We start from the raw sequence: 124716 nt of genomic DNA, 5'->3' as shown, positions 1-124716 counted from the left end.
CGGATGCTTTTTTTCCTCCATGCTTTCTCGCGAGGGGCATTGGATTCGATTGGATTGGATTAAAGTGGATTGTGTTGCGTCATAGCCGCGGCAGATGCACTGGCGCCGGCGCGTGCCCAGGTGAGAGAAAACACTCTCTCTCAACATCTGCGGGTGTGCGGCCCAGCGCGCTCTCACTCCGCGGGCCGGTGGGCGGCGCTGCGCGCGGTGCTGCGCATGTGCAGCACTATCTCTCTCCGCGGTCTCCTGTCATTCGGGCGTGCTGCGCATATAACCGGTGTGCCACTCTCCGGCGGCCTTTCGGTCGACGGTTGCTCTCCGCTTGCGCTTGAACACCCCTCTGCGTGGCATCAGACCAGGGTTCCCGCGAGGGGAGGTGGGCGTAATTTTTTTATGTGTCTTCTTATGTCCGGGAAAGCTGTGTGCCCACGACTTTTGGTCCAAGACATCTTCTCATAAACCTCGGGAAAACAAGGAAGAGGAGTAGGAATAACTAAAGGTTGTCAACCATAACATGAGGGGCCCCCACTCCTCTCCACCTGTAACGAGTTAGTCAGCTTTGGTGTGAAGGTGAGGTTGAAGCTGCTACCTTCAACTTTCAATGCGGGCAGCGAGCACACTAAAGATGTAGGGGCTACGGGGGCTGCCGCCCCCGTAGCCCCTACCTTAATCCGGCCCTGGGCTTACTACCCCGGCAGATATTGCATGGGCACTTTCACTAACGGTGCGGATGATAGTTTATAGTACCGTTTTCGCTTCCATTATAAGCTCCTTCGCCACACAAGCAACTTCGTGTGCCTGGAGCTAGAGTGAACTAGAATTCTAGTTCACTCTACCTGGAGCAGCATTTTTTACGCCGTCGCTCGAGCTCCCGACACTTCGCGGCCGAAGCCGCCGCCGGCCGTGCGCCTGTGGCGTGCGTGGCGCGTTTTCGCGAGCAGAAAACACTCCAAGATTCCCTCCTCTTCAACGCTCGTGGCGTAAAGAGCACGCCACATCGAGGAAGCCCGGCAAAACGAAGCTTCGGCGCAAGATTGGCGCAGATTGCTTGAAATCACGAGTCCTTGTAGCAGGATGTAGCAGGATTTACCTCTCGGCGCAGTTACCACATCACTGAACGTGTGACAAGACTTCAAGACTACTGAACATTATTTTGTGGAGCAATATTTTCAGGCTGCACGAGGTGCACTTATCATTTATACGCTGTTAAAACAGTAAAAGGATAATTGGTATCAAGCAAATAGATATTACACTGCATCTCCTTCTCCTAAGAGTGTGGGCATTGGTAAGGATAGAATAGTCCGTCATGGGGAACACATCCTCCCATTAAACCGTGTCCCGGCCTTCTGGAACCCATTACAACCCATTCCCCAGAGCCACTTGGGCAGCCTCTTATAAAGCATAAAGATCCTTCTTTCTTTCTTTATATGCGAGTCCTCACTGCCCTTGAAGGGAGCATTGACGTAGATTTTACGTAGCCTCTACGCACGCAGCTGGTGCTTGAGACTACGGCGCCGCTGTGGGCGGGTTCATTGAGTTTCACATACTGACACGTACGTTAACATGCACGTCCAGGTCCCCCCAGAATGCGGCAGGCAATCAGTTTCCGGCTCCAAGTGAAGCCGCCGGTGCACATTTCGGCGGTTAGGGCGGCCGTTTATGCCAACGAAACTCCGGCACAGCGCAGCGCGTGCTGACGAACTGACGACAACTATGAGGAGTGTGTCTCGGGCAGTTGCGCGCGAGAGCACTTGCAGCGACCTGGGCGAGCTAGAACGCCAGTCTAGCGCGTGGTGTGCTGGAGCAAGGGACTACTTCGCTGAGTTGGTGAAGGCACAAGTTCGCCTTATTGAATTACCTTCACTCACCCAGGCTATTTCGTCCTCATTCTTGCTACGTGGCAATATTTATTACACTGAAAAAAAAAAAAAAATCAGGGAGGCCTGCACACATGCGCAAGACTTGAATGGCGAAGCTGTTCTAGATGAGCACTGCCGGTCACATATTCAAGTTTCAGTATCATTGTTTATTTGCACAGTTGCGGTGCTAGTAATCATCATATGCATCGAAGAGGTCGCTGTCTTCTGCGCGATGGCTGCGCGCATCTCGAACCAGCAACGGCCTCGCCGTTTGTCTAGGCGGTCGTATGCCTGGTCGGCGACGTCGGAGATTCCACAGTGCTTTGGAGGCACAAGGGGAGGGTGAGAGCTGCAGGCCTTATTGCTGGCCCTTTTTAATGAACGATAACTCAACTAATACTTAGCACTCTTAAACCATTGTTGTGGGAGAACGTTCCTTGGATAGTGCTCCAGCGATTGCGCACATAAAATCTCATCCTTTGGAATCTGTTTAGATCTCCTTTAAGTTGCATTGCTCCAGCCTTAAAATCTTTAGACTGCTTCCTCTACAAGGAGATAGGTGAAAACAAAAGGAACGTCTTTTCGCTTCGTTTTTGTGATATCGTATTCAGTAAGACTTACTCTACCCGCGTTTTTTCAGTACTTCCTGTCGCTACCACGTGTACTAAAATGTTCTCAATGCATTTGTATTTTGTACAATTTGTGCCTTACTACCAACCTTCTACAGATTGCTTTGCTTGACTTGTCTGCTATTATTGCTCAGTGTTCACTGTTTTGCTCATTGTATTTGTGCACTGCAATTTTTCACCAAGAGTACCGTGGCAATCATGGGCTTTGGGACCCTTGGCTGTACGTATACTCAATCAAATGCAACTGCTCCTGCAACAAATGAATAAAACTATGCTCTAAGTACGCAAGCCCAGCAAAGCCTTTCAAGGCTTGTACAGTCTTGGACAATTGAAATGATAACGCGAAAATATGAGCCAATACAAGCAACATCAAAGAATATGGATAGCAGAGATAAAATAATGGCTCGTGAGTGGTATATTTAGAAGGGCAAATGTTCCACCTTTGCTACTGTAACGAAAACGTGCACCTTGCAATTTCACTTGCACGGAAAGAAGACGCACTTTTTGTGTGTTCTGGCTGATATTTTCATGTTTGTTTCATTTGTCCACGACTACTTCCTGCAGACCACTGCAAACAAAGATCTCTGCAAAATAAAGAAGGAAAGAAACTATCTGAGGCCCCGTGCATTGAATGTATAGTGTGTATGTTTATTTTCCCATTTCATTTCGCATCCACCCCTCCCAAGCGCAACCCTCGTAACATCTGACGCACACGACATAACTTAAATACTTCACTCCGTAAATGGCACCACGCTCACCACACAACAGGCATCACGCACACTTTGAAGCACTCCTCTGATAGAGCGACTCACGCTGACAGCTATAATAAACTCCTAAGGGCGATGGCAGTTGGGATTACAGACTCCTGGTGAGAACATGCCCACACATGCGAAAATGGCGGGTCCGATTTTGCAGGCCACAAAGTACAAACCTTGGAGAACACTCATTCCCACACAGCTCACACAAGGACAAAATCACCATTTTTCAAGTAATAGTTAACACATGGGACAAGACAGTAGTCATATACAGCAAAACAGCAAAGCTAGAACAACTTGTGCGATGTGAAAAATTTATTCCTTTTTCTGTTAATCACCGATACACAATCCTTACTCTCTTCGACAAGCCTGACAAAGCTTGCTTCTGGCCTCTTAATAACAGAACCAATGCTGACAACACACGTACACAACGAAATTAAACCTTATTAAGAGGACAGATTACTTGCTGGCCTCTCTGAAGGTGATCTCTTGTGAAACAATCGCAATGAAGGTTTCACAACTTATGTAGCTGGGCTTCTATCGGCACGATTATAGGCTCGAATATACTCTGAACACATATGGAAATTGATTTGTAACCATCGCAGTGAAAAACAAAGTGACGAAACAACGAGCAAAGAAAAAGAAGTGCTCGTAAATGTAAGTTTGAAATGCCACACTGTTCTCATGCACTTCAATAGAAAGCATTTCATCCAAGCTTTCGCTGAAAAGATCAATCTGAAGAACTTTCTCTCAAGCAACGATCCCCCACAATCAGGCACACGCACTGTAATTCTCATTCAAGAGTAACACGCCGTTCATCGCCACAACAAGTTGCCGCACACGAGAGATTATTCAGCGACCCACGTGATATTGCCCACTACACACTCGTACGCTCTACAAGCAGGGCAACTTCTATGCGCTCAAGTGACGAAGACGTCAGCACACGGATTCTAGTGGCCTTAACAGACATTTAACGATGCCGAAAATGGCGAAAGGAAAAAATAAAATGGCTCTGCGTCGCACATGCTTTCTGCCCGTCTCACAACAAATTTCGGTTGGAGATTAACTCGCGCGTCACATGTCATCGCGTGCCGATGCGCGCACATCGCAAGAGGCGAACGTCTCAACATTTTCGTAAAGCAAGTGGCCCAATGTTCCTCCTATCATGACCACCTCCTCCTCCTGCGAGCGGCGGTCTTCTTCAGAGGGCGTTGTGCATCTGTGGAGGCGGCGGCGACTTGAGTGCGGCGACTTGAGTACGGCAGCCGAAGCCGCCATCGGCCGGATCAGCGGCGGCGGCTAATGAAAAAACGACCAGTTGCTCAACCTGCAATGGCAGTTAAAAATTTCCAGTGATGATGATGGTGGTAGCTGGCATGCCTTCAGTGAAAGCAGTGCCTATTGTGGCCCAGACCGCATTGGCATGTTCAGCTTTACTCTGTGGACCGTACCACGTTGAGCCTTGTTCATCTCGTACAACCTAAGATAACAGGCCTCCCTCATTCACAAAAAGAATGCATGGAATTGACCCAAACGAACAACTTAAAGCAAAAAAATTAAGTTGAAAGAAATAGGTAAACTGTGGAACTGCAGGGGTTCAAACGCAGACCATGGCATCAAAATCCGAGACTCTATGCCTAACACCACAGAAGCCGGTGAGTGAGGCTCTGTTGGCAGAAGCTCAAAGCCAAACAACCCTGTGATCTGGCCCACAGAGTAAAGCTGAACACTATTCTGCGATCTGGCCCACAGAATAGGCAGTGCACAGTGCAACGACAGCGCAAATTTTTTCAAAGCCGTACAAATTCAAAGTTTTCGTCCCCCAAAAAGGACGGGAACTTTGGAAATACCGCCCTGACTGCGCTTGCAAGAACGAAGTCTGAAGATGCACGCACACGAAAGATGGGACCCTGCGACAGCTTTCCTGGCATTTCATGGGCAACCGACACTTCCTACACTTTGCAACTTCCCTCTCACATTCGCTCCCCTGCCTTTTTCTTCTACACACACCCTCGAGAGGGACATCAGAGCTTGTGCGCCCCGCACCAGTGATCATCTGGATGTCCACAAGAACACGTGATTGTATGCAAGCTAACAATTAAGCTCCCCACTTTTAAAACCTAGAGGTGGCACAAACCACCGTGGAAAAACATGGCCAGGGGTGGCTCAATAACAAGCCATGTGTACACCCCCAAGGTAAGTAGGAACGTTCTTCGGTCAATGTAACACCAGCATGTGTCCCTGCATGCCTTAAGCCGCCAATACAAGACTAATTGCCGTTCCCGTTCTCTGTCTCAAGTCGTATCTTCAACCACCTGGGATTACGATTATCCCACGCCCTTTTTTCGCTCCACCAGAACCTTCTACTAGTCACCACTCCCCAGTTTACATATGCCCCAGAATCCTTCAAACCCGGGTGCTTCGGGAAGCTGAAGAACTGCGCCAATAATGCACGGCCGAGAGCCGATCAAGCACCCTACCAACACAAAAAATTTCAAATTTTGGGAGTTTAACACGCCGAAGCTACACCTGGACTATGCCCTAGCGCAGGGCGCTGGACTGATTTCGGCCGACAGCGGACGTTTAATAACATGCGTCGAAATCCCAACACGGGCGTTCCTGCTTTTCGCCTAGACCTCAAAAGCAACCACCGCAGCTGGGATTGAACGAGCGTCCTTGAGATCAGCAGCACAACGTCGTAGCCCCTGACCCACTGCCACGAATCGCCCTGCCAAGACAGAAAAACTTTTCATTTATTTCATTCCATTTATTCATACTGCAGGCAAAGATGCTGGTCCATGCATTTTTTCCTCGAAGAAAGCGACGCACAATCCGAGAGGAAACCCACAGTTCGAAACAGTTTCACAGATTTTCACCAGTGCTATGCCACAAGCACTCAAGCGCCACAGTTCGAGTTGGCAAGCATTCCTAACCAACTAGAGCAGCTAACAAAGAAGCCACACCCTGTTAGCCACATTCTTAGATCCACCAATAAACGAAGCCGTCAGTCATCTCAGCCACTACGGGTGTGGGTAGAGTACAACTTCCCACCACACGATGACACTGTCAAGACACATGCTGATACTGGGTCTATCTGTGCTGGCTTTGTCAGCCATCCAACGAGACGTACAGCTTATAGACAAGGCCAACGCACTACAAGTAACTGCAAAAGAAATGGTGGCCTGTTAGCACTGAGGCAGCCAGAGGTTTATAGGACGTGTAGTGACTAACTCGAATCTCCACACCGTCTGGAAGCTGGGCATCCACTGTCTCTGCCCACAGGGGAAATGCTTTTTGCCAAACGATTTTCAAAACACAATGGGAGCTTAATTGGCTCCCAAGTTTTGAAGCAGTTTCGATCTAACACTGTTTATGTGTCCTGGAAACTTCAGTTCATAAGAACACAACTGCAATGTTTGGGGAAATCGAGCAAAGGGTGAAGGTTAGTATTCGTGGCGTATCCATAGAAAAAGATAAAATGGTGTGACGATTATATCGTACCGTTCTGCTTCCGATGCTCTGTGCACTTGGCAGCCATAATATAGGAGCAGTGAATTGGTAACAAAACCCTCGAGTTTTTAAACTACGCCCACCTAGGTGGTCTTCACATGAAAATTGAAATTTGAGGGGTTTACCGCACCAAAGATACACCTTAGGCGGTGAGGTGCATCGTAGCGGAGGGCCCCACATTATGTCGTACCTCTTGGGCTTCTTAATTGTGCGCCAAAATCTCGACATACGGGCGTTTTCGCTTTTCGCCTCCATCAGAAAAGCAGCCATCGTGACTGGCATCGAAACAACATCCTTGGGCTCAGCAACACAACGCCTTAGCCACTGAGCCACCGCGGCAGGTATGGCCTTCCAATGACGGCTTGAGCTCCTCGAAATGGTAAAAAATCCTTGCCTCGCCGACGCAAACGCAGAAAGGGTTAGAATGTGCATGCCATCGTTTCGATTCTCGGGGAAAAACAGCGTTGACTTGCCGATAAAATCTGTGGGACTCAGATATAGGCGGCGTAGCGAGTTACTGCGGAATCCCTGTGGAGGGTCCTTTGACATCGTCTGGTCCTCAGGGCCACAAATTGTGGCTGAGATCTCTTGCCTGCCGAAGGACCGCCTGCCATCTACCGAAGAACCTGTACAGTGAGCACTCGGGCTTCTCAGTTACATGCGCGGCTTATGCACGGCCAGATGCCAAAGCAGGTCCTATGCCAGTGTTTGCAGCTACATCGGTGATGGGCTTTCCCTAACTCACCGGGGTAGGGAACAGAGTTCCATGATAATACAGTGTAGCCCATTTATAACGAACCCACTATAACGAAGTGATCTTGATTTCCCGTCCCAATTTCCGCATTTTCAATGCCTTTTAAGTCCACTTTTAACGAAGCAAAAAAATGCGACTCAGCGGATATAACGAAGTTTTTTGTCGAGAACAACAAAAAAAAATCCATCAAACCACCTTTTGAGCTTTCGCGTGAATCAACTAGGCCGAAAACCCGCCAATTCTTGGCTCCCGGCAGCCGCTTCGCCCCACTCGGCTCCCTGCGAAAGCTTGCTTCACCGCACCACACGGTCGCCCGGTAGCCGCCTCGCGAACGCTTCCCATTCTTTTTTCCAGTGCCAGGCGGGCCGACCGCCGCGATCTTATCTCGTTTCACGGCGTACTCCTCTCTTCAGAGAGGAGGTCGTGGGGGCAGCTTCAGAAACTTTGAGGCCGCTTTAGACCGGTTCCGCTTGTGACGCCTCATTTTGGTGAAAAAGCGAAGCAAGTTGGTGCGCTCCTAAATTGCTTTTCTTCCACGGCATGGCGCCACCAGCTAGGCCTGCCTAAGCCTGGCTGCGGCGCTCCGCCAGCGGCTCCGCGCAAACCTGTCGCACACAAAGCAGTTCTTTCTTTCGTGATGTTCAGTCAGTTCAGTCTTAGCAGCAGAAGCAGCCGTTCGCACATGTTGTGCTGTGTCTCTGTTCACAGGTGAAAAGCGGATTATTGCAGCGCGCTTGGACTTGCCGCGGTTGCAGCTAGGCCTGCCCATGTGCATCGGCGAACTTTACGACAATGTCGAGTCAAGCGATACCCGGAACGACCGCCTCATCGACGACCAAACGAGAAGTGCTTTCTCTAAAAGTGAAACGTGCCATTTTGGATGAAGTTCGGCAGAAAAGTAATAAGACTGACATTGCGTGGAAGTACGGCATAGCACAGTCGACTTTGGTGACAATCATAAAAATGCAAGCAAAATTGATGCCGCTTTGGTGGACGACGTTGGCAGCGGTGAACGGAAGCGGATCCACACTGCCACTTACGGAGATGTCGAAGTGGCGCTCTACAAATGGTTTGTAGATGCTCGTGCCAAGAACGTCCCACTCAATGGGCTGATCCTGCTAGCGCAGGCCAAACGTCTGGGGTTTGCTCTAGGCCACGAGAACTTCAACCCAGGCAACGGATGGTTGCAGCGATTTAAAGACTGCCATGGGATCACATGCAAGAGCATTGTCGGTGAAGCTGCATCCGTTGACGAGGATGGTCTCCAGCGTTGGATGGTGAAGCACAGGAGCCGCATTCTTGAGACATACACCGAAAGAGATATTTACAACGCTGATGAAATGGGTCTGTTCTTTCAGCTGTTGCCTGCAAAAACTCTCGCACCGAAGACTGATAAGTATGTGGGGGGGAAAAACATCAAAAATCGCATCACAGTGTTGGTGTGCGCGAACATGGACGGCTCCGACAAGTGGCCGCTATTGATCATCGGCAAGCCCAAGAAACCGCGGGGCTTCGCCAAGGTGCTGTCAATGCCTGTCGCGTACACACACAACACAAAGGCGTGGATGACGGGGGAGACATTCCGGGAGTGGCTGACAGACTTTGATAAGGAAATGTCCGCAAAGAAGCACAAAGTGCTGCTCTTGCTGGACAATTGCAGCGCACACCATGTTAACACACATCTCAGCGCTGTCGAGGTACTTTTTCTGCCTCCGAACACAACCGCCAAGATGCAGCCGATGGACCAGGGAGTGATAGCAAACTTCAAAGTGCATTATCGCCACCGTGTCATCGAGCGTCTGCTCATTGACATCTGTACAGCCGACAACGCTGCCGACCTGAAGGTGCCACTAGTAAAGGCGGCATTTTTCGCAAGCGGAGCCTGGCAGGACGTGAAGTCTGAGACCATTCTACACTGCTTCGAGAAAGCAGGTTTTTCGCGGGGAAGCAGCGCTGCCGAAGAAATAACAGCAGAAGCAGACATCGAAGCTGCTGCAGCGGATGGTGCCGCGGCAGTGACGAGCTTGGGGCAGCTGTGGGAGGCTGCGGGCAATGCAAGCCTTGTCCCAAGCGGGTTGGATTATCTGGACTTTGCCCTAGCAGATCAAGACCTCGTCGCAACGGAGGAGCTCACCACCGATGAACTCGCTGCTAGCGTCTCCGAAAAGGGAACGGCCGGAGATAGCAGTTCCTCGGACGGCGAAGGTGACGACATTGGTGGGCCTCAGCCTGGGACCGCCGGAGCAGCCCTCACAGCTTTCGACACGCTGCATATGTACTTGTGCTCCGAACCGGGCAGTTGCGATCTGTTGGACAATGTTGAGCACCGTGTTCTGAAACGCGCGCTCGCGAAACGCGTGCGAGGGACCCTTGATTGCTTTTTTTCAGAAAGTGTAAATAAATTTTTTTTTCTTGGTCTGCATAATGTTTGATTTTTTTTTAGAGTCCAGATATAGCAAAAAAGCGGTTATAGCGAAGTAATTTCAGATTCCCGCCAACTTCGTTATAACCGGGCTACACTGTATATACTCAAAGGAAATCTGGCGCCACTGCCTACGCGAGCCGCACTTCAGCAAGCGTTCCGTCATGTACCAAGCAGGCACGTTCCACTTGCCCGTAGCACGGCTCATGAACAGGCCGGAAAGTTGCCTCTGGCCGCAAAAAAGCCACAATATCACTGTTGAAGGTTAACCAAATTTGTTTTGCTGTTATAAAATTGAAGCTCCAGAAAGATCTATTCGTCAGGGATTATTTAGAAGCTTCGTGCAAGATGAAGAAGCACACGATGTTACCCTTTTTTGTTGATTTCGGATGCGAGACAAAAACAAGCCAAGTATCGTGGAACGTAGCTATAGCTGCAATGGCACCACCCACGGCAGCCAGCGATTGCAGCGCCAAGATTTCCCTCTAATATACCTATATTACTATGAAACACTATGGTGTAGGGGGCAGGAGGTACAGAAGAGCCATATTCAGCTTCAAGACAGGTACAGATTCGGCGCATTAGCTAAGCAAAAGGTTAATTTAACGCGTTTATACGCTGCGCCCCACCCTTCAAACAACCTGAAAGGCATCGCGCCACACTTACAAAAAAAAATTGCCCGGAATTGAGGTGAGAGCACATTTTACGACGAAAAAAAAAAACGATGGGTAATAAGAGACACTGAGGATAGCTTCATTGTCTGAGGAACCTCGAAGATCGAAGAGATTAACGCAGCTCACGGAAGGTTTGTGAGGTCCTGAACCACTTGGATTGGCAGAGATCATTTTCAAGTTAATGGGTAATAACCGACAAGAAAAAGAATTTAGCCCTGCCAGGGTTCGAACCCGTGGCGTTCCTTCCAGAACCCACGATTATACCACCAGGCTACTGGTGTCAAACAACTTGAACTGTTTCAGCAGTTGCTCAAAAGAATATGAGGAGCCGGGTTTGCGCAGGAAGTGGCTCCCGGGAAAGGGAAGGGAATCTTGTGCCAGAAGAATGGTCTCCACAAAATAGAACAGCCCAGAAAGCAAATCAAAAAGAATAGAACGCTATTACGTTCCCAGGCAGTTTTATCAGAAATTTTTCCACCCTCGAAGCCTGAAAGAACCGTCAGTGACCGTGTCTCCATCTTGACCGTCCAGGCAGGTAGCACGGGGCAAGTGCAGGTATTCGAGCATGGCCTGACCAATCGCACCGCACCGTAAGGGCATACACCTTCCACTTCTGCAAACTCGAAATGGCTGACTTGGTGTCACTGCTGCACTCCAAAACTGGCTCACATTGACACCTTCAACGAGTTTGCTCAACAGGGGGGAGGGAGCGACTGCGGTGGTTTACTGTTTCCCGCTTTTAACAAAGCCCTCCGAGAAAACTCGTGCAACTTCTGGAAGAAAGCGGGCTTTTCAAACTGCTTAAAGGGGCACAACAGAGGTGACTACACCAGGGTCAAAGGACTGCTGTGACGGGCTGACAGTAGTGCGCAAGTTTAACGCAAACTGCGTGTAATCAAACTAAGTGACTGGGAAGGAAACGAAAGTTTTGATTACGACTTAAATTAAGGGGGGGGGACACAGCAAGTAAAACTATTTTTGTCATTTGTGGACCAGATTTTATTAAATTTGGGGCATTTATGTAGTTAACCGTCCCAATAACAAAACCGAAATGAGTTTAAAAACATCTTGTCTGCTTTTTGAGGTACAAGACTAATTACCCTCACAAAGTCGCCCCACGATCAATTAACTAATTCGGCAAGAACTCAACAAGATTTCTGTGTCCGTGTGATCAGCAAGGGCCACTTTGAGCTGAGAAGCTATTAGATAATTGCTTTATTTCCCTTGGGTAATCCAGAAAAACAGAGAGAAGTTTCACTTTTGTTGTGACATAATACTTCTGGTTTTAAGTGATTGCCTAATTAGTCAATTATCCTTAATGCCAGTTTCATGTAATTAGCACTGTAACTCAAAAAGTATCAAAGATATCCTGAAACCGTCTTCAGATTTGTTATTAGGACAGTAGTTCGTTACATAAACACTCCAAATTTGATTAGACTTGGTTCATAAATAAAAAAAGTCATGGTACTTGCTGTGTTCACATTGCCTTAAACAACGCTCGGGAAATAACGCAAGCCTGTACAAATATGCCTATGCCATAAAGACGGAAACTCTGAGTCTTGAAGGAGTCGGAAACGTGCAACTCAAAATTGGAAATTGCCAGAGTGGGAGCTCAACCGTGTTCGAGTTCTCCAACTGCAGCCAACCGTACACCCGATCCCACAGATTGTTGTGTCAAGCCAGCACACAACTCTTAGCCATTCCGTTGCTGAGATCCCAACACCCTCGCGTGAATGCAGCGAAAACCACGAGTAACCGATAATAGAAAGAACAAAGTGAAAGTGCAGAAGCGGAGGTTCAAAGCAAGCAACAAACGACGGCCCACTTCCGTGAGAATGCCACGTGAAGAACATGTAAGAAAGGGAACCAACAACAAGGTCAAGGTTGCAGAAAGGAGTGCAATTCGGCCCAGTATAAGGAAAGTTACCGTTAGTAAAACGTATATTAGATATCATCGTCGTCATCGCATCCGTGTCCACTTTTAAAAAGAAAGGCCTTCCCTAAGCTTTCCAGACCACCCCTATCCCAGCAGGCTTTCGGAATGAATCTAAATTGCATCAAATGCATCTAAATCTACACTTTAATTTAGTTCTATTTCATCCCTCCATTGAGCCCAATTTAATTTGCTGCTGGTATTTCGTAAGGTGTGTGTATAGGTAATTACTATGGACTTCAGTGGGTTTGCACAGGAGATCGCTGTAAATAACTGAGTGCTCCCATATTTAACAGCTTTTGTGTCAGAAAGCGCCCGCTGGATTGATTTCAATTACTCCAGACTATGAGACAGTTGCTACAACCCAACGGGTGGAACACTGCAGTGAGGTTTTGACGCACCGACGCAACACAGGCGATGAGGCACGCTGTAGTGGAGGGCTCTGAATTAATTTTGACCACCTGCAGGGGATCTTTAACGTGCGCTGTGTGGGCTAACGTACGGGATAGCAGAGGACCCCGGCTAGCTTTGCTAGAGAACGCTACGCGCCGTACACTAGCCCTGCGGAATCCGAAGACTCACGCACGGGTTCGAGTACTCACATGCGGTAGACAGGCTCCGGCAATCCAAAGTGAGGCTTTATTGCCTGGCAGATACAGTGCATACACCAGACAACACGACTATCGCTCGCGGGGAGACAGTGGCTCCTGTCGCTCGCTCAAGCCGCTGGGCTCAGACCTCGATATCCGTCATCACGGCCGCGGGAGCAGGGGAGGCATCCCGAAGCGACCGATCAGGGCAGAATCTCTCGGCAGAGTCCGTGGAGCCAACTGGGTTCACCGCCATCGGGGCATTCGGCGTAGGCACAGCCGAGCCAACCGACTCCGACCAAATCGCCCAGTCGACTCCCCGCCGGAGCGCTCGTTCGTCCCGCAGGTCAGCTCGGAGGGGAGAGGAGATCTTCCCCAGGTCGGGGAGAGGGTGGCGCTAAGGAAGGTGACAAACTGGTCCTCCTTCCCTCGCGCCCTCGCGCACACGTTCGCGGCAAGCCGGTTCGGCGCGTCGCGCGGGGTCGTGAAGAGGACACGACCTACGTGACGCGCCGGCTACCCAAAATGGCGGCTCCCAGCTCGCGGAAACATGTGCAGGCAAGGCGTAGGGGAACACGGGCCCCCACAATCCCCCCCTCCTCAAGACCGAGCCTGCACCGCTTGGACAACCGCTGCCGAGCAAAAGTACAACACACCCCTAAATTAACAGCACTCGCCCCCGGTCAACAAAGGTCCGCAAAGTTCCTAACAGTTCTCCCATCTCGAAGCAGCACCACACCACACGCACAGTCCACGACACACCTTCAGTCCAGCGCGTCTTGTAGTCACTGGAGGTGGGGCAGCCCAGGAACAGTAGGTCAAGGCAGCAGATGTAAACAGCATGCGAGAGCGGCAGGTGTAAACCGCAGGCCGAGGCAGCAGGTGGGCCGACGTCTCATCAGACGGGAGGGGCCTCTTAAGCCAGTCGTTCGTCCGGCAAGGCCACCAGCTTCCGCCGCAGAGACGGCCGCCATGGTTGTGAGGGCACAAGAAGAGCCAGTCGACACGGGGTCGTGGCCTCGACAGTGTGCAGGCCGGGCCCGCCAGGGACCAGCCCAGAAGAGCAGCTTTTGGAGTGCTCGTGTGCTGCCAGTGAAGCGCCCGTGGCAGGTGCCTTGGAGAGGCGCCAGGTGTGCCTGCTCAGGAGGCCGCATCTCGATCGTCGCTGGACCGCGTCAAGCGGGCTGCGGCCTGGGGACGGGGCCTGGGCTGCCGGGGATGGTAGGCACCAGCAGCTTCCGGAACCGGCGGCGTGTGGTGTGGCTGCGGGCGACATGACCAGACCGGGGGCAAACGCCAGGGGGGACGTGCTGCAGAAACAAGTCGGGAGTAACAGCAAAACAACGCCCAACTTCCCTGCTGCTGCTTTCCGAGTGGGAAAGCGAAACAGTGTACTCGGGCCAGGCTAGGGCCAAAAAGGGAACCCTAACGCTGGTGCAGCGGTTGGATAACCCGGAATTTCGTGTGCTCAGGGCAGAAGGCTGCCCCGGTATCACACACTACATTCGAGGTTATCAAGCGAAGTCACGGTGTGGCAGAACTTAAAATGTAAGCCTTTGGGCCCACTCGTGACCGGCCGCCCGCGAGTCGCATAAAGAGCTCAAAAACCGCTCTTCGCCGACTGCGCAGGATAACCCCCTTGAAGGGGTCAGAGGCCTCCTTTGATGGGATGTATATCAGCAGAAGTTCCCCTTAGGTTGAGCAGAAACATATCCTACAAAAAGAAAACAGCAAAAAACGAACAAAGCAAAACTATCAAATAAACAAATAAACGCGCCTGCAGCAATACGAACTGCTTTGCGCTCGGCGCCGACAGCAATACCAGCTGTTAGCGGACGCCTCGGCGGCCGCGCCGCCCCCCTCCACAGACTTTCGGCTCTTCCTGGCCTGTCAATGATTCGGGTTCACAAATATTTACAACTTGGTGCCGACAGCAATACCAGCTGTTACCGGACACACGGTGGCCGCGCCACCTCGCTCCATCTCAGAGCACGGCTCTTCCCTGAGCCCAACAAAAACAACAACGAAAAACAATATATCCCTATAATATACAGGCTATTTACAAAACGGATAGTTCTGCTCACCCTTAAGGAACTCTTCGCTGCTGAACGCCGTACCGGAATTGTAGGCAGGGGCTACTGCCGGCATGGGCGGTAAGGGGGGGTTGCCCGGGATTCGGCGCGGGGTGGCAGCCGTCCCTTCGGGGCTCCCTTTGTTACGCTGCGCGATGGGAGGGTGCGTGCTCTCGGAAGCGCAAGGCGCGCTCGTCGAGCTACCATCGCGGCGGCGGCTGCGCGGGTGGGAGACATGGCTTCCCCGCCCACTCGCGCGGCCTCCGGAGTGCAAAGCGTCTCCGGCAGCGTTGTGTTTTTGCCGCGCGCGCGCGAGATATTCGGAGCGGAGCGCGCTTCCGATACCTCGGCCAGCTTTGCAAACGGGAGCAGGGCTGCATGAACGCCTTGCCTATACCCGCCGTTGACAATGTCAGTCACAATGCCTGTACGAGCCAGAAAATCACGGCCGAGAATTACAGGCACTGTGAGGCCCGGGAGATGTACGAATCTGTGGCGTCGCACTCGTTTCTCCCATCGGACCACCAACCTCGCCGAGCCGCCCGAGTTGGCTTTCCCGCTCGCTAGGTGGAAAGCGATGTCGCAAGCTCGCAATCGAATAGCTCTCCGATGCAAATGAGCGAGGACATCATCGCCGAACAGCGTCGCAGACGCTCCGCTGTCTAGCAACGCCGCAAACTTTCGACCAGCGATCGTAAGGGCGATGAAAGGCGCTCGTGCGTTGGGGCGTTTCACCCTGCACGCCATCGGGATTAGGGGCTCAGGCTCACCACCTAATGTAGCCATAGCCGTCGGCGACGAAGTGCTCACCGACGGCGGCTGGCGTTTCCCGAATCGCGCTGCCTTTCCGGCGCCGGGCAGGGAGCGGTGCACGCGCGGGCATAGTGGCCCGTTGCGCGGCACTTGTAGCAGACGATGCCGCGATGCGACTGCGCAGCCGGAGGCCGCTGTCCGCGCAACGCTGGCGGGTTCCCTTGGCTTGCCACTTGGGCGTAGCGGTTGGGTTCCGAGTGCGCTACTGCTCCCTGACTGTCGCGCTGCGCGTTCGGTCCCCTCGAGCTTTCCACACGGGCGTAGCTGTTGGGTTCCTCATGCGCGTTTTGTCCCCGGCCGTAGCCGTGCCGCGGCATGCCTTGCTGGTGGGCGTCAGAACGCGCCCGCATGGCGTACGAGTACGGGTCGAGCGCGCGCTCCGACACATCGCGCGGCTCTATTTCCGTGCTCTCCGCGTACGCTGCTGTTGCCGCGGCGGGCGGCATGGGCGGTGGGGACGCACCCTGCCATGCGCACCTTGGCTCCAGCGTGGCGTGGGCTGGGGGAGGCGGCCGATAGCTGCGAGCAGCTAGTATATCGGCTTGGATGCGTTTTGCTTCGTTGGCCAGTTCATTGAGGTTGGCAAACTGACTGCCTCGAAGGTACGCTGCAAAAGTTGGGTGGGCTTGTCTCGTCACCCTCTCAACCTTTTCCGCCTCAGACGCCATGGGCTTTGCAAGCAAAAACAGCTCCTGCATTGCCCTGACGTATTCGAGCAGAGACTCATCTCGGTGTTGAGTTCGCATCTCTAGCTCGTTCAACATGCGGCGCTCGTAATCTGGGGGCAGGAATTCGCTGCGAAAGAGCGCTTCAAATTCGCCCATCGTACGAGCGTCGCGTCCCACCAGCCGGTACCACCGTGCAGCCTGGGCGGTCAGCGATATAGGCAGAACACGTCCTATAATCTTGCTGTCGTCCATACCCGACGCCTCCTGATAGCGGTGCAGCGCCTCGAGGTACTCCGTAGCACTCATGCGGTCAGAGTAACCGCCGTACTCGGGCATTCTGAGGCTACCGAGCGAGCTGTTAGGCCTGACGCTCGGTTGTGCGCGCCCCGCGTTGATCAGGGCTTGTGCGAGATCGACTGCTGCCGAAGGCAGGGGTGGTTCCTCGCGAGACAACGCTGGCGTAAGGCAGGCGACGTGCGCCCTAGCCGTAACCGCTTGCGAGGTCTGCGTGGTGGGGTACGTTCGTGGCGCAAACACGCCGGCAAACGAGGCGACCGCTGCACCGCTAGAGCCGTGAGGCTCGTACACGGCGGGGTCGGGTGCGCTAGAGCTGCGGCGCAGCTCCTCCTTTGCAAACATATCCGCTGGGTTGCTACGACCAAGGCCCGGAGGGCATGATCTCGTTGCAGCCCGTGGTGACGGCAGGTGGTCGCAAGAAGCGTTCCGCCCGCCGACACCGTGCGGCACGCCGGCAGGAGTGGGATGATAGCTCCCGTGACTCTCCCGCGCGGCGCTTTGGTTGCCTGCTAGGATAGCGCTGCCTGGGCCCCAGAGGGGCCTGGGCGTAGTGGTGGCGGCCGACAGGCGCGGGACTGGGTAATCATCCCTCGCGCTGTCGTAGTGCCTCACGCCGGCAGAAGTGGGATGGCTCCCGTAACTATCCTGCGCGGCGCGTCGGTTATCGGGGAGATCGGCGCCGCCTCGACAAAGCTCTGGCGTGAGCGCGGTGGTGGGCAGCAGCGGGTCGACAGTGGCGTCCCGCAAGCCGTTACCACAAGCAATCTCGTCCGACAACCAGCCCTCAACTTCGGAATCAAGCAACGAGAAGCGGGGGTGCCGCCCTGTCATCGCAAAAAACCTTGGTTGGGCGCCAATGTGGGCTAACGTACGGGATAGCAGAGGACCCCGGCTAGCTTTGCTAGAGAACGCTACGCGCCGTACACTAGCCCTGCGGAATCCGAAAACTCACGCACGGGTTCGAGTACTCACATGCGGTAGACAGGCTCCGGCAATCCAAAGTGAGGCTTTATTGCCTGGCAGATACAGTGCATACACCAGACAACACGACTATCGCTCGCGGGGAGACAGTGGCTCCTGTCGCTCGCTCAAGCCGCTGGGCTCAGACCTCGATATCCGTCATCACGGCCGCGGGAGCAGGGGAGGCATCCCGAAGCGACCGATCAGGGCAGAATCTCTCGGCAGAGTCCGTGGAGCCAACTGGGTTCACCGCCATCGGGGCATTCGGCGTAGGCACAGCCGAGCCAACCGACTCCGACCAAATCGCCCAGTCGACTCCCCGCCGGAGCGCTCGTTCGTCCCGCAGGTCAGCTCGGAGGGGAGAGGAGATCTTCCCCAGGTCGGGGAGAGGGTGGCGCTAAGGAAGGTGACAAACTGGTCCTCCTTCCCTCGCGCCCTCGCGCACACGTTCGCGGCAAGCCGGTTCGGCGCGTCGCGCGGGGTCATGAAGAGGACACGACCTACGTGACGCGCCGGCTACCCAAAATGGCGGCTCCCAGATCGCGGAAACATGTGCAGGCGAGGCGTAGGGGAACACGGGCCCCCACAGCTGAAATCTCGTGCACACGGGCGTTTTTGCTTTTCGCCTCCATCGGAAAAGCGGCCGCGGCGGCCGGGAATCGAACCCGTGACCTCGTGCTCTGCAGCACAACGCCTTAGCCACTGAGCCACTGCGATGGGTGCGGTGGTAGGTTTCACTCCGTAAAATGGCAACAGCTCAATCTCCCAGTCCTACAGGATCGTGGTTCATTCACACAGTGGGCATTTGTTGTCGAATATTCGATTTAATTGATCTCTATTCGTTACTCGCTCTGATCCGAATGCCGGTATTTGATACTTTCGTATTATTTGGCACTCCCGAATAGGCAGCCGAAAGTAAGGATTTTCAGTCAAGCCTTCCAAGATGTCATCCCAGGCTTGTCGCAAGACCCCGCCCTTGCGGGCATTGCTATCATCAGTGCCAAGTTGATGCCGTGCCTAGAGGTTCGACGAGCTCCCGGCCACCATCACACTTTCCGTTCAAAGGCGTCAACTGAAACAACGCCGCTGCCGACATAGCGGCACCAAGCCGGTGCACTTGTACTGCCGATTGGATATGGAATTAGAGGAACACTGTTCAAAATGGTGGCCTGTAACTTGCGCTTTGGTTGGCTATGGCCATGGATACTAGTGGCTGCAATACTCGTTTTTTAGCAGAGCATCTAGGTGGCGCTAGAAACTCTGGAGCGAGCTGCGTGTCACTTTTCTGCTTTTGGAGACTACTCATTGCGTTTGAATATAAATCTTCTAATGCAAGTGCAGCAATCATTTTTGTGTCTGCATTTTTTTTAGTGTCTGCCTAGAATTTAGTAAATTAGAACCTAGTAAAAATACGGCAGCTCACTGCGCGAGCTATGTCAGACAGACAGTGACAGACCACTTGGGTGCCCCTGCGCTCCCACGATCACAATAACACGTTTCCAAACCCGCACAAACTGTTTTGAGTTTTCTTTTTTCGATAACAGTTGTTGATTGTAATAACCCGTATAGTGACAGGGTGTCTGTTGTTTTTCTAATTTTTTATGCGGCTTACCCCGCCAAAGGTACACCCGGCCTACAAGGTGCGCCGTAGTGGAGGGCTCCAAACTAATCCTGATGATGGTTTGATTTTATTGGCGCAAGGCCGACACGGGCAAAGAGCGCCAAACTGAAAGTTATTTGATGAGGAGACAACACGAAATAAAATCAGTTAAAAACTATGAGTACGGCTGGTGTAAAGGGCCAGGGTGAAGAACAAGAGTGGTTAAAAAATAAATAAGGTGGCTGGTGTATAGGACCAGGGGTAAAGCTATGGGTGGTATGAGATGAGTTGTAAAAAGTGAACTTCTGATAGAAACTTAAAGGTGCGCTGAACAGAAAACATGGCATCATCTCCTAAGAAGTATGACGGGTGTGGTGGAATATGTCGTGTGTGTAGTTGTGGGAAGCGTTTGCGTCGTGTAATGTCGAGTGCCTTACATTCTATGAGGATGTGGATCACGGATAGGGCCTCTCCGCACCTGCTGCACAGAGGTCTTGGAGATCCAGTGAGCAGGTGCGAGTGCGTTGCGTGAGTGTGCCCTATCCGTAATCTAGCCAAGGCGACTTCTATGTATCTGTTGCGTGTATCGGAGGTGTACGGTCCCAAGTGTGGTTTTATTACGTGTAACTTGTTGTCTGCTTGTTCACTCCAATGTGTTTGCCATGTTTTGCGAAGTTGTTGTCTGATGTGTGGTTTCACGTCGGTGTAGGGTAATGTGGTTATGTCTACTGTATTCGAGAGTGTAGCAGCAGCGGCCATTCGATCCGCTGCTTCGTTCCCGGCTATACCACAGTGGCCAGGGACCCAGCAAAGGACTAGTTTAAATTTGTGGACATACACAGACATAATACCCTTGACTAGTAGATTTACAACGTGATTTTTTGAAGACTTTGTTGACGACAACGCCCGCACGACACTGAGGGAGTCTGTATATATAATGGATTGTGGGATGTGACTTTGAAAGATATGATTAACAACAAGAAGTACACCATAAGCCTCTGCCGTAAAGATACTGGTATTACTGTTAAGAGTTCTAGTGACATTAAGGCCGGGCCCATGCGCCGCGCAGGACACAGAGGTGGCAGTTTTAGAGGCGTCCGTATAAAATTCAGAAAATTGATACTTCTGCTGCAAATACAGGAAGTGCTGCAGAATTGCACATGTGGGAGCTCGGTTTTTATCTACATGTGTGAAGGATGTGTCGCATGATACAGGGTGGAGATGCCATGGTGCTATGAAATCTGTTTGAGAACTTTGTATGGTGTCTAAAAAGGAGACAGAAAGCTCTGACGCTTCCTCTCTAACTCTGTAAGAGAAGGGCGCAGAGAACGATGGTCGGTTTAGGAGTAGTGCAGTCATAGACGTATCATAAAAAGCCGATTTAAAAGGATGGTGTGGCATAGATGACATTTTAAAAGCAAAAAGGAGATCTGTGTATGCTCGCTGACGTTGTAGGTTCCACTTATTACACTCCACATAGAGGCTTTCGACTGGGCTAGTCCGGAAGGCACCACATGCCAACCGGAGCCCCAGATGAAGCACTGGGTCCAGCATTTTGAGGGATGTCTTACTTGCTGACCCATAAACAACGCTTCCATAGTCTAATCGTGAACCTATCAGGCTGGTAAAAACACGTAAAAGAAGTTGTTTGTCAGCCCCATATGAAGAGTGGGAGAGAACCTTGAGTATATTCATGGCCTTTAAGCATTTATGTTTAAGTTGTTTTATGTGTGGAATGAACGAGAGCTTTTCGTCAAGGACTACACCTAAAAACTTGTGTTCATTTCTGACTGGAATTGAGACACCATTAAGTTTGATGTCTGGATCCGGCCGAATGCCGCGCCTTTTCGAAAACAGAACACAAGTACACTTCACTGGATTAAATTTAAAACCGTTGCTATCTGCCCAGCCAGCTAGCTTGTTAACACCAAGCTGGACTTGGCGCTCGCAGATAGACAGGTTACAAGACTTAAAGGATAATTGCACGTCGTCTACATAGATTGAGCAGGAAATGGTTGGTGGCAGAGCCTTCCGAAGAGAGTTCATTTTTACAATAAACAACGTGCAACTCAAAACTCCACCTTGCGGAACACCGTTTTCCTGCACATGAACTCTAGAGAGTGCAGTTCCAACTCGCACGCGAAACGTTCTTTCAGAGAGGTAACTGGCAAGCGTGTTCCACATATTACCCGACATACCAAAGGACTTCAAATCGCTGAGGATGCCGTACCGCCAAGCAGTGTCGTACGCCTTTTCAAGATCAAAGAATACTGTCATACGGTACTGCTTATGGAGGTAAGCATCTTTAATATATGACTCTAACGCAACGAGTTGATCGTTCGTAGATCGCCCCGCCCTAAAGCCCGGCAGCTCTCGAGAAGACCGTTGTACTCTAAGAAGTACACGAGTCTCCTGTTTATCATCTTCTCGAGGAGCTTGCACAGGCAGCTTGTGAGGGCGATGGGCCGGTAGCTAGCGGGAGAGGAAGGGTCCTTTCCTTCCTTCAGGAAAGCCACTACTATGGCCTCTCTCCAAGAGCGAGGAATGTGCCCCGAAAGCCATATGTTGTTGTATAGATGTAGGAGTGTTTCAAGAGTGTCTGGGTGTAGGTGTTGTATCATGGTGTATGTGATTTTGTCTGCACCTGGAGCTGAAGGCTTACATGTGCTCAGGGCAACCTTCAGCTCATGAATTGAAAAAGGAGAATTGTAAGAAGTGTGCGACTTGTTGTTATCACGCAGGGACTTCTTTTCTACAGATGTTTTGTGTTTCATGAAAGTGTTTGTGTAGTGTGCTGAACTGGACACGTGTTCGAAGTGTTGTGCAAGTGTGTTAGCCTGGTCTTCCAGTGTGTCCCCTGTTGTACTAACCAGGGGCAGGCTGTGTGTCTGTTGTCCTTTTAGTTTTCGTATTCGTGCCCAGACTTTGTGTGTGTCAGTGTATGAGTTGATGGAAGTGAGGAAGGTGCGCCAACACTCCCTTTTCGCCTCACGACGCACTCGCTTTGCAAAAGCCTTTGCCCGTTTAAAAGAAATGAGGTTATCTGACGTGGGGTACCGCCGAAGGACACCCCACGCCTTGTTCTGGGCCTCTCGCGCCCGCCTGCAGTCCTCGTTCCACCAGGGCCTCCTTGGGGTGCGGGACCCACTGGAGGCCTGGGGAATGGACTTTTCGGCGGCGTCGAGGATGTGCGCCGTGACGAGTTGGGCGGCTTCCTCCACGTGTAGGTGTTTTATGGATGTGTGGTGTAGTTGAGATGTTTGTGTGAATGTGCTCCAGTTTGCTTTTGATTCATTAAACCTTTTATGGGAAGATGGACTGCTCGGGCCTACACCTATATACGTTAATGAAGTGGGGAAATGGTCACTACCATATGGGTCCGTGCCCACACCCCACTCAAGACATGGAAAGAGAACTGCGGAACCAATAGCCAAGTCAAGATGCGAGTATGTATTGTGTCCTAAGTTATGGTATGTAGGCTGTTTTTTGTTGAAAAGGCATGCTCCGGAGGATGTAAGAAACTTCTCTAACAGGCGACCTCGGGCATCCGTTCTGGAGGAGCCCCAAAGAGAGTTGTGCGCATTAAGGTCGCCTGTTAGTATGTATGGTTCGGGCAGCTGGTCAACCAGTGCCTCGAAATCAGAGCTAATCAAACTAATCCTGACCTAAATCAGAGCTCAGAAGTGCAAAATCAGGAGAGATGTAAATAGAGCATACCGTTATCAACCTATTAAATATTATGGTACGGATCGCTACAGCCTCAAGGACAGTGTTTAAAGTGACAGGGTGGCATGCTAATGATTTCTGGGCGATAATGGCCACACCTCCTGAAGAGTGGGTGCAGCCAATTCTGTCCTTTCTGAATACCATGTACCTATTTAAGAAATTTGTTTGTTTAGAGTTGAGGTGGGTTTCCTGGAGACACATAATACTAGGCTGACTGGCATGCAGAATCTCATACACATCGTCAAGATTTTTAAGGAGGCCTCTGCAGTTCCATTGGATAATATTTTCTGTTCCCATTATTTAAATTTAAGAATGACTGGAATGTGTGTTTGTGTGTGTTCATGTGTCGTCTTTCGGGGCTGTTACTCTTGGATTGGGCTTTTTGGGCCTTTCTGTAGGCTTGGAAGTCGGTGGCCGCTCCTTGCGCTGCGTTGCAGGCAGGAACGGCCCAACATCCATCTCGTCGTCGGATGTTCGAGGGGTGCCCGACGGACCGGGCCCCCCGGACTTGGCCCCCCTTCGGGAGCCCTTCGTTTGAGCCGCCACCGTCGGGGGCGCCAGAGGTGGCACGGGCGGTGCGGTGGCGGTGGGAACCGGTGCGGGGCCCGTGGTGTCCATCACCTCGGTACCCTCCAACGCACTGGAGGACGGGGAGACAGAGGCGGGAGCGGCACCGGTCCCGATGGAAGAGGTTGCCACCACAACCGCTGCTGCCTCAGCAAGCGGCGTGGTGGTGGCTTGGGCTGCCAGAGGCAACCCAGGGGGGGGCGGAGGAGGGACCAGGTCAGCCTCGCTGAACTGGGTCCCTGTGGAAACGAGACGCCGCTCCGCCCCCCGGCGAGCTGCGTCGGCGTACCTCCCCAGGGGGAAAGAGGCGAACCTCTTTCGCGCCTCTGGGAAGGTAAGGTTCTCGGTTACCTTGATGTTGATTATCTTTTTCTCCAGTTGAAACTTTTCGCACTTGCGGGAGTACGCTGCATGCGGCCCGCCGCAGTTCACACAAGACAGGGTATCGGATGGACAATTGTCACTTGGATGATCGTGTGCCGCGCATTTCGCACACGTCGTTCGGCCACGACAAGAGTTTGTACCATGCCCGAACCGCTGGCACTTAAAACAGCGCCGCGGGTTCGGGATGTAGGGACGGATGGAGCAACGGATAAAACCTGCATTTATGTATTGTGGAAGAACTGCGCGGTCGAAAGTCAAGATGATGTGTTTGGTGGGAATCTCCTTGTCGTCTCTGCGGATGGTGATGCGTCTCACGGCAGTGACGCCCTGATCCTTCAAGCCGGCAAGGAGATCCGCATCCGTTTCGTTCAAGAGATCCGTTTCGGATATCACACCTTGCGAGCTGTTGAGGCTCCGATGGGGTGTGACCCTGATGTCTAGATCAGCCAGTCTAGTCTGAGCTAGAAGCTTCGTGGACTGCTGCTTGTCATTTACCTCGATTAGTAGTTCACCAGACCTTTGTTTTTTGCACTTATATGATTTTCCTATTATGGCTTCAAGATATTTTGCGATCAAGAAGACTGACTGAGATGCAAGAGGGTGGGTTGGATTGAGGGACTCCATGACAAGAAATCGAGAGTAATGATCTGGTTCAGGAAATGTCAAAGATGGCAATGGAGGAAACGATACTTCGGTGCGGCCCCTTTTAGGGGGCCGATCACGTTTGGGGGGGGGGTTTTGAAAATGCCATACAGTATGTATAGAAGCAGGGGACGGGGGTACTTTCTTCCACAACCTTACCCTGATAGCTGAGGAGGTCCCGGAGCTCCCTGCCTGATAAACAGACAGGGAGCCCATCCGCCGGAGCTTGACCTGGGCTCCGACGGCCACCGTTCGTGGTTTCTAACCCTCCACCTATAAACACATCGCCACGGTTGGATCCAGCTTATGTTTGGGGGCTCGGGGTCCGCGGTATCGCCAGTACCGTCACCAAGATTGCTCAAGGTGCCCCGTGCGGGGCCAAACTAATCCTGACCACCCGGGGATCTCTGCTGGAATCTCGACACGCGTCGTTTTCGCCTTTCACGAAACGTCTATTCCATCGCTGCTGTTGTTTGCATCAAGTGTTGCTTAATCTATGTTGCTGCCATTATAGCGTGAATAATTATCGCACTGTATTTATCTCCAACGAACATTTCTGTACCACACTTCTGAAATCTCTGGCGGGGACTGCTGTATGAATACATAAATAAATTCTGTCCTTGACAGGCAGTAGCTCTTCTACGGTAAATTACCCACACTGCCTTACCTCCTTTCCACAACATTTTGCCGTCCTTTCAGTCACCTCCACAGCCTTGTAGTTTGCTTCCTTAGTATTACCAGAGTCCCTTAATACCGTTCTCGTCACAAAACTTCTCCGTCACTCTATGGGAGAGCTTGATATGGTGCCAAGAACGGCTGCTACGTGGCGCAAGCTGCCTTAGAGGGGCCATCGCCCCGCTGCACCCGGCAGAACGCACTGGCAGCGGTGGCAGCCCGAAGGCGTTGTGTGGCGGCAGCTCGCGGTATTCCTTCCACCAAAGTTTCTGCATCAGCGTCACGTGAACTTCATGTGCCAGTGCACCGCGTTTAAGGCGGACAGCATAAAATTTCGACCTAAGACATGCTGTGTGACGGGCTGCAGCTCCGGATACCGAAGCAACAAGGAAAAGGCGTCGCTCTTCTGTTTCCCAAGTAGCGTCGAACTTCGAGAGAAATGGAAGAGATATACAGTGTAGACCATTTATAACGTAACCGCTTATAGTGCGGGACCGGATATAACGCGGGTTTTCGTGACCACCGGTTTGCCTCCCATAGAACTCAATGCATAAGCATACCGCTTAAGATGCGGTTGGCCGAAGCACAACACCGTTTATAGTGCGGTTTTTCGGCGGGTCTGCTCATCGACCGGCGCAGCTGGGGCATCGTTTCAGAGTAGCAAAAGAAAAAAAGAAACGATGAAATCCGCCATCTGACGCAGCGCGCACCCCTTGCTCTCCTCTAACTTCGACACAGAAGCAAAAAATAGGCACCCTTTAGTTCGCGCGTACGTGATAACCACAGCTGCCCTTGCTTGATGCACCTCGGAAGATAGCAATCGGCTCCCCGTCCGCGCGTGGCAAGTTGTTTCTATTAATCGTGAACCGCATGGCCCGTTTTCGCACACGAATTGTGCACGTCGGCGTTGCGCGTGCGTTTTTTTCATGCTCGCGTCTACGATTCCGCGCTCGCGGTGGCTTCTTCGCGTGGCAGTGGGAGGAGCCTGACGACTTGCACCAATGGAAAGACGCGCACCTAATGGCGGGAGATTCGAAGCGCTCCGAGCCGGCTAGCCGCGCCAGAGGTGTTTAGGCTAAAGTCCCTCGATCAGATGAAGGGACTTTAGTTGAGGCCTACCGCCGCGGTATTTTTTGATGGGCGCTTTCACAAGCAGCATGGATGGCAGTTTATATTCCACTTTGCGGTCACATTATCAGCTCTTTTCTTGCATGAGCATCTTCGCTTGCGCCTCATGCGGCATTTCAGCGAGCAGTTGGATGTGGTCCCTGGAGCTGCCCGCACCGCTTCACGGCCAGTGCCGACGCCATGTTGCCGCCTCTTACCGCGCCGCACACATTACATCAGTTGTATCCGCGCCGGCGTCGCCGCGCCTGCGGCGTGCGCTGCACGTTTTCGCGAGAAATCGGTCCGTGCGGTTCACGCTTTAGAACGTTGTGCAGATAAGCCACCGCTCTCCCCAAATAAGCGAGCCGCGCGAAGATTTCCACCACCAGTACGTTGCGCTGATAAGCAGCCGCCTTCGGCATCGTGAACGCAAGGTGGGGTAAAAAAAAATCCCGCTGGCCTTTCTTATCATGTCCTGCGGCATCTTTATAGACGCAAAAAACGCAGCCATGGTCTTTCAAAACACAAACACAACGGAAGTTAAATCCGCACTCGCCGTTTGTAAGACCGCGCTTTTGCAATGTGTGAGACCTGGCAGCAGCGGCTGATGTTAAAAATAATACGAAATAAAGACCCTTCCTTCGTTTTTAGGCGCTGTGCATTTGGGTGAACAAAAATTTAGGATGACTTGAGAGGTACGTGGCGATTTGGTTGAATTCGCGCACGTTTTGGTTATACGCCTCGAGCTTCGCGATCGCTGCGCCACCTGCCGCCGCTTCTCCGCGGCGTTGACGGGATTTGCGCTGCGTGACTGATAGGGGCTCGTGCAGTGTTTTGGTTCTGTTTCGCTTCTTTTCGCCTTTCCGCGCCCTAAAAAAAACTTGTTATGGTGACGACTATAGGCAAAGATTACGTTTAGGTCACTTAAAAAGCAGCTGCGTCTTCGTAGAGTACGCGATCGCCTGCAAGAGCTACCCGGGGACGCGGTTCTGCGCGCTTCGTCGCCGCTCTTCCGGGCGTCGGCGACGGAAGCAACATATCACCCATGTCACCTCCAAAACATCAGGCACAAATGAATTCGACTGACGCCTCGTTTAGGCCTGATACTGGCACAATGAGAGGTTGGCGTCATTTTGCAGCGTGGACAACGAATGCGGCATCGTTTCGCATATATACGCCGCAGAAAAATATGTTTCGGGGATGTGATTAGTGATTACCCAATCCCGGACAATAACTTATGCCTTTTATAAGAATATAAACCATGCGAGAATGTAAAGTATATTCCAAGCCTGTGCGTCGTTAAATATGTGCCCACACACGCCATATAGCAAGAACCAAGGAAATGAAACCACAGAAAAATAAATGCTATGCCAATGCGGAATTTAGAAACAAAGCTCTAACGGAAATTAGAAAAAAAAAAACAGTGCAGCTTCTGGCATGCTAAAGACGTTCGTCTAAACTTAAGCCAGGTAGGTTTCACTAGACCAACTATACGCGAAATGCACTGCTATTTCGCGAGAAATTGGTGGGGGGGGGGGGGGGGGGGGGGGGGCGGGCGGGGGGGGACGCTGCGTACAAATGCGGAGCGGAATCAAGCAATGAACGTTTTAGTAATCCCACACATCAATCTCGCGTTCACTTTCCTTTTGTTTTTCTACTTCAACGAAGAGCTGATCGTACGGCGGATGCATTTTTGGAAGTATACAGGGTAGGCTGTCCAACAAGCGATGAAATGTGTCATTGGAAGAGTGTGGTATGTGATAAGGCCCTCTGATTTCAGTTTCTGGTTTATTCTGCAGGCTTTTTGTGCCGTATGACGATATTTCGAAGAAGCATTTAGTCGCGGACGCGGATTATATTGTAAGCCCGTCTCCGCGCTGCTCGCAGAGGATATATGTAAGCAGATGAAGGTCTGCGGGCGCGCACCTCACGACAAGACGACTCTGTCGTGTGCTGATCCCCGAGTATAATTATGCATTGTCCATCGTACTTTTGTTGAATATTTCCGAAATTAACACAGACTGGCTTGTAAATGGTGGTGATCAATATCTGAGGTATAATTTTGGCAAACAACTGGCGCGCTGTCAGGTATGAGTCTGCGCTGATTATGTAAGCGCACAAAACCGATTTAAATCGTAGTGTATAGCCGTAGCATGAACATCTGAGGAACCGGTGGTTACAGAGACACGGCTAGTAAATTCAGGTCAGTGTAACTACAATCGGCTCCATCATACGCCGATTCCGCGACGCTGGCCTGTCACACACACCTGGCGCTTATACAGACCGAAAATACCACACTAAGATCGCGTCGGAAACATTTACACTCTCGTAAACACACCCCATTTGCGAGCAGAGTGACTGCTCCACACAAACATGAATTTCAAACGCTCACAAACGGTAAATCTCAGTCGTGAACGTGCCGCAAAAGCAGCGGCGGCACTGGGGAGCGGGGCGTGGACTCCCGCGCCTGCTTTCGAAACGGGCCGCTAGGGGGATTTCAGTGGCGCCCCTACAGGCCGCGCTCGAGGCGTATAGTGCGGTACCGCTTATAGTGCGGATTTTCGCGGCTCCCGCGACATACGTTATAAGCGGTCTACACTGTATACCGCGGTTGGAAGCTGGCGGTTTCAACTTCGAAAGCAAGAACGTTCGGGTTTGCGAAAAGCATTTTGATGCTAGCGACGTTGTAAGGACCGACGAGCAGATGGGGAACGGGGTGGTCGTGTCGCTTCAGCGAGAGAGACCGAGGCTTCGGACAGATGCCATTCCAAGGATTTTTGACGGGCTCCAGGCCTACCTGACAAAGGCGAAACCGCGCTCCCGGCCAGCGATTCAGAGGCAACCAGCGAAGAGGCGGCACGAATGGTCAAGCGGCGTATCATTAGCACCAAATTTAAGATTTATTGAATGCTTTATATCATACCCCCCCCCCCCCCTTCCCCCCCAGCATCCAAAAAAAAAAATGTATGATGTGGTGCCTCGGTAGTGGCAAAGGCGGCCGAGCAGCCAGCACTGGCATCAAAAGGAACTTCCAGATTAGGCTGCTGTACTTCCCTTACCGAGGAAATCATGGGTTGTCGGCCGGTAATTAATAATGCTATAAACAGTAAACACAAGGAAACGTCAAGCGGCGGGTGCCCCGTGTAAATTGCGTGGAAAAAAGTGATCAACCGAATGTTAGGCACGTGAAACTCGTGTTTAGAGCGGTCACAAAAGCGCTCGGCTGCTATAACCGCGCCGTCGAAAGTCCCCGTGTCAAGAAAGCGATCGGCGCTCACACCAAAACAACTGCGCATTTGGGTGTAAACTCGATTGAAAGGTCTGGAATAAAACTTCTGGTTGGACCATTCACTTCATTTGAAGACTTGGGTAGCAGCGCGCGAGGGGCCAGCCGGATATAAACCAATGTGATTGCTCCTGTACTACCCAGTCGTGTCTCATTCCGTTCACCCTCCTCCCCCTATTTGCAGCACTACCAGAATAGAAAGCTCACCTACCGCACAAACATAATCGCCCTTTGGCCAGGCGCAAATATAAACACGTTGTCGAGCAGATCTAGCAGTAGCTGCTCGCATCGGGAGCATGAGCATCATCTTTCAACACTTGCGAGCTATGACGTACCGCTTCAAGGCATCGCAAGTACGCATGTAATTGGGCTATGAGGTAATTATTAACACAATGCGTTATTGCGCGGTGTGAGAACACTTTTAAAGGTGCTGCTGTTTATAAGGTAGGCCCGCACTCCCAAGCAAACTATGCGTGCGTTCCAAAGTAAACAGCTCTCATTCGTCGTCGACACTGGATCCAGTTTCGACTTATTTATCTGGTGGCATTGATGCGTTCAGAGATGTTTAAGAAAAGGCAACAGGAAGAACAGCACGCACATAATCGCGTCAAAACGTCGGCAATAGTGCGCATACAAGCCCAGCACTGGCGGCGGCTTGTGGCCCCCCTACGACGGGTGGCACCGCTAGCGAGAGATTTTGTCCCTATATCAACCTCCGGGCGCAGTTTCGTGACCAGAAAAGCATTGAAGGACTCTGGTATTACTTTTCCAACTCTACGGCTTCAAGAAGGAACAGTACATTCCCCTCACACACATTCAGACGGATGCATTCACGTTTCAAAATAATCACTTCAATTTTGTCAGAAACGCTAATTCATCCCCACAAAGCTTTGCATTCTCAACAAGCCTGCTGTAGCCTCACAAAAGGAAAGATGAATCAAAAGAACTGTCCATATCTTTGTTGGCTTTAGCGTGCAAGTGAGCCTGACATGCCTAAAGCTTGCCCACAGCAGGCGAGCGCTAACCTTGGGACTCGAGTGCAACTCCCCTAGCACGCGAGATTAGACAAAAAGCGAACTTCTGCCCACAGTGGCCCAAGTGAGAACCGAGGGCTACCCTTTTAGTGAGACACTGCCTGGTCATGTCAGCCTCCCAGAAGGCTTGGCAAGGACCTGCTGTCAGTCACTGGAGGGGCTGCACTGCAAGATCTGCGACGCGTATTCACAACATACAGAGTTCGCCCGTTCTGCTGCTGCGCTGCCACGCCTCAGTCTTTTTTGCTCACAATGTCATGTGCCGCTTTTATCGCCAAACACCACTGCACAAGCGCACAGATGTGTAATACAGTCCTGACTGGCCACCACACCCATGCAAGCAAAAGTGTCTGCACAGGCAGTCAGCTTTCCCTGCAACACTAACTCACTAAGAAGCCAGAAAACAGGCCGCCCAGCAGCAAAAAGAAAACACCTCACCACAGCCATACAGCTTCATACTGGGGGAAATCTGCCACTGCAATCGTGTGCTGGCACTGCCATACGAGTTAAACTAGTCTTGGCTAGCCACTTGGCTTCTTTTCCCACAGAATCCCTGGCAAGCAAATCTTTCTGGGGCTCCATTTTTATAGTACTAGTTGAAGGACCATAAATAATCATAACATTGCTGCTTTCTCTCAACCTTCTGCCTTCTGCTGCTTCCTCTCAACTTTCCAGCCTGTTCATGACACACGACAAGTTGCATGACAAGTTTTTAAGTGGATCGAATGTTTTGTAGCTAATCGTTCCCAATTTGTTCATGTTAATAGATTTAACTCTCCAATTCTTCCTGTGACTTCAGGCGTGCCACAATGTTCAGTTTTAGGTCCCTCGCTTTTCCTTATACAGTGCAGCCACTTATAGCCAAATAGCAGTTATAACGAAATGATCGTGGATGCCAATTTGTGGATGCCACATTCCAATTTTTGCATTTTCATTTTTAAATGCACCTTCAATACTACCCGGTATGCCACGGCTTACCTAGACACTCTGCGACCACAGCCACTAGCAATAACGCAAGGCGGTAAGAAGTAAACGGCACCTGGGAATCTGAGCTGGCCTGCAGAGAGCCCTCCTCTTCCTAATCCTCAGCACTGTTTTCCGGCTGGTAGTCTTCCAGGCTGGCTACAGCTGCGGCAAGCTGCCCTTCCAGCTCCTCCAGGAATGCATCTGCAGAGGTCCTGCGAGAAAGGTCGAGTCTTGCATCATCAACACAGCCGGCCCCTGAAGGCATTCCAATGGCCAACTGCCTGCATAGGTTTCCCACACGGTCGCCTTCAAACACGTCCTCTGTACACCACTCTTGCACTCTGCCACATTAAACGGACCCTGCAACACTCTTTGTGCAGTGCAAGTAAACCTGCACGGCGTTTAGATTACACTGCCAGGAATACCTGAGCCAAATATTACACGCGCACGCGAAGTGGTAAGCGTGCAAATCACTGTGAAAGACACAGAAAAACCAACTGCGCTCTCTTCAATTATCCTCATTATGCACCCCTGGCATGGCCTAAGCGACGTCAATTTGGCCATGGCTGTCCTATTGGCTGTCGCTGGTCAACTTCGCGGCTCATTTCTCGCATTCCTTGTGACGATCCACCGTCGTCGGCGCTGTGTACCAACCACTTGTAAGCCTGCACCTGCACGCAGTTTTGGCGTTTCTTTTGTGTTTTGAGTGCACACGGAGTTTGAGTGATGAACGGAATACACCCTTTCAACTAGACCACTCGACAACAAATGGTTATTGCTTCAAAACCGCCCTACCAGCCCGAGCGCGCGCTTGCGAGCAGGCAGCCATGCCTGCTTTTTTGTGGCACGAGACCGGAAATAGGCGCCTCGACATTGTGGAGAAAAGGAGAGAACGCTCCGGCATGTGATATATTGAAGGCCGCCGAAAAGAACGCCGCAAGCCGTCCCCCTCTCCGGGAGAGAGCGCGCAGATTTCGTCCCGTTGTCCGCGGTCGAGTTGAGAGGGAACAATTATGCGCGGTTTCTCATCGTGCCTAGTTCCGCTGATAGTGAATGGATTTTCATAATTCTTGAGGGAGGAGATTGCTGGGACAATAGACTTTACCCCAAAATACATTCTGAGTAGTCGATGGCAAGTGTTGCAGGGTCCCTTTAAGGCTGGGAGTGTTTTTAGAAAAAGCCCGAACATTTTAGAAAAACGGAGCCCAATCTTGAGTTCCAACAAATTTGCTGCATTCGCTGTCACTGGCATCAACTCTGTTTAACAGCAATGTTTGCTGTACAATGATGGTGCAAGCTAAAAATTCAGATTTTGGGTTGCTGTTCCACTCCCCACTGCACACGCAGGCTTCAAACTGTGCAACATCAGCTGGAAAACTGCTAAGACCACAGCCTACTGGATGGTACACTTTGCGACATTCCATACAGTAAGCTGAGATGAGTGTTTCCTAACCCAGCTCGAGCTTCATGACAAAAAACATGGAGCGTTGAATTAGCAGTTCAAAAATGAAAAGATTTACAGGCCAGTTTCTGGCGGCCACCGAGACCTGTGAAACACACACACACACACACACACACACACACACACACACACACACACACACACACACACACACACACACACACACACACACACACACACACAGAGAGAGAGAGAGAGAGAGAGAGAGAGAGAGAGAGAGAGAGAGAGAGAGAGAGAGAGAGAGAGAGAGAGAGAGAGAGAGAGAGAGAGAGAGAGAGAGAGAGAGAGTACTCTTCCAAATGTTCTTGCAGCTCAAATTGAAACCCCAGCAGAGGTGACCTGTAGACAGCAAGCCCTAGCAATGAACTCGGCTGGAAAAGACGCAGGCATGATGTGCCTTGCGCACGAGTTGACCCCGACTGGAAGACACCCGACAGTAAAGCACATTACTCCTCACCCACGCCCGTCTAAGCTATCCGCTTTACTTCAAATGACCCGCAGATTTTTCACAATGGTGACAGCACTGTCGAGCAGCCTTCTATTGCAGCCTCCTCTTCACATACAAGGCCAATAACGCACACGCCTATGCCCAGATTTAGGGAAGAAAGGCTCGCTTTTGATTCGTGCAAGGCCTTAATCTTCGACACACTCCTGGCAGTAATCCTGTCCATGCAGAACTCAGGGGTTCAAAGCCAATCGGGGTGCACTGAAGGAGGACATGCTATCCGTCTCCCACCACACACGCAGGCAAGCACCGCGGCACGTCCAGAGGCGAAAGTCCCAATGACCCTTCAATTGGCAGGCTGACTAGAACAGCTAACAGCACTGAAAAGACAACACAAAGCACTGCGGGGACACACTGTCCCAAGATGGGTACTAACAGTGTACTTCCAGTGCAATGCAGAATGTCAAATACGCGCGATAACGTGCCCTGCCTCGCGCCTAAACCAGCCTGAAAGGCACCAAACCACTTTCACTTACGGAAGTAATGTGCAGGATTGAGCGGAGAGGACACTTTACGGTGGAACAAAATCCGGCATCCCGGTGAACAAACTGGCACTGCTGAGGCTCAAAGCCGATGCATTTGTTCCAAAACCCACGATTCTTCCCGTAGGCTTCTGAAGCCAAACAGTAAAGCTCCGCTAGCAGCTGTGCGAAAGATACAAAGGAGTGTTTCAGGGTACGCAGCAGACGTCGCTGGGTACGCAAGGAAAATGCCGGGCTCATACCCCATGAGGGTATGAAATCTGGGAAAATATGGCCACGCCACCCCTTGGTCTGGCTAGCATCACTAAGGCTAGCCCCACGCCCCCTTGGTTCATGCTGCAAGGAGAGGATTAGCAAAACCGGGCCAAAATGAAGCAGCCGTTCATGTAAGACGCTGTGTGGTTGCCTCAGCACACGAAAAGCAATCGCAGGGCCGCAACCGGTTCCGCGAGAACCACTTCTTCCCAGCGGCCAATGGTGCAAGAGCAGAAGCAGAGCCCACCTGCACCTCTGGAGCCGGTCCAACAGCGCCCGTGCCCTGGACAGCTTCTGCTCCATCTGCTCGCACAGCTGAGGCAGCAGGTCCCACTCTGCACAAAGGAAGAAGGGAGGGGGCAGTCTGGGCCGCCCTGCTCCTCCCGCAGCACGCCACTCTCCCTCCGGGAGACACCACCGACGCAAGTGTTCGCTACAACCAGCGACAATGCTTCCCGATGACGACTGCTGTCCTCTGATGGCGCAGGCCCAACAGAGAGGGCAAAGGGCACCGAGAAAAGTATCGCTGTAAAGAGAGTGTAGTACTGGGAAGTGCAACTGAAATGTCGCCTGTTAAGTACAAGAGAGACGATTTAAAAAGGCCAGGGTAATGCGCTAGTGAATACACGCGATACGGAATGAGCTTTAAAATCTTAATTTCCCAGAAACACTTAAAAACGCAACAGGGTACATGTGTTTGGGAGTAGATTTGGAATAGCCACAAAGGCCGTCTGGCAGTGGGCTGGCACAGCAGGCGGTGCTAACCCCCTGCCAAATCAGCTTAATCTATTTGTGTACTATATTACCTGTTCTACTGTGCTCTAGAACCTACTCTGCACCAGGAACGCAGTCCTTGTACTACATCTTGAAATGTACAATATTCCGAGTTATCAGATGCCGAGGGATCAGACTCGAAAGGCCTCGCTTTGTGCCTAGTAGATGGCAGTGGACACGGCTCTTAAAACAATTTCTTTCAATTTTTAAGCAAACTCTGTGCAACTTGCCAGTCTTGCTGCCTTTTTTCAACAGATTTCAAATATGCCATTATTTTTTGAGTTCGTCAATTGGTTACTAAGATAATTAGAGATAATTACCCATTCTTGGAGGAACAATGGGCAAAGCAGTGTTGGTCATAAAACTGTAATCTTTGCATTTTCCAACTCTACGAACCCCAGCAAGTGCAATAAGACAATTGTTTTTTTGGTGCATCGCTTGGAACTAATTTTACAGCTCAATAAACTTTGGTGTTTTAAGTGGGCATTCAAAATGGTTCCTTGCCACTGGTAGCACTGAGGTTTAATGAGCTCGTCCTTAATGAGGCAGAAACAGAAAATATGTACTTGTCTACTTTAACCTAAGGGGCCTTACTTCCAACCAGGGACAAAATTTCTCTGAAAATATGATCGCATAGCTTTGGCTGCAGTGGACGTCAGGTGAGCGTCCACCGTGAGCGCAAATTGTGAACCTCGAAAGACAATTGGTGCCCGCTTTAGAAGTGCTCCATCACTCGTGTACTTCTTAAGCATTGTTTCAAAAACCTAAATCTCGTCGTTGGCCGTGGCAAGAGGTTTGAAAATGTCCTTATAGCACGTTGAAAAATGGTCAGACATTTGAACTGAATACTGACCTTTTTCGCTAAAAACTCAATTTCTAAAAAAAAAAAAATGTTTTTTTTTCCAGAATAAATAGAAAACACAGCCTCCCAGGTGTATACAAAGAAAAAGGGAAACACATGTCAAGGCGGTGAGCATTTGGTTAGTAGATGTCTATTATTTAACTAGTGGACTAAAAAAACAGTTTTTATAGTTCATCCAGCCTCCCCTTCCCCCAGATTTGATTCCTGGGGAAACCCCTCGACGGCGCTGACAAACAATGCTGGCGCATTAGGGGTGGTTCGGTGCACGGAGTCAGAAGTCAGAAGTGCACGGAGTCAGAGAGTCAGAAGGAACTTGAAAGGAAGGGAAACGTTTGGTACCTCGGTCGTCCAGCCTGGCAATCAGCTCGTCCTTCACCTCCACACACTTGCTGAAGAACCTGGCAGGGGGGAGGGGGGAGGTGCAAGCACAGCAGCAGCAGCATCACAAAACGAGCAACTCGGGGCTTGGAAGCCCACAGCCACTTAACCGGGGCGTAACCAATTTGAAGCCACAAACTCAGCGACGATTTGCTTTTCTTTGAACGTTCCCCAACGAAGCAACACCTGAAAGAATGAGCGGCAGTAGCCCACACATGCTCCACTGCACTACCATTCCACATCTTTTCTAAGTAACAGCTGCCCCTTCAATGCAGTCACTCATAACTCACACTTCTCAATGGAGATTAAAGATGTACTCATGCAAAGCAGCTTTTTCATGTTCGTGCGTTTCTCTGAATTGGGGAAGGAATAAAAAGCACAACCTCACAATGAACGCTGCATTTAAGACTGCACTGCTCGTGCACAGGGCTTAGCAGAACGATTTGACACGTGCTGCACAATGTGCCCTTGACAGAAGTGGCACTACTCTCGACGCGCATTTCATAAAGGAGTGCAAAACAGAAAGGCAGATGCACCCACAACCCCGCACCAGATAATACGACTCGGGAAAAGTGTTTCCGATGTACACGTTCACTGGGATCCCACTATGCTACAACCTTTAGTATAAGATGTGTACGAGATTTCGGCGCACGATAAAGATCCCCAGGTGGTCAAAATTAATCCGGAGCCCTCCACTACGGCGCGCCTCATCGCCTGCGTTGCGTCGGCGCGTTAAACCCCAGAATCAATCAATCAATTTAGTATAAGATGGTGGTAAATTGAGCACTTCCGTGTAACAGACCTACCAGAAGCAGGCCCCCTAAGGAAATAGCAGCATTTGATAATGAAACGTCCCAGCATCTTGGGGAAAAAAAAAAGCATAAAATCACATGAATCCAAGAAAAAAGAAACGAAGGGAGCACCTCAAATCGAGCGTAAAGAAGAACTTCCATTGGCAGAAACATTACGGTCCAAATGTAGCACAGACATCAGCTGTGAAGGCAAGTGGCGTTAATTCCCACCTTGCGCTAACCCAAGGCCCTAATGGAGGCCAGCCGAAAGGAACTTGCGACTTGAGACTACCAAAACTGATTGATCATGGGGTTTAACGCGCCAAAACTACACCAGTGCGCGAGGCATGCCATACTGGAGGGCTCCGGATTAATTTTGACCCCCTGGGGGTCTTTCAAGGCCAACTGCACTCAAATTTTTCTTTGTCGAAATTTGATCCAAATAAGCAGTCTAAGCTCTTTAAAGCACCCTGGCGAAATCCTAAGCTTCGTAAGCACAAAGCCCACTAGGTACCGTCATTTAAAGTAGCTCCGTGCAGACGACGTTTGCACCTGGCGGATAGTCCCCGAAACAAGTTCCGAGCGGCCTGTGACTGATGTTGCGGAACGTGTCCCGTAAAGCTCGCGCTCCTCCGGCAACTTGAACGGCGCTCCGCCGGGTGCAGGGACGTGTTTGCCCGGGGTTTCTCTGCTACACCACCGCGCTGTACCGCCGTCACCATCACAACTTTCAAACTAACTGCATAGCTTGCAATATCTGCCTTTTCCAGTGCAATAAGAGAGATTAGAAGCCTATAAACTATACGCGCGCTTGCAAACGTTCTGGAGGTAGCAAAACTTACACGGAAATATTTCTGCTAAAAAAAAATACCGCGACAGGCACACTTTACCACGACAGGCACACTTGCCTTACATTTGTCATTCCTATTGCATATATCACAGAAAAAAGGAGATCTTTTAAAACTTCTTGAGCACTTGCACTACTGCGTCTCATATTTGCAATATTTGGGCTGGGTGAACGCTACCTCCATCCCTTAGACCTGTCCAAAATTTTGCGACCTAAACTAGACTTGTACACGCAGGTATTAACATTTGCGCGACGTTTGCCATACTTGCTAAGTGAACCAAAATTAGTCTTAGTTGTGATAGCAAATACATCCGCACAAATATCGGCCGTCGTCTTCGCGAAATGCGAAAGCTAACGCACTGTTCCTGTTATAAACAATAAACTTGATTTTTTTCAATGCCCAAATGAAGTATTTACTTTTGTACAGCGTTAGGTTTAGTTTATTTGAAAGTAAAATGTTTTCAACAGCACATGTCTCGGATGAAAGTAGAAAACAGTGGTAGACACATTTTCTTCGTATTTTAGTGCATCATGTAGCTGTTGGAGCTGGCTCATAGTTTTAGAACGCTTTTATAATTCGATTCTCGATGTGCAGCAAGGCAAAAAATACTGGGCTGATACAGTTAAACCTCGATATAACGAAGTCGTACTTGGGGGCGGAAATTTCGTTAAATCGAGAATTTCTTAAAATAGAGGTTTTGATTTAACAGTTCATTTAACCACTTATTGAGGTTTCAAAACCTTGCCCACCACCCAGAAACAACTGCTATGTAGTTACCTCTCCACTTAAAGCGAAATTCGTACTAAAACTGGGGGCGAAATCTGTGCGAATTAAGAGTTTCAACATTAATCAATGGAATTCGGATAGCCGACGATAGTTCATGTGCCGTTGTAAAACCGGTGCGTTTTCCGCAATGCCTCATTAAATATGATAGCAGACTAGGTTTCGCTGTTTTCTTTTTTTCATTTGGGTTACTACTAAACGCCGCTGTCAATTGAACCCGCATCCACGCCCTGTAAACTTAACCCCGGCGAGGTGCTGGTTCGAAGTTACGCCTCTTTTCGTCCGTTCAGTGGTAGGCTTAGGCGTGGCGGCGTTGAGGGGTGCGGCGGGCCAACAGCGGAAGGGTGCTATGAAACTTTCGAAAGACTTTTTTCATGTACAAAGGTTCTGCAGTATCGGCACGTGATGCAACCACGACACTCTAGATAAAGCCACGATTGTGAGTTGAGCGGAGTACACACGGACCGCTTCACTGTGTCGAGCAGCGCTTCCGTGCTCCCGCTAAGGCGGAAAGCTTACATTAAATATCTTCCGGCCAAATTCGATTAACCAGTTACTGTTATGCCCACTTACCCCTAAAGAAACCGATTTCTCCGCATCGCAGCTGTCTAATGAACACGGGTGAAACGAAGATGACCGCGTTCAAAGAGAGCAATTTATTGCCACCGGCACTCGGTGTTCAAGCCGTAGTGAAATAGTCCATTAAAAGTGCTTGGCGTTTCTTGACCAGGGTGGGCTTTACATGACGCTCGTATGCTGACAGCGCTAACAAGGCTTGCTCTTAAACATTCGCGTGCGCCTGCGTGCCTCCGCCGAACGTCGATGCCATCCACCACTTTCGTGGCCGTCGGTTTCACCGAATCTTCCTCAGGCTCTTGTTCGGAACACTTTTCTTTCCCTTGGAGTGCTCATGCTGCTTACAAGAATCACCTAATGATTCACGAACAAAATATTAGAGGGACACTGAAGTGATATGTAAACATTGCGGGATTACTTGCGCAAATTGTAGTCCGGAGTCCCCAGGCCATGTTTCGACCACCCTGGGCACGTTTACGCGATTTTATTTAGTAGAAAAATTAATTCGAAAATGCTGTCCTCCTCTCTTTACGCTCGCCCATTTTCTGCGGCGTTTTCGTGTGACGTCGAGAGGAGCCGAGCTCGCAATTGGCTGCGCTACTGCACGGCTCCCCGGCCTTCAGACAGAGTCAGTCGGCCCAGCGTTTCGTCCGCCGGCCGCCGACGGGTCGTCGCAATTCGTTCGCTCAGTTGAAACGAAGCCAGGACACGTTTGTGAATGGAAGAATCTGCCTTTCTTTACTTGGTTAGTTTGTACACTGTATCTAGCTCCAAGTCAAGGTCGCTTCACACAAGCGCTGCACAAGCGCACATGCGACGCTTCGCTGACTGGTACGCCAGTAGGAAGGCCTTTTGAAGGCGGGAGAAGAGTCAGCGAAGTCAATATAGGTACTAAGGAAATAAAATCAACTGATATTTTTACCGTACAGCGTAAAACTAGGGTGCGGGAAGCACTTTTTTGCGCTGGGCAAACAAGCACAGCGGTCAGCAGCACGACTACGCATCTGCGAACGCTTTTCCGTCTACGAAATGCAATTGCTAGACGTGAGCTATTGTGGAAACTCGGGCGACGCTTACTGCACGAGCGCAATACAACAAATAGTCACCTAAGCTGCTTGAAATGCCAAAACTAAATAAAAGTGTAAACTGGTTGTACAATATATACCCTATATTACCAAGGCCAGCAGAGCCCGGCCCGTGGCCGAGTGGCCTGGGGTGCTAGGTCATCGCTAGGTATGTCACCGTAAGTATTTTGCAAGTCACGAGTTCGAATCCCCGCAGTTACGTGCTTTTTTTTTTTTGTAAGTTAACTTTTTCGTTTTCCGCCGATGTTTTCTACATTGAGTTCACCTTTTTTTGGGCCGCAACGTTCATGGCTCTACGAACTAATTCACAGAACGCGCGCAGGCTGGCACTGGCACGCTAGCGAGTTCTCGTTGGCGTGCTGCTGCCATAAGCACCGACTGCTTGCAGGCAGTGGGCACAGGCAAGAATGAACAGACCCTTGGCCTGGTGCGAACACGCTTTTTACGATACAGGCATGAGGGAGGCAAGCTCGAAATATGGGGGAAAAGCGCATGACATTTGGGCGTCTGCGGGTACGCGGAGGGCGTTCATGTACTGCGTAGGTCTCGGCTAGTGAATGCTATGATTCCGATCCGTCCTAGGAGGCTTATCTTTGTGCATTTTTACAGCTGACAACATGGCAGAAGCGCGGTACGATGATTACTGAGTTATTGAGAATGCCCATCCAACAACGCCACCCGCTGTGTTTTAGTGAACCGAAACCACTGAACCGAAACCGAAACTTGTTTGGTTGCTCACCTTGGGCATCGTCCAATCACGGTGCCCGCTCCTCCTAACGTCACAGCTTTAGTTGGTGCGGCCGCCGCAAACCGCGTATGGTAGTTTTTCTTCTTTCGCGCTTTGTAAAATAATTACCGATTTGTCAACCGGATAAACGATGAAAAGTGTGCTAATTTGAGCCAGTCTACGCAGTGCAAGCAAAAACAGGAGCTTGACAAATTCACTTCAGTGTCCCTTTAATGTGGTTATCAGTGAACACAACCTAGAGGAGCAGCACCGTGAGCAAAGATGCGTAGAAAAAAAAAAAGCTTGAAGTAGGCTTCGGCAGCCTAAGCATAGAGGGTGCTGGCGTAGGCAACGATGGAGACGTCAAAATGGTGGCCGCACTATTAAACCGTCCATGAACGCTAGCGGTTTGAGCAGTTTCTCTCCGCTTTCTGCTTTTCTTTCATTTTAGCCTTTTAAGAGTTAATGCAAGAACTGAATGTTTTCAATGTAGGCTTTGAGAGGCAAAATAAAACGTGCCTCAACTGGAATTTCGTTCTTCCTTTCTTGCTGTGACTTCGTTAAATCGGAAGCGCCGCACGAAATTACTTCGTAAAATCGAGATAAAAATGCATGCATTTAGCAAAATTTTGATAGAAAACTTGAAAAAATTTGTTATATCGCGAATTTCGTTAAATCGAGGCTCGTTATATCGAGGTTCAACTGTATTCACGAAGCTGATTGCATGCAATATATAGTAAAAACACTGACTTATCTCCGCCCGCCTGCGGTGTATTCCCTTCAAAGGGAGCGATGTGACAGCCGAGGTGCTGGCTAACCAAAGCTGCCTTTGGATATCGTACGAGCAACTAGTTTTGTAAATCAGGGCCTGCTTTTTTATTCGCAATGTCAAGGATTTCTACAACGGCAGTTATTCTGATATAAAAATAACTGTCATACGGTCTACTTTATCTCGATTGACAGCAACGCGATGTCGGAATTGCGGCTAACTCCATTACCCTGGGCAAACGGTAGTGGGAGTTCTTCTGTGGAAATAACAGTGCGAAACGCGATGCTACCACGCGCATTTGAAGGCGGCTCTGAGCGGCCGCCGGTTCCATCATGTACGTCGCGTCCGGCCACTGGTAATGGCAGCCTTTTCTATTTAGTTTCGATTCCGAAAACGCCAATGTCATGAGCTGTTTGCGTCGCTCGCGTTCCTGTTTGAAGCTTTGTATTTCGCATTTCGCACTCTTTTTTGTGTACTATTAGGTGAGATTAGTTTTACATTGTCGAAAATTTGAGTGCAGTTGGCCCTTAATGTGCGGCAAAATCTCGAGCATGCAGGCGTTTCCACTTTTCGCCTCAAAAACAACTGCAGAGTCACGATTCATGTTGGGATCTCATGGTGCATGCATTAAAGCAGGACGGACGCACTTTCCACACTGGTCTCTGACAACTTTACAAGGTGGCTATTTCCATCCACGCAGGTTCCTGCTGTTCAAGGTTCAAGTGGAGTTCAAATGGGCCACGATCACTGACTGCTGTGGCACATTCAAATGGTGGGCGGAACAAAGTGACGCTCCCATACAAACCCACTGCAGAGATCCAATGGTCGGCCCCACACAACACCCAAGCCACTCGTAACGTTAATTCGTGTGCATCAGAGAACTGGGCCTAGTGTGAAAAGCTAAAGTTCAAAAGGCCACGAAAGGACTCATCAGCTCAGCCTGGTCCCGGGGCAAGCACTGAGAACTGGCCAGGAACTACACCAATGCAGCTCCCGGGTGACCCCAGGGGGGCCTCCCTCAGTTCTTTTCCGGCAACCAGGACTAGCACACCCATCATTTCTGGCAAGAAAAACCAAACACTGGAGCTTACAGGATGCAGGCCACTGATTCACCTGCCTGCCTCAGCCCCAGAAGCCACCCCTTTGCTTATGCCACGCGGCTAGGGTGCATGGCACTTCCTGTTGTTCATTTGCCTTGGAAGAGTGCTCGCGCTGGCACCCCTCCCTCCCTCTTCCCCTCCCCGCTTGTGAACAGAGACAGTGAGGACCGCATTGAAGACGACTCTCCAAACAAAAGACAAACCATCTACACAAAGCTATGTACCATTCACCATTTCGAAATAGGAAGCTCCGAGGCATAATAAAAGGTCTTTCTGATTCCGACACATTTACATTCTTTTTAGTAACCGCATTTGCATGTGGCATAATGTCGTGGTGCTTTTGCAACACCGTGTAGCAGACTCTGCCCAACTCTACTTCAGTGGACAGAACATAGCTACAGAGCAGGGCACTTTATGGTATCATGCTCCAGCACATATACCTGAAGCCAGGCAAATGCCCAACGCATGCAGATGTACGGAAGGAGGCAGTTTGACCCCTCTGAATATACCCATCACAATTTCAGGAGCCCTAGTTTTCAAAGAAGGAGGCTAGTAGAAGTCATCACTGGAAACACAAGCCCCAGCAGAAAGAACAGCCTCATCAGCAGTTGCATTTCCTGCGTGCATGCAACATTACATTTTTCACTTACTCGGAGCAAAATTCTCACTCATCTACATTCTCACTCATCTACAAATCAAAATTCTCACTCATCTACAATTTACCACCCCAACACCTTTTTTTAACTAAAATTGAAATGTGCAAAAACTCCCCATCATTGCACCAATTTTTCCCGGCTCATCAAATCCCCCCCAAGGTATTTTCATTTTCTCAACAGAAAGGCAGCCTGGAAATGCAGGATTACTCACCGGACCAGGTCGACCTCACCGGCCTCGGTCTGCAAAGAAGTCTCTTTTGTATAAACCTTAGATTACAGCTGAACACACCACAAAATACTGCTCTCAAAAGAAGTTGTAAATGAGTTCTCCACTGCTCCCCATCTAGGGACAGAGAACTTAAAGGAGCCATGAAGAGAAAACACAAGTTTGGTTCATTCGAAAGATTGCCTCGTTAGAACCATACTGACACCACTTTTAACACAAACTTCGCTCAAATAAGCTACATAATTAGGAAAAAAGGGAATGACCATGCGACCCACCAGCTCATTTCCCGCAACAGAACCTATGATGTCACACGAGAATGCTCTGCAATTGGCGGAGGCCGGCAAAAGCAAACGCAATAGGCAGGGCTTACCAGTTTGCATAGTGAGCTATATGCCCGTTAAACATACTGCACATTCCTTTTATGACACTAAGAACGGTGGAGTAAACGGTTGAAGTTCCGAATAAACACGCAAGCCTGTACGCCAATGCGTATGAAACTACCGCCAGCCGAACTCGACATCTCGCCGTCGCCACCGTCGCGCAGACGAATTTTCGGGTTCGAGGCTCTTCGGGGCCAACGAACCGTTCCAGCACGCACAGCCGCGACCTTGCTTCGTATCGTAATCCCTTCACAGGAGGTTGGCCGTCATATCGCCAACCAGCAAAGGTAAAAATAGAAACAAGGGGAGTAAGGAACAGCAAGCAGTGACGAGATAGTGACAGTCGTCGCAGTTTCGGAATGGTGTTGGCTTGCTGCTATTGTTAGGAGCTCGTTTCCAGTTTACAACCACTGAAAACTTCAGTTTGTTCGAGTACTTTACAATGAAATTTCGTTGCTACGTTTTGATATGCCCATGTAGTACGGGCAAATCGTCGAGGGAGTGCGACATCCCCACCGGTGAGGAGATCTCCTTTCATGTGCTGCCCAACGACGAACCTCGGCGAAGCAAGTGGCTACGTTTCGTGAACTTTGCAAACGGAGGAGAAAGAGAGCTAAAGGAAGTACGAGTGTGCTCGCTTCATTTCCGAGGAAGTGATTACGGCAGGGACCCTTACGTTAGCTCACTCCTGGGACATGCTGGCTCTCGTCGCAGACTTCGTCAAATCGCCGTCAAAGCGCTCTGACCTTGGGGGAAAAAAATGCCGTACACACCGCGCATTGACGCTCGTATCTTTCTGGTCGAAGCAGAGAGCTCGCGCGAACGGCTTTCCATACACGACACTGGCCAACTGGCATAAGCGATACTGCTACTGAAATTGAACTATTATTAACCGTAATAAAAATACGGCACTTACGTGCCAGTCTGTATTCGTCCGTCGCGACGGGGCTGACGAGGCAGCGGTGCCGACGGCTGGGCGTTCGTCTGTTGTGGCTATCGCGGAATGGTCGCTTTTCGGTCCATCCGCGTATCCCACAACTCCTGCCGCTCGTGCACTTAGAAGCATTGAGCGTTCAAGTGGTGTGAGGTTGTTAAATGCAAGCCCGAGCTTCTTAACGAGAGTTTTGTTCTCCGGATCAGGCGATTCCTTGACTAGGGCTGCGGGTGCACTAGGTTTTACTACTATTTTTAAAATGGCCGCCGTCTCGGTTTCGGCACGCTTTCCGGTTCCTGTTTGATTCGCGCGTGTGGGTGCTATATGGAGCCGACATACTAAGTATCTGTTTCATGAACCGGCTCGTATGACGCCACTGTTCACGTCACGAAATGTGCAATGTAGCGGGAGATTTAAAATTTTGGCTTAAATTGCCTTATTTCTCAGTGAATAAAGCATCATTTGCTTCCGGGAAAGCGCTTAGGGTACTATGAAACACCTAATCTTTCGAATAAAACAAACTTTTGTTTTCTCTTAATGGCTCCTTTAAGACCATTGGCATGGGGCACTCAACCGTATCACACCGAATAATAAACAGACAAAAAACTTCCCCATCAAAACCACCCCTGGCCTGTGCAAGAAACACCACAGTGAAGGTTTCTTTCTCACCTTCAAAAGAAGGTGTACTCTTCGAGGATCCTAAAAGAGCTACTTCATGCCAAGACAGCACTACACTCTTGTACGAACACTCGGCATGCTGTGTGTTGACTCTGAAGCAAATGCGCTCCCACTTGTACATTGCAGACACTGCATGACATTTGCCACGTAGCGAGGCAGCTGCCACATTTCGTCATTTTGAGACACTGCAGTAAGGGTACTCTAAATAAATAAACAAATCCCTTTTGGACTGATGTTCCTCATTGCAAGCTGCCCCTTCAAACCAGTCGGTTAACTGCGCAAGTGCAGCCGGCGAACATCGCGATTTACCCAGAAACTAAAAGTTTGTTCACTTTTGGCATGGCTAGTGGCGGCCAGTTTCCCTCACATCAGCAAGGCGAACTGCTGCGCACTTGACTTCTGTAGTGAGTGGGTCGAACATTTACAGTCATTCAGATCACCAAACCCCTCGTGGGACTCATCATTGTGCAGAAACGTCCTGCATTGTAGAAGCAAGCGATCTTCGTGAATAGCAACGTTGATGGCGAGACGGTACGCCGACGTCCGGCCTTTCACACTTCTGACGGTGCACATTCGATGGGATGAGGGAACGCAACGATGTTCGACCGAGCCTGAACTCTCGTGCACCGATAAAATTAGGCAAGCTTTGTGGGCAATGATGCGAGCGATGCGGCGTGAAAATAAACTCATTTCTGCCTGCAATGTGCTGTAGAGAGCCCGCTTGATGTCATTTCTGGCTCCTCCTCCGAGAACGTGCAAAGCTAACTGCCCTGCTTCTGACAAGCAGCGTGTGCTTTACAGCGACTTCTAGGTGTTCTTGTCATGTCAGTGTGATTTTTTTCTTGGAGCGCAAACATTCGTCAGAAACACAAATAAAGTTGTATCGAGGAGGGAACAACCCTGATACACGCAGTCGCATTATCACTAAACTTGGCATCCATGAGGAGTTTATGCATTTCTTGGAACTCGGCTGTGTACTCCTATTCACACAGCGTCAACCTCAAGTAATACTTGCTCACAAAGGAAAACTGGCATCAGCACCTCATTTCCTTTTACTACAAAGTAGTTTAGCATTTCTCTCAAACACACTGTTAACAACTCTTTCGTACTTCTATCAAGTGGTGGCAGCTGAACACAGAGCGATATTTTTTAGTGGCATTTACTTTTTGCCGTCATTATACAAGCACTTTCAACAAAGCCTTTATAAATTTCACTTTGGCTTTGTTGAAATAAACTCTCCTGTCGCAATTTCACCAAAAATGAACATTTAACCGTCTCGAGACCCCCGTTAGTGCAAAGCAGGAAAGACGTGTCTGTAAAATGCAGCCCAACTGTGTTTGCACAGGGGAGACTATACAGATCACATGCTGTATTTTCCGGCGCATAAGCTGCACTGTTTTACAGGCCCCACCGCCCCACAACAAGCCTTTCACACAAAACCTCAGTGGCCAGGTATCAGCCTAGCAAAAGTCAGAGCCCCCGATACGAAGCTCTCACCCCAATTATTGCGCAGACAAGCTCTACTCCTTGCATTTCCAGAAAAGAGCTCCGAGACTAACAGAGCCCGGTCCTGTGCTTTGGCAAGAGGGCGACGCGACACTCGTCCCGTGACAACTCACTGTGGCCAGTGCCGCTTGGTCCACGTGGGCCGCACAGTCCACGACGTGGTCCTCTTCCTCAATGCGTGCGGTGATCTTCCCAACGAGTTCCCCGACTTGCTGCAGCCGCTCAAAGTCCGCCTGGACTTTTTGGAACAACTGCGGGGCAGTGAAAAGAAAAAAAAAATAACATTTGCAAATTCCACCACAGAAATGTGTCTCCAGGGGCGATAGTTGTCGCCAGCAGGCAAAATTTCTTCACATAACCTTGCAAAGTGCTACAGGCTCTGGCATAGCTGCACAAATGTCACCAGAGTTACTCGATATATATGCCAGTCCCGAAACTCCCCACAGGCACCATGCATCAAAAACCAGTTCCCTGCGATGGGTCAAACAGGGGCCAGCACGGGGCAAGTTTTCCAGCCTGCCATCCGTGGACATGAAGTTGACGTACTCCAGTGCTTGCAGCCACTGCCATATAAGAGAGAGTATGGAAACAAGGGAGGGCAGGCATTCCCTAATTTGAGAAGCAAGCTTCATCTTATTAATCTGCACTAAGAAGTAAGCGTCCATCAAGGTTCAGTTTTTGCCCCCAGTACCCTTCCCCTGAGCTTCGACGAAGTGCTTGCATGGCCCCGACTCTGAATCTGAAGCAGAGTTTCACAACTGCCCTATCCTAAAGAACTGTCACAGCCTCCAACACAATTACTTTCCAAGACTTGCGATTTTGTGCTTTAAGCATCCAGTCTGGTGACTGCTGGCACGCTATAATTAGCGATTTGCTAGATACTTCCAGAGAAGAAAACCAGCAGCCCAGAAGCTGGCTTCACAGAATCCTTTTGTGAAGGTACAGAGGAATCCCAACCTGGAGGCAGCATCGTCACCCTCACAGCCGCTTCGTGTTAGAATTTCTAAGCCTAACGAGAGTTCACTACGCACCTGCAGTGCATTCCTCGATGGTAACCTCTGCTGCTCAAACAAAGTCTCCGAGAAATTCACTTGGCACCCTCGATTTCTGGCCTACTCGATGCACGATAGCCATCTGCAGCAACAGAGCTGGCCCAAGTTGCAGCACCAAAAGTCCGGGGCTTCGTGCAAAGGTGTACGTATAAACCGGATTATAGGTCGACCCCCTACCTTGAGGTGGCAAAAGTTGACAAAAAAAATAATTCGGCACAGAAGCGCACTCAGAATGTCTATATTTTCGACGCCCGTCCATCACTGCCACTCACTATGCCTGCCGAAGTCACTCGTCCAAGCTCTCAGAGTCGTCCGAGGATGACTGTGTCAGGTTCGAGTGACAACAATAATTTAGGGAAGAAACTCTTTAGACGAGACTATATTTGTATACCCCTAAAGCACAACAAAATGCACACAATGAACAGGTACAAATGAAAGTGCAATACGGGGCTGCGAGGACGCGGTATAGAAAACGGGAATTAGTTCAAATAGCAGAAGAGTCACAGTCCGGGAACTAAGGAATGAGACACGGTACGTAGTGATTACCGACACCGGTCGAAGTAGCCTTGAGATGTCCAGGTAGTGTGTCGTGGCCGCGGTAGTAAAGCGCGCTCCGAGATCCCGTCACCGTTGTGGGGAATGCAGCTCTCTGGAAGCGCCGCTGTCGTCACCGATGCCCGGCGCGACTACTTGCTTGTGGAGAAGATGTCTTGAAGGTTGTCCTGGTGGAGGACCTCCTGGGGCACGGCACGGGTCCGGTCGCCCGACCGCCGCGCAGCCCGGTCACGCTCCACACTTCAGTCTCTCTTCTCTGTGTTCCGTCTTCTTCTTGGAATCGCGTCTGCCCGCCGGCCGCTGTCGCTGGCCGCTCCCGATTGGCTGGTGGCCGGCGCGAGCTCGTGCCACGGTCTCGAGCACTCGGCGCCGTAGCTGGTGTCAATCAACTTGGCGGAGCATCTTGCGCGTGTTGTCTGCTTCGTACTTTCCTTTCGTCCTCTTCTTTAACCGGCGTTTGTTTTTGTCCTTGCGAATTCTTCGCATGACAACTGCTTCGCACTGTCATCTTCCATGCCATCAGGCGCGTTGCTGATGGAGCACTTCCTGAACGCTCATGTAACCATGTCGTCAGGCAGCGATTGCCCAGAGAAGGACACCCAGCTTGACACGTCGCCGGCTATCCACTCATTGTACAGTTCGTGGAGCCGGTCCGCGCATGGCCTCCGGAGCGATCGTGAGTGAAGTTCCCGGACGAAGTTCCCGGACGAAGTCCGCCACTTTGTTCTCCAACTCGGGTTGCACCGCTTGACGTCCACAGAACGGTCGGTTTCGGGGGTTGCACGCGCACAGCTTAGCTTTCTGGCTCCGCCAGTACCGCACACTTTTCTCTGAAACGCCTAATACCCCTGTCACACGGCAGATCTAATGACATTTACAGCAAATGTCATTCGCTCTAAATGTCATTAATTCGGCGCTACACGAGAATACTGAATGACATTCAAGGAGAATGACATTTACCAATTTTGACCAGATCGCCCCACACTGCACCTCAAAAAGCCCTACACAATATTCGCAATAGCCCTACGCCCCGCACTACGCCAAAAAAATTGCAATTTTTCTACTGTAAACGGTTTTGTTTTGTTTCCTAATATTAAAATTTTTGTTTGTACTAATTTTAGTTATTTAGCTTCGGCTACAGAACCAATACATCTGCTTGCTGTGGAGCTTCGGGTGCACGTGTTCCACGGTGATGTTAGCGCAAGTGCGTCCACTAGCTGCGAATGCCGACTTGATGACCAGCACGTAGTTGAGATTCTCATTTCCAAGCCTATTGTGCTTTTTTGTTTTCACGTCGGCCATGTGCGAAAATCCTCTCAGTAGCGGCATTGGAGTGGGGCAATGATAGTATCAGCTGAGCCAAGGTTACGATGTTGAGAAACTCCTGCTTGTCTCCGAACGTTCTCATTTGGTGGAGATCGGCCCAAAACAAAGCAGGTGGTTCGACTTCCAATGACAACTTCTCATCTTCGCTGAAGTATTAAGGCAGCATTCTCCATTCTTCCTAGACTGTGTGCGTAGCGGTTCTATAGCGTCGGCAAGGCAGGTAGCTTCCCTCCATCTTCTGTGCTGAGGGCCGTCTTCGAGGTCACGAACTGACAAAGAGTCATGGCAACCGGGGTCATGACAAAGAACCCGGAAACTGGAAGCCTCTTTTTTTTTACCTCAACGGCGGCTGTCTGATAAAAAGACAGACAGTGAATACGAAGGTCGCAAACCGGCACACTTCTTCAACACAGAATTGCACCCTTCGCCCAGGTATACCTCTTTAAGGGGCAGCAGAACTCTTGGGTCCATGGTATTTATGTCATCCCTCTCCAGAGCAGACGGCTGGACAAAATTTTGCAGCAGACATCGGATGAGGCATTGACATCTCTCTGCCTGGAGTTCTCCGATGAGGTTTCCGTTGCCTTCCGTTTCCGTAGCCTGTTAAAAAATTTGAGCACGAATTTCATAAACCTGAAATAAGCCTCTGTGACACTATAGTTCATGTGGTTTAGAATAAATTCGGCGGCCACTATTCGGTCTTCCACAGAGGCTTGCAAGAGAAGGAGTAGCAGGGTTTCCTCTTCTTTTAGTACATGCTCAACGCACGCATAAAGCACGAGCCACCGGGTCTCGCATGGCCGCAGAATCTTCCTTTTTTCAGTCTGGAGGACCTCCTGTAGTGCAGATACTTGTGCTTGTCTCTTGCTGTTTTGATGTTTCGCAGAAGATCTTCCAGGTATCTGGGACGCTTCAATGCAGCTTTGCTGGCAACAATGTGGGTGGAATGGCATATGCAGCGAATGAGCACGAAACTTATGTCTGCCTTGTGCTGAAATTTTTGGGCCAGGGAAATATGCTCGCCTACCATAACGCTGGCGTTGTCACATGCCAGGCCCAGGATGTTTTTCAAAGGTACCTTTTTTTCTGAGAGGCAGTTTTCAACAACTGCTGTAAAAATCAAAAGTCGAAAATTATGGAGCAGGCACCCCGCGATCTGCGAGATCTCCAATTGGAGCCTTATCACGGGAACACAAGTTCCGAAATGGTTTCGAGGTGTTTGGCTGCGGCGCTGGCTCGAAAACACGCGCTCCACCGTGGGGGTAGAACTATGGAGGCACCCTGCATGCTAGCCCCCATTGCAACCGTTGTACCGCTGCGCTGTTAGCAATTCAAATCGCGCGCGCGCGCGCCTCCCGCGCCAGCCCGGCCATGCCCTCACGCTCTTACCAGCGGTGGAAACCAACTTTGCAACGCAGCAGCCTGTTCATGCCACAGGGCATCCACAGGGCAACACCAGAGTTGTGCCTTTTGTGCCTTTCTGCTGCGTCTGCTCTTCGCAAGCTTTTCTTTCCTCCATGGCTCTTCATTTGCTCCCTCCACTCCCTCTCTACCGAAAGATCAAGTTGCGGAAGCGTAGCTTAACGGTCAAAATTTGCATTACAACCAGTTGGTTGAGGAAATAATTTCAGATTTTCGCGGCTTCATGTGGCGCAAAATGGAAAGTTCAACAGAAAAGTTTAAAATCGCCCTACGCTCGGCGGAAAAATGGCAGAACGGCACTACGGCCCTACGACAAGAAAAAATTTCCCAAAACGCCCTACATGTAGGGCGAAAACCCTACATATGGCAACACTGGTTACACCTCAGTTGGCGGCCGAATGAGTAGCCTCGACAGCAGTAGCGCGTCCCTAGACAGGAAAATTCAGTAACAAACCAAAGAATACTGTTTCTAAAAACTGTCAGTAAACTTATGTTTTCTTTTTTGTATTGTTGTTCTAATAAAAAAAGACTAGCAAGTACTAACAAAAAAGAAAATCTCGTCCCCGGTGCGCGCGCTACCCTAATCCGGATTTTTTGCAGACTTGTCTCAGCTTGTGATGTCTACTGATGTCACCTAAATCGGTGGTTTTCTTGTTTTTATTTAAAAAAATATTCCTTTGTTACGTTTTTTTAAAAAATATTACGTGTGAAAACATTCTATATGCGCTTGAAATGTAATTTTTGCAGTTTTGCGAGCTCGCTAATCGTCACCACAATCACAATCAAATGACATTTGTTCCGCCGTGTAGACCCGCACGGCCGAGCCGAATGTCATTTACAGCTAATGTCATTCAGTTTGAATGACATTAGATTTGCCGTGTGACAGGGGTATAACTGGCGTTACACCGCCATATTCCCATTCTGCTCGGTGACTCAATCGCCGTCAGCTTAAACGCTGTGGTTAACTGGCGTCGACCATAGAGTTTCTCACTACCATATTGAGAAACTCTATGGCGTTGACTGCCGCCACTCATCTCGGAACAGAGACGTACAGAAATGTACGCACGCACGCATAATAGACGAGTAAAAGACGAAAGAATAGAGAAAAGCGAAATCAGATAAAGGCCTGATAGAGCGAGAGAGCCGTCCGACACAAATGGCGATGGCAATTGGCGACAGACAACGCTTGCACATTGTTGCCAGACAACGATTTACATTCTGCCAATGACCGCTATATAAGACGAGGGGTGACTTTTGTGCGGATGTTTTTTGGAAAAAAACTCAACCTATATTCCGGTTTATACTAAGAACTGGCTGCCTCTGAAACACTGGCAGTCCGTGCGCTCACCAAGGAAACCGCAGAATGGCTCTGATCTGTGCGACTTCGCGACCTTCAACTTGGACAAATTGAACTTGACCATAAAAAGGAATCACTGCACAGCAGCCTACAATAATCCTATCAACCACCTCCCGGTGCAATTCTTTCTTTTTCTTCAAAAAACGTTTTCTTCAAAAAAATAAATCAGTTGTCAGTCAGCACTGTGTCCTGTATTCCTTGTCTGTGTGGTGTTCGTCTCCGTTCACGGCAATTGCCTTGCGAAAGAAACATTCCTTTGAAAACTCTTTGCTCAGATGTGCTTTCCCTTGGCCTCCCCCTCTCGGTGGATGGCGAGAAACCACAAGTGGGGCGTACAAACAGGCCTGAGGGAAACACTGCCCAAAGGTGGCAAGCGTGCCACCAGAGTTGCCGTACTTCAGTTTCTACACACACCCATACAGCCCTGCCACGCAGCACGATGCCTTGGCAACACCCGCGAGCATTAAAGGGGCCGTGAAGATGGGATGCAAGCTTGGTTTATCAGAAGCCCTGCCTTGCCCCGATGACGATGGTGCAGACTTCATCGCAGACTTCGAACAAGTAACCAAGGTATCGGGGCAAACAGAAGAACCAGTGGCGACTCCCCACACACTTCCCAGCAATTTTCTCACGACATCACAGGAATGCTGCTCGTGCGATTGGTGCCCACCACCACAGAGTTTCTTACAATGCACACTAGGGAGGATTCTGGTGCTGGCGTCTGTGCGGCTCGCACTGAGGCCGTCTGTGTCGCCATGGGCCGCCGTAACACCGTGCGCTCGCCTTAGTTTTATCGTTGGCTTGTATTGGATAAATTCAAATACAGTGCCACAATAACGCAAAGCAGGGTGCGTAATTATGCACACTAAAAGCTCGTTAATTTGAACTCGAAGGGGACCATACAGCTCGTCGAATTAAGCGGAGTTCGAATTAGCGGGCGGGCACTGCAATGAAAGGAAATTGTGCCACACTGCGCGGGCACAACACAAAGAAGCCACCTATGGACTCTGAATTGGGTGCTAGTACTACACGCTTGTGGCAGGTGATTTCATAAATAATGTTCATGAATATTAATGGCTTGCGCCGAAGCACTGGTGCCAGTGGCATGGCGCCCTCTTTAGAACCGAATTAAGCTGTTGCAGGAGCGTAGTGCGCACGCGCCCCGCTGCTCTTTTTCAGTTTCCTTGTTTTGCATTTCTAGAAAATTTGGTTTGGTTTGGATCTGCAACACATTGTAATCCCTCTGGGCTGACTACTTCTGCGAGGAGCGATGGAAACCAGCGGATCCCAGTTCGAATTAACCGGTTTGGATACTGATGTGTTCAAATTATTGGGAGTTTTCCCCCACTGAAATAAACAGGGCTGTGCCGGGACCAGGGTGCGAGTTCGAATGAACCGAGTTCGAATCAACAAGCTTTTACTGTAATTATAGAATGAAACATGCTTTTTTAAAGCTAAAGAAAGAGTAAGTCAAGTGTATGCCTTTTAATGAAAGCCTGTCGGAACGGTTGTCGTGCTATATCAATGCATAGTGAACGCAAACCCAAAAAAATGCTTAAAGGGCTGCTGAAGAGCTTTTCAAAAAAATTTTGTTGGGGGCATTACATTCTGGTTTTCTTGACGCTGAATTCGAAAAACATGTTTATTTTATGTGTAAATACACCCAAACCATCTTTTTTCGTCAAAACAAACGACCCCTGCCCGCAGGCGCGGTGAGAGCCCTGGCTGCCTTTCGTGGTTGGCTGGCGGCAGATGACGTCGTATTCGGAAGTGCAGGCGCTGCGGTGACCGCTCGGCCTGAAGATCTCATTCTGTTCCCGTTCAGACGCGGGCCACAAGGTCCTCTGTTGAATGGAGGGCTCACACAATCTTTCCTTAGAGTAGGAGAGCCTGATGGAAGTATAAACGTAACAGGTTCACTTGCGGTGAGCTTTAGAAAGGGGTTCCCCCCACGACTCATGGCCGACTTGTTTCTCGGGTGCAGGGAAGTTGGGCAGATATTGGTTCGCCGCTTTCACTACCAGCCCTAGTCACAATTGCTAGCACAATTTTTCAACCCACCATCATCCCCATCCTCGAACGTGGAACTTTGTTTTTACATTTCGACAGGCGGAAACAAGCTCTGTGCAGCGGCCTGCGGTGCGCACAGGCAGTGCGGCTGCCGCCGGTCGCCGCGTCGTGCAGACGTGCTGGTGCCGAGTCGCTGCTCGGCCAGTCAGCGGAACGTGTCCTTGCTGCACATACGCATGTTTTAGAATAGGGGAGCCGAACGTTAGTCGCCCCCCAAAAGGTAGAGGAACCCAAGCGCAGCACGCTGGTCCCCGACGAGCTTTAGAACGCCTTCCCCAACAGCTCCAGCCGGCTCAGGTTGCACGGAGTCGCCGCTGATGTCGGGAACTTTAGGCTTAGCACCAAGGGAGATAGTTGGTCGCCGCTATCTCTACAATTGCAAATGACTATCCTTAACACAGTTTTTCACCACACTATCACCCCCTTTCTCGCATGTGGAACCTTATTCCTACGTTGATAGTCATTCTAGCGATCGGCGCTGTGGTCATTCTTGCGCGCAGGTAACTCCATCTATCGGCCTCTCGCCGCATCTCGTGCTCGGGCAGGTTCGTTTGCGGCCGTCGACTAGCCTCCAAGACCGGTCGGCGCTCCGCATCGCGATGCAAATTCGATCACCTCTTTAGAAATCACCTTGAATGACAATCCCTAGCACAACACAATTTTAAATGCAGAGCATTTCAGTAACTCACGATGTCACCCGCGTTGACGTCCGTAGTCGTAGTCCGCACCCCTCCCCCTACACTATATAAAAAAATACTATCCGGCGCCTGGTTTCTATCCCTCGACCCTGCGGGTGGAACGCAATGTAAATGGTGCTCTACCCACTGCACCACAAAGCCGACACAGAATGGGAGGCTACGAACGCGCCTTATATCCTTGACTCATTCAAACTACGTCAAGAAGCTGCTGATACAACGCATTCACTACCACCAACTCCCCAAACACTAAACGTTAACGCAATACACCCACCCCCTATGCGACGCATTTACTCGAGTCCCCCTCGCGGGGAGATGGGCCCAATTTTTTTTCACAACACTATCATCCTCTCTTGCACGTTTACCTTGCTTTTCGCGACGGCCTTGATCCTGGACGGCAGCAAAAAGTGGTCGCTGCCACGGCATGTGTGGTGCGAGCCCTTTCGTGCGCCGTACGGGCATGCACAACCGGCGAGTGTGCGGAGCGCTTCCGCGCGCAGAAAACGCTTCATGCTTTCAGCTTGCTTGATTTCTTCTTAAAATCTGGCTATTCAGCTAAGCTGTCATCACAGCCAACATTGATCGGGAAAACGAGCAAGAAGTTTGGGAAGCCCCGAGCGCTGTGGTCCCAAAATTTTCTAATTCCCTTATAATAATGAATCAGGAACTTGGGGTACCTCCGTATTTGTTTGAGCCCGTCGCTTCGCGTATGAAGCACACAGCACCCGACGACACGGCCGGCCCCGCGACTACTCGTGAAGGCAATGTAGTAGCCACGGGCGCTCGGGTAGGAAATCTCTGGTATAGGAGTCGCTTTAGGGATTCACACAGTAGCATTACGGTTAAAAATCGACGCGAAAGCAACTCTAGACAATGATGATTAACAAAGTGCAGATTACACGCCTGCTTAATTCAGAACTTTGCTCAGAAAACTGGGACACAGCGAAGCGGCGGCGCACGTCGCTGGCTGTCTTCCGGATATGACGCTACTTCCAGTCGCTGCCTCTCAGTTTCTTGCTCTTCCGGCGATGCGGCAGGAAGCAGTGGGCGGGACGTAGGGTCAACTTTAAGGACGAATACCGCTGTCCCCAAGCTAAAAATGACGAAAAAAACTTTACAGGCATTAACTGACCAATGTAATAATTGTAAAAAGCAGAGTTTTGCCCAGTTTTAAAAGCGCTTCAGTAGCCCTTTAAAGGGGGACACTGCTCTTAAAACAGCTTCCTTTAATTGGCGAGTAAACTCAAACTTGTCAGTCCTGCTGCTTTTTCCCCACTGGTTTCAAATATGCCATTATTTTTTCAGTAGGTCGATTAGTTCAATTGGAAATAATTACCGTAATTACCCAATTCTAACGCGCACCCGATTTTCCTGACAAAAAAACGAAAAAACTTGCACCTCCGATTGTAACGTGTACGGAACTGTGGGAGCGAGAAAAACGAATGCGAGAGAAACGGGTGATTTATTTCCCGCAGTAATCTCACTCATCTCACTCCTCGTCGCTCTCTGCTGACCACATCTCGTCCTCGCTGCCGTCAAGCACGTTCGCGATGCCACACTTCTGAACTAAGGTTCAACCATGGTCGATGTGATCATGGCCCACGCTTCACACGCCCATCCCGCGAGCTTCTCCAGAGGCGCACGCTTTAGCCGACCGCTCGTTTTGAACGCATGAGAGCCGCTGCTGCCATTGCTGTTATCAAGCGCGCATGTGGAACGATTTGACGATTTGTGTGAACGCCGATAGAAAAGCCTGGGCGCCTATGCTTCCTGCATCCGAAAAATCGTTGCTAGAAGCTTTAGCGCCATCTTGACACGGCGATGGCGATGGGTGGGACGAAATTTCCGCTGTTTCGGTTTCGGTTTCGTATCCGATTCTAACGCGCATGCGATTTGTTGACCTATTTTCCCGGAAAAAAAGTGCGCATTAAAATCGGGTAAGTACGGTAGCCATTTTTGGAGGTACAATAGCCAACAGTGCTAGCCATGAAACTAATCTTTATATTTCACCATACTGTGAATCCTGGTGAGTGCAATAAGAGAATCAGTTTCTTGATGCACTGCTTGGAACTAATTTTATAGCTCATTAAACCTTGGCAGCACCAGTGAGAAGGAACCATTTTGAATGCCCACTTCAAACACTGAAGTTTAATGAGCTGTAAAATTAGTTCCAACCAGTGCATCAACAAACCGATTCTCTTATTGCACTCACCAGGATTCACAGTATTGTGAAATATAAAAATTACAGTTTCAAGGCTAGCACTGTTTTGGCTATTGTTCCTCCAAAAATGGCTAATTATTTACGATTATCTTGGTAACTAATCGACCAACTGAAAAAATAATGGCATATTTGAAACCAGTGGGGAAAAAGCAGCAGGACTGACAAGTTTTGGAGTTCACTTGCCAATTAAAGGAAGCTGTTTTAAGAGCAGTGTCCCCACTGGAGAATCCAAATGTCATGCCAAGCCCAAGCCAGAAGCTGTAGTCTTCCCATAATCTCACGTGACGACATGGATTCCTACACAGTTTCCTCTCTGGCACACTTACTAAGAAGCTGTATGGCTGCCGAGAGGCCTCTAGTTCCGTTTGATCATATCACTTGAAGGCTAACAAGCAGTTCATGCACTGATAAGAAATGCTTTAGCGCCAGCCCAAAACATGCCACTCCTCCCCATATTATGCGAGTGTGGTCCCAAATTCAAGCTTTCCACTACTCCCTGCGTTCTTTCGGCTGAAAAAGCGTCCGTCACAGCTGGAATAGCACTGAGTGATCTACCAAAGTCCAGTTCTTCCAAACTGGAACAAAGTTCTATTTTGTCCTCGTGGAGCCTTGATTAAAAAAGAAACAGCTCCATTGCCATTCCCAGCCCGGGATGAAAGCTTGCATAGCGAGAAAACAGCTTTCCCAGCAAGCTACTTTGAGCAGCCAGGAGGAAGCAGTGTGCCTGCAACAATGGGGTGAAGCAGAGGCTTTTCACTGCACTGTCAACCTGTAGGCAACTAGCAGAGCTCAAGCCCTCCACTCCGGACAGACCACCAGACAGCGTACCAAGCTTGGGTCAAACTCTAGCAGAACAGCTATTGGGCCAACCTCCAAAGTGAAACAGGCGAGATGCAAGGAGGTGCATACCTCTTTGAGCTGCTCTTCGTCTCCTTGACCAAGCTCGCTGGGGAAAAGGAAAATAAATAAAAGATGGTTAGCAGGGGGCTGATGACCAGTGCCATGCCTATGGGCACACCTGTTGTAGCCCTTTTGCGCACACATTCAAACAAGAGCCCTGGCTCTGCCAGTGTGTTCTGCCCCGCGCAACAACTGGGATCCAGACATGGATGACTGAACACTTTCTCACACCTTTGGGCATTCTGGCCAACAGGTCTGACCACACCACTCATTTGACTTATGCAGGACTCATCAAGAACGGCATCGAGAGAGGCACCCAACAGAGTGTCGAATCGACACAAACCTTAGCTACATGCGGCAAGGCTAGCTCGTGCCAGGTACAGTCGAATCCCGCTACAACGAAATTGACGGGACCTGCAAAAAATTTCGTTGAAGCGGAAATTCGTTGACGAAATCTGCCCAACACAGCACAGATGGGCAAGAAAAATAGCCCCGTATATTTCCGCATCTCTGGTATCATAATAAAATGTTTAGAAAAAGGAGTGACCCGCAGTAATGTGTTTAATCAGATAACAAACATACAAATGGTTATCTACTTTTTTTAGCACGCAAAGAGCGCGCTACTTAGGAGAAGGGGAGAGGTGAAGGAATCCAAGCGCAAAGCGTATTGCTGTACAGTAAGGCACTTCCACCGAGCTGATTAGTTGCAGATAGCTGCTAGGAGGTTGGAGGCCCCCCTCTTGCTTGTGGCAGGAACAGCGCCGTTATCCTCTGACTAGGCACGGCAGCAATTGACCTTGGCAGGCAAGCCGCGCGCGCTTGCATTTATCGCGACCGCGCGCTCGCGACTAACATAGGATGACACGGGTTCAAGACTAAGCATGAAAACGTTATCTATGCTTTTGACTTTGAAGAATTATAGAAGAAAAACTGCAAGGACAGCTGCTCACAACGCATACATGACAGTGCTGCGCCAGCTGCAGAGCCCATTCGCGCGACTTCAACTGAATACGGATTGGCTATAGCTCCGGCTTGGCGAACCTGGCTTGCGCCTCATGTAAAGACGGCCCGCCGCATCGTTATCACTATCGAATAATGGCGTCCACCTATGAATTTGTTTTTGTTTTGGGTGAGTGTGGGCATCCGGTGCATGTTTTCGGTGAAACTAAGCGTCCTGAATGTATAAAAAGTTACAGATAGCTGGCGCTGCGCTTATTTCATGGTGAAAGAAATGTTCAAACCCAGCCCAAATCATCGAGAATTTCGTTGAAGTGAAAGCAAGCCAGACAAATGGTTTGTTATGGCGAGGAGTTTGTTGCATTGACTTCTATGGCTAGCTGACGGGGAAGTGGAAATATTTTGTTGAAACAGAAATTTCATTGAAGCGGCACTCGTTGTAGCGGGATTAGACTGTACTGCAAATGGGTTCGAAGGAGATTTGAGCCAATGTGACAGGCAGAAACGTAATGACCGACACAAAGGAGCGCACTTTTGGGTTAAACATTGCACCAAAGCGGGGGGGCGAGTAGGGGGGGGGGGGGGGGGCAAGCACTGAAAGAGCTGCGCTAATCCAACCTATAATGCACAAAAAAAAAAACGCCCTCCCATGTGACATCTTGCCCCCCCCTTCCTTTCCCTCTCCCTTCTGACGTTACAATCCCATCCCAAGCGTGCTTTAACCCGCGGCGTTTCTTTGACGTGGAGAAAACATCTGTACGACTGTGAGATTCCTCATCTTTTGCCCCAACTTCCATTGGCTACCCTCGAGGGCATGCGCTCCACACAAATCGGTTGTCTGTACCTTTCCCACAGTACGACACCCTTGGTGAGAACACGAACTTAAATCACACCACAACAATGTAGCATGCAGTCAAAGCAGCCCTCAGTAGTTGCCTCTACGAAACTTGCATCTGCACAGAGCACTCTGCAGGCCCACTCTAACCCATTCAGTCCCTGGAGTCCTTTATTGAGGGCATTACCCATAGTCCCCCTGGCACATGCAGAGCAAAACCAAAACAGCTATAGTTCATATCACAAGCTAGCTGCAGCACTGTGGAGGCTACATTGTTACCAATAGTGCGCCCACTGAGGGCGCCTAATCCGCCGTGAAGGGGGTCCGGAATGGACACTCCCTTCTCCCCTCTCGGCAAGTGGCACCGCACAGCCCCGGCGCCTTTTGTCGCTTCCTTCGTGGTGAGTTAGGTGCCCTGAGGGGGACAACAATGTAGCCTCCACAGTGCTGCAGCTAGCTTGTGATATGAACTATAGTTTTCTGGGAGACAGTTCTTCAGGGATGCCTCTTGCGAGAGACGCATTTTTTGTCATTTTTCTACAGATGAACACTAGAAAGAGGAAGGCGCTGCAGTGAAGACCACGCTGACGTTGCCATGGCCCCAAAGACGAAAGTCCTAGTTTGATGACATGGCTGCAAATCTAAAAACACTGGCACCACCAGCTTTATTTCGTTGTTTGTCGGCTCACTGCTTTCTCAAATTTAGAAAAACGCCAAAAAGATATCATTCTGCTCAAATATTAAATTTTCATTGCCTAATGACCTAATTAGATGAAATACCAATAAATGGCTAATTACTTGCACCACAAGCTCAATTTTCCTTCTGTAAGACCATAGGGTGGAAAAGTTAAGGAAAACACGCATGAAAACGTTTTTTGCTCGAAATAAAAAATTTAGGGCTGAACGGAACAAGTGCAAAGCTAGTTCGCACCCTTGGCAACACCCTGCACCTTTCTCTCAAACCAGAATCAAGAGGAAAAATTCCGACTCACGCCTGCAGCTCTGTTTGCAGCTGACTGCAGTGGGCCTCCAGCTCCTTGTTCTGTGCTTTCAGCATGCTGCCAGGGTGGGAAAAAGACACACGGGCACTTTGAGAAACAACGAGGGTGGGACACGGCGGCAGTCTCTGTTGTCGGTTGTAGCTGTATCCCATGCCTCTGCCATGAGCAGCTTTCCTTTCACCAGTCTCCAAACATTATGTGTGCATCACACAACTCACAAAAGAACCGCTACCAGTTCGATAGAGGGCACAATTCGATATAAGCACGCTGGAGAATTGGACATCATAAAAGCACCGCTTCACTGATGAAACGGCCTACTTTGGCGTCAAGTAGTCCCGCATCTTTTTCTGTCTAAGCAACGGCGCTGCATGAGGCAGTACGCACTCCTCTGCATTGCCTATGGAGTTGGAACAGCTAGCTGAGGCCGCAACCTTTGAACTTCGTAAAGAAGCACCCGACTATACTCCGTTTCATACATCAAGTGCAACGCTGTGAAGGCTACACAAGTAGTCCAGAAAGAAAGAAGGTGTATCGCTCCGCGCGGTTTTGTAGCCTTGTGGTCTAACGCGTCACTCTCGAGAGAACACATCGAATTTTAAAGTGCATGGGTTCGAAACCGCGCGCCGACATTTTTTTAATATTTCACACATCTTCTGGGAGTTCAATTCTTGATCTTATTTTGTTCCCAGTAACTCAAATAAACTACGCGCGTGCGGAAATGAACTGCACGTATGTGTTCCTTTGATGCATACCGTGTTTGTTTGTGCGGGCCGAAACAAGCTCGCACCAATGTTTGACCAGCAATGGCGATTTTGTCGCGATTCTGCAGCATTGTCAATTTACCCCACTGAATCGAGCGAGAACTGTGTAAGATGATGACGTTAACTCATTGATTAGTTAGCACAGCTGCTCCAACCAGGCTGGGTTAAGAACAGGTGTTCACTTTCAACTTTCGTTTTCGCCGCTGCCATGATGATCCACTTCTTTCTGGGCCTCTCTTAAAACACTGAACATGTTTTTGATCATACCGGGCCGCCAGCACAGCAACGGGTTCAGTTTTTACCGAAACAGTTTGGAACCGACTTTGGCACTGCACTGTGGAGTAGACGGAAGCACTTTGTGCGAATAATGCATCATTGGTTAATCATGGGAAAGGCCAGAAAGCAGATTTCTGTACCTTGGAATACTGATTTCTGGCACAGAAACGCATAATACATATTTTAGATATGTTATTCGCCCCCTTTGCAGTCCGAATTTATGCGACATTTTTTTGCGATTTCTTGTTCACGATTTATTTATTCACTACAATGTTTCACCCCCGGAAGCAAGGGTTACATTCTTTCTTATCATTGAAAAGAGAGCTAGGCTCTTACTCGCCAGAAAATCAGTATTTTAATAGATGGGTCAATTGTTTTTACTTACGGAAAATTTGCAATTACTTGCTTGGCGTTCTTTGACAACTTTGATGTGCGAACGCTCGACAAAATGCGTACAGGAGAGGTGGTCGAAGCCGCAGAACTGGACGCCATTTCTTCAACGCTGCCCCAAATAGTAAACAAAACACTGCGGCCAAGGTTGCATGGAGAGCGAAAACTTGGTACGAAAGCAACAAACATAAAATACAAACCCGCATATTTCGATTCTTTTTCCGGCAAGACGGGCCTTTTTTGTCACGCTGATGATAAATACTTATGCTTGGAAGTTGCCGGCGAAGCATTTATTGTTTCTGGCTCACCGCAAGCAACGCACTACTTTTGGTCGCGGAAGTACACAGCGCAAACAAGAGCGCTAGCTTTGACAGCGTTGCACTTGATGTATGAAACGGAGTATAGTGCGAGGGACCCATCACCTCGGAAGTGTTGTGGGCAAAAGATCGTCGTTGATTTCCTCATTGAGACTACTTTTACTTGGGCTTAATGCAATGCCGGTAGTTACCCCTAGTTGCCAGACTTCCCCCGTGGTTGCGACGCCATCATCCACACTCGCAAACTTGCCGACGGTTGACCCAGCAACGACGGCAACCAGATATTCCGTCAGCTTGCTCCACACTTTGGCAACACCAGAGCTGAGTTTCGTTGCCCTGATCACGATTTCCAGTGACCACCGGCACACGGAAGCAGTTTTGCATGGTTTATTTTGTAACATCTACCCAGGACCTCCTCAGCAACGCAAGGGCACCAAGCAGGTCAACCTTAAGCTCCCTGCCAACACAAGAAATCTGCCGCTTCACACTATCTGCAACAGCGACACTGCAGAGAAAAGCCCACAAAGCACAAACGGTGCAAACAAAACGAACAAGAGAAGCATGGCAGAAACTCGCAAACAGCCTCAAAGTGGTTGTCTAAACAAGCCTGGCAGGCAAGCCCAGATCATTTTACAGTGAAACTGTCTCGCACTAGGTCCTGGCCTAAATTGGTCGTGTCGACAAAGAATCGCACGACTCACTCCAGGACTAGCGTAAAATGCCACATTGGCATCTATGCGGGTACTATCTCAGAAAAAATGGCACTCAAATTGGCCACCAAGACGACTATCACTAAACCGAGTTTCATTCACGTGTCACAAGTTGCAAGTTGAGGGTGAACTTGTATATGCGACAGGACTCCTGTCTGCTGTCAATACATGGCCAGTTACGGAGGCAGTATAATTACAGGAAACAGCTGTAACTATTGTTCTACCAAAACTATCCCAAGAAAAATTAATTTAGAATAAACTGCAGGGCAGTTATGTGTGTGTTTTTATTCCATCACGGATCACGTAGTAAGTCACCACACACAGCTCCGTATAGTTATCCACTGAAGCAGCTTTGCTGGCCTCCTCAGGCTGCCGTGTGTGTGGCTTTCCCACACGGCTGCCATGGTGTGCAAAAAGCCAGCTTTAGAATTTCGGCTAAGCGGAGAAAAACGTACATACTTCTTCTGCAGGAGACCAGGGGCACTGAGCCGGGCGTGACCGGCTACAATGGGTACTTTCAGCCTACCATTGAGCACGCCAGGAATAACAGGGGGTAGCAAAACAAGGTTATCGAAGCTCAGGCCGCAGTTTTCGTACGGCGTGACATCCCGCAGGCACAGATCGACACGTCGGCCTACTGCAGCTCAGTGCAGGAAGTAGTGGCTGTCCGCTGCACTCTTGGCAAACGCAGACTCCTCATGGTCTCGTACTACGAACGGCCTGAACCCAGTTGTTCCAGGCGTGGCTTGCGTGGCAGAGTGAATTTTCAATGGATGGCAGACCTCCGGCAGCACTACCCAAAGGACTACATTCTCATAGCAGGCGACTTTAATGCGCAACACCAGGAGTGGGGTTACCAGAAAATAGACGCCAGGGGCCTGCAAATCAAGCAAGCAACCGAGACGGCACGTTTGATAGTGGCCAATGACACAGATTACCCGACACGCTGCAGCCCCCGAGTGGACCAGCGGGACACCACCCCAGACCTCACCTGGGCTGACAAGGGCCTAGTGACGGAATGGAGACGCGGGGCGAACCCAATGGGCTCAGACCACTACCCGCTCTGGCTGGAGCTGTCTGTGGGTGGCTGCACAGGCCGCCCTCGCCGATCCAAAGCAATAGATTGGGATGCGTTCCGGAAAGCAGTGGCAGAACACGACAAGAGGGTCCCGGTGACCCGACGGCTCCTTAGATCAGCACAGGAGGCCATACGACATCTGATGGTAGACGAGTCAGCTCCTACCCCGGATAAGCACTTACTGAACCTATGGACCACACGGGAGAGCCTTCACAAAATCTACCTGGCCAATGGCCGGCAATACGGGGATCTCCTCCGAGTGCGCAACAAAACTGCTCAGGCTCGCCGATATGCCAAGCAGCTTGCCCGTTCGAGGTGGTTTGAATACTGCGAAACCTTTGACAAGCACACCAGCACTCGCAAGTTATGGCAAACCCACCGAACCATGTCCGGCAAGCACAAGACACAAAACTCGGCACTCAACATACAAATGGCCTTAGACCTGACGCCAGAAGAATTCGAGGTGGCCGCCGCTGAGGCATTCTTTCCACAACCGGCCATCCCAGCAGACCCACGCACCTATGAACCAAGTAAACCAGCCAGTGACCTGGGAGCTGAGGCACCATTCACTCTGCAAGAGCTGACCCTGGCCCTGGATGCTGCCAACGTGCGCAGTGCTCCAGGCGGGGATGGTATCACTTGGCGAATGCTCCTCAAACTTGACGAACCAGAGAAGCTCCTGCTGCTGGACGAGCTGAACGAGATTTGGCGAACTGGGAGCATCCCAGCAGAATGGAAACATTCGATTATCTACCCCATCCCAAAGTCAGGGAAAAAACCCAACAGCATCAAGAATCTCCGACGCTATGCAAGCTCCTCGAGTGCATGGTGCTGACTCGGCTCACATACCACCTCGAAGAGGAGAACCCAGGTTTTTTCGATCCAGCCCAGACTGGCTTCCAACCAGGGCTGTGCACTCAAGACAGCCTTCTGCTACTACGCCAGTTGGTGGGAGGGGGGCGTCGGGGTCGCCTTAAGGTTCCTGGCATCCTCCTGGCAGTAGACTTGCAGAAAGCCTTTGACACGGTGGCGCACACAGCGATACTGAAGGCTCTCGATGGGGCTGGAGTTGGCACACGAATCATGAACTTTGTGCGATCATTCCTGGTGGCCCGAACGTTTGAGGTCAAATCTGGATCGGGCCACACAAGGACGTTCTCAAATGCCAGGGGAGTGCCGCAGGGTGCCATCTTGTATCCAGTCCTCTTTAAAGGAGCCATGAAGAGAAAACAAAAGTTTGTTTTATTCGAAAGATTAGGTGTTTCATAGTACCCCAAGCGCTTTCCCGGAATCGAATGATGCTTTATTCACTGAGAAATAAGGCAATTTAAGCCAAAATTTTAAATCTCCCGCTAAAATTGCACATTTGGTCACGTGAGCATTTGGCGTCACACGGGCCGGTCCATGAAACAGATACTCAGTATGTCGACTCCATATAGCACCCACACGCGGGGATCAAACAGGAACCGGAAACCGAGACGGCGGCCATTTTAAAAATACTAGTAACACCTAGTGCACACACAGCTCTAGTCATGGAATCGCCTCCACCGGACAACGAAGCTCTCGCCGAGGAGCTCGGGCTTCCATTCAACGACCTGACACCGCTTGAACGCTCAATGCTTTTAAGTGCACGAGCGGCAGGAGTCGTCGGATATATGGATGGGCCGGAAAGTGACCATTCCGCGACACCCTCAACGGGTGAACGGCCAGCCGTCGGCACCGCTGCCTCGCCACCCCCGTCGCGACGGACGAATACAGACTGGTACGTATGTGCCGTATTTTTATTCAGTAGCGGTATCGCTTATGCCAGTTGGCTGGTGTCGTGTATGGAAAGCCGTTCGCGCGAGCTCTCTGCTCCGATCAGAAAGATACGAGCGTCAATGCGCGGTGTGTACGGTATTTTTTTCCCCCAAGGTCAGAGCGATTTGACGAAGTCGGCGACGAGCGCCAGCATGTCCCAGTAGTGAGCTAACATAAGGGTCCCTGGCGTAATCACTTCGTCGGAAATGAAGCGAGCACACTCGTACTTCCTTTAGCTCCCTTTCTCCTCCGTTTGCAAAGTTCACAAAGCGTAGCCACTTGCTTCGCCGAGGTTCGTCGTTGGGCAGCGCATGATAGGAGATCTCTTCACCGGCGGGGATGCCGCACTCCCTCGACGGTTTGCCCGTACTACAGGGGCATTTCAGGACGCAGCAACGAAATTTCATTCTAAAGTACTCGAACAAACTGAAGTTTTCAGTGGTTGTAAACTGAAAACGAGCACGTAACGAAAGCAAGCCGACATGACCACCATTCCGAAACTTATGCGATAAGTGGCACAGTCTCGTCGCTGCTTGCCGTTCCTTACTCCCCTCATTTCTATTTTTACCTTTGCTGGTTGGCGATATGACAGATATGACGCCAACTTCCTGTAAAGGGATTAAGATACCAAGCAAGGTCGCGGCTGTGCGTGCTGGGACGGTTCGTTGGCCCCTAAGAGCCTCGAACCCGAAAATTCGTCTGCGCGACGGCGAGATGTCGAGCTCGGCCGGCGGTATAGTTTCGTACGCATTGGTGCACACGCTTGCGTATTCGTTCGGAACTTCAACCGTTTACTCCACCGTTCTTAGTGTCATAAAAGGAATGTGCAGTATGTTTCATGGGGATATAGCTCACTATGCAAACTGTAAGCCCTGCCTAACATGCGTTTGCTTCTGCCAGCCTCCGCCAATCGCAGAGCTTAGCCCATGTGACGGCATAGGTTCTGTTGCGGGAAATGAGCTGGTGGGTCGCATGACCATTCCCGTTTTTCCTAATTATGTAGCTTATTTGAGCGAAGTTTGCGTTATAAGTGGTGTCGTTATGGTTCTAACGAGGCAATCTTTTGAATGAACCAAACTTGTGTTTTCTCTTCATGGCTCCTTTAACATCGTGATGCGAGGACTGGCTGTAGAGCTACGGAAAATTCCGCACCTGGGCTTGACATTCTACGCAGATGACATCACGCTGTGGGTGGACCCCAAGGGTACGAACTTGAACACAGCAGATGTACAGGGAATCATGCAGCAAGCCTTGGACACCATCGACAACTACCTCCCTTCCACTGGTATGCAGCCGTCACCGGAAAAGACTAACCTCCTCCTGGTAGGTGGCTGCGACTCTGAGCGAGCGAAGATAAGCCTTACACTGGCCGGCAAGACCATCACCCGACCAGCGGAGCGGTGGGTGAGGATCCTTGGGGTTCCCCTCAGTGAGGTTGGTGACCAAAGGAATGGATCCGTCAGCTTAAGCCAACGTGGCGCCGACACCTCCACCTGATCCGCCGCATAGGCAACCACTTTGGCGGTGCCGGCACACGCACCATCAGGACATTATGCCTGGCAACCCTCAACCTCTAAGGCATGCTACGGAGCAGCTTGCTTCACATTGAACCAAACCCACTACGCACAACTGGAGGTCCTCCATCTCGAATGTCTCCGCGCAATAACTGGCCTGCCGCGTCACACGAGGACTGAAGAACTCTACAGGTACTCCGGCCTCCTTCCCCTCAAAGCCTTTATCGAGGCACACAATGAAGGCCATGAACTACGACGGCAAAACACAACTGCGGGTAGAGGACTCCTCACGTTCACAAAAGAACTACCCCCCGATGCACCCAAACTGCCACGCCTGCTGGAGCCTTGGCTCGATGTGCTCCTCAAGCTTCCCAAACCACTCTCCAAAAAGTGCCATCAGCAGGATCATGAAGCGGAGCGTAGAGCAGCAGCTGCCTGTACTGACAGAACCCGGAACTCTGTGTTTACGGCAGCCACCTGGGACCCCATCACACACAGAGACAGGCTAGCTGCGATCTCCCCAATCGGCACATGCAGACAGATCTACGTGCATGAGCACCGACCCAGCCCAGACCAGATTTCACTGTCCGCCATCCTGTGTGCAGTGGACGGGGTTTGTGGGGAGGCCCGTCGAGGACTGAGGCAGACAGGGGAGATTGTGGTGATCTGCACAGACAGTAGAGAGGCCATAAAAATCCTTGGCCGCACCCTCAGGACTGGCACGCTTGCTCACAGGATCAAAATGGCAAGCACAGTGCTGTACCAGCAATATGGAGTGGAGGTGAGGGTGGACTGAGTACCAGGTCGCGCCGGTGGCATTGGCGATGGAGCCGCACAGGCGTTGGCGAGCGAGCTAATGGACGACCGCTCCGCCCTGGTGACCCAGACTATGCCCGCACCAGACGACCCCGACCCAAGAGCCGAAATTCTGGCAGCCAAGAGGGAGCGAAGGCGCGCCCTTTGGCAGCACATCCCCACCAACCACCACCCACTGCCCCGAGGACTGCCACGGGGGGCTCAGGTCCTCATCCACAAGACACGTGCGGGGGCCGCACTAACAGCAGACGTGCTCGCCAAATGGCGGGCCCACCACCGATGCAGGCCCGGGGCTACCGACGACGACAGCGACGACGGTAACCACAAACAGGGCCCCATAGTGAGCTGCTCCACATGCACCATGGAAGTGTGCCCAACAGTGACCCACATGCTGTGGGAGTGCCCTGGCTACCAGGACCTCCGTGCCCAGTACCTGCCACCGCACATCAGCACTCTGCATCAATGGACCACCCTCAACAACAACAGCCGCGACACCCTGCTCTCCCTCTGGGCGTTCGCTCACGAAGCAGGCATCGATCGCCGCATGTGATTGCAAATGTATACCATGTACACGCATGTGTGTACGCACTTCTTTCTCTTCTTTCTTTGTTTCGTCTTTTCTCCGACACCCTTCTTCCCCCCCTATTAGGCCAAAGAGCCATTCCACAATAAGAACTTTTCATTCATTCATTCACAAGCAAAGAAGCGACCGTTCTGCATCGCCAGCAAGGCTTAGCAAAAAGGAGGACAGAATGGAAGGGTGCAGAAAGTTTCGGGAAGGACTTCACAGACCACAGAAATGCCCTAGCAGAACCCTTGGGGTGTCCTTAATTGAGAGCCACTCACGTAGGCTAAAACTTCTTAGTTGTGAACTAAACTTCTCAATAAATGAATCCTGCTCACTGGCTAAAGGCTTTAAAGAGCCTTCCCGATAGGTGCAAGTTAAAATTCCTGCCTGGGAAACTCTCACAAGTGACGTGTGATAAAAACAGGTCCCCGCGCGATGCTGAACTGACCGCCTGTGGTCCGGTCGCCTTCAATGGAACGACTGAATACGCGCATTCTGTGATTTCAATGACTGTCTTCTTCAACATGCAAACAACCTCGGTTATGTGAAGCGCCGTATAGTAGAGGCCTCCCGATTAATGTGACGACCGACAGGGGATCTTTAGTAGTGTGCGCTGAAATCTCCACTGTGAGAAAGCAGCCACCATGGCCAAGAACGTCCTTGGGCTCTGCAGCACAGCACAGCCACTGAGCCACCACGATTGGTGCATGTGCGCACGTGAAAACTGAAGCTACAGATAGACATGTCGTTCATTGCTACGAAAGTATGTTCCCTACAGCACTGTTTCAAATGAAAAACTACGATTTGAGGTGCGGCTTAAACAATGCCGTGCGCCGCAGAGAAGACCCCAACTGGGAGGCAAGGAGCTCCTTCCCAAGCACACTACATCGTCTGAACTCGGTGACAGAACAATTCGGATCACCGCACCAGGTTAAATTTTGTAGGACGGTGGACCTTTTATACAACATCTCTTCGCAGTTTCATCAGGCCCGCAGCAAAGCCCCCACAGAACAAGTTTGCACGAAGGTAGCTGCAAAAGCTGCCTCTGGCAAGCCCATGAGGTCAATAGAGAAAGAAAGCAAAACGTGTGCAGACTTTGGTCGCAAGAAATCAAAACCGTAGTCACTGCTACCAGGCCTCTCAAGCTCGGACGTTCCCTGTCTTCCCTATAGGCGGCGTAAAAATCGATGCCCCACGTGACCAACCTACAGCGAAGTTTTCGACCATCAAGTCCACCAGACAGCGCAACCAAAAGGTTACTTTTGGTATAGAATACCAAACATTCATTCCGTGACTCATAAAGCCAACAAAGTTCGCTTACAATGTTTTGTTAAAAAAATTATTAACAAGTTCCGCATCAAACATCCGTTGAGCAAAAATGTACGCAAGTTTTTACGAACAGCCGACTGGTGCACCACCTCACTTCTGAATTCGCAACCACAAAGCCGACAATTCAAATTGAAACCGCTGCAATGGCCAACCGTTTCTATGTGCGCAAAGCACTGGTTTCGTGACTGTTATTGCTGTTATGTGCTTTTGCGTCCATCAGTTGTTGAGAGGACTGGCAAAACACGGAATTGAGTGCTTGTGGAGTGACAACTGTGGGAAATTCTGCATCGGAAGACAGCTGTCGAGGCCAGAATATTTGATTCTTCCAACATAAGGTGAGTGTTATGCACTGCGCTAGAAAGACGGTGCAAACAAAACCGTTGTCGTCGTCAATACCTCATTTGTGCATGACTTCCGCTGGAATATTGTCTTTTTACTCTCAACTGTCCTGGCCCCTCTCGAACATTTCTGACTATCTAGAACCCGAAAAGTTGTGGGCGCATTTGCCTCAACAGGTGTGGCATTATTTCGGATGGAACTTTTGAGGCTACCAAAAGACAGTAATTCCCCCGAGCTTTACCTAACTGTTGCCTTTCTGCTTTGACGCATTAGTGAGCATATAGTCAACAGCGCTTTGCTACAACTAAAGTTTGCCTTCATAGAGACGTGGTAATGCGAGTTAGGTTTTATAAGCATGCCTTGTGACAGATGATGCTTGCGTCATGGTTAATATGCGTGAACTCAAAAATACTGCGTTATTTTTTTTTTTCAGAGGTCGGTGTTCATTTAGACATTCTGGCTGAACCTTCAACATTGTCGGCGCACGCAACAACTGCACCAAGGACTGGCAGGCCATTTCAACTCTTCGTGCTTGCCTGATATGACAGCCATGCGCCCGACTGGTGTGTTTATGTATATTTAACTTCCACTTATATTTGTTTCTCTGAATTTGTGTGACATGATTCTCTTAACTATTCGTTCTTCCAATTTAATTTACATTTTTCGTTCATTCCTTGATTTTTTTTTTTTTGCAGATACAACCAAAGAACAAGGAAGCACACACCGGAAGGCGACCAGATCAAGTTCTCAGCACGAGCAAATGTATTATGTTGCCTGTAGATAAATGCTACAAAGTGCCAGGTATTTTCACCAAATGTTAAAAAGAAGGTCAGCATATATCAATGCATTCATACATGTGATGTGCATATTTCTGAGTATGAATGGAATAGTTGTTCAATTCAAGAACACGATATTCGGTGTCTAAAAATATTTAACTTCGGGCGAGTATTCTGTATACTGCAAATATTGACACGCATCAAAATGTGCGATGTGATATTGTTATCTACCTAGCCACTAAGCTCACTCTAGCCCCGAAATTCAACGTTTATTAATAAATCACGATGTGTACAGATTGGCAAATGTAAGGAAGCAAATGCAGGTTCTAGTTTACTTTCTTCCATTCCCTTTCACTGCTGCTCAAGAGTACTTCACTTTCTCTGTACATTTACAACACTTCACACAAAAAAATTGCTGTAGCTCCTGTTAGCCTAAAGCAAGTTCGTGCAAGAAGCTGAGAGGAAGTAAGCTTTATTGGAGCAGCTCATTTCTGATAGACACTATGATTCTATGCTTTGGTGATCGAGTAGGTGTCTCCTTTGTTATTAGCGCTGTGTGGACCTTGCAGGTGGCCTTTAAACCTTTGTACACAAAGAAATGTGAGGGGTCAGAGTTTGTCTTGGAGGTCTCGAGATGTAGTAGCCCGGGTCATCTAGAAACAGGGATAAGCTTGTGGCAAAAGTGAAGAATGAGGAGGTGTGGGGCTTTGTACCTCAAGGGAAGATTGCTTTAGCGAGTTGGATGGGTTGCCTGCGAATACCTCGCAAGGGCTTTTTGTATCAAATATAACAAGGGAGGGCACTGCTACACTCAGTTAGTAAGCGTGTGAAAATCCCACTTCCCTCCAGGGCGCAGTTTTACATGTAGCCACCGACTGCAAATTGTTGCACAAGTGGGTGAAAACTATTCAATCAATGCACCATGATGTCACTCCCAAAAATAGTGCACGCAGGCAGGTCTTGTTCTAAATTGTAAGGAATGGAAGATAGTAGATACTATTGGTTGAACCTGCAAGGAGACTAAGAACTTTAAGTCGTGTACCGAACTGTGCAGTGCAGTCCATGCATTCAAATCGTATTTGTAAGTCTTGCTTACTGATGTGCATGGTTTTTTTCACATTTATCAATTGCTGAAGCATAAAAAGTGCTTTTAAAATTTTACTGTCAATACAGTATCAGGCCATCCAAATTACTACTGGCAAAATTCAACATTTCAGTTCATTTATTTACACCTGAAAGGGCATTACATAAAGGGAGGGGGGGGGGCTCTTGGCCGAAGTATAGTCAGCGTTGCAACGCATACTAAAAAATAAGACGATGAGAATAAAAAGAATACAAAATTAACAAGGTGAAATTCAACTTGCAGCAAACGGTGTTAATCAGGGTAATGGAACCAACAATGTGGCTCTTCGACGTGCAAGTGCGAGTCAACACAGGGTGCGTAATACGTTATTGTGCAGTTGGGTTCTGAAATCATATTTATCCTCTCTTGCTTATGGAAATTAAATTTCATGTCGCATTTTTACTGTGTAAATATGAAGATAAAATTATTTAGACCGAACATGTTTAATTACATTCTATATGTCATCAGCAAGTGAAATATCTCATTCATGAGTATTAATTACCGCACATGATTCGTAACCACCCTAGAGCATAATAAACAGCTGTTACCACCGTTATGTACATCCTATTGTTGAACGATAAAGCTACTGTTTATGCCAGCATCAAGTATAATAATGGGGCATGCAAAAAGCATTACTCTAATTAAACTAGTTAGCAATTAACTACTTAGCAATTTTCCCGCAACAGAGCATATCGGAGTACTTTTAAAATTTTCAGTGTTGGTAAAAAAAGTCAGATAAATATTTTTAACGCCGTAGGTGTTTTTTTCTTTTTCTTAAAACTTGTGATGCTGCTTAGCGCGTGCTTGGGGCCTGTCGCACCCCCCAAAAGAGATAGAGAAAAAAACACCGTGCCTCAAACACTCGCTCACGGATTTTAGTTACATTGCTACGTTCAAATGTAGATATGTTCGCAGTAAGCGATGGAGTTCGCAATAACTATCGCTTTAATCCGAGAGAATTTCCAAGCGTCTGTGTCCTTCGCAACTTGTTGCGACGTCCAAAAAGAAAAAAAGATACGGGCAGCAGAATATTGGAAGCAATGTGTGCCCTTCCTTCGAAATCTTAGCGCAAGTAAATGAGTTGTTATGGCAAAAAAAAAATGTTGTCACGAAAGCGACGTACAATTGCAGCGATCGAAATGAAATGATGTCCTGGCCTCTGTAAACTTGCCGATGTCAATAAACGATTTGTTCTCACTTGCTGCTCACTGTGGTCTGTGCCAGTCGAGGCCATCTGGTCACCTGGCGTAACATCACTTCACTAGCGCGGCGCAAGTAAACACGCGGCCAGCGTGCCAGCCAGGAATGCCAGGAACCAGCAGGAGCAGTGAGCCGGCGGCCGCCGTGCGAGGGCAGCCATGTTATTAAGGAGCTCAAGCGGCCTGTGCAAAAAGCATCCGCCATGTTTACAAAGCCTTGTTTACAGTGCCATCAAGCGGGCTTTCTCGGTAGTTCACGACGCCGCCACTACGCTTTTTCTGGCACTACAGGCAAAGCTAGACCTTTGCTTCTCTAAAATCCTCCCTGTTCTGTGCTGCTACCCGCACGGAGAGCACTGCTCACGCAACAACTGCCCAATGTGGCAGTTACCAAGGCTCAAAATTGCAGGTTCCTCTACTCCAAGAACAACTCCAGGATGTTGCGTGCCAGACCAGGTGTCCAAAGACTTGCCAAAGACTTTCACACACCTGCACACGTGCACAGAGCGATATTCCCTTCCCCCATGCGACACACAAAACGACAACAAAATGAGCTGACATGCCCCGCTGTGCCCCTAAAGCGGCCTAAGACATACCAAAGCACCCTTGTTTACAAAAAGAACGCGGAGAATTGAGCCAAGACAACATTTTCAAGACCCCTGGTTCAACGCGTTTTGGCTGCTCAGGCCAAACAGCAAGCCTCTCCAAAGATTTGAAGGAGTGTCAGAAGCGAGCCAGTAGGTGGCACTGGCTGTGCACAGGAAATGCTAGCCTTGCACCCACAGGGGAAGGGAACCTTGCGTGCGCGAAGCGTCACGTGCCTGTCAGCATTTCACCAAGGTGGCAACAGTGAAGTGTCATAACGCATGCAGGTGCAAATTTCTCGCTTGCACAAACACCCTGTTCCGCGACGAGAGAATGTAGTCCAACGTTTAGCGAAACGTCTGGTTGGGGTTCACATTTGGAAGCTTAAAACTGCAGTCGCTGATCAAGTAAAAAACAAAATGTTTGACGTTCTAGAACCTGTACACGCTCCTTGTTCGCAATGATGCAGGTCAGTTTATATGACCAAGAATGCATTAGTTGAACATGCCTGGCAGAATAACCAATGCATCAGTTGGGACAACGCTGCTATTGTAGCAAAAGAAAGAACATTTGGCTTCTGAACTTTCTGTTGTGTCACTGGTAATTCAAGCCACACCAGATACAGTCAGCTTGACCGAAGGCAGCTTGCCTGCAATGTACTCGAGATCACTGCGCCGTATCTTGTGTTATAAATTGACGACAGCCCCTTGCCCGCATCATTCTGAACAAGGAATCTGTATGGGTTCCAAAACATCAAATATTTTATTTTTGACTTGGTCAGTAACTGCGATTCTACACTTGAAAAAAATTGGCCACGTATCTGCTCCCTTTGCCGCAACAGTCGTCAAGCGACGATAGTCTTGTGCCGCCCCTGCAACGTACCATATTTGCGCCTGCATATCCCACACCAAAAATGCGAAAATTTCAGCGGCAAAGTACGGGTGCGGATAAACTCCGGGGTTTATCCTTTAGTGCCGCTTCACGGCAATGCGCGTTGTGTCGTTAAAATGACCTCGTGTACAACAGTGAGGACTGCGGCCTAAGTATAGCGACAGCAGTGACAATGAGTGAATTGTGACTTTCGCCTTGCAGTCAGTGTATTCTACTCGCTAAATATACACATTTCTGCCTACATAGTACGTGATGTTTTGCTTGAGCAGTAGCATTGGTGAAGCCCTTCCTGCATCAAATGTGCGGGCAATATGCAAGGATTTTTCTTTTTTTTTTCCGGCGGCTGAAAGTAGGGATGCGGATTATATGCAGGGGTGGGTTATACGCGCAAAAATACGGTAAATGTCTCTTGTCTGTCTTCTACCGCAGCCACCTCATGTTGTTCCCCTCCCACTACAAATAGTGATAGAGGGCTGCTCCAGTCTATTTCGTTTTGCCGTGTCCCGGTGTTCTCGTGCCACCTACTGGAACATTTCGTTACTGCTGGACTTCTAGGAATGCTGCCACGAGGCGTAGGCTTGGGTACAAGCTCCTGTATTTTTGGACCAAAAAATGGTCTGCAGCACGTTTTTTGCTATTGCAGGAATCAAGTGCATATCTATTGCAACACTGCCTAGTTCCACTTATGCATTAATGCATAAGTGCAATCATAGCAACACTACCTAGTTCAACTTATGCATTACTGTCGTGCCTGAAATACCGTATTTACCCGCGTAATCCTCGCACCCCTAATGTGAGCCACCAAAACTTAGATTTTTTGGTTCCTCACATAACCCTCGCACCCCCAACTTTGCAGCGGCGAAAGTTGCCAGCTCGCGAAACCCGCATGGTGCACGCGCTCTCCAACGTGCGCCCTCCCCCGCCGCCTCTCCGTTTGGCGGAGAGCGCTGTGTATCCAAGGCCATCCAGGCGCCCTAACAACCTGCACGGCTACTCCCTAACAGGCGCCCTAACACGCTACTCACACTGTCCTTGAGCCGGTTTCGCGCATGTTTTGCGTGCGTGCAACTAGACGGTGTTCGCGCAGCCCGCTGTCGTGTCGTCGTCGTGGTCCCGTCGTTGAGCAGCAGCAGTCAGTGAGTCACTCGCGTCAGTGGTGGATAGCTCGCTGCCATTTTGAGAACTTTTTGATCTCTTTGTTTTGTGCTTGGTGCCGCTTCGCCATGGGGAGGAACGCCAGCTACACTGCCGCTTTCAAATTGAAAGCAAAAGAGTACGCGATCGAACACGGAAACCGTGCAACAGGCAGGCACTTCAGCGTCACCGACTTCAGCATGCGTTGCTGGAGTAGGGCACGCACATACGACGACGAGATAGGGCGCGCGCCAGAAAGCAAAGGCGGCAATTTCATGTTCGCTTATCCACGGGAGACTGTTTACGTTGTAAATAATAAAATAAAAAGAAATAGCTGCTGTTGGCAACACTGCAGAGCTTACATATACAAAAAACGAGCGCTACATTTAGCGGGATTGGCATAAGGCAAATTGGCAACACTGTGCACCGGATTTCTTTTTTTTCCCCGCATAATTCTCGCACCCCTAACTTTGCATTGACTTTTCCGAGAAAAAAGTGCGAGGATTATGCGAGTAAATGCGGTACAGTCAAACCCGAGTGTATCGAACCCGGTCACATCGAATTTTCGTTTACATCAAATTATTTCTGGACACAGTACATTTACAATAAGAATACAGTACGTAGCAAAAACTACGCTTATATCGAACAAAAGTAAAAGTGACAACCGATATATCGAACGAGAAATGCCGCAGAAGTGAGCCCCCAAGTTGGCTATCCCTCGGGCCGGACGACAAATTCCACCGGCACACCCCCCAAAGTGGTGTAGCCCGTCTGCTCACGGGCGGCTTTTTACCCTCCCTCACCTCGCTCCCCCTATCATGACTGCGTCATTGCGGCATGTAGGGCGAGCCATCGACAGCCTCCCTTCCCCCCTTGCAAAAAATGAGCCCGCCGGCACTGGCCGGTCCACCCGCCATGCTTTTTTTTTTCGTTCGTTCTGTTTGCGTTGCTTGCGCCCTGTGGGCTTTTTCGGAAGCGTAGCTGTGGCGGCTAGCACTCGTGTCACTAAACAAAAGCGTATTTAGTGGCTCTAGTTAACGCGAAGCTGCCAAATTTTCCTTTCGCTGTGAAGCTGGCAATCGTAAATTGAACGTGGTGAGAAGTCTGACGTCCCCGTCAGGCACGAGGATCCTGCACTTGGCCGAAGTAGGTGCTGGGCAGATGTTAGTGAAGGAACCGCCCGCTTCAAATCTGCCGGCTTGTGTGTGCCAGTGATGACTGAAAATCATGACTGCGACAAAGCCCCCGCCTGTGTCGCCGGAGTGTGGAGCGGGCTGCCGGAGTCTCCGGGCGCCGTTGCCGGATCAACTGTCGGCGAGTTTGTGTGTGTGGATGATGGTGTCACAACCACGGGAGAGTTTGGGAGACCACGTCGCCGATCGCAAGTGAAAGCGGGCGCAACGAGGAAAGCAACGACGATCCTTTGCCCACAACACTTGTGAACCCGCACCAGTCCAACGCTTCTCCGCAAATGTGGAAGGCTGCTGCGACCTTTTAGACAGGGTGGAGAAGTGTGTACCATCTCGGGCAGCGAGGTTGTTCAAGCAGAAGAAGATGCAGGTGTATTTCATGCGAAAGTAAGGCAGTTTCATCAATTAAGCGTCTCATAAATGCTATGTGCTTTCATGACATCCCATTCCTTAGCTTGCTTATACATCGAATTATCTCCTATGTCGAACTGATAGGCGTTTTTTTTTTTTTGCGAGTTCGACTTAACGGGGTTTGCCTGTATGCAGGGTTTGTACAGGACCCAGGGACAAGAGTTCAAGGATATTCAAGGCCTTTCAAGGCCCTGCCCAGGCATTTTCAAGGGTGCAAGGGTGCAGGAGAGCGCGTGTACTAATGTTTCACTAATGTTTTCACACGCTAAACATTTGCTCGTTTACATCTCAAAAAATGAGCTGAAGAAAAATCTCTTTGGAATAGCTCCACCCTTTGGAAGCGGACAATTTTACTGCCCCCCCCCCCCCTTCCTCCAGTAATACTGAGGCAGCTTTACAAAAGCCATGCCATCTTTTGATGAACATTTTTGAGGAACATAACTTAATGCCCCCGACCATTTTCATCTCCAAATTTCTGTGTTCATTAAAGGAGAAGGGGGGGCATTGACAACTCCACTCGCTCTGTCCACCCCACACCCATGAAAATAAAATACTCCAGTACAGCTTAGGAGCTAGATGCACTGTGTTCTCACATTCAGATTTTTGCTTATCTGTGCTCATTTTTATTCCACCCTGCAGTGTCAGCACCGTTCGTTTTGAAAACGTAGTGGGGCATAGCTATGGTGGGGCACAGCAATTCCCGGGAAGATATGTACAATGAATTACAGAATGAGGCAATGAAGATAGCAGTATCAAAAACTGGAAGGGGAAGTTTGCTAATTTCTGCCTCGTCTGATGCAGGGATTTTGTTCCATATGGGCCAATGTGTAAAGCAGCACGCCCGTGCTCCCAAGCTCACTTTAAACTGCAAAAGCTGTATAAAGCAGCGCTAGTGCACCCGCAAGCTGGCTTTAAATCGTACAAAGTATGTTTCGGACGGGGAGCACGCACGGCCACACTGATATAAGCCACGAAAACCCAGTCACGCAATCGGGTCTCCTCTTTGTTGCCCAAGGAAATCGAGCGTTTTCAAGGAGGAGAAAAATTCCAGGCTTTCAAGGGCCTTGAAAACTCACTTTTCAATTTCAAGCGTTTTCAAGGACCTATACAAACCCGGTGTATGTCTAATGCATGGTTTCTCAAAGTGGGTTCCGCGGAACCTAGGGGTTCCGCCGGCCCCTCCTCAGGGTTCCGCGAGCCGCTGATAAATTTTCCCTGGTTCCGCACTCGCAAAGTCTTATATGGTGAACTTGAGGTGCGATCGATGTAAGGAACCTCCATTACTCACGCCCGAGTGTCAGTAAGCACATCTCGGCGCATAACAGAAACGCGCGAGCTGCGCAATAAATCTCGCCAGCAGCTTGTAGCCAGCCAGACTCCGAAAACGGGCCACGTGGTTAAACTATTGCACTTGAACCTCAGCCTTATATTACCCCCATGCGCATTTCTCCTGTTTGGAGATAGGTGCCGCTAGCGTACATGCTCGCGTAAAGTCGACAGTGAAAAAAAAAACGATACCCTTGCTTGCTTTTGAATTTATTGCACGTTAATGTAGCATGAACGGAATGAAAAATGGCAGGAGGGGGGGAGGGGGGGGGTTCCTTGGCACTTAACGGAACTTAGCAGGGTTCTCTGGGACCAACATGCTTGAGAACCCCTGGTCTAATGTTTTGTTTTTTCTCAGCAGTGCTGGCAAGCATGAAGCGCTCTCTGCCAGGTTTCGTGGCTTGGAAAGATTTTGCCGATGTAAACCTCTCGTCTGAGAATTCCGTCCTACTGTGGGCAGGCGGCTGAATTGCGGGACAGGCAGAGCGACAGAGAGAGTGAGGAGGACCAAGATTTCCGGGTTCAAGTCGGTCAAGAAAGACTATCATCTTCGAAAAACTGACCTCACTGCCCGCGCCTCCTCCGCGTCTCCCTCGTCCAGGCTGCCCTCGAGGAAGTCGTTCTGGCCAACCATCCTGTCCAGGGCGCACTCGAGGAACTCGGACTGGGGCCCCTCGCTGCCGGGCCCCCGCCACGCAAACTCCAGGTCGCACTGGCCCGCCAGCCGCTCTTGCAGCACCAGCAGGGAGAGGGAGAGGAGGAAGTCCACGCACTGCTGCGTCCTCGGCCGCAGCAGCAGGGCCGGCGTGAAGTCCCGGACGTACGCGCACGCATTGGGGTCCTCCTGGGAGCGTGTGGCACGGCCAAGCCTCGTTGCAGCAAGAGACACTCGGGAGCACACAGACAGACAAATGTTTTTATTTGGGTGGCTCGAGGCCGCAGGCTTAAGGGAGGGGGTTAATAATGTCCGGCCATGGCTGCCTCGCAAAGGAAGTGCCACAACGCAGCCAACGTAGCTTGGTGTCGATCACGCGGCCTGATCCAGTCCTCATAGGAGAGGACCCAGGCGGGACGATATTTGGCGCGAAGCCGATCGAATGCCCCACACTCCCAGACGAGATGGCGGATTGTGGGGGTCACTTCTGTGTTGCAGGCAAAGCAACGGACTGGTCTAGGAAACGTTGCAGCGGAACCACTGTTAGAGAGGTTTCCATCATGGGATGCAGGTTGGGGAGCGTGATTCCGCCATCGAGAAACCACGTCATCTGTATATGCGTACCCCGACCGCGCCCGGTTGAGGAACACCTGAGCACCTCAGGGTAGACCAGGGGGTGTGGGGTCGTCACATGGGGGAATAGTAGTGGCCAATTCCTGCCTCCTCCGATTACGGCGACGGCGGCGCTCCACATCTGGATCAGTAAGCAGCGTATATGGTCTTACAGGCAGCATGAACTGGGAACGGTGTAAAGAAGCCTCGCTCGCAAGTTCGTGAGCCTTCTCGTTTCCTGGGTGCCCTTGATGGGCAGGAATCCAGCGTACCGTTACCAGTACTCCAGAGTCAGACCTAAGTTCCTCGCATTTCTGCTTGATAGCGTGGGCGGTGCTGTTTTGCCTGGGTGGACCAATGAGGCATTTCAGTGCCTCAGTGCAGTCAGTCAATATTTCCACCCGGTCGTAACGCCGTTCTGGATGGTCGGTGACAACCTGGCGTGCAAGGTGAATACCTTCCTCTATGGCAAAAAGCTCAAGTTCCGTTACATCGGGGTCGTCGTCCAGCGAAATTAGTCTAATGCTTTGGAGTTCATCGGAGTTGGACACAGCGGCTACTGCCGCCATACAGGACTCGGCCCGCAAAGACGCGTCCACAGCTATCTCGAGTGTTAAACTGCTCCGAGAAGTTGCACCGGCTACAACCAGCGAGGTGCGCTGCGATGTGTGCCTCCGACGCTGAGTTTTAGAGGGTGCAGGTTGTTGTGCTGTAACAAGCGTGTCCTCCCATGGCGGGATATGCTTCTTGATAAGCGGCGTGTCCGCCGGTGCAATATGACCATCAGCGGTCAGTAATCGGCGCCCTTGTGGTGTGAGCTCGTGGCGATCCGAGACTCCTCGGGACCGGGCAAGGACCGTTTCTTCGAGAGTAGGAAGGCCAGCATAGCGGTACAGTTCAGTGACCTTCGTGTGTCGGGGGAGCCCCGTGATGACACGAAGGGCTGCCCTGTAAAGCGTCTCGAGCTGTTCCGTCTCACGTTTCGTGAGACGGAAGCACAGAGCCCCGTAGCAGGCTTTGCTCACCAGAATGGTTTGAACTAGTCGGCGGGCGATGTTTTGGGACGCTCCACCGAAGGTATTAGAAATTCTTCGGATTAAGCTTAGTAGAGGAGTCCATTGCGCCTTCAACTGTCGAAGCCATTCTGAAGCTCCTCCGGACTCGTGGATTGGAACGCCCAGCACTCTGATCCACCGTTCTGGGGCCCGCTGAAGTGTCTGACCTCCCATGGTGAGAGCAACTAGGGCTCGCTCTTCTGGTCTACCTCTAATTATAATAAAGTTGCTTTTTGCCAAGGAAACCTCCATTCCTGTAGCGGGAAGGAGACTGGTGAACGTATCAAGAGCTTGTTGCAGACTGTGCACAGCGCTTTCTGTTGAGGAATGATCCGCAGCTTCGGTCCATATAGTGACATCATCGGCATATGCCGTGACGTGAACGCCGGGGATAGCTGCAACCCCTCGCACAAGCTTAGTCATGACCAAATTGAACAGAGTTGGAGATAGGATGGCCCCCTGTGGAACTCCTGAACGGTTGTCAAAGTGTAGAGTGTCGTGGCGTCCAGAGCGGATTTCAAAAGTCCGGTTAGCCAGGAAACTCCGAACAAAATTGTTCAGTCTCTTGCCCGGGTAGGCGTCCGCCAGCGCTTCAAGAACAGCTACGTGAGTGACTGTGTCATAAGCTTTGCGGAGATCCAACGCAACCATGACGTGCGGGCGCTTGTGATTTCTTTTCCGTAGAATACGCCGCAGGAGAAACAGGGAATCATGCGTCCCCAGATTTTGCCGGAACCCAGTTTGACAGGGGTGGAAATACTCAGCTTCCTCCTCGAGGTGGTGATTCAGTCTAGTCACTGCCATCCGTTCTATTAGCTTACAGAGGGTAGACGTAAGTGAGATAGGTCGAAGATTGGCCATATCTGACGGGTCTTTCCCTGGTTTTGGAATGGGAGCTATTACAGCATGTTTTAGAGTTGCCGGCACCTGTCCGCTGATCCACATGTCGTTTATCTTCTCAAGAAGCTCTCCCCGTAAAGGCGCGGGAAGGTTCCGAAGCATTGTCCACGTGACGCCATCCTTTCCAGGTGCACTACGAACATTGATTTGCTCCAAAGCCGCCGTAAGTTCGGCAATAGTGAACAAAGACTCGATAGGCTGTGATTCGTCCACCTCGAGAGGGGCATATATATCCGGAGGAGGCAGGGTTACTGGTTGCGGGAAAAAGATAGAAGCCGATTCCCTTTCGAAGTGCTCCTGATCCATCCCGGTGCGGAGCATCACCGCCTGCACCGTTCCTTGGAGCTTACCGCGTCCACAAAGAGACCGGAACGTTGACCAAAGCTTTCCTGCTCCTGTATGGCGTGAAAACGTTTCACAATACTCTTCCCAGCGCTGGCGAGCGAGTAGTTTTGCATGACGGCGAATCTTCGCAGTTTGTTGCCGTATTTTCACCAAGTCGTAGTACGTGCGGCCACCGGCAATGTAAATCTCCTCCAGTTCATCCCTGTGCTTCCAAAGGTTAACCAGGTGACGATCCGGTGGTGGGGAGTCTCCTTCAACCTCTGAAATGCTGGTAGCGGCTTTCGCCGCCCCCAGAATGCGATCTATTAATTCTGGGCAGGGTTTGTCTGGTCCGTCGTGTTCCGTCGGCTGGATAAGTAGGTCTCTGAAACGCTGCCAGTTCGTGTAGGGCACGTGTTTCCGACACTTCTTGTCTATACCGGAGAGCTGGATCCAGATGGGGTAATGGTCGCTGCTCCACGGTGTCGGCTCGCGAGACCAGGTGGCCACAGCATTGGCTGTTGCCCATGTCAAGTCTGGAACGGTATCACGCTGTGCAGGGTTCTGTCTTCGTCGAGTTGCCTGACTAAGGTCGTTTACAAGGTGTAGCTCTGCCTCGTCAGCCTCTTCCAGAAGTTGCAATCCTCGACTGCGCGAAATTTGATACCCCCAGGCCTTGTGCTCTGCATTGAAATCTCCAGCGAATACCGCTGCGTCATGAGGGTAAAACGCGCGAAGGCGCCGCATCCAGGAGAAGTTGACCCTAGTGGAAGCATGTTGAGCAGTGCGGGGGCGCACGTATGTGGAGGCAACCGTGAAGTTGCGGCGCCCAACACGGAACCGAACAGCCACCACCTCTTGGGTATCTGTACCAAAAGCGGCAGTTGGTATCTGGCAGTGGGCTACTGTCTTTAAAACGTAAATGATTGTTCGGCCTTCGACGACAGTTTGTGATGGGTCTGACCGGGATGAACGTGTAATACTGGGTGCCGTGTACGCTCTGTAGCCGTACAAACTAGGGCCGGTTCCCTGTGTTTCTTGGAGCAAAACCGCCAATGGTTTGGTATCCATGCTCTTGATGCGCTCATTTAGTTCGGGTGCGGCCGCGCGGATTCCACGACAGTTCCATTGCAGTAGCAACGGTTTATTGCTGTTGGACATGGTTGTTCTCCCCGCTATGTAACTTCGAGCTTTGCTCTGTTTCAATAGCAGTAACTTCTTTTGCCTTCAGATACGGTATAAGTTCCCGTAATATGGATCTCACCAGCGTGGGAAGGTCAATGCACGGAAATCCCGAGGCTGCGGCACAGTGTGGCGTCTGTGTTCGAGAGGGTGAGCATTCCTGTAACGACTGGCTCGTTTGGTCTTCGTTCTCCATCTTCTCGTCAGCAAGGGCTAGGTCAAGTTGCTTCTGAAGTTGCTTCTGAAGAGATTGTAGATGGCGTCGCTGGGAGGCGATCTCTTGCCGCAGTATGTTGATGCTGTCTGGCATGTGTGGTTGCCTGGACCGGCGTGGTAACCTGTTGGGCCGAGAAACCTGTTTCCTCGAAGCTGTGGTCGACGTAGATGCTGCCGACTGGTCAGACATTTCAGTAGAAGATTCAGTCATTACCTCGGTCTCACAGATGGGTTGTATTCTTCCCTGCACCGGTGCTGTCGGCTTTATTTTGCTCTCTAGCGACGGAAAAGCAATGTTATTAGCAAGGTCGGGTGGTGCCGTATTATTTGTTGCCTTGGAGTGTCTTGCACGCTTACGCAATTTGTGCTCTATGCGCTCCCGCACTTGCTGTAACCTTTTAGCCTTTGTTGGGCATACAGGATCACGTGCTGTGTGCCCTTCTGTATGGCATAAATTGCAATAAGGCGTCGGGAGCACACGAGACGCCCGAAGGAAGACGGCTTGGCCGGCTTTGCCCGCGTTCACCGTGTCGGCGACACCGCACACAAGATGCACGGTTACAGGAGACACTCTGCTACTACGGGCAGCTTTTTGACCTCCCTGGAGTAAACTCTGCTCTATTTAGAAGAACCAACGCAAGGGGGCCCTTATGTGTAAAACCTCGTGGACAACTGCCTTGAGAATGAAGCTTGGGCCTGCACCCAAAAGACTGGAGAGGTCCCAGAACCTTTTGTGTCCACACATGCAGTGTGCTCTGAGGAGCTCACAGAACACGTGATCCCGGCACAAGCGAGTGGTGCCCTAGAGGATGAACCAGAGGAGTAGGAGGATGATGATGATGAGGACGTTGCAGGGAAGAGAGTGTCGGCAGTTGAGGCTGACAAACTTCTATGAGCACTTTTGCAGCATTGTGAGCAACAGGACCTCTTGCAAAGCAAAGAGCTCTGCCTCCAGAAGGTGGGAAGGAAGCTAGACATACCACCTGCAGTCACTGAAGCTACCGAGAATGACTTCTTCAGCCGTCCTGTGCGATTTGCCGTGGACACGCTTAAGCACGCTTTCACGCTCATGTGTATACAAAGTAGCTTAGCCCGACTCAGTGTTTTCCCTATTTGGTTACAAGAGACATGTTTCTCGGGTCCTTGGCCTGTCTGGTGTAACCAGGTTTTACTGTACGCACTTTCTAGACAGTACACCCAGCCGTCACCTCAGCTAGCTCAGGGTGTTTACCCCACAGTAATGAACATTCATTGGCCTGTATCGTTGCAAAATCAAATAGCTATAAGTACAGTTTCTCCCTCAAACATGCACATTTATTTCAGTACTGCAACTTTGTTGCTGAACTCGGAAAACAGTTCTACTAAATTTTGGGGACATTAATTCAGCTATTCTTGTCACCGTGCAACCTGTCCTATTCAATTTTTGTGAACTGCGTCACCTTTTCTGTGCCTACCCACTTCCGCTTGGGCCAAATTACTGGCTTGCACTATTACCAAACAAATAAGCCTACCTGAAGCCCACCAAAGCTCCTGAACTGAAATAACACCAAAAACAAACCTAAAACGTGGCAAACAATCTGTTTTGAAAAAAATAACATTCGCATACGCTTCCCCACATGTTCCTCAGCCACCCGTTGCTTACCTATATGAAATGCTGACACTAAACTTAAGCGGGAAAAAAACCACCGAAATTAATAAAACGTGAACCACATGACACAGGACAGATCGAGCACGACAGTGCCTGGGTAGTCACTTGTTATCGGCACTCTTGTTCTGGAGGGGCCATACACCAGCAATAAATAAATGCTGCTCCCTACACCACCCCACGGCCGAATATTCTGTCAAAGCTGGAATTAGCCAGCCCTGTCAAATTCTCAAATCGAATACAAGCTCGGGGGCGAGAAATGTTCGACTATGTTCCGAAACTGCGAGCGTTCGCACACCCCTTGATGCCTGAATGTAGGTCAGTTTGGCAATAACAATGCACACTTCCTCAGTAGGGCACTGCACTTGATGCAGTGTTTCTGCAGGGTCAAAAAAGAAAAGAAAAGAATGAAAAAGCCAGGGTCCCTGCCTGGGCGAGCCAAGGTACCTGGAGCTCCCGAACCCAGGCAGCCATGTGGTCCCGAAAGTGCTTCTCGTCCTCCCCGGCCTGCCCGGGCCAGGTGTGGCTGCAAGGGCTGAGACACCAGAGGCTGCAGCAGAGCGCCGCTCGACCGTCCTCCCGCCGCTCTGCTTGGCCAAGCAAGGAAGCTCACCTCATTGCCCTCCGCGCCTCTTCTCCCTCGTGCGCGCAGTAGAGGAAGTGGAGGACCTCCAGGACTGCCGCTGAAGCCCCCTTGCCCTTGAAGTCGGCCCTGTTCGTTTGGGAGGAAGGAGAGAAAAGGTGGGGGGCTCTCGGTTACTTGCCCACATCAGGTGCACACACCTGCCAGGTTTGCCACGATGGCATTAGAGAGATCTAATTGAGGCATGAGGGGCAGAAAAACTAGTGGCGACAAAAGGGAATATTTTGCATGCGCTAATTTAGCAATCATCGGTCTGTACCACCTGTTTTATCGTCAGTATTTAACCCCAGGATCGAATTTGCCGCATGGAATTTCCCAAGCAATGGCTTGCACCCACGTTGCAGCGTGGGCAGCCATTTTTGGACATAGTCACTCGGGTGAACACCTCTGCCATGTAGCACACAAGAGCGTTTAGCAACAAAGCTGATCAAATCGTCCTCACCAGGCGTTCTATGTCAACCGCAAATGTGGCAACAGCGCGATGTCCTTCATGCTCAACAAAACACTGCTCAGACTTGTATTTGTGAGAATTAGCTACAGTGCAGAGTGGTGCACAAAGTTCTTTCGTGAATGCGCGCAAGCATGAGTGTTAAGGAGATCGCATCTATGAAATCTGATTCTCAGTTCTGAAGTAAACAACACGTTCAGGCATGCTATACTGCAGTGATTGGTGCTAACGAGCTTGAGGGTCTAAAATGATTTAAAGCAAATGCTGAATGGAACGCGTTCCTACGTGCATCGAATGCTGATAGGTTAGCATTCGCTTTAGCTCGTTCGCTGTTTGAAATTACTTTATTCTTCAGAAGGCGAAAATATCAACCGACATTGGAACGGAAGGCCTCAACCGCTGTGAGCTCAAGAATTCCTCGACTGGTGTTCTTTATGTGCTGTTTGCAAGAATCACTTTTTTATGTCCCCATGACAAAGAAGAAAATTTTTTGCTGCGAGTTTTGCACACAATCTGAGCCATCTGTGTTCGTGCCAAATGGCATGCGTAATGAGTTCAAGTGGTCACGTGATTGTCCATGTGCGAAACCCCAACCATTGCTTGATCAGAGATTGTTCTTGCCATGAACGACGATTATCTGGCACAATTAAAGGGGTCCTGAAATACCTTCCGCCGATGCATGGATGTACATGTAACAAAATAAAGCAATGTATTAGCAATCTCCTCCCGCAAGAATTTTGTTAAAGCGATGAGTATTAGCTGAGAAATCGTAAATCAAAAACCACGCATTATCAGGGGTGAGACAGCTGAACCAGATTTGGGAGCAGTTTTCGGAGCAGCAAAATCTCGATTTTGGAGCAGGAGAACCTTGATTTGGAGCAGAAGAACGACATTTATTATGTCACCTTAGGAGCCTAAAAAAACAAATTTCTGGCAAATCAAGGGGGGGGGGGGAGGGAAGTGCACTTTTTCATTGGTTTTGAACGTACATAACTCTGAAACAGCTATCAATAAAGTTTTTCTATCAGAGTACAGTTGAACCCCTTTATAAGAGACACGTACCGGGGAGCAATTTCTGTCTCTTATATGAGATGTCTCTTATAAGCAGGGTGCCATGTTTTTACCAACTGATCAACCCATAGTTCAATGTGGGCACCGTATGACTAAAATAAGCTCAAAAGAACGCTACAGCATGTTGAAAATGATTCATTCTAATTAATGTTTGGCCCAAGAATTTATGAAACTTTGTTTGCTTCATGACTGTATTTACACTGTTTTTTACAACCGATTCTACAAGCTTTTTTTCCTTTCACTGTTTGTGGAAGGTGAATTGTAGATGTTGAGTTCACAAGCCTGATCAATAGCCAGAGCGCACAGCTTCTTCCGCTGTGTGCTCAGGCTATTCATTACGCTTGCAGGACTCAACATCTGCAGTGCTTCTTGATTGGGAGCTACGCGAGTGGGAGAGCCCGCATGTGCGATTGCGCTCCATTCAATGGACGGCAGTAAGCTTCAACCACTTCTGTAAGTTGCATTTCCATTGGCAGGGCTTCTCATCGTCATTTCATAGCTGAGTGAACCACTTTGTGTTTGCTTAAGTTATAATAAATAGTGACTGCAGGTGTCTGTTGTCCACCTGTGCTTCCAGGATGGAAGCAACTGCAATTAGTGACTGGTGGCACTGCATCTGAAGTTGAAATGTCTGTTACAAGCGAGATTGTTGATTAAAGTTCAAGGATGACTTGTCACTTATAACCAACTGTCTTCTACATCCAATGTCTGTTATAAAAGAGGTCAATTTAATGGGAAAGATAGGGCAGCCAACCATGTGGGTGAATAGTGTCTCTTATACCCATTTGTCTCTTACATCAGTGTCTCTTATAACGAGGTTCAACTGTATCACAATTGGTATGACATTTTTACAAACCATATTTAAATTTCTAGGCTCTATGCGTAGATAGCGTGGAGCGCCGTTGAGAATATAGAATTGAAAAACTAAGCAACTCCAAGGTATTTTTATTATCACGTGAATGCCTAAATTATTATTTTTGCAATCCCAGACCCGGATTTACGCACAAGTGTAGAGCCACGGCAAAAGTTGTGCAAAGCGAGGTGACAATCGTCGCACCCCCCCCCCCCCCCCCCCCCCCCATTCAATCCCCAAGGTACACGTTCACTACGATCGTAATTTGAGTAACATTGGTATGTTCAGCCACCTCCCCCTTGGCTCCAAATTTCACTTCAGATAGATGAACCATTATTACTAGCGTGCAATAATAGCCCGTCCTGAGACACTGCTTGAATATTTTGCGGCGATGTAGCCTGCGCCGCCACTTCTGCAGCGCCTATCGTCCCATTCCCGCCGCTCGCAAGCTTGCTGTCAGAGGCAGCAATAAATCAGCGTTTTATAACACCGCAACGAGTGCGAAATTTCACTTCAAGCACGCACCGCGCCTCACACTCAACGCCGAAACACGGCGAATTCGCCGGCACCACGTTGTTTTTGATGAACTCCCGTCTTTCGAGTCGCGCAGCTTCCCGCAACAGATCAAACGACTAAATGTAAACACAGCCACCCCCATAACCAAAACCACGGTACAAATCGGCGAAGAGCACTCAGCCTGAGCAACTGCTTCGCCCGGCGGCCATGTTTTCCAATGTTCACCACACCAAGATGGCGGCGCCCGCTGAACGCTGATGTCGCACCGGAGATAAGGCGCTCCGAAAATTGCCGTTTTTTCGTCAACTTGCGCAAGTAGTTTGTCGCCTCAGTACGCATAAGCATTTTTTCTACAGGACTTTGGAATGGTTTTCGATAGGGAAACTTTAAAACTCGCAGAATGTAACATGTGCAACCTGACGAGACTTTCGAAAAAAAAAAAAAGAAACTATCTCTGAGGCAGTTTCATGCGGTGTTTTATTGAATGATCAATCAACCAAACCTTTACAAACAGCATCACCTTGGCGGTGCTGAAAAATTATGCCGTCAGTAAGCATTTTTCCCCACTGAGACTGACGGGTGCGTTAAAATCCTTGGCTCTCAGACTGTTTTGGAGCAGTTTGGCGCAATTTTTGCGATTTTCAAGCTTTTGGAGCAGCCTGGCGCAGGAAAACAAATTTGTATCAAAACTGCGCAATATGCGCAGCTGTCTCACCCCTGCATTATCGTCGCGCCGCGTTTCCTTCTTTCGCTGTTGACGGCGCGCGAACTTTCCCTCCCATGATCCTGCGCTCCTCAGCGGTGACGTACTTCCGCTATGGCGCTCCTCAGACTGCCGTCTGCTGCGGGCAAGCTTTGTTGACCCCATGAATCCCGCACTCCGCTCAAGGCTGGAAAAGTGAACGAAAAAAAAATTCCCCCGCACCTCCCGGAAGGGAATCGTGCAGAAATGCGAATGCATTGGGTGCACCGATGAGTGTGTAGCGAGTAATGGCGTAATTAATGACGAGAGTGTGAACGTAATCATTTATTCATCAGCACCTGTTTGTGTTATCGTTGTACCTGACGGCCACAATCACTGCCTTGTGATCGCTAAAGTGCACGGTCAAAGGGTCTTTGAGAAGCATACGCGCGTCACAGTTTCGCGTAAAGACCAGATCAATGCAACTCCCGTGAATGGTAGTGGGGCACGTGTCGAAGCCGGCAGAGAGACAATGCATAGAGTGCCTGGTCTGCATGTACTCGACCAGCCACTCGCCACTCTTCTTGCGCACGTCAACGTTGAAGTCGCCAACCAAGACTATGGGGTCAGAGGGTTTGGCGCGCACGCGCACACTTTCCATAGCCGCGTCCAGCTGCGTGGCAACGGCGTCTCGAGCGAGGTTGGGCGCGAGGTACACGGTCACCACAAAGACTCCGTCTACGGTGTAGGCAAGGGTGTACAAGTCCTTGTACGGAGACGTGTCTCGAACGGGAGACGTGGCAACGGCGTGCGATATCAAGTTCCCATACACGTTAGACACGAGACTAGCACCGCAGTACTCGCCGTCTTTGCCGCTTCGAGCAAACTAGTACAGCTCGCTTCAAGCGCATGCGTTCGGCATTGAGCGCGGAGAGATAACACCTGCGGGCGCACGCCGACGGAGCACGACAACCCCCGACTAAGAAATGCATTCGCATTTACGACGATGACGACGAAGGCAGAACTACGAGGTGCGCGCTCACGTGCGCTCGCGCTGGAGGAATGCAGGCGCACGCCGCTCGATGGACGCAAGACAACCCCCGACTAATAAATGCATTCGCATTTAAAATCTGGCTGCATTTGTACGGTGGCCTGGCCTTTCCCTTTCGCGGTGTACGTTGCTGCAGTTGCTATCTGCGGCACGTGACTTTTTTATTGGCGGCGAACTCGCAGCCGCACGGGGAGGATCGTGCGCTCGGTCCGTTTCATGCACCGCGCACTGTTTATCCAAAAAGCGCCGTATCAGATGTGGCCCCGCTGGTGCCGGGCCTTATTTTGCGGCGGGTGGTAATTCCTGCCGGCAACATGTGAAAAAGACACTTTAAACCGATACATAACCCGTGCACAAAACGCTTCAATCATGTGACCAGTTCAGCTTGGGGCGACGCGTGGTGGAGAGCAGCAACATTGGCAAAACATGCTCCGGCGCGGCTCTGAGCTTTCTAGCGCTGGAGCGAGCACCATTTCTTTGACAATCTCAAACATCGGTTGCCTTGGCAACAAGGCACACACCGCTCCAAAAGTCAGTTACGGTTGCGTGATCCCGGTTCAGCTCGGGGCCCCACCTCGCGACATGTGGGCACAGCAGGCGTACCACTCACTCCCATTGGGAAGTGCGAGATGCGTTTGGCATTACAGGAGGCAATGGTGTGTGTGTTGTGGACGCCTTTGTTTCACGATGAAATGAGACGTTGTGCTTCTGCGGGTGGATAGTGCTTCCCATGGTCTGGATTATCTTTCTCGAGCGACGTACGACTCAACCTCGCATGGGGTATGTGCAGTGTGCGTGGCTAAAAGCAAATCTCGGCTTGTGCGCCAGCGTTAAGTGACTTGCTTTTCGTCCCCGCAAACCGCGCGCGAGGTGAGTGTTGAATTTACGACGGGCAGGAGGAGGCAACCCATCGTCTGTCAATCGCGGTTCAGACTTGCAACGCATGTTGTGACGTTGTGTTCGTTCGAAACACATCTCTGGTTTTTGAAGTTGAATAAAATGTATGCATCAAACCCGGGCATTCGGCTCAGGGCGTTCTCTGCGATTGCACAAAAGAAGTGCCACGGGTCTTCAACGCTTTCTTTATGGAACGTACTCAGGTAAGAGAATATCCATGTCTTGTTATGGCCGTGTTGCATTCAATACAAACGGTTAAGCGTTTGTTTACACTTGTTTCGTTTGTCGTAAAATGTCCAAGCACTCTGGCACTCCGCTAGCAGATCAGCCGGCGAGGCAACGCTGAGCAGACGACTCATCTCTTTGCCGGAAGTGCGTGAAAAAGCCGCCCAATAGCAGGATGTCTAGCTCATGATGAACATCTGGGAATCGATGATGTAGACATATGAAGATGGCGGCATCCAAAAACAGGAAGGGAAGGGTGAGAAAAAAAGTGACAAACTTTGCAACAGAAGTGTGAGCTTTCCGCTGTGCGTAAAAGAGTAATACTTGGCACAGATGACGTTGACCCAATCTAACGAGTGCACTACTTCATTTAGTGTGCTCAAAACGCCTTTCAGGGCCCCTTTAAACAACAAGAGCGCAGAAAATGCGGCGATCACAGAAAAGAAAAAAATAAAAGAAAGTAAACGATGTGCAATGATGCCCCGCAGCAAAAATAACACAGAAAAAGGCAGTTTGGACACATTTTTGTTGTGCAGGTAAGTTTGGATGCTTTACTTTGCCACGTAGCACAGCAAACGATTTTTAAGTTTTTTCAGTGCAGGGTTGAGAGGGTAGTGCAAAAAAGGAGGAGGCAGGGAAGGGCGTGGCTGTTTCTTTGGCCATATTCTATGTGGTGACCACAGTCACAGTCCGTTTCATTAGATGAAAGATTACTCATCACAAGCCTCAATGGATGAACCTGCCATCTTACATTTGCAATTACTACAAGGTAGTGAACAACAGTGGTTAATAAGAACAGTTTGCTCAGACCCAGCAGAGAGTTATAAAAGAATCAAATTTTGGCCGTTTAAAGCACCGAAGCTACACCTAGGCTGTCAGGTATGCCGCAGTGGAGGGCTCCAGATTAATTTGCACCAACTAAAGGGGATCTTTAAAGTGCACCTGAATCTCAAAATGCGAACATTGTTTTATGGCTCCGTCTGAAAAGCAGTCACCATGGCCGGGAATCAAACAACCAAACGACGCCTTAGCCACTGAGCCACCACGGTGGATGTTAAGGCACGGTGCTTCCCAATAAGCGCTGCAACGGTTGTAGAGACTGCCAATCCTCTCGGAATCAGTCGTAGACAGGGGGAAAAAAAAAAACACTGTGCTTACGCTGCGATTTTCAGGCCAGAGTGCAGGGCGGCAAGGTTCTGCAGCAGGTCGTCCATCTGTGAGAAAAATGCGCCAATCTTCGAAGAAATGCAAGCAGTGCAAAAATATCTCAAGCTGACCACACTGTGGAACTCTCACACACGCTAACAGCTCTAGCGCTATACATCAGAAACGTCACACATTAGTTAGAGCATTTGGGAAGCTGTTGTGGTGGCCTTAACACAATTTCGCAGTCAACACTGAGTAACAAATGGTCAACCGGAGTTGAACTGTCTGCATGCTGTGTATACAAACAGAGCAATAAAGATCTGCAGCGGCAGCTCAGATGGAGTGGCTGCGGCAGTGGGATGCAACAAGTGCAACAAGTTGGCGGCCAATGGGAAGACCTATTGGCGTTCAAATGGGTCGGCCAATAGGTTGCCCATTGGCCGGCCAATGTGTACGCCAATGGGTGCCTAATACATTATTGGCCGGTCAATTGGCCGACCAATTGGCCGACCCATTGGAATTCCAATAGGTCGGCCAATGGTTTTTTTCGGCTGGGTTCTGGGTCCCTTTAAGGTTAAATTTACACGTGCCTGCCTTACTGTTATTTCCAGAAAAATGCTCAGACAAGCTCCAACAATCATTTCACTGTCCCAATTAGTGATGCCACAAATTGTACAACAGGAAAGTGGATTGAGCGGCGATGCCCATTTCACCACTTTTAGCTTTTGTTGTGCTGTTAAGCAAGTGGTGCTGGTGAGTGCGATGTATATGCATTCATAGCACCGCGACCTACCAATAGAGGCTAACTTGTCTCACACTTTCATTTGCCTTATCATTACACAATAGCCAAAACTTTTAAAAGCCGGTGTTTATTGCAAGACAACAGATACGGAGATGTTCAACATTTCTTTCAGATGACCACTTTAGAGGGGCCGCTGAGATAAAATACAAGTCTGGTTCATTAACAAGACTGCTCTGTCCATAAACAATGGCGCCACATTAGGCATAAAGTGGAAATGATTATTCCAGACACTAACAAGGAAAACAGGTGAGGCAGGAGAAACTTACTTGCCAAGAAACACGTCTCTGCAACTGCGGACACACAGCTGACACACTGACAACCCTGTTTTCAGCATTTCCCCTCTTGGGCCACAACTGGCGTTACAAACTGTCAGGGCTGAAAGTATATAGATATTCCATCTCTAAAGGAAAAATAACCCCTGCCATGGCTGAAATGGAGGCGAGCGAGTTTAGTTACTAAAGGCTAGTTCTTCCACATTAAACACAACTGGAATTTCCTAACACAGCACCTTTAGTGAAAGGCAAATCTCGCTGCAGACAAATTCTTACCGCGTATGGCACATCTTGCTCAGCAGAACTTGGATCTTCAGCAGAAAACGTAGATGGAGAAGATGCACTCGCCATCCTGGGACTAGTTTAACTGGTGATTAAAATGAGAGAATAGGGGAAATGAGAGAACAAGAAGCACAGCTGCCATGCTGCAAGGAAACAGTTTGATCAAGGAGAATGCAGAAACGTGAACGTCTTGACGCCTTTGCACCACACCTCACTTTTTCGCTGCTACTACCCAGAGAAAAAAAAAAGAGAGAGAGACTACTCCTCTGTGCCAGCTTTAGCACGACATTTCTGCGTGATGTCTGCAGACGACACACTCGAACTGCATAATCAAGGTGGCATTACAAAGACTTGGCCACTGTCAATGGTCATCTTTTGGCCCCTGCGCACGCAATTCAGCATTCACAAGTAATTGCTGGTTGACTGGGCAGCTCGTCTAGCCTGCTTGGCCAAGCATAATGCAGCGTGCATTCACTCTGGCCTGGCGAGGGCAGCAAAGTACTAATAGTGATTTCACATAATTCCCGTACATTTTGCGTAGTGCTCTCGGTTTTGTTTTGTGTGCGTAAGCGCGCGCGCGTGTGTGTGTACGAACTGCTCGCAAATTTTGCTGCTTCTAGGGTAAGCACTGTGAAAGCATTTTGTTCGATGTCCGGTTCTGGACGCCGTGATATCCGCGCAGCTTGTGGCAGGAACAGCAACGCGCTACATTAATACTGCACTCCAAGCCTTTCAACTGAAACATTACTGAAACAAATAAAAGAAGACAGCTCACAGCTTGAGGCAGAAATAGAAAAAGCAAACCTGGAAGGTTAAAAAAGAAAAACAATACCTGAAAGTCCCAGAACCCTTGCAGATCCTCGCAGGTTGTTTTCTTTTCGCCAAGGTTGTTGTCGCAAACGTGGATCAAGCCAGCGAATTGCGAGAATCGTTCCTTCATCAGCAACCTTGCCTGTCCAACGGTAGTTCGTATCACTTCATGCACTGGAAATGCGCAAATTCACCCATGAGATGTCGCCACACACACTGGTTCAGGGCGTTGGACTTCCGGCAACGCCCCCAAAATTGTCGAGATTACCTACTGGCAGAATATTTGCAGCTACTCGGGGCTAAGTCCCTAGCGCTCAACTACACTACAGCGAAGTCTTGTGGCACACTTTCGAAAGCTGGGACGTATTCTTCTAACCACATTAACTGTGGCGCTGACTCAGTGACTAGCATTATCGAACTGTGGGCCTACTAGACGTAGATGCGCACATTCAAACCATACACACCTTCCTCGCCAATACTGGTTTCTGAGAAAGCGATATTCTCAAAGTGGTTGCACAAATTTGTCAATCGCAGTCGCTATTCTTCAAGCAAACCTCGGGAGTGTGCTGTGGTTAGCGCCATAACTTAAAAAATAGGAAGAACACAAAATGTCAAAGACTGCGTCACTGCGGAAAACTGTTATAAACCAACGGGCCAACACAGTACCTTAGGTAACAGCGTGACCCGGGCACTCGGTACTGCGCCTAACAAATGAAAACCGCAGCTAAAATATCCGAAACGCTTACCTCCTACCGCAAAGGCCAACAAGAAGCCGACAGGTCGCCTCAAAGCTTTCGACTGGGGCTCACTTTTCGGCCTGTTCAACGCTGCCTCAAGCTCCGAACTCTTCAAATCATTCAAATCTCGCAAGCGAGCCGCGGTCCCACAGTGCTGCCACCACCGGCAACCACAGAGTTAATACTCCAGAAACGTACGTTGCCGTTCGTTCGGAGGTCGCGTCAGCCGTGACGCGTCAGCCCGCCACCTAGCAAGCTCGGGAGTGTTTCTGACAGCGCCTCATAGATGGCGCTATATGGGCAGTGCGCATAGCAATTTCCGGTGGGACTTCACTACGTAGTACATATTCGCTGCGAGCTTGACATGTAGGTGGCGACAGCGTCGCGCTGCTAGTGTGGATGCTCCGCTGAGCGGCCCGTAAGAATGCACACTCTGGGCGCGCTTCGTGCCTTTTTCTCGCTGTATGTGCGCACAAACGGTGCAAACAAGAGTGGTATGCTGTAGTTCGGTTCCTCAACGTTCAATGTATAGCATGGAAGCGGCAGTCAGTTTTTATTACTATGCAAAAAAAAAAAAAAAAGCGACGACTCATCTGGAATCTCAGAATGGCCGTAATTGTGACAATGAACTTGTACGCTGTGGCTCGTAGCAAGCTTGATCTTTCCAGACTATGGCTTTGAGCCTTCAATAAAAGCATAAATGGAAACAAATCAGGAAGCCTCGATCTCTGAAATTCAGTTTACAACGGCAATCTCAACTGCTTTCACTTGTAGCATGACGCATTCTTGCATTTGTGGGGTGCTCTGAAATGGTAACACTACTTAACTGCCCCGAAATTCCTTCTAAGAGCTTACGATGTTTTTTGTATGTTCAAAAGACAACATAAAATTACTAAATTTTGATCAGAGCAGAGATATAGATGTAACCGCTCTAACGGGTCTTTTAAATGAGATTTTAGAGGTTCTGAAGGAAGGTTTGATGAATAACGGTTTCGGATCACTTATTTACGGCTTTCGTCGCAAGTGAACTTGCGCATTGAATTGTCAACGCACGCAGTACAATCAACATCTCATGTTTAGCTAGGTTCTCGCAAAATGACAAGCAGGTTTACAGCGTGCAAACCAAGGTTCTGGGACCTCACAGTGAGCACAAATTTTCTGTTACGGCTGCTCTGTTGACCATTTGCGTTCCTTTTAGAATCTAACAGGTGCCTGCAATAGCGAGATGTGTTTGCATTCTTGCGTATAAGGTCCCTTACCAACCCTAAAGATGGCAATAAATGAAGTTGCGCTGTTGCATATGTAGTAAAACATTTCCTTTTTATTTCTCGTTGCAAATCAGCGGAACGGGTTCCCGGTAACTACTTTGTTTTGTAAACTGAATATCGCCTTTGTCTTGGCATTTAATTCTTGAGGATTGGTTAAAAAAATAAAATTCTGTGCATTTCGTTTTTTTTTTCGGGAAGGGGGAGGGGGTCCTGCCAACGTTGCAAGAGCAGCGAGAAGACAACGCATGTAACGCGCGCGAAAAGCCATACTATGGTTATCAGTATTCTTACAATCGAAACTACACTAGGCGTCGTGTTCTGTAGCGGTGAAAAAGCAGTACACGTATTTTCAAAACTGATTAACCCCCCCTTTGGTCCGAGATTGTCCAGGAATTGTGGGACGCCTTTTTCAAAATTGTATTGAAAGCAAGCATTGTGGGAAAATATATTTAAAAAAAACCAGCGAGTCATGGCACACACCCTTCACACATGTGGGCAACAACGTGCATTATATGACGCGTTTTCTCCTCTTTCTTTAAACTTAGGTCCACCTTAAGAGGTTAAGATGTGACCATATTAGGCATTTGGTTATTCTGAGTGAGACACGTTTCTGGACAAGGTGATTCATGTCGTATTTGAAAATGACATATATGAAAGTGACACGCCACATGACAGACGCAAACTCACAACTGCTTAATTTTACCGAAAAATCCCCCCTAAATACTCTTGCGCATCCATAGAAACGTATTTTAAATAATACGTAAAATTATCAACTCGATACAGTTGAATAAATGTTTATTCCTCCTCCTCAGTATACACAACGACTGTCCAAAAATGGTATTTATTTTAGAAAAGGTATGGGAAGGACACGATCACACAGGCGCTTGCGGGTGTAAAATACGTGTCCGGTAATGTATGGGCGATAGCGCTCGGGTCGTGTGCAGTGTAAATGTTTTTGTTTGTTTCTTCTTTCTATAAGGACACAGCTCAATTTTACAAGGGTGTGGAATTTGCACGCGTATGCACATGCAGGTCTTGTCGCTTCTTACCCGTTTCGCGTACTAAACTTTTATCCTTTAAATAATCACCACGCCACCTTCAAAAAGCACCCTTCGACGTTCCCGAAACGGCAGACGACTGCACTCAACAATAAGAAAAGTGCAATGTGTGGAAGCAATGTTTATAATACGTTTCACACTCAAGCGGTGACCACGGCGAATATGTTTCGTGGAATTAAACCAGCGCATTAACCCGCAACGGCCGCTGATTATTGCGTTTCTAGATGGAATGCGCAAGCAGAGGTAACTATGTCATTGCTTACTGCTAAACGAGCACACATATTGGTTGTTTTGTCGTGTGCAGCACGCGTTTTGCGCCACATGCAACGTGAAAAAGCAGACGACGCGAGAGCGCCATCCACACTAGGAGCGGTTCGTCCCGCCGCCGCCAGGGGGCGACTGTGTTCGCGCTCGGGGCGAATAGCATCGTCCACTAGAATAAGCGAGAGAAAGGACGCTTATGAACTGTTGAAATAATTCTCATTGACGGCCCCACCTGACAACCGCCTTCGAAAGGCGCGACGGGAAACGCAAAGTTCCTTCTGGGCTCTGACGAAGCACAACGGCCCGTAGACTTTACGTGCCTGTGTTTGCAAACAACGCTGACGGCAAAGCGGAATACAAACTTCGGCCAGTCGGCACATTACGACAATGACAAACAGCGCACAATGCGCGGGCATAGAGGGAGGGGAGGGGAGAGTATATCTGTTTCTTTTCTGCTGTCCAAGTTTTCGGGCAGTTTCTGGTCACTATAATTAATAGTGACGCCGTCAGGACAGACTCCAGAGTTTCGCGAGCTGCTCGGCGTTACCTGATGTCCAGCGCAGTCTTCGTCTTTGAGCGTTAGGCATGCGGCTAATTCGCGCCCCACAACCGTTGTCGCGCTCTAGAATTTCAGTCGGGGATTCCTAGGGGTAGCCAAAAATCACTGCGGTTTCGTGCATACAGACGCTCAGTGCAATGTTTTCGGGCTCCTGGGATGACGCCCACGAGACTGGAGTGCGCATTCGCCGAGGGATCTGCAAATATCGTTCACGGAACAACGTAGCTCTCCGGTGGACTTTGGTGAACGCTACAATTTAAAAAGGACATAGGCGCATTAAAGGGGCCCTGAGATGGATTTCAAAGTGTTTTTGTTTGTGTCAGAAAACAACTCTATAGTTCTTGTAGAAACAAGTCCTAAAATAGTAAGCATATTCGCTCATGCTAACAAAAGTTATTACCCCGACGAGACAGAACTATTTGTTGCCTCGGCGGCTTGCGATGACGACATAGTCCGATCTCGTCCGAGGCAAAGAACTCATTTCATGGTTGGCCGCCGGAATGTCCGCGATTTTTGACGGCGGCGGTCGTTGGTTTACACCGTCGTCGTTACCATGGTTACTTCAGCAAGTGGGTCGCACATGCGACGACGACGCCCCCTTTTTTTTAACTACCTTTTCAGTCCTTACGGACTTTGAGCAGGAGATACTGGTGATTGTGGAAGTCGACCTTGCATGCACGAGAGTTTCCATGAACGGTAACTTATTTTTACCGTCGCTACATAGCGATACAGAGGCTAGAATTTCTAGCGACTGTAGTAGCGAGCCCCCTGCGCCGGCAACATGTACGCTCGCATCTTGATTAGATTACCGGAAAGTTCCGAGTGAACGCCCTCCCCTGAAACATCGCCCAACCCCTTTTACGGGTGAAATATTCAATTTACTGAAAGACGCGCCCACCCCGTAAAATCCATGGCTTTAGCGCCGATGAGTGAACAAAGCAAACCCGAATCATCTCTTTATGTGTAGATGCGGTCACTTATTCATCCTTTCCGCGCTTGACCCGAAAGTTCGCCCATCTCGTATTTTTCACTTGATATCACTGTACTTAAATTTGGGTGGGCGTTCTTCTGGAACTTTACGGAACAGCAAATGCGCTGCGCTCGGCGCTTCATGCAAGCAACCTTAGTTGATGTTGTTTACTGCATTCTTGCTAAATGATGACCAGGAGCACGATAAATGACAATTTTTTTCAGAATGAGCGAGCAAAATCTCGGCCCCTACTCCAGCCTCCCACGCTTCCAATGGTTCAGATGCCTTTATGAACTAGCATAGCTCGTTTATGCTTTCAAAATCGTGTTGGGAAAGGTAATATAGGTAACTGCGGAATCATTACAATATATCTTACTCATTTTATATCGAAATATTTAGCGGTGGCGTGAATTCTGGTTAATGCAATACTTGGTCCTAATTGTTCCCACTAGATGGCGGCGTCAACGTCATGTTTTCTATTTTTTAAGCTCTACAGCAGAAGTATACGGCTCTTTTAAAAGAAAATCATTTATTGTGAGAGTTCAATCTAAAACGTCCCAGATTCAAGCTATTTCAAGCGTAAGCGGGCAACAAACTTTTGTGCATTTGCTTTGAGACAAATTCGCCAGATGTCGCTACTTGGCAGAGCCGGTAAGCCGGAATGCAGAAACCGCAGAGTGCAATCCTTTCGTTTTCAGTGGCAAACGGCTACTCTTGCTTCAATTAACCCGGTAAACGATGAAGCGCGCTAAGGACACTAGGCAACAGGTTCATTCAGGAAGCCGGTGCAGCAAACCGCACTTTCCTGCGATCATGACTTGATGGGAAGCAATGAAATGAAACTCTTTGGCCGGAGTTGTCGTTACGGGATGCGCACGCTCTTGCCCTTGTCGCGACCGCTGCAGAGAATCAGCTGCAACAGCATTTGGGCTTGAACTGATTTATTCAGCCCGCGTGAGAGCACTTGAGCGTGCGCCTCGTGATCACGAGCAGTGCCCGGCGTCGTCGGCGCGGCGCTCCCTTGGAGCACCGTTCGTTACCACCTCATAACTGAAACAACGCCGAGGCTACGCTCGAAACACAGATGGTACAAAGAATCCTTTCGGGTACAGCGTCCAAGAAAGCAAATGCAAAGAAAACTGATGATAAGCCCCAACCACATGGAGCGATTTTGCAAGCGACTTGGGGAGCGACGCGACTAGCGACGAACTACTTTTCGCCGCGGACCAAGTCGCTCATCGAATGGCTCGGTTCTGGGTCGCCAGAAACAGTCGCTCGCCTCCCGGAAGTGGCCTCAGCGACTAGCCAATAGGAGAGCCCCTACAAAAGCACGCAACCTCCGGTTTTGGAAGAGAACGGGGGGAAGACTGCAAATCCACGCAGTCGGCGTTTGCGGTGCAGCGGAAAAGAAAGCTTCGCATGGCAAAGCTTGTGTACACGCTGAAGCAGGAGCAAGAAGGCTCCCGCACACACTGGGTGAGACCCGTGTGGGAAAAACGACGTCAAGAAAGCGAATTCTTCACGGCGTTCATGTTGGAGCCGAGAGACGAGGCGCAGAAGGAAGAGCGTGCGCAACGCTAACCCAAACCAGTTTTAGAGATGCAATGAAGTGCAAAAAGCAAGGTAGAAAGGCGTAATACTTTTTAGTGATGCTTTTTATGACAAATGAACAAAAAAATGTTTGCAAACAACTAGCGTACCAAGCGCGTGTGTGCGGCAACATTGAAATCGCCATCCTCAGTTGCTCGAGCAGTCGCTGTCATGTGGTTGCCTCGGTGAGCGACTTCGGTTCGGCGACTGCGGATCCTAGTCGCGTCGCTGGAAAAATCGCTCCATGTGGTTAGCGCTATACTCTAACACCAGACACGGAGCGCTGAGCGATCATGCTGGCTGCAAGCGTTGTTGCTCCTGCGCTCACTGTATCCTTCCGCCGAGAACGAGGAGCGTCAAGCCACGTCTGGCCCGGTGTGTAAGTGCTTTACACTCCGGTATAAAACAAATATGTGTGACTGTGTAAACGCACACACACACAAAAGATGTTTTTTGTAGCTTTCTGATGTTTTTACGCTCGTAAAAAGTTGATTAAATCAAGAGTGCACTATAACGTCACGATTAGTTCAAGAAATAGCCGTTGTGCTCCGATACCATCGACCCCCCCAAAACCCCCATCTCAGGGGCCCTTTAAAGGGCCACTGAAGTGAATTTGTCAAGCTCCCGTTTTTGCTTGCACTGCGTAGACTGGCTCAAATTAGCACACTTTTCATCGTTTATCTGGTTGACAAATTGGTAATTATTTTACAAAGCGAAAAGAAGAAAAACTACCATGCGCGGTTTGCGGCGGCCGCACCAACTAAGGCTGTGACGTTGGGAGGAGGGGGCACCGTGATTGGATGATACCCAAGGTTAGCAATCAAACAACATTCGGTTTCGGTTCTGTAAAACACAACGGGTGGCGTTGTTGGATGGGCATTCTCAATATCTCAGTAATCATCGTACCGCGCTTCTGCCATGTCAGCTGTAAAATGCATAAGATAAGCCTCCCAGGACGGCTTGGAATCGTAGCATTCACTAGCCGAGGCCTACGCAGTGCATGAACGCCCTCCGCGTCCCAGCAGAAGCTCAAATGCCATGCGCTTTTCCCCCATATTTGGAGCATGCCTCACTCATGCCTGTACCGTAAAAAGTGTGTTCGCACCAGGCCAAGGGTCTGTTGATTCTGGCCTGTGCCCACTGCCCGCAAGCAGTCGGTGCTTATGGCAACAGCGCGCCAACGAGAACTCGCTAGCGCGCCAGTGACAGCCTGCGCGCGTTCTGTGAACTAGTTCGTAGAGAAATGAACGTTGCGGCCCAAAATATGAACTCAGTATAGAAAACATCGGCGGAAAACGAAAAAGTTAACTTATAAAAAAAAAAGCACGTACCCGCGGGGATTCGAACTAGTGACTTGCAAAACACTTGCGATGATATACCTAGCGCTCCAAACCACTCGGCCACAGGCAAGCGCTGCCGATCTTGGAAATATAAGGTATGTAATGTATAACCAGTTTACACTTTTATTTAGTTTTGGCATTCCAAGCAGCTTAGGTGACTATTTGTTGTTTTGCGCTCGTGCAGTAAGCGTCCCCCAAGTTTCCACAATATCTCACGTCTAGCAATTGCATTTCTTAGACGGAAAAGTGTTCGCAGATGCGTAGTCGTGCTGCTGGCCGCAGCGGAAAAAAGTGCTTCCCGCACCCTAGTTTTACGCTGTACATTAAAATATCAGTTGATTTTATTTCCTTAATACCTATATTGACTTCGCTGACTTTTCTCCCGCCTTCAAGAGGCCGTATATTTTCCTACTGGCGTACCAGTCAGCGATGCGTCGCATGTGCGCTTGTGCAGCGCTTGTGTGAAGCGACCTTGACTTGGAGCTAGATACAGTGTACAAACTAACCAAGTAAAGAAAGGCACATTCTTCCATTCACAAACGTGTCCTGGATTCGTTTCAACTAAGCGAACGAATTGTGACGACCCGTCGGCGGCCGGCGGACGAAACACTGGGCCGACTGACTCTGTCTGAAGGCCGGGGAGCCGTGCAGTAGCGCAGCTAATTGCGAGCTCGGCTCCTCCCGACGTCACACGAAAACGCCACAGAAAATGGGCGAGCGTAAAGAGAGGAGGACGGGATTTTCGAATTACTTTTTCTACTAAATAAAATCGCGTAAACGCGCCCAGAGTGGTCGAAACATGGCCTGGGGACCCCGGACTACAATTTGCGCTAGTAATCCCGCAATGTTTACGTTTCTGGGGGCGTTCGGCGACACGGCGACGCGGACAAGGAGCCCGTGTTCTGCCCGCTAGCTCGCTTCTTCGCGGAGCCTGAAACGGCGAATGAAAACGTGAAGCCTTGCGCTGTCTGGCTTCTCGCGAGTGCGTGGCGTCACCGAAAAGGGAAGGTCAATGTTGAGCGATACTTACCTTGATCTGGAGACAGAACAGAGAAGATTCGCTCCTACTCGTACGCTCGTACTCGTAGGTCGAATCACAGTGGTCGAATGGCACTATTTTTCAGAACTTGGAGTGATTGGATTGGAGCGTTCGCTGCATAAGAACCCCCTTTTGTGGATAGTAGAGTGAACTCACAGTGAACTAGAATACTTGGGTAGTGGAAAAAGCGGCCGCCGCCGAGTGAGGCACTTCGTGTCAACCCCGCGCGGTGGCGCTCGCGTGCCCCGCCCGAGCGCTTTTTCGCCTCCGGTAGCGGCGGGTAGGCGTGCGTTTGGGCAGCCTCCGAGGGGCTACAGTTCTTTTTTCGTGTAAAAACCGTTGATAATGCTATTAATTAATGTACCAGGGTTTTTATGGCAAAGGTAGCTACGTCGTGTATTTACTGTTTGCTCATTCGTTGTTTGATGATTTTGCTATCGTATTGTGTCAACTGAGGAAAAGAGTGGCGTGCTTTAGGCTGGCCAGCATACGTCACTTCTGATTTTTTTCTTTATTTTCTTGCTGATTTTTCTATCATGATCTGCATACCGAGCAAACTGCGTCGTGCGTACGCAAACGTTTCCCGTTTTCTTTTTTTCAAATTTGATTGAATTCATGCAGCACACATGGCAGATGTCTTAAAACTTCAGTCAAGTCAACGAAAAGAGCGCAAAAACAGGATTCGCAACCGCAATTCTCAGAAAAGCACCAATTAAGTCACACGGCATAATTTTATTGCGTGATCATTTTATTTATTAAATAAACATAATTTTATTGCGCGTGCGTGTGCGCGCGCGTGTGTGCGTCCGCGCGTGCATACGTGCCTGTATGTGTGTTCGCACGTGCGCGCGCGCGTGTGTGTGTGTGTGTGCGTGTGTGTGTGCGCGCGCGTGTGTGTGTGCGTGCGTGCGTGTGTGTTCGCACGTGCGTGCGTGTGTGTGTGTGTGTGTGTGCAAGTGTGCCTGCACACACACACACACACACACACACACACACACAAATTTAAATAAGCCTGAGCCCACCAGACTGTTTCTAAATATCAGCCCGCGTCCGACAGAGTATGAGCCCGAAAAAAATCGGCCTTTTCAACCTAGAGCCAGTATATATACATATATATATATATATATATATATATATATATATATATATATATATATATATATATATATATATATATATATATATATATATATATATATATATATATATATATATATATATATATATAGAAAAAAATGGTGGGCAGTCAAGAAAACCTCGGAAAGCAAAGGGGAGGTTGTGGTGGGTCATAGTGCACCAGACCGGTATTCTGGAGGTCGTGGGTTCGGATCCCACCCGGCGGGCATTTTTTCACCCCTTTCTTTCTGACCCAAAAAATTAGTCACCTGATTCTATGACCCACCACAACCTCCTTTTTGCTTTCCGAGGTTTTCTTGACTGCCAACCCTTATTTTCTGTCATATTTCACAGAGCCCCTCATTTCCCATTTTCTGATTAGCTATACATATACATACATACATACATATATATATATATATATATATATATATATATATATATATATATATATATATATATATATCTTGACATAGAAAATATTTTTTGAGTATAGTATCAGCGAAAGATATTTTTAACGGTGCCGCAGTGACCTCGCACTTTGATTTTTCTGTTTTTCATTTAGGCTATGATCAATGCGGAAACTTTTTGGCATCAACCATCACGAAGACACTGCATGCATGCGCTCGGGCAATCACGTCCCAAAATATTTTTGTTGAAGCCCGAGCCTGGCCCGGGCCCGAGAAAATGCGTGCTACCTGGCCCGGGCCCTTGCAGTGCACTAATTCACGCAACACACACGATACGTTTTAAAAACTTCACTGAAGTCAGCGAAAAGCATCAACATTCGCAACCGTACGTAGTTCTAAGAAAAGCACCACATGGCACAATTTATCGCGCGATCATTGTAAAAGTGCACAGTTCAATGGAACACTGGTTACCCATTATCATAAAATAATTAGCGCTTTAGAAAAACACAAGTTCATGAAATGTACTGCCCACGTCTTCCAGACGTAAGATAATTATGAACAGTTAGGAACTCAACAAATAAAAGCAGGGTAAAATAAATCGCAAGTATAAAATATTTCTAGCAAACACATAAATTTATTAGGGGTGCAGTCCCACCCCACAATACTGCACAATCCTTTCAAACTGCATCAGCCATGGCCCTTCTGCAATTAGAGACCGTCGCACGCATAACACGTACCTGTACGTATTACCAGTAAAAGACAGAATGAAGAACACTTAAGGATCAGTTGAGTGCCTGCAAGGCTCCTCTTGTAATTACACACAAAAAGACCATGTGCAGCGGTTAAAAAACGTCAAAACACAGCGTGAATCGCCGAACAGCAGCATACCGGCACGTCGATCAACGCGCGCCTCTTTGGGATCTCCTCGGGCGGGGCACACCAGCGCCACACGCGGCGGTTAACACGTTTGGCTTCAAGGGCGCCGTGGGGAGCTGCCGCCGCTTTTTCCACTACCCGTGTATAGTTGATTGCACTCTGAGACAACAATGATGATGGTGGTGGCGCAAACTTTATGGTGTTAGGGTGATGCACGACCGGCTTTATAAATAAAGCCGGTCGTGGGGTGATGACAAGCGCCACTTGTACCCATTCCAGCTCCAAAAACCCACCCCAAATATTTTGCTCGGCAAATTTACAGTTTAAAAACAACATGAACTCTGCCTCAAAGGTGAAAAAAATGATTTGCAACGGGATTGATTATTTATATGAAATCCAGAAAACCATAATAACTGACAAAAGTGCGAAGAATCGGTAATTTTAATTTTCAATTTCGTTCCGGTTCAGTTCTATCTGTATCAGTTCTGGTTTGACTGAATTACACACCGAACAAACAGGTTCGGTTCCTAGCCTTGAACCGGTTCGCCAACTGCTTCGGCGAGAATAATTACAAGTAGTTAAAAATAAACTTTGCCGTTCAAATAATACCGTGCACACCCCCCCCCCCCTCCAAAAAAAATAAATTGGGGCAGCTTGCACTAGTGGTGCAAGGCTGGTGAAGTAGCAGAGGGTTGTAGACAGTTCATCGAACGCCACTTCATAGAAGTAGTTTCATTGATCATCGAACGCTGTTTGGTAGAGGACGGTTCATCGAGGACATTTCATCGAATTTGGTTGTGCACAATGTAGCAGGGCTCTTAGAGCGCATGCATAAAAATAAATACTATTGTTATTTTTTTCTATAACAATATCATTTGTTTTAATGATACTGTAACAGTTGTTGAGTCTCGCATATCCTGGCGTTTGGCGGATCATCAGCCGCCTACAACAGTGCAAAAAGCTACGGACGGTCGGCTGGAAGCATATGCACTGCTGTGTAGCCATGCAGCCGCCGAAGCACAGGAAGGTTGCGCTAGCCGAAGAAGCGGCCCTCGAGCGCATCTCGAACAACCGAAAAGACATGCCTATGAAGAACTTTTTTGAGGGCTGATCCATTGAAACAGTAACCGGTTTTCGGTCACTTATGTCATGGTACGAGTTGCACATGCAGCTCGTATCGTCATTGCAAAATAAACTTTTGCTTTGCAGTCCCCAGGGGAGGTACTACAAACGTATTGGGGCTCGTAAAGCCCGCGAATCTGTCAGTCAGCTCTGGTTGCAAACCCCTTCTGGCTCGCGCCGCGGCTCGGGCTCTGGCCCGGGTTCGTTCCTTTTTAAATGCGAATGCATTTCTTAGTCGGGGGTTGTCGTGCGTTGGCCGGCGTGCGCCTAGCAACAGCTGTGGCGCGCCTAGCAACCGGAGCACGTGCCAGCTCGGGCGGGAGTAGCGGAGGGCAAGGGGAGAGGAGGAGCGCGCTCGGCGTGTGAGGGCGCTCGCATCGCGGAGCTCGGGCGGAGTAGTGGAGAGTGAGTGGAGAGGAGGAGCGCGCTCGGGCGTGTGAGGGCGCTCGCATCGCGGAGCTCGGCGGAGAGAGCTCGCGCGCGGGGCGGGCGTGTTGCGCGATGCCGGCTCCGACACGTGCCCCACTACCATTCACGGGAGTTGCATTGATCTGGTCTTTACGCGAAACTGTGCCGCGCGTATGCTTCTCAAAGACCCTTTGACCGTGCACTTCAGCGACCACAAGGCGGTGATTGTGGCCGTCAGGTACAACGATAACACAAACAGGTGCTGATGAATGAATAAATGGTTACGTTCACACTCTCGTCTCTCTTCATTAAGTACGCCATTAATAATAATTACTCGCAGCGCACTCATCGGTGCACCCAATGCATTCGCATTTCCGCACGATCCCCTTCGGGGAGGTGGGGGGATTTTTTTTTCGCTTCGTTCCTAGGGGAGGTACTAAAAACGTATGGAGCCCGTAAAGGCCGCAAGAAAAGGCCGTAAAGGCCGCGGGAAATGGCGGGAAAATTTGCGGGGACGAAGCGAAAAAAAAAAAACGAACCCGGGCCCGAGCCAGAGCCCGCGGCGCGAGCGCGCAGGGGTTTGTAACCAGAGCGGACTGTCAGATCCGCGACTGGCGACCACTTGCAGCCTCTCTTTTAGAGGGGAGGGCATTCCTGGTCAGCCATGGTAGCTCTGCAAAAAAAATGGCGGGAAAGTTTGCGGGTACGCCAGCCGAAATGCTACCAGTTTAGGTAGCCAGCGCGGTGGCTTTCTGGCTATGGCTTTGTGCTGCTGAGCCCAAGGGTGCAGCTCTGACCCCAGCCGTGGCAGCTGTTTGACGGAGGTGAAGAGCAAAAATGCCCATGTGCCTAGATTAAAGGGACCCTGAAAGGCGTTTTGAGCACACTCAATGAACTAGCACGATCGTTAGGTGGTCAACGTCGTCTGTGCCAAGTACAACATTTTTACGTGCAGCGGAAAGCTCATTCTTTCGTTGCAAAGTTTTTTGTCGCGTTCACACCCTTTCCGGCATGTTTTTGGGTGCGGCAATTTTCTAATGTGTACGTCATTGATTCTCCCATGCATGTCGCGAGACAGAAATCTTGTAATCGGGCGGCTTTTTCTCCCACTTCCAGCGAAGAGAAGCGTCAGCGTCGACGGAGCGCGGCGGCGCCTTTGGTTAATTAGTGCTTCCTGCAGCACGCTATATCGATATCGTGTTCGTCCGTATTTGCCTTTTTTTTACTCAATTACCACGCTTCTCGTTAAGGTGCATTGGCTAGGCTGACATGACGACAGTGACGCAGACTTCCAACTTGGCAACCGCCTTGTCACACGGCGCCAACATCGACACGAGTCCACGATGGGCATTACTGATTTACCAGTCCTGGATGGTCGGCAGGCAATCCGAGGACTGACCTCGGACCGGACATCCCAAAGAAATACATGGAAAAAATTTACACCATCTTCCCGCGAGGGGAACCATGGGTAGATGCGACGCATCGTGGGGTTTCCGTTGCGTTTCCGTTATGTTGTTTCCATTTAGCGTGTCAATTTGTTGTTGTTTCCATTATATTACGTACGGTTGCGCCGACCGTCGCGATAGCAGGCCTGTAGTCTCCATTCTAATCATCGGTGGTCATCGGATGTCATCGGAGCGGCGGAACGACTGAGCGGAGCGACGCAGTTACCGCGTTTATATGTACCGCGCGTTAACGGTGGGGGGAATGAGAGAGAGCAGCGCATGCGCATGTGTTCGATGTTTAACCGAGCGCTAACGCGCGCTGACGCACAGCTGGCACGGCGACGGGAGCGAGCGCTAACACGCAGCTGGCGCTGCGGTGAGAGCCCGCGGCATTAGCGCGCAGCTGGCGCGGCGAGGAGAATAGGGGAGGGATGCGGACTACGGACTATGGAAGACGCCGGAGGGATAAGGCGAGTTAAAGAGATGCGTCGCATCTAAAATCGAGCGCCGGATCGCGTCTCAGGCAGTCCGTGGACGATCCGGGGCTGATAATCGAGGAGGCTCGTTGTGTGACTGACTGGCTGACCGAAGACGCCAATGATGACCAATCGGCCAAACGGTGGTGGGGAATCTATCGGGAAGCGAAAACTGCACCTCGACAACAATATTGCCGTCATGAATGTGGCTCTGTTCTGTTAGTTCCTAGAGTGTAGTAAACATGGTAAGGCCCACGAAGTTCATGCAGCTCAACACATGTGATCCGTATTTCTGCTTACGACGAATTCATTTCCCGGTGTTGCACAAAGGCTATTCGCGTGCGACCAGCAACGCTTGTAGAAAATACAAGCTTACTTAAGAGCCGAAGAAGAGTAACAGAAGGTTTATTAGGTAATAAGGAATCAGCATCGACCAAAGCTTTTAGCGTGAAGCGTAAAACAAAAGCACGGCGGAACATTGCTGTTGCCGGAGGTCAGCTGTGGTGGGGTCTTTATGAGACCTGTATGCGCAACTGTTATTCAAGAAATGTTCAGTCAACCAGCCAGGAATCCCGGCACTCATGCACAAAACACGGATGTGACACAAAGGGTGGGTAATAATGTAGTAATGATGATGATCAAAGGCCTCCCCTGTGAATCGGGGTGACGGCATGCGCCATCTAGCCTATCTCAGTAATTTAAATTTAAATTTAGTTAACCCTACACTGGGATTTCTTTTTAATTCTGCCCTGGCGCTACCCCTGGCTGGGATGACACTTTATCGACTTCCCTGCTTTTTTTCCACCAATAATTTAGCCGCTGCTTAGTAATACCAGAGTCCTTCAATGCAGGACTCTGGTAATACCTACTGCTGACCAGTTAATATGCTTCCATCAACTGCGAAGCCCAGTGCCTCAGGAAGTAGGACTCCCCCCCCCCCCCCCCCTATTCTATCCGGCTAAATCTTTTGGCATTCCATTACTATGTGGTCGATTGTTTCTTTATCCCTTTATACGGGTTCTTTATTATCTTTATACGGGTTATTGCAGTGCCATCTCCTGCCAGAGTTTTAACGAACGGCTAATTTTAGCTGCTGTGATATGCATCTTCTTGGATGACTCATAACTTTTGTAGGCTGTATTAAGGGTAGTTTTCCATGCAGTAAAGAAAAAAAAAAATTCTTTTGTGGTGCAGTGGACTAATGCTTCGCGCCTGCTCAATCAAGGCCACTGGTTCAAACCCCGCCAGGGTGTTGCTTTTTTTTCCTGCCTTCTAAGTGGCATGGCTTGCGAATCATATTCGCGAATCCAAAACAAGACTGTTTGGTTGAACTGTGGAACTACCACATCAAACGTCAATGCGTCATTTAAGTCATATGTACGATGTGCCAGTTTTAAACCCGTACTTTGTATATATTAAAAGGCAATTGTATACTGTCAGAGGACAAAATACTGATGTGCGTATTTTGTAAAATTGGTATGTCTTCATACAGCGTCAAGATAGTGTCCTCCCATCCACTTAGACGAGATGCAAGGTTGGCTTGAGGGGGGGGGGGGCGATACAGGGCCACGGCCGGCAACCACACCCTCCACGTATCGCAACTGGCAGCCTTGAGCACGTAAAGAATTAACAGCCTTTTCTATAGGGATAAAATGGCTCCAGGCCATCAGGAGGAAAAGTGAAAGTGGATTGATTGCACGAAACAACTGTTTTGTGGAATTATGTGCACAGTCGAACAAAGAGGCAGGCGCACACGGCCCCTCAACTTGCAATACTCTTCAGAGGCCGCTCGTAGGATCTGTTATGGTGTAATTGTCCAGCAGGTGATAAACACAAAGTCGCGTAGGAGTTTTTTGGAAAGTAAGGGGGAATGGAGGGGGAAACGGAATACATGATGCACTCTAAAAAAAGTGCCCGTACCATACCGTGCAACCCTTCCGCTGCTTTTTTGTTATGGTTATAAATGTCTAGAACTGATCGGAATAATGGAATGGTATACTACAACTGCCTGTGCACGCGCATGCATGGCACCACCATGACACAACCACAACTGCCTGTGTACGCACGTGCATGGCATCGCCACGACACAACCAAGCTCCACATTGACGCGAACTAGCGGCCGATTAAGCAAAACTATATCAATCGACGTCCGTTCGGAAAGCATGTACGCGCTTAACAAATTTTGAGGCGATTCTTTAGACATTCGCTTAGATTTTTAGACTACCATATGTCCCACCCCATTCCTTCCATGAGCTTTTCCAGCCGTGAACGGAGTGCAGGATTCGTAAGCAAATTGATAACAAGTGGCCAAAACGGAACACAGGCAATCAGACAGCCCCACCCCAGAGCGCACTTGCGGCGCAGAATATCGCAGTAGCAGACAACGCCTGCAACATGGTGTTCTTGCAGACGTTAAGCGAGCCTTCATGGGCAGTCACGCTCGCGTGGTGCGAGGAGGTGGACGAAACGAGGGTGAACGTTGGCTTGGGAAAACATGCTATGTTTTGATTTGCTATCACTCCACTAATACTCAACGCTGTAACGAGATTCTTGAAGGAGGTGAGTGAGTGAGTGAGTGAGTGAAGACTATATTAAAATCGCCTGCAGGCGGCCTCCGTTACCGAAGTGCCGTGACGCGGCCCTACGTCTTTCCGGCTGGGCTCTTTAAGCGGGATTCACACGACGGAGAAACCCTCTCACGGAGGCGGACGGATATGTGACGTCAACACCACGTGACCGGATTTTCCGTCTTGGTTGGCGCATCCACACGTGCGGAGCTGCGCGGAGTGAGTAGCAGACGACAGCGCGGAGGAAGCGAGGGCGAGGCTCGCTTCCTCCGCCCGAGCCTCGCCCTATGTGCCAAAAACTGGTTCCATTCCCTACGGAGGGCCGCCGCCGCCGAGCGAAGACATGCGGTGGCATTTTCTTTCCCGGAGCATCGGCGGGCGATCCGCACCGAGGGGCGGAGCCTAAAACCGGTCACGTGAGCGGCTTCCGCGGGCCAAAAAGAGAGGGGTTCTCCGTCGTGTGAATCCCGCTTTACTAGGCAGCTCCCTCGCTACTAGCGTCGAGGTCCTCCGGCCTGCCCGCGCTGAGCGGCCGGGCCCTCTCGGCTTTCGCTCGGGCGATGCTGTTCAAGTGCCGCCAGGATCTGCTGGACGGCCTGTAGTTGTACGTCCTTGTCACTGCTCCGCGCCGCTGTCAGGTACCACGGCGGGATCTTTGTCTCCATGACGCTTCTGTAGGTCTTGCCGAGCAGTCCCACACGATGTGAGCCATCGTAGCCCGCGCACTGCGGCACACTTTGCACGTATCGTCCTCGTATTGCTCGGGGCACACATGCTTCATGATGAGCGGGGTCAGTAAGGAACCCGTCTGCAATTGTCTTAGTACCACCGCCTGCTCCCTGGCCAGGCCGGGGTACGGCGGCGCCATTTCTCTTCTTCTCATCCTGTAGTATGTCGTGATTTCGTTATATGTCCCCATCCTGTCTTTGGTTTCCCCCCACAGTTCTGCAGACGGGTTCGCTCCAGCCGCGCGGCCAGTTAACACTCGCGCGGTAGAGTTCGCCGTCTCATTGTGGTTCACATATTGTTTTGACATTTCGGAGGTGATTACTGGGACATTGATTTACCTGAAAATGCGAACACCCAATGTATCGGCAAAACCTCTTTCAGGGCCCCTTTGAAGATTGCCAGGTGGTCTCTGCACTATGGCACGCCTCATAGCCCAGGCGTAGCTTCGGTCCGTTAAACTGATTGATTGATTGATTGTAGGGTTTACCGCGTCAACGCAACGCAGGCGATGAGGCGCGCTGTAGTGGAGGTCTCCGGATTAATTTTGATCGCCCGGGCATCTTTAACGTGCGCCGAAATCTCGTGCACACGGGCGTTTTCGCTTTTCGCCTCCATAGGAAAAGCGGCCGCCGCGGCCGGGAATCGAACCCGCGACCTCGTGCTCAGCAGCGCAACGCCTTAGCCACTGAGCCACCACGGCGGGCCGGTGCATTAAACTCCCCAGTCCATCACTGGAAGTTCCATTGGTGCAGTTCCCCTGTGAGACGGAAATTCACAGAGGATCACCCAAGGTTACCAGTCAGGCCCGGTCTAATTGGACATGGGTCAAGGTGAAGAAGCGAGACCGCACTTCCTTCCTTTGTACACCCACCTATCTGCCGCCTTGAACGATGCCACAAAAAACGCTGGGGCAGCAGCAGATGGTCTGATGACACACGGGTGCTCAGCATTCCAAGGACATCGCCAAACCTATCCCCAAGCACGGCCTCTCTCTCATTGGGCCCTGGACGGGCTGGCGCGTCCCCTTCCCAATAAAGACAGTGCTCCTCAAGACTGCACAACCAACAGTTTTATTTCTCGACTCTCCAACAGGAAAAGCGAAACAACGCCCTCATTCAACGGGTAACACAAGGCTGAGCAGAAGAGATTCAGCGAAACACTGATTTCCGCTTTAATGTGCAAATCTGTCACCCCCAGGCACCAATTTGGGAGTAGGCTAAACAGTAAGTACATCACTCAGTGACTTGCGTGTGGTGCCTGCACTTGTAACAACATCAATGCCCAAACGGCAGCCATGGAAACGAGTGCGAAACCCCAACTCTTCTGGGCGGCAGCCGCCGTGGGAGCAGTCGGCTTCCGTCTTGCCACACACAGGACTGCCACGAGAATTTTCAGGAACGTAGAAAAGGGTAGTGGACAAGTGCGCCTGGTTTTTTCGTTTAAGGCAGCCTTCTCAGCCACGGTTCACTTAGGACACTTTTCGTACTGATGTTCCAGCAGCAGCAGCAGCAGCAGCAGCAGCACCATTTCAGTAACTCACGATGTCACCCGCGTTGGCGTCCGTAGTCCGCGTCCGCATCGCTCCCCCTACACTATATAAAAAAATAATACTTGCCGGCGCCAGGTTGCGATCCTACGACTCTGCGGGCGGAACGCAAGGTGCACAGTACTCTACCAACTGAGCCACAAAGCCGACACAGAACGGGAGGTTACGAACGTGCCTTATATCCTTGACTCATTCAACCGTCGGCCAGAGGTGCGCCCTCTCCCCCGCGTCCTCCTCGCCTTCTCTCCGCTCGCAACGCCCTTTCTCGCCGCGTTCGGTTCGGGCGCACAACAGGTGGGGACGTGCGCAACACCCTCTCTCGCAGCGTTAGGTTAGCGCGCAAGAACAGGTGGGGCGCTCGCATCGCGCTTTCTCGCCGCGGTCGGTTCGCGCTTAAACCACATATGTCGTTCGCGCGCGCTGCGGTCGCTAACATCTGTGGCGTGATCGTGACGTCAGCATCACGCGTTCGCGTGGTGGCGATTTCGGCGCTATAACACTCTCTCGCGAGGGGCATTGGATTGGATTCGATTGGATTGGCTTCGATTTCGATTGGATTGGATTAAAGTGGATTGTGTTGGATTGTGTTGCGTCATAGCCGCGCCACGTTGCGTCATAGCCGCTCCACGTTGCGTCATAGCCGCGGCAGGGGGTTCACGGCACGTTTCACCATCGACTTCATCGACAATGTCTACGCTGGAAGACAACAGTTACAACAACAACAACCAATACGTAATCCATACGACTTGCAGGCGCGCCCCCCCGCAGAAATGCTCTGCATTTGATCGTGCCCCTCGATGTTTTTTGATCATAACATTTTATGAAGACTAGTAGCCTATTTGCGACGCAGGTATTCATAAGTGCCTTTACACACGTCTTGGCATGTTCTTGTTAGTTGAATGACCACTCAAGTTCACTCAAAATATTACTGAAGTTGCCGTGTTTTTGAATTTGTTTTCACGCGCAGCGCACAACAAAAAGTAGTTCCAAATCATTTTCAAGCTTGTGTCAAGTATCACGTTTAAATAAAAAGTATTGGCAGGTGTAAATGCCCACATCCTTACCCGTTGTTGCATACCGCTGCATGAAGTCTCACTGTAGAGCACTCGTGTGCGTTATTTTGCGTGTATACATGCGCACCCGGCGCGCAAGCAGCACCACTCGAGGGCAGCACTGCGGTCGTTGCCCGCGGCTGTTCCCCAACATGACGGATTACGACGGTTAGAGCGCGGTGAACAGGCCAAAACGCAGAAAAAAGTAGTTACCTAAAGAGCCACAGCACCGTGCCACGAAACAAAGCGTACTTAAACTAAAGTGCAGCTTATTCAAATCAACGTGAGAGAGAGTGTTAAACGTGCAGTAGGAATTGGTCATTTGTGTGTCCTAACGCAACGGTGAACGTCGGACTACTTCAGCGTTGTGCCTTTGCGCGTTCTTTGAATCCGCGGCGGGGCCGGTGGACGGACGCGTTTCACCGACGGCTCCGTCTCTTTTGTGGCATTGAAACTGCGGTAGTACTCCTGTACGTGTCTGCGAGGTGCGTTTTGGTGTCGGTGGCTGTGTGAAGTATACCTGACTGGTGTAATAACATTGTTTGCCTGCTACGGCCGCCGCTGAAAACGTAAGTCACCATTTCATTTTTTCGGGAGTGCTCGCGCTCGTTCCCGCCAAAACTTCAGCTGTCGTTCGCGAGTTCTGGCGCTCACGAACGACAGCACTTGCGAAGAAAAATGTGGTCACTTACATGTGCTTCCAATTGTGTGACGCCAGTTCTAGCTATCCTTTTTCCGGCTTTGTGTTTCCCGAACAAGCAGTCGTGCTCCCACTGCAGGTTCACGGCCTTCAGCATGCGTTGAAGCAAGACTCGTGTGCAGTATAAGAGTTGCGGATGTATTAAGCTGGCTTAATTAAACTCTAGCTATTAATGCAGCTTTCGTTTCATTATTTTCTTGAGCAACGTAAAGGTATTGTCGAGCGACAAAGTAATTACACTACCGCTGTGCTTCTCCGTCGGTTCCGATCGCGTCTTGCGCGTCTGACGGGGCAGAAGTGAGCGAAGGCACAACAAAATTTCACGGAACCGCTGGCGTGTTGCTTTGTCTATTGGACTTTTGATATTACCTTGCGCGACTGCAATACGAGTGAAGCCCATTTTCGGTGAAATTCCGGACTGTTTTCTCAAGAACGAGCCAAGTAACTGGTACCGTAAAACGTAGTATTGAAAAATGAATAGTGCAGTACGTTTTACGTTTCATAGCGAGTGTTAACAAGCTAGAACTTTAGGCTGAATATTTTCACACGGACATGTGGTAAGGCTTGTATAGGTGCTGCATTTAGTAAGCAGCGTGTATTTAGCATTATACTGAACTATTTTTTTTACTTATTACAGGCGCTACGACGCACAGGTGTTTCCTGTGGACAAGTGGCGGGTGCAGCAGTGACAAGCTTTCCAAGCTGGGCTATTCTACAATAGTGCTGTTGAACAACATATTGTGATCTTGGCACGTCGGCGAATTACCGGGAATGAGGGTCCTGTTTTCATTTACCTGAATGCTTCTGTTTTGTAGGCATCTCAAGCAGTTAAACGAACGATAATCGGTTCGCGCTTCATGAGCAGCGCTTTTTAAAAAATTTTCTCGACTGTTGTGTTTGTGTTTGCTTTCATGTGTGTGATCGTATTCTTGCCACTGTTAAGCCAGGTTTCTCGTATATTTGATGTGCATAATAAAAAAGCTACACTGAGAGACCCGGTGTGTTGTGTTGCTCAATTGTTTTTGGCAAGTCACTTTTGTATAATTGCTTCGCAAAGTTGATTTGCTTTTGTGCCTCGCGGTCCCATTTCTGTTTTATACATGCCGTTGTACAGGAAATTATTCAACGAGTGCGCATTAAATAAATAATGCGCACTCGTATAATAATTTCCTGTATACTGGCATGTATAAAGCAGAAATCGGGCCGCGAGGCAACTCAAAATAAGCATTGGTCATAAGGACGGGCCACAAAGCCAAAAAAATCGCGCCAATCCACCCCGTGAATGTGGTTGGAAAGCAAAGCTGTAAACGGCACCCATAACGATTACTCATGCGACGTCACTTAAAATCACTCACATCGCTCTACAAATAGTAAAACCAGAGAGGAGTGAAATGCACTTAACCACACCATTTATTAGTTCAAAGAGATATTTTTGGTAAGGTTAAATCAATGCATGATGCATGAACGGTGTTTGGTTGAGTTGTATTGGTGTAGCAAGAGTGGAAACATTTTTTTATAAAATCAAAGTAAGCTCCAACCCGGTGTTAGACAATCTGACTTCTCCGTCTCTGCGCCGCGGACGGAGGCGACGAGACTTGCGGCTGAGAAGCAGGAGGAAGAAATACTTCTGTTCAGATTTCTGAACGGCCCAGAGTGCAGCCTTGGGGAGTGATTCCTTCTTCTGTGGGGCCCATATGCAGTCTGTGCGGCCTGTGTTCTGTCCACCCGCTGAAGCTGGGTAGGTAGAGAGGGCCTGGACAGCAGCATCTCCCATTGCTCTTGTTGTGTAGTTGACGGAAAGAGAGGAGGGTGCTCAGGGCTAAAGTCGCACACCCCGATTACGCGGCGGAGTATTCCTACTTCTGAGAAAAAAAATTCCCCGCATTTCCCCGAGGGGAAGAATGTGAAAGTGCGAATGCACGAGTTGAATTTGCGCGGTTCGGTAATGTTCGCGAAAGAGAGATCACACACACACACACAACTACAAAGAAAGAAAGATGCATTTATTCACAGACACCTATTTGTGTTGTCGTTGTACTTGATTGCTAGAGCGGATCTTAGCTTTGAAATTTCGTGTCAGTACTCCTTTAAGCGGGTGCATTAGCCCTTTTCACGCCCGATTCCTGGCCAATCCCCCACGTGGGTATGTGCCATGTCAGCGGCCAGGCAGCGCCCGCCCATCTCCCCCCGTTGCCAAGGAAGACGAGGAGATTCCTGGCCAATCCCCCACGTGGGTATGTGCCATGTCAGCGGCCAGGCAGCGCGTGCCCATCTCCCCCCGTTGCCAAGGAAGACGAGGAGCGCGCGCACCCGCAGCTGTTGCTATGCGGACGGTGGCGGACGCTTCAAGCTCGCTTAAGAAGTGCATTCGCACTTAAAATTTACATTCAGCGTCGTAGCGATTCGGATGCATTACGTAAAGACGCGTAGGCTGTGGGAAGGAGCCCGGATTGTATGAGCCGTAGGGTAGTTTGTTGTTCTCTGGAAAGGTCAGCGTAAGGCGATGGTACGGTCTGTCTCAGAAGGCGATAATGCTGGATTATCTTTCTGGACGTGACAAGCGGGTGACTGTCCTCGTGCAGCTCCATAGCACGGGAGGTAAAATCGCAGGCTTGTTTGGGTGTATTTGTTGCCCTCCATTGAAGCGTGAGGCGGTGTCCAGATGAGCTGAATGGAACCGTTTGGGGAGTGGTTTTTTAGCACGCACAGTGCAGGTCAGGACACCCAACCCGACTGGTAATTCCAGTAGGCTTGCTGGGAATCGGTGACTACCCTCCGAACCCCTGGTTGAGTGAGAGCGAAGGTGATGGCTGCCTCTTCTGCTGCCGTCATTTGTTGGGTCCTAAGCGAGGTACACGCAAGGAGGTTGGTTCTGGAGGTAGCCACGATGATGGCGTGTTGCTGCCCTCGATGTTAGGAGAAGTCTGTGTAGATAACTGCATGAGCCCCACCGAGGGTGGTGTTTAGCGCTTGAGCCCGTGCTTTTCGTTGACCCTCGTCATGTGAGGGGTTCATATTTCTAAGCAAAGGGAGCATCTTTAGTTTTAGTCACCAAGAGTCTGGGAGTACGTCAAGCGGAGCGACCTTCTGGGCTGCCCAGCCAATCTGGTGAAGCACGCGATTACCCACCGCAGTTCTGAGTCGGACCTTCTGGTTAGAAAGATGGCCTTCTATCAGCTCTTCTACCGTGTTGAGGAGCCCGTGCTAAGCAGCCTCAGTGTGGACGCACTCATGAGAAGACCAATGGCCTGCTCAACCGCCTTCCTAATCATTATATAAAGCATCTCTATGTCTTCCTCGTCGAGAAGAAGAAACGGGTTTGTTGTAAGTAACTCTCCAAAGGACAAAAGCGTCAATTAATCGAAAGGTACCGGATTCTTTTAGGCCTCGCTTCTTGGTGGCAACTCGCCTGACCATGTGTATGATTTGATTAATGCTGTTTTTGAGGCGCTGCAAGGAGACGTCACTCTTGGTGTTGGCCTGGAAATGTAGGCCCAGGATCTTGATGCTGAGGGTTTGGAGTGATGGCCTGGTCATCAAGGAGTATTTGAATGTATTCCTTGATTTGGCGTGAGGGCGGACGACAAGGAGCTGTGAGTTTTTACGTGAACACGGGAGGCCACAGGCTTTAGCACATTGGCGTACTAAAAGTGAGATTCCATGGATTGGTGTGAGCTTCCTTTAATTTTTGTAACTCTTAGCACATGAGCAAGGTGCGCACAGGGCCGCTAGACGGGCGTGAGTGGTCGTGTGACATTCAGCGTGGCATTCAGCGAGAAGGCAGGGGGTAAACCCGTAGATGTGCTTGGTCAGTACACCATTTGTATTCGCGTGTTCGCGTGGGCTCGTAGCTGAATCGGTAAGACAACGGGCTCTCGCTTTGTTAGTCTATTAGTTCCAGGTTCGATTCCCGGCGGTGCCTGTAAATTCTTTTATTTGTTCGCTGGAGTTTTCTGGTGACACCAACGGTCGCGAAAGAACCCTTGGGGGGTAGAGGTAGAAAGCTTTGCTTTAAAATGTGCATGAAAATAGCGTGGGGTCCACCCATTGGCATTATCATGGCAAGATACTTTGCCAAGCGTTGTACAATATTGGCCTTCCAGGGCTTGGCCAATTGTTGGCTTGTCACCTTTCCCAAACACCAGCCAATATTGGCGGCCGAGGTATTGCCAAGCTCGGACACATTGGCCACTGATGATTAGCCATCTTGGGCTTGGCAATTTCTGCTGCTTGGGTCGGTAGTACGGCACTGAGCGCGGAGCAAAGAAAAGATCACACGCTGGAAAAGGCGTTGCGAAAAAGAACGTAAGGTTCCAGGCGAGGGAGGAGATACTTTACCGCAAGTATCGAGACCGGAGAGGGGTGGAGTATGACCAATTAGTTGTCCCGTAGGTCTATCGTCAGGATTTGTTGCGTCTCGCACACGGCAACTCGTGGTCAGGGCACCTAGGCATACGAAAAACAAAAGACCGCCTATTGCAGGAGTACTACTGGCCAGGATGCTTTCGCGACGTCGAAAACTTTGTGCGCACTTGCGAGCTTGCGATGTGTGCCAGAGAGTGGGCAAGCCAGGAGACAAAACCAAAGCGTCCATGAAACTTGTGCCGGTTATCACGGAGCCTTTTCGCCGTCTCGTGATCGACACGGTTGGCCCACTGCCCGTGACGACCTCTGGCTACCGTCACATCTTGACAGTGCTCTGTCTTGCTACTAAGTTCCCCGAGGCCGTGCCCTTGAAGGAGTTGAGCTCAGTGGAAATTGTGAAAGCCCTACTGTCAGTGTTCGCCAGGGTTGGCTTCCCGGCGGAAATACAGTCAGACCAGGGTACAGTTTTTACGAGCGCACTAACGACGACGTTTCTCGAGAAGTGCGGAGTAAAACTCATTCATAGTTCCGTGTACCATCCTCAGTCGAATTCTGTCGGGAAGCTTCACTCAGTAATGAAGCGCGTTCTCAGAGCCATGTGCTACGAACGAAAGACTGACTGGGAGCTGTGTTTGCTTTGAGAACGGCTCCTCACGAGACGACCGGGTTCAAGCCAGCGGAACTTGTTTACGGGCGCTCGTTACGTTCCCCCCTCCGCATCCTCCGGGAATCGTGGGAAGGTAGGGGCGAAGACCCGATGGTTGTAGAATACGTACTCTCGCTGATGGACCGCTTGCATAGGGCAGACTAGCTAGCGGGCACCGCAATGAGCACAGCCCAGAAAAAGTCAAAACCCTACTACGACAAGGGAGCCAGGGCACGTCAGTTTGAGGTGGGAGACCAGGTAATGATTTTGCGGCCGTCTCAACGCCACAAACTAGAAGTTCAGTGGGAAGGCCCGGAAAAGATCCTTCAAAAATTGTCTGACATTAACTACGTTGTGAGCGTACCTGGAAAGCGCAAGCTCCAACAAGTATACCACAGCAACCTACTGAAGCCCTACAGGCAGCGGGAAGCGGTGGTGCAGATGCTAGTTAACATACCCGAGGAGATTCCCCCCGAGATTCCGGAATTGGGTCCGCTTACCCATGACGGCCCGAGTAGACTCGTTAACTGTCGAGACACAGCCAGCATGCGCGAAGCGCCGGCGCAAGCCAGAAGGGAATCGTACAGCCGGGCTGAAGGTTACGAACGAAAGACCCCCCCGTTTATTCCGATGGCTGATAATATACACTCTCAAACATCACGTCACATACAGCTTGGCGGACGCAGCTTGCGCCCGCTATCTGTTGTGGCGGAACACTTCGAACACCGGCGGGTGATAACAGCACATCCCCCTTTCAAAGACAACAGCTACACATCCTCGCGCACCATCGAGGTAAAGAACATACATTATACAAACAAAAACAATTCCACCAAAACAACAACACCGCAGAGAACTACTCATCAATACCCAGCCTTATGGGCTTCTTCACCACTCTACCGTATCTCGTTAATGTGCGTGCAGAGTCACCATGGGCCACGTCGCCAGTTCGAGGCACCGCGTCTGTTGCATTCAAGTCGCCTGTGCTACCATCCAATTGGGCAGTACTCGCCTGCGCGGAAATGTCCGCGTTTCCCCTTTCATTTGGACGACGGTTAAGCGACCCCCGGTTACTGTTAAGATCAGTGCCGTTGACCAACTGTGCAGCGCCCGGCTGCTCTTCATTCTCTGGAAACTCAAAGGTTTCTGTGCTTGCACGTCCTCTCGGTAGGCGGTTAAGCCTTCTCCTGTTCCTGCGGAGATCAACCCCGTCGTCTGTCCGCACCACGTATGAACGGGGTTGCGGCGTTGGTGCCAGGACTGTGGCCTTGCGTTTCAAGTCGGTCATCCACACCCGGTCCCCTACTTCCAACTTAGGAAGTGGCCTGGCGCGGTGGTGCTGGTTGTAATAACGGCACTGCCGCCTCCTGACCTCTTGATCAGTGGCCACTGCTACTGTCGGGCTGCTTTTTCCTGGGTTTCGGAGACGGGGTAGCATTGGGACTCTTGTCTTGAGCCGCCTACCCATAAGTATTTCCGCAGGACTCACTCCAAGTACTCCGGGAGTTGCCCTGTAAGCCAGAAG

The 124716-nt window shown here is 49.9% G+C and overlaps 2 protein-coding genes across 4 annotated transcripts in view; both read right to left on the bottom strand.

Moving 5' to 3' along the window:
- Positions 1–3115: 3115 nt before the first annotated feature.
- On the bottom strand, positions 3116–105876 carry LOC144177566 (uncharacterized). Of its 3 annotated transcripts, none has more exons than XM_077705269.1 (15): positions 105728–105876; positions 96934–97085; positions 96096–96186; positions 94758–94813; positions 87827–87925; positions 87661–87748; positions 81188–81465; positions 62083–62148; positions 59308–59344; positions 47814–47951; positions 44188–44216; positions 36603–36661; positions 34875–34962; positions 31997–32135; positions 3116–4570 (listed from the first exon to the last, which is right to left on the bottom strand). In XM_077705269.1, the coding sequence occupies exons 3-14, from the start codon at positions 96168–96170 to the stop codon at positions 32036–32038; spliced, it is 1113 nt and encodes a 370-aa protein (XP_077561395.1). In that variant the 5' UTR covers positions 96171–96186; positions 96934–97085; positions 105728–105876; the 3' UTR covers positions 3116–4570; positions 31997–32035. The 3 variants fall into 3 exon arrangements, with proteins under 3 accessions (XP_077561395.1, XP_077561393.1, XP_077561394.1); XM_077705267.1 differs by having other exon boundaries at positions 81188–81468; positions 105728–105875; XM_077705268.1 differs by having other exon boundaries at positions 81188–81468; positions 96934–97053; positions 105728–105804.
- A 9737-nt stretch (positions 105877–115613) lies between these two features.
- Positions 115614–124716, bottom strand: part of LOC144178571 (uncharacterized) — a 12457-nt gene continuing 3354 nt past the window's right edge. The window contains exon 3 of the mRNA XM_077706551.1: positions 115614–115642. Coding sequence (XP_077562677.1) covers positions 115614–115642 — 29 coding nt within the window. The remainder of the gene's footprint in view (positions 115643–124716) is intronic.

The sequence above is a fragment of the Haemaphysalis longicornis genome, unplaced genomic scaffold, assembly GCF_048455015.1.
Source record: "Haemaphysalis longicornis isolate Haplotype H1 unplaced genomic scaffold, Haemaphysalis longicornis Haplotype H1 scaffold_1, whole genome shotgun sequence".
Taxonomy (NCBI): domain Eukaryota; kingdom Metazoa; phylum Arthropoda; class Arachnida; order Ixodida; family Ixodidae; genus Haemaphysalis; species Haemaphysalis longicornis.
Note: the sequence above shows the minus strand (reverse complement) of the source record. Positions and strands in the feature narration are given on the sequence as shown.

Bases quoted from the DNA above. Each gene is read 5' to 3' on its own strand.
- LOC144177566 (XM_077705267.1), bottom strand. From the start codon at position 96,170: ATGGCGAGTGCATCTTCTCCATCTACGTTTTCTGCTGAAGATCCAAGT. The intron at 36,662-44,187 runs GTGAGTAATCCT...CCCCCCTGCCAG, and splicing joins GGTGAGGTCGACCTGGTCCG to GTTCTTCAGCAAGTGTGTGG. The intron at 32,136-34,874 runs GTGGGCTCTGCT...CCTTTCTCGCAG, and splicing joins GACCGGCTCCAGAGGTGCAG to GACCTCTGCAGATGCATTCC.